The following is a 144179-nucleotide window of genomic DNA, read 5'->3' on the forward strand; positions in this document are numbered from 1 at the left end:
AATTCTTAAACAGTTTCATCAATCTACAATTTAACATTATGTAGATGATATCTTAGTAGTTGATTCATATGCAGATACCTTAGAAAAAATATTTGATGAAGTAAAGAGAATATGCCTTGTTGGAGATTTCTGCTGCCTGGGGAGCTAGTCTCCAGCAGCTCCGAACTTGAAGAGAATCCATGAAGTTGGTGTACTATGACTTTTTTTTTATCTGAGGGAGTAAGGGGAAAGACACACTCTTGATGGTTTCCTTCAGACCTTTTCTTTATTCTTTTGTATTCTCTCCTTCTGTGTTCTACTTTCTCTTTTATCTGTATCCAGAAATGCCCCTCTGTCTCTCTTGATGTTTTCCTTCTACTCTATCTTTATTCTTCCCAATTCTCTCATTCTTGATGTTTTCCATCTAACTCTCTTAATGTTTTCTTCCTAATTCTTTCATTCTTGATGCTTTCCTTCTCTCACTCTATTTTTCTCTTACAGCTTATCTACCCCAGCAAAACCTTTCAAGCAATATAAAAATTACAATTCGGTTATATTCTATTTTTCAAACGAATGATTACAATGAATACAAATAAAAAACAGCATGTTTTCCGTATCCCTTAACATGATTAAACATTTTATGTATTAGAAGTGAAAAACAATTCCAAGAACCCATGTACATTTTTGTTATAGATTAACAGAGCGTAAGCAAACAAGATATTCTTCTTAGTCAGTTCTTTTGCTGGCAGGCTGCATTTTGTGGTTACAAAGAAAAGGCTAATTACTTTATTACTTATCTTGAAAGGTAATCTTATAAGGATTTTAAAGGAATCACAAACCTAAACTTTTATACATGAAAAAGAATCAGTCAGCTCTACTTTAAATCTTTAGAGTGCATACCCACTCATAAATAGTTTTTTTTTTATATCAGAAGATTGAGGGCAAAAATGGGTATAAGGAATTAATCATCACTTTTGTTCATCAACCAATCCTAGCAAGAAAGACACATCAGCTAATAATAATTGGGCTGCTTTGTTCTTGTTCCCTGACCTTAAAGAGTTCCTCACTCAAATATGTGCCTTTAGATTGTCTTCTTGGGTTTTTCACCTCAAAGCTATTTAACAAAAACATCTTAGTCCAACTTTATTTTCAAAAGTTTGTTTCAGCTGTGATGCACTCCTAAACCTGCGAACACATCTCTAAACATTAAGATTAAAAGAATTTAAGTTAGCTGGGCTACTGGGACTCAATTGTTTTTCCTAATCATTAACCTAAGCCACAGTCTATGTGGCTTCTCCTGAAAAAGTACGAAGAAGAGATTCTATTAATTACCTTGGATATAAGCTAGGTTTACAGAAATGTAATCTTGACTGTGTATATTGTATATACTTACTGGACATAATTTTTCTTGTATTAGTTATAATCTTTTTAAATTTTAGACAAAAAAGGGGAAATGTGGTGGTATTGTGTTCCCCAAAATATTGTGTACCCTAATAAATTTATCTGGGGTCAGAGAACAGACAGCCACTAGATACAAAGGTTAGAAAATGGTGGCACTCACACCTTTAATCCTAGCATTCCAGAGACAGAAATCCCTCTGGATCTCTGTGTGTTCAGGGATACAGCCAGCATTGGATATACACGCCTTTAATCTCAATACCAACCATAGAAGACCTGGAGGTCTATACAGACAGGCAGTGACGAGGCGGTCATGTGGTTGGGTTTACAACCAATGAGAAGGCAGAACAGAAAGTCTTTATAAAGACTTTAACATAGGAAGTAGCTCTCTTTTGGAGAGGTAGGACCACCGCAGGAGGAAGGGTAAGGTTTTAGCTCTTAGTTCTGACCTCTTGGCTTTCTTCTTTCATTGGTTCTGTGTTTCTTATTTAATAAGACGGTTGGTATATATATATATATATATATATATATATATATATATATATATATATATATATATATATATATGATAATTTATGAAAGGCACAATTGCCTTACTGGCATAAAAGGAAAAATAGGGTTTCTTAAAGCATATGTCTTAATTCCATATTAGAATGCAAAATTGTAGATTGCCATATGGCCCATGCCATCTTGGACAACAGCTTTTGAGTTTTCTTCTCAAATAAAGAGGATATTTTTGTTGTTTGCTATTAAAAACCCAATTAAGAGATAGAATATTTTAAGTAAATTCAAAGGATGTCTATAAAGATGGACTAAAATTCAAAATGAAGGTCCCTTGTGACATAAAAATAAATACATATTAACCTTGAATATATATATATATATATATATAATTTCAAAAATATTTTTAATTAAAAGACAATACTTTTTCTGCTGCCAAAAGCATTTTGCCTTAACAAAGATATAACCTGCCAAAAAAAGGAACTCCCCAAAGCTAGGGATGGGGCAGAGTTTTATTTTTGTCTTTCCAGGATTTTAAAAGCATGCAACTAAGTAATCTGGAGACCACTGGACAAATGAGACATCTGAAGAAGGACAAATCATCAAGAGAAAATGTCCCAAGAAAAAGAATAAACTGGCCTAATAATATAGCACACCTTCAGAAGGGCAGAATTTCATAAATCTTCCCAAATTCTCTCTATAAACAAAAAGAGCAAATGGTCCTTTTGGTTCCACTTCAATCAAAAATTAAAGCTGGCCTCGAAGTTAGAGTGTGGCTCTCTCAGTCTCTAAATCCATGCATGCTTGTTAAAGAAAAATCCAAAATCTCTGTCTCATGGCAGAAGAGCCACATGGTATGGAATGGAAGAAAACCAAAATTAAGGAACTATTTTATTGCCACTAATCTCATACTTCTTTGGTTTCAATTTGATTCTTTAAAATTTTTCTTAAGGTGTAAACATTACCTCAAAATTTATAAGATAATTATATACCTATATATAAACTTTCTCTTGTGATATTAATGGTCATATAGAGTACTCACTAATTCTAGAAAAAAGTTTCATCTAACTTCCTGTAAGTATTCTGGGGTTTGAGTCTGAAGCAGGTAGTTAGGAACTAAGTGTATATATTCTGGATGTACATGATAGATTGTGGCTCTCTAACTCTTCAGAGCTCATCTCTATATGTCATTTAAAATATTTAAGTTTTCTTTGTGAACCATGACCATTCCTAATGGCAACATTTGAGGTCTCCAAAAGTGTAATGTGGCCCTACAATGACAAATCCACCTGGACTGTAGTAATGCATTAAGATGACAAACACCACCCAAAGATTAATTTCAGACTACAAACTGCTCAGGACAACTTCAAAGCTGCTAGCTGAGAGGGTCCAGCCTCACAGACTACTCTAGCCAGGACTTCAGAGAAGCCCTACACTTTCCCATTACATAGAGACTGGACCACAAATGATACAGCTAGTTCTCCCAGGACTTGACCACTATCCCAATTTTCTCAGGGTCCACTAAAGATGCTGTGCCCCCCTAGACAGCAGGAAATAATTTGAAGAACACAATATCCACATTCCCAATAGGTGGGGTGGGTAATTTTTGATCACTTGATGGGTTATGGATGGTTGTCATTCATTGTTTAGGGGGGTTAGTTGCAAGTTCTTACTGGTCATGGTCCAGGAGAAAACTAAGCAAAGGAGGTTAGATTCATGGATCTCTTTCTAAAAAGAAAAAAAAAAGGAGAGTAATATAAGGATGACAGGATAAAAGGTTAGATTATTGAATCTGATTTTAAACTAAGAAACAACTATTCATCTCATATATTTTACATTGTTATAGATTTTTGTATATTGATACAAATTTAAGGTTATTTGTGTTAGAACATACTGTATATGTGTTTCTACCTTGTTTAAGGTATTGTACCTACCTAAGCAGTTCATTTAAAAATGTAATGTAAAGTTCTACTCCTTGAAAGTTATTATAACAAACTGTTTAGGATAATTAAGAAATTCAGGTTAGTCGTTAGTCATCCATAACAATTAATCTTTTAGTCATGTTAGGCATGTTTTCAAGGTTAAACAGATATATTTAAAGAGAGATAGGTGGTCCTCAATAACTTCAGAGATCCACAGAACATGGCATTTAAGATGTTTTCATAACATAAGGCTTTTCATGACAGTGAGATAGGTTGGCTCTTGGCAGCACCAATCTACTTCAAAAGGATGATGGGCATTGAAGAACCTCCATATGAAGTTTGTTTTCAATGTAGCAAAGCTAGCCACTGGACAAGAAACTTCCCTTGCCTTGACTGCTGATACTATACTGTCCAAATTGGAAAAGCAGGACACAAAATAAGATGGCTGCCGAACTTTGCCAAGACAAGGTAGAACAGTCCTTCAAAACTCTTGCTTCACAGAAAAGTCTGTCAGATATTCTAGGCCTATAGGCTGACTGTGAATGCTCTGACATTGCAGAGTAACCTTGGGTGACTGTCCAGGCAGCCAGATGTCTCTGTCATTTCTGTACTTTGAGAAGTTGTTTGCTCTGCTCTGTACTTCCTGTTTACTCAGGTAATATTTTATTCCTCTTGGGTCTTTGATGGGGTTGAATACTAGATTGTTATACCATTTTCTTGGTTACCAAATTCAGAAAAGAAGCCTACAAAAGAGATACAAAGTTTATAAGGCTGAGAAACATAAAAGCCTAAGTTGTTTATGAAAATGTTTTAAGGTCTAAGAAGATATTTTTAGGACAGCAAAAGAAGTTATGATAGAAAGTAGTTTAGGTATAAAACCATAGACTCATCAAGATAGAATATATAATAGAGTAATTTCTCCAAATTTGCCACATACAAATGGACTGGGCATTGTGAAGGTAATCCTTACTTGATAGTTGTTCTTATTGTATATAGTTTTACTGTGTTAAGAGTTAAAAACCTTTCCTAGCAGCTAGTCGACAAAAAGTAATCACAGTCAGAGGCTGTCTGGAAGATGATAGGGAGGGAGACACACAGGAAGTAGTAGGGAGGGACCTTTGAATTTTTTTTTTTTAAGCAGAGCAGAAGGAAAATCTTTCAGAGATGCAAGCAAAGAGAGGTCAGCTAGTTGCTACTCAACCTCTCTGAGCTAGCAGGTTTTTACCATAGCCTTGGGCTCCTGAATCTTATTGATAAATAGAACAATAGAGATTTAGTTAAAACTATATTTGTTGGCAGTGACAAAGCCAGTGCCTGTGGTGTAGTTAGAGTTTTCCTGCCTGGCCCACAGTCAGGACAAATCTCTCTCACCTGTCAGTCCCACAGCCGTCAGACCCAACCAAGTAAACACAGAGACTTATATTGGTTACAAACTGTATGGCCGTGGCAGGCTTCTTGCTAACTGTTCTTACAGCTCAAATTAATCCATTTCCATTAATCTATACCTTGCCACGTGGCTTGTGGCTTACCGGCATCTTCACATGCGGCTTGTCATGGTGGCGGCTGGCAGTGTCTCTCTCACCCAGCTTCCTGTTCTCTCAATTCTCCTCTCTGTTAGTCCCGCCTATACTTCCTGCCTGGCCACTGACCAATCAGTGATTTATTCATTGACCAATCAGCAACACATTTGACATACAGACCATCCCACAGCACTTCCCCTTTTCTTTTCTTAAAAAGGAAGGTTTTAACCTTTACACATCTCCAAAGTCAGCTTGGTATATATATTTGGGAATTTGGGTGTAGCTTCTTTTACTACTTCCTGCTGGAGGGGGGCGCTGTATCTTCTGGGGAAACAAAGAAAATTTTAGGATCATGGAGTAGTCTGTGAGGCTGTATTGTCTGAGCCAGTTGCCTTGAAACCATTCTGGATGTTGGATCATCTGGGCCTTGGTGTCACCTTTCAGGGGGTCTTGGCTGGTCAAACCTGATGTATCTTAATCTGGAACAAATCCATAGCCTCTGGCTTTCTGTGGGAACAAAAGCAGAATCTCCTTTCCAAAGCAACATATCCTTATATCTAAATTTTGAAGTCAAGGTACCTTTAAAATATACATTTTGGCATAACTCAACAGCTTTTACAATGAAATGTTTTTCTGGAGTTAAAAATCCCAAAGACAACACAATCCAGATTCTCTGTGTAATATTCATCTTTACGTGGCTTATTTTTTATATTAACTTTACTGTCTCTTTAAAGACTTTATTTTTTAAAACTATGTATTTGTTTCTATACTGTATATATCACCTTTTTTGTCTCTTTTAAGCCTACGTATATTTTACACACATTTTAAACTATTACATCTGAATCTGTCTTATTGTGAATCTATTGCTTTAAGCTGCAGCAGCTGTGGCTGCTGGCTCCGCTCACCTCAGCTTCCCAACATGGCGGCGGTACTGTAGTTTTCTGCCAGCTCTGGGAGCTATCATAGGTCTATGCTTTTATCCAAGCAGCGTGTAGCCCAGAAACCTCTTTTTCTTGTTTTGTACTAGAAAAGGCTAAATCCACCATGCAGCTTAATGTGCCACTTGCAGAGGCCTCATTCCCACCATACTGCAGGTCAAGCACGCACACTAGGAACCTGCCAGTAGCTCAAACCAGCAGCTGCCGCTCATTTGAGAGAGACAATTAGGAACTGTTTTTAGCTCCGTTTTAGAATCTTTTCTCAGGTTTTAGGTGGAAATTCTTGCCACCACGTTGGACGCCATTTGTAGCTAGAGTTTTCCTGCCTGGCCCACAGTCAGGACAAATCTCTCTCACCCCTCAGTCCCACAGCCGTCAGACCCAACCAAGTAAACACAGAGACTTATATCGGTTGCAAACTGTATGGCCGTGGCAGGCTTCTTGCTAACTGTTCTTACAGCTTAAATTAATCCAATTCCATTAATCTATACCTTGCCACGTGGCTTGTGGCTTACCGGCATCTTCACATGCGGCTTGTCATGGTGGCTGCTGGCAGTGTCTCTCTCACCCAGCTTCCTGTTCTCTCAATTCTCCTCTCTGTTAGTCCCGCCTATACTTCCTGCCTGGCCACTGACCAATCAGTGATTTATTCATTGACCAATCAGCAACACATTTGACATACAGACCATCCCACAGCACTGTGGGAATGGAGTTCCCACCAGAGCGGCCAGGCCACTGCCAGGGAAGCAGGTTGGTAACGGCGGAGCTGCTTTTACTGGCTGAAATAGTAGTAGATTAAAGCGCAGCCTCTATGCCACAGAAAAACAACAGGTATGCCTAAATTCTCATTTTTGCTGTGTAGTTTCAGACACCATCTTTTAGAAGTGAATCACCGCTCCTCAAACTACAAAACTAAGTTTGGTCCAGAATCTCTGACTGACTCAAATCTCTTACTCTCTTCATGCACTTATTGCAAACCCACTTTTAGAGATTTAGCAAATTGGAATTAATCTGAAAATCCTCTGGCTTTCCATTTACCTGTGTGAGAGAGAAAACGTGTCTATGTTATGCTTTGCTTGTCTAAAGGCAGCTACCTTCTTTTCTTCAGAGGTCATTCAGAAAGGCATGCCTTGCCACTCTTTCGAAAATATTTACATGCATGGGAGAAAGAACTGTAGCATATGTCCTTCTGTGTCTAATTTCACTTAGCACAATGTATGCAGTTACATCATTTTGCTAAAAATGTTAGCATATCTGTGGCTACATAATATTTTGATATATATGCAAACCACATTTTCTTCATCCATCCATTGATAAGTAGTTACCTTAATATCATATTGTAGTCATATTGAATTATGTAGCAATAAACTTGAACATGCAAATGTTTTTTCGAATACTGTTGCCATTTTCTTTCAATATATACTCAGAAGCGAAAATGGGGGAAAGGGTATACTAAAAGTGGTGACCCAGATATGGAACAGTGATGACTGGAGGGAGAAACATTGAGAGGTTTTTTAACTGGTCCAAGAAGACAATGAAGTTATAGTATTCTACAGCACAGCTTAGGAACTGTCCAGAGAAATGTAGGGTTTTTAATGAGGAGAAGAGACAGTTCAATGTCTCCAAACACTGAGCAATGATAAGGAGGTGGGGATATTGATTACCCCGATTTGATCAGTGCATATTGTAGAGGTGTGTTGGAAAATCACACTATACTTCAGGAATCATTATGATTATTATTTGTTAACTAAAATTTTAAAGTTTCTGCAGAGGTGGAAATGTTAACTATCCTGACCTAACTTTCACATACAAGTATAAAGTTAATGTTTTGCAAATCCCAAATAAAAATAGTAATTTTTTAAAAACCTTCCAGTCTTCCAAAGTCACTTCCTTCTTATTCTCAGAACTCAACATCATCAGAAATGTAATTTATTAACTTATTTGTAAGAAGTTACAAAGGGGCTAGCTAGAGAGATGGCTCACTTGCTGCTCTTACAGAGGACCAGGTTCTATTCCAAGCAGCCACATCAAGCAGATCACAACTACCTATAACTCCAGTTCCAGAATTTTCAGTGTCCTCTTCTGGCTTCTGAGGGGACCTTCACATGCATTGGGCACATATATACACCCAGGTGTACGCACGTGCGCACGTGTGCACATGCACGCACACACACACACACACACACACACACACACACACACACACACAAACACACACAAAGTAAATAAATATTTTTTTAAAAAAGAAAGACCCCAAGCTCTGAAAAAGTAAAGACATTGCCTGCAATGTTTATACTGTATCTTTACTATTCATACAGTGACTGGTAAGAATCAGAGACTAAACAAAAGTAATCAATGTTGAATAAATACCCCATTGACAAAATTGTATGAGGGTCATTATGAAGAGAATATCAAAAGAAGAGTTTTAAAAGGTATGGACAAGGATGACATCATTAGAATTATTGTGTTCCTAGACAGGATCAGTGCTTGAGATCACAGATGGCTACCCAGAAATATTCATTGGCCATAAGAAAAATGTCTGTAGGTTGAAAGTGAAAAACATTTTTTCCTCAGTCTCATTCTCTGCTCTTAAACTCTTGTTAGCCCTTCAACTAGAAATTTTGTTCTGGGATTCAAATCTACTATAAATTCTTTTGCTTTACCTTCTTTTCCAAAAATGTAAAAGGATCCAGTAAATGTCTTTGAGGTAGGCACAGGAACCTAGAGAGATACTAGCTGGTATTTTTTTTTTTTTTTTTGTCTTTCAGAACAGTAAGTTCGTGGTGGACAAAGCTGCTGGTTGGGGAAGTAGAAGTCTGTTATGATGTTTTAGACATTTCTTTCCAGAAGAAAAACCAAAGGAAACCTTGGGTTGCCAAATGGGCAACCTGTGGCCATCACAGCAGCTTCTGGAATGAATTAACAGTGGTGGTTGTTTTATTTACTGGTAAGCTGCTCCAAGAGTAGCGATTCCTGGAGGACAGTGGGCAGAGTTTGTAGGGAGGAGGCTAGATAGATAGATAGATAGATAGATAGATAGATAGATAGATAGATAGATAGAAGCAATCAATGACTTTGTAACTTTCTGGGCTGGGAAGCCATTTTTAAATTAGTAAGTAACCTAAAAAATAATAACAAAAATCCAGGGAAAAGTTGCCTGCACTGGACAAACAAATAAACTTAGGCCAAAGGAAACTGTATTACAAGTAGGTTAGTTGGCTTAGCAGAAGGGAAGAAGGCTGAAACTCAAATCTCTTCAGAGTGGAAAGGCAATGAAAAATCAAGTCCTTAGTTGATGTGGCATAAAACAGATAAGTGATATATGATCCCAGTGTTAACTCAAATACATGCTCACATATACATCGCATATAGATTCCGTACAGACATCACTCATCTGTGCCCAGACTCAACACTACAGGAACACATCACATAGGAATTCTGGTTATATGTGTTCTTTTTCTCTTTCCTTGTTCTACATATTTTCTCATTTTCCTTGCCAGTCTTTCTCACTCAATGTCTTCATATGCTTCTTTGTGACCAAAGGACCCATGATCCTTCAATACTCTGACTCTCTGGGCTCTCAAGCCTTTCGTTTTTTCCATTAGTTTGCTTTACATCCCTGAAACTCAACTGATAGGATTAGTCTATTCTTTAACTTCTAAAGAATAGTTTTGTGCCTGGAGCATAGTCACAACACTCTAGTTCTCTTATGGAGAGGCAGGGTCTGTGGCCCCTCCCCTTGAATGTGGGCAATCTTTCTGTTATGGCTGTTTCATTTAGTTAAGGAAAGAAAGAGTTAGATTGTGTAGCTTGTGACTCTGAGACATGAGAAGCACTGCTTTCTATAGCAGATTTTCTGGAACACACATGCTCAGGGCCCTAAATTTCTGTGTAAAAGCAGACTTATCCTGAGGCTATAGGAAAATAACTACAGTTATCTGACAGGGCTAAAAAATGATTTTTTTCTCAGCTACATAGTTTTAGGGGGCAACATTATCTTCATGTAATTCAACCAAAACTCAAACATCATGACAGCATGAATGAGCATGTTAAATACAATTGTTCTTATTAAGCTAAATATAAAAGACACTTGCCAATTGTTGTACTACTGTTTTAGGGCATAGTTATTTATCATACAATGTTATTCATATTAAAATGATAACATTGATAGTTTAAATTGACACACACTATTAAAATGTGGGCATTTTATATTGTATTTTAATGTGATGCCAAAAAGTGAACCCAAGACCTTATGCATAGTTGGCATTAAATGTCTTATTTCTGAGCTACATGCCCAGGCCCGTATAACATCTATTTTAACTTAAAACTGTAAATATAGATGAAAATAGCCCACACAAATACAATGATTTTGGTGTTTTTTAATAACTTTCAGGTATATAAAGTATTTCAACAACAAAAACTTGAGAATCTCTGGCCTAGGTAGTTAGATATGCAGCATCAAGGAAATAAACATGTGATGTGCTTTTATAATAATTTAGTGTCTACAGCATATGCTAGTGTCTGTAAAAAGTACAAAGCGGGGAGAAAATTGAGAAAACAGGAGGATGGTTACCACTGGAGGAGGAGGTCATATATGCAGGAGGAGGCTAACCTGGGAATTCAAGATTAGGACAAACGCAGGAACCTCCGGAGCTGGAGCAGTGGGGCACACGGGGACGGCAGCTTAAAACTTCCACACAGACTGCACCTAACTTTTTATTATGTAGAAACCAAAGGCTTGCTTTCTTCTTCCTCCCTTCCTCTCCCCCTCCCTTCCTTCCTCCCTCCCTTCCTCTCCCCCTCCCTCCCTTCCTTCTTCCCTTCCTCTCCCCCTCCCTCCCTTCCTTCCTCCCTCCCTTCCTCTCCCCCTCCCTCCCTTCTTTCTTCCCTTCCTCTCCCCCTCCCTCCCTTCCTCTCCCCCTCCCTCCCTCCCTCCCTTTCTTTCTTTTTGACAGTCTAATCCCTGGAAATATAGAGTCATGTGAACAAGCGAATTTTTGAATTTCTGAACCATCTCATAGAATTTTTGTTTTGCTGTGGTTGCTATTATATACATATCATTCATTCATATTTTTCCCATGCAGAGAGGGGAAAAAAATGAGGGAAAGTTTGTCTTAGAAAATGTAATAAATTGGGGCCCAGGGATAACGTACAAGCCCTTTTTAAATTCCAAGCAGAAGTAAATAACAAACAAATAAATAACTTGAAGTTAGGCAGCGTGAGTAAATCTTACCCTGAACCACAAATTAAGCCAAAGAAAGCATTTGTTTTATTCCAGGAGAGCCCACATCCTTACTCTTTATATGGACAGTGTGAAAACCAGTCTGTCAATTTCTAATCTAGTATGTGACTGAAAGGTATAGAGCTGGAGTTAGACCAGAGTTAGAGTTAAAGTGAATCTCACACTTGATCAAAAAAATTCTCTCCTTGTGGAAAAGTCCATGAGGCCTCAGCTTGACAGAAAGAACTACTATAAGTAACCGGGTAAAGCTGTGAGCGAGAGAGGTGGCCCTCCCTAAGGAAGAGCACAGCAACTGGTTGTCCAGTGCCAAGCAGTCAGCCCTGAAAACATAGATATGCAAATTACATTATATGGACTCGACAGGTTGTAATTGAGAATATATATGTCTATACAAAATACATACGTGCATGTAATTATAGCTGATGAAATGAGAGACCATGCATTTGAAGGAGTATGGGAAGGGTATATGGGAAGGTTTGGAGGAAGAAAAGAGAATGGAGAAATGTTGTAATTAAAATATAATCTCAAAATAAACAAAAAAAAAGAATTAAAAATGAGCACAATGTGAGCTCTAAAATAAAATAAAATTTCCCCTGCAGCTGGCATTCAAAGCAGTTTGGATTACTACAACTGAACTAATGGAACCAGAAAGGGATGTGCTGGGTCCCACTGTGCTTCTGTTTCTTACAAAAATATCATGTCCCTTTCAGGCTCTTCTGTGAAAAGATTGAATATTGTTAAACAGTTTTAAACTCATGGCTCAACTCCACCTCAAATATTTGCTCAGTGACAGTCATGTGGAAAGGCCCTGGTGTGGCTCTGAGCTTGCCATGCGTCCAGGGCATGGGAGGTAATAAAAGCCACTACCTGATGAGATTTCATCACAGAGACAGAACATCTTGAGGCATAAAATGTGGTCTCACAGCCACCTCATCTTTCACAGAGCACCACATCCCTAAAGGAGATGCTGTTGTTGATAAAACTTGCAGGGATTAACGGAAGCATCAATGATGGCAAATTGTGTCAGCAGAGCCTGATGAGGAAGACCATGCCTCACTCTTCATGGCACACTCTTCATGCTGTCATAAGCCAAAATACAACTTTATTCCAACTATACAACAAAAAGTCACTTCAGATTTCTTTTATAAAGCTGTACCCTTGAAAGCCTCAGCAACACTCGGCCAGGCGGGAACTGCGTGGACTTAGGTCACTTTGCTGGGTGATTCTATGAGAGTACCTGTGTCTCACTATGGTGTTACTCTGTCACGTCAAATCACCCACACATTAATTTCACAACTGGAACTGATACCTTGATTTCTTAGTTAAATTTGGAAACTGTACCATTTATAATATTTAGAATATATTATGAGAAAATACAATAATAGAATACATTCTATATATTATAAATGGTACAGATTCTCACACTACTGTAAAAAATAAATCAGACCAAGATTAATCAAAGAGGTGCCTAGTGGATGCCCTCTCCCCTCTGAAGTGGGTCAGCACTTAAGATCACTCCAGAAATCACTGATTTCTGTTGACTGTAGCAATATGTTGAGAAACTGTCTTTATTTAAGAAGGAAAAAAAAAGTATTAAATTTGAGCCACTTCTGTGGCTATACCTTGTTAAGCTTCTGGATAATACTAAGTAAGATTTATATGCAAAAATTCCAAAGGTTTCTGGTACATGGATGCAGTTATAAATTGCATTCTGTCTAGGAACCTGTTAGCTGTATTATTTTCTGTGAATGGATTCAAGCCATGGTGACGTCATACAGCAGGTTATGTGTGTGGAGTTATTCTGCTGCTCTGTCCAGCACAGGATAAACACACGCACAGCCAGCTCTGTAGGCTGCAGATTGATAATGCAATCTTATGTTTTCATAGCAGTCGCAGTGACCGGAAGAGCCCTAAATAACAAACCGTGAGGGCTTTAGAAACCTAGAGGCTGAGCTGGAGACATGGCTCAGTGGTTAACAGCAGACCTGGGTTTAGTTCCCAGCACACACTGATGACTCAGAACCATCCTTAACTGTAGTTCAAGAGCATATGATGTTCTTTTTCACTCCGTAGGTACCAGGCATGCATGTGGTGCAGACAAAAAAAATCATACACATAAAAATAAATATAAATAAATTATGTTTTAAAAAAAACCCTAGAAGCTCCATGTTACCTTTTAAGGGGAAATTCTTTGAAGAAAGATTGAAACAATCTAATACTGAAAAGCATTTAAATTTTGGTACAAAAATCATATTTAAAAACACTCAACAAGGTTATCATTTAATTCAAAATCTGGCTTCTAGTTTTTGTATGTATGTGTGAAGTTTATTTCTTCTTCACTCCCAGAACATTCTGCTTCCAAGTCTAAGATGTTTTTTTTTACAATGTATGTTCTGTTCTATTTTGTTATCTGTAAATAGTCTTGTATGATGAATGAAAATTATTTTAAATATGAATAGATTCCATTTCTATGACTCATTCTAAGTTGTTTTCTTCTGCAGAAGCTCAGCTGCCAGGTGCTGACCTGGGTCTACTCCCCTGCCAGCAGCCCAGCAAATCTGGTTTCCAGGCTTGGAGACATGTCCATTTAGGACACACTGGCTGAGAAGTACAAGACAGATGCTTAATGTAAAAGTTCTCTCTTCTAATATTTTTCTGCCAAATTTCATTCAGTATTCTAGACTCATTTAAATTGTTTCTGGTTTCATGAGAATACTTACCAATACAATTTCATTTGTATTAGGTCTACTTGTTTGTACAAAGCCAAAAAAAAAGCCAAGTTTAAATGTGTTACAGACAACCCAAGTCCATTTTTATAAATCCCTAAAAACCCACAACTTGTCCTTTAAAAACTCTCACAACTCAACAGCCTGGGAAAATGTCAACTAGTGAACAGTAAGCAGCTTACAAGAGGAAACTCTTACAGCATGCTTGCTTACCATGCTCACGGGAACAGACTGGCTTTCACGGTACTGCTACGGCTTCTTATAAAGCCAGGAAGCACATCGTTTTATAAACTCACCATAATTGTATAGTTGCTACAGAGAAATTTTATGAGCACCAATTCCTCCCCTTTTCCTACTGATTTCATTATTAGATTAGAAAGGTTCTCCACTAGAAAACATTGTGGTTCTAATTCTATCTTCTTATTTCAAACTTTACTCTTTATTTTTTATTTTGGATAAAAATTCAGAAACCACGATGTAAAACCACAAAATGACATCATTTTTTTTACTTATCCTAAAGACTTTCAATGTTTCAAGAAACAAAAGTATGCCCCAGCTGAACTCCAGAAGTACAATAATGAACAATTAGCCACAATGTAGAAAAGTTCTCTCCAAAAGTCTTTATTATCAACTTAACTCCAGGTTACCAGAATTGTATCTAAAAAGAAGTGGAGACAGAGACTCACAAACAACGATTAACAGAGAAGAACACATGAAAATAACAAGGTGCTACTGTAACAACTTTAAGATTATGAATTTGGGTTCAACATTACACCAGATGAATCTTGTTTTATTGGCTACCACATAGAATGTAAAGCAGATATGTCTTAATAACTGAAAGCATGCTCAGAAGAGGGAACCAATGAATTGAGTCATTATATTTGAGAGAAAAGAGTAAACATATTCATTCATTCATCAGGTGGTTATTACATGCCTGCAGTTTCAAGGCTCTGTGCCAGAGCTTCAGGGGAATGCAAACAAGAGTCAGGCATGCCTGCCTCAAAAGAAAATACAACCCTTGTATGAGGACCTTGGTGCACTCAGAAACACCGCCATTCCTCCCTCACGAGAGAAAATTAAATAAAGGTTAGAAATTGCTTAAACCTTCCCTTGTTTCCTTACTCGGCAGATAAGTAGATCTTGTGAGCTTCTGGCAATAATCATCCGTGTGTTAAAATAAGCAATTGCACTCATAGAGACGGAAGAATTTAGAAAGGAGAATTTTGTGCAGAGGGATGCCGGACCAGGCAGAGGAGAAGGGAGCTTTCTTAGCCGCAGAGATCTGTATAACTCTTTAATTGATAAAACTACGGACTGTGTTCCTTTTTCTCATGGAATTTTGGCAATATCAATTGAATTCTTCAGTGGCTAAACTAATGTTGATAATAAAGTTTTAAAGGAGTGTATGTTTAGTATGTTGGTCACTCAGAGTTTATTCACAGGTTTCCAAAAGCTAACATTGGTTGACTGTAAGTTCAAATTCCACTGTGAAACAAAGAAATTCTTGAAAAAAATGTTTAAAAAAGCTCATAATTTAGGTTATTGAATTTAGGAGATCAGATTATGTAGTTTTCACACAAGTGAAAAGGTTACTTTGTCCTCTGTACAGAACATGCGGGCCAAAAAAATGGTTCAGCTATGAATGTATACCAGTAAAATGGAGATTTACTCCCTACAGACTGTGGAGTACAAGAACACAAAGAAGATCAGCCTAACAAAGGACAATACTTCAATGCCACAGGGAACTGAAAAAGCACACGACTTTTCTTCCTTATCCTCTTTAGGAGCCACAGTATAACAGCCAGGCTGAAAAGCTGTGATCTAATGCTAGGTTTAAAAGCTATGCCATTCCTGTTTTCCGAATGGAGGTTTTGTCTGGAGATAAGACACATCAGAAGAAAAGGCAGATGTTGACAGTTGGAGCTGTCCCCAACAAAATGACTGACTTCTCATCTCATGAAAACTGTCTACCCACACTGGACCCAACTTCGACACACTCACCTCTTTCTGGTCTGCTGAACATTTTAATGTATGTATATTAAGGATAATTGAGGCATTTGAGGTAAACAAGCAACGGAGCTAGATGATTAAAGAAAAGTGCAAGCATGAAATGGAATGTAACAAGATCAAAAAATTATCCACATGTGACACACAAGCAATATAGTTGAATAAGTAAAACAAAAACAATTGTTATTTAATGATGAGCATTCAGAAAAAAATACGTTCTTAAATTTCAAATTAGGACACCCAAATTTTGAAAGTGGTAGATAAACTTACAGGATTGTCTATGAAGCAAGAAAATGAAGGCAAAGGTGCCCCACAATGGGTGAGAGACAGAGATGCCATGCAGATAGCACTCAGGAGAGTTTCATTTGGTGGGGGGAAGAGAGATAGAGAGATAGATAGATAGATAGATAGATAGATAGATAGATAGATAGATAGATAGGGATGTGCATGCTACTTCCTGGCAAGAGAGGGAAGAGAGAGATCGAGCAAAGAGGGAAAAATTCTTTCTTAAGGGGAACAGTAACATAGGATGACATCAGTATGTTGGTGGGCCAATCTGCTTATTGGCCAGGATTCCAAGAAGTGGGACTGAATGCTAACAACGTGCACATAGACAAAAACTGACTTCTTTTCTTATTTGTATCTCTTCAATTTTCTTCTTATTGGTCTTGCTAGTGTTCCAAGCACTTTGGTGAAAAAGTGGGAACACTTGACATCACCATATTGTTCCTGATTTTAATGGTGTTGCTTTGAGTTTTCCTCCATTTAGATGATGTTGGTTCTGGGTTTTCTTATTTTGAGTATGTTCCCTGCAGTTCTATTGTCTCCAGTACTTCTATTGTGACGTAATTTAATATTCCTTTCCTGAATCTATTGAGACGATCATGTAAATTTTGTTTTAATGTTCATGTCATGATTTGAAAGAAAATGGCCCCCAAGGGGAGTGGCACTATTAGGAGGTGTGGATTGTTGGAGTGAGTGTAGCCTTGTAGGAAGAATTGTGTCACTGTGGGGGTAGGCTTTGAAGTCTCCTTTGGTCAAGCTATGCTCAGTGTGACACAGTTCACTTTCTGTTGCCTAAGGATCAAGATGTAAAACTCTCAGATCCTTCTCTAGCACCATGTCCACCATGATGATAATGGACTAAACCTCTGCAACTGTAAGCCACCACAATTAAATAATTTTCCTTTATAAGAGCTATCATGGTCATGGTGTCTCTTCACAGCAATAGAAACTCTAACTAAGACAGTTCATTATTCAATTTATTAATTTATTGATTTTCATATGTTGAACGATTCCTGTTTCTCCGAGATAAAACCAATCTGATGTGCTAGATGACCTTGTTTATATACATCTGTATTTGGACTACAAGTACTTCATATGGGATTTTTACATGTATATTCATGAGAAAATTTGATTTATTTTCTGTTGCTGTCGTTTTGTTTTTACCTGGGTTTTGGTACTAGAGCAATACTGGCTTTATAGGAGTTTGGGACCCTTCCTTCTGTTCCCTTCCTTCCTTCCTTCTTTCCTTCCTTCCTTTCTTCTTCCTTTCTTTCTTTTTGAATAATTTAAGAATTGTGGCTGTAGATCTTTAAAAGTCTGGTAGAATTCTGCTATGAATACATCTAGACCTGGGCTTTTTCTTTTTTAAGTTTGCAGACTTTTGATTGCTGTTTGATCTCTTTATTTGTTAAGACTTTATTTAACTTATTGAACTATTGTCAGTCTAATGATAGTAGTTTGGAAAATCTAGACCCATGTCCATTTCTTTTAGATTTTCTATCTTAATAAAATATAGGGTTTTATAATCTGCCCTTATAATATTCTGAATTTCATTGGTGTCTGTTGTAATGTTTCCCTATTCATCTTCGGTTCTTTCACTTAATTGCACCATGGATCTGTCAACCTTATTCTGAAACAAACAAGCGAACAGTTCTTAGAACTCTTGATTCTTTCTTACTGGGTTTTTTTTTTGGGGGGGGGGCTTTGTTTTGTATTGGTCTCAACAATTTCTTCTCTGATTTTTATTGTTTCCTTCCATCTCTTGGGTTTCTGTTTGTTTTTTACAAAATTCTTGACTTGCATCATTAAGTCAGGTTTTTTGTTTGTTTGCTTGTGAGTGCATTGTGCATTTTTTTTCTAATTTTTTAAAAAAACGTAGGCACTTAGAACTCCAAACTTACCAATTAGGACTGCTTTAATGTGTTTCTGAGGGTTTTATACATTGCATTTTCACTTCATTTAGTTTCAGGATTTCAAATGTTTCTCTCTTTGTTTCTTCTTGGACCTACTCATCATTCAGTGATGTGTTGCTTCATCTCCATGGAAATAATAACATAGTTATTTCTAATTTATCAGAACTTAAGATTTGTTTTGTGTCTGATCATGTGATCCATTTTAGAGAAACCTCCATGAGTTGCTGAGTAGACTATACAAATTTTGTTGTGTGGAATAATATATTTTTAGCTATAGCCCTATGGGGATTTTTTTTTTCTGGACCTGTGCTGTGGATATCGCTCTGTATAAATAAAATGCTGATTGGCCAGTAGCCAGGCAGGAAGTATAGGCAGGATAAGCAGAGAAGAAAATTCTGGGAATAGAAAGGCTGAGTCAGGAGACATTGCCAGCCGTTGCCATGAATACCAACATGTAAGATACTGGTAAGCCACGAGCCATGTGGCAAGGTATAGATTTATAGAAATGGGTTAATTTAAGATGTAAGAACAGTTAGCAAGAAGCCTGAGCCATTAGGTCAAACAGTTTAAATAATATAAGCATCTGTGTGTTTATTTTATAAATGGGTTGCGGGACTGCTGGGGCTTGGTGGGAGCTGGAGAGAAACTCTCCAGCTACAGACCTGTCTGTTTAGTGTTTTGTATGTTTCCTATATTTGCACGTATATGTCTTTCTTTAATTTGGGGAAGTTTTCTTCTATGGTTTTGTTGAAGATCTGGTCTATGCCATTGACCTTGGATATGTCTCCTTCTTACCTAGTCATAAGTCAAGGATTTGGTCCTTGCACTGTGTCCCATAGTTTCTGCATGTATCTTCCTTGTGTGTTTTGTTTGGTTAATTTTTTCATACTACTTGCCTGTGGGGTCTAATGCACCTACTTTATCTTTTATTACTTTATCTTTTAGTTTTGACATTTTATCTTAAATCACTCTACCTGTAAGATATTCCACTGAGTTTTCTAATTTAGTTATTGAGTTTTTCAATTTCATCTTAATTTCAGCTTGAGCTCTCTTCAATAATTTTGTCTCTTTATTGCAAATCTTGGAATATCTTCATTAATTTATTTATCTTTGTGTTTTCTTTGGCATCAGTCAGGCATTTATTGCCCTTCTTTTTAAGTTTATGAAATGTTTTTGTCTTCTTTAATATCTCTGAATTCTTTGATGAAGGTCCTGATTGTTCTCATTATCTACTGGATGCCATTTTTATGAGACTTGTAGATATTGGATGAGATATACTATAATGAATGGAACCCAGGCTAGGTATGGGATTTGGGAAGGTACAGGCAAACGAGGGTGTGGAAGGCTCATCGGAATGAAAAGGAGCACAGGATGTGAAACCTTGGGTAGGTCATGAAGTTTGAATGTTGTAGGCATGCTATGGTCAGGCTACCTCTCCAGGTTGTGCTGGTGCACAGGATCCAGAATGAATATATTCTAAAGTGACACTATGTCCATCACTCTGACAACAGAACTATTAAAGCAATAGCCCTAAAGAGACTGTAATCCCCCACAGGAATCTCATACCGAGAGAATGAAAAGGCTGAAACCTGGTACCAGAGAGATCCTGCCTCTCTGAAAGAGATTTCACACATTTCTAAGAACTTAGTAGGCTACTAAGTTCTGATGGAGAGATGGGGATAAAGATAGGTCAGTGGTGAACAGAATCACCACTTTGCTGGGACTGCTGCTATGCACATAACCCTGTCCCTCTAATCTCATTTCAGGACCCCAAAGGTAGAATGGAAGGGGATCACTGTAGCAGGAATCTTAAAAGTTTTTATTAATAAAATCAAACCTGAGCCAGATATTGGGGTGAATGCTGGAAGATCAGAGAGGAAGAACAGGCCACAGCTACCTCACCTCGCCAGTTCCTCAGCTGATCTGTTTCCTCAGACTGGAAGCCTCTGAGATCTCATCCAGAATGAATCTCAGCTGAACTGCTGCTCCAAAGCCTGAAAGCTTAACCCGCCAAAAGCTTCTGGTTCCTGGTCTTCACGCCTTATATGCCTTTCTGCTATCTGCCATCACTCCCTGGGATTAAAGGCTCACTTCTTGGGATTAAAGGCGTGTGTCACCATGCCTGGCTGTTTCCAATGTGGCCTTGAACTCACAGAGATCCAGAGGGATTTCTGTCTCTGGAATGCTAGGATTAAAGGTGTGAGTGCCACCATTTTCTAGCCTCTGTATCTAGTGGCTGTCTGTTCTCTGACCCCAGATAAATTTATTAGGGTGCACAATATTTTGGGGAACACAGTACCACCACAGATCACTGAGACTCTTTATCCTTTTCCCCAAAGTCTTCACATTGGGCAAGTCTTCTTCCTTATGCTTTTTACAATTAATATGACTGCTCTGATTGCCTTCTCAAAGACAGGTGGCTGAACCAGGCTTCTGGAAGTACAGACTGTGACTCCAACGTCTGGTAATAGTTTCTGCGTTCCAGGTTTTACATTAGGATCTTTGATTCACGTTAAATAATTTTTGCTCAGAGTGAGACATATGGATCTACTTTGTCTTTTTTATGTGAGTTTTCCCAGCACTTTTCATACAACTAAGAAATGGAACCAGCCTAGATGTTGATCAACAGATGAATGGGTAAGGGAAATTGCTACATATGCACAATGGAATTTCATTTGGCTGTAAAGAAAAACAAAACTATCAGAAAAACAGAAGAAACTTGAAATTGCATTAAGCAAAGTGGCCCAAACTCAGAAAGGTAAATACTGAATATTTTCACTCATATGTAGATTCTACATTATAATTTTTATATATGTGAAGATGTGTGTGTATCTATCTGTGTTATAAAACTGGAAAGGAGATCATGGAAAGGGTAAAAGAAGTCTTAAGAGAAGGTTGGGAAAGGAAAAAAGTGAATAAATAGAATAAATGTGGTGTGCGAAGAAAAGGTCGTCTAACAGAGAGAAGGGACAGAGGAGGTGGGAGAAGAGGGTAGGGGAGAGAAGTGGGAAGGGAGGAGGATCAACCAAAACAAAGTAAGCATAAAAATGCCACCAGGAAACCCACTACTCAGTATGCCAACCTTAAAACCAAAGAAATTAAAAATAATAAAATGAAAAAGGAAAGCAACTTTATGCCAAAGAGCTTAGAGAATGTTTAAGTTAGGTGACAAGCCCTTTTGGTCAACAGTAAAAACTACAAATAAGAAAGACGAAAGGAAGGGAGGAAGGAAGGAAGGAAGGAAGGAAGGAAGGAAGGAAGGAAGGAAGGAAGGAAGGAAGGAAGGAAGGAAGGAGGAAGAAGGAAGGAAGGAAGGAAGGAAGGAAGGAAGGAAGGAAGGAAGGAAGGAAGGAAGGAAGGAAGGAAGAAAAAAGAGAGAGAGAGATTGCCTCATATTGTTTATGCTTGGTGTAAATATTTGGTCATTGTTATTTGTCAAGGTAACTGAAGTTTCAAAATTATGTCTTTCCTTGGTTTGTTACAGTTTTAAGAAAGGAAAGACACAAATGGACATGCACAATATTTTGGCACAAGGGCTGACAAGAAGACTCAACAAACAAAGTCTTGCTTCCAAGTCTGATGACCAGAGTTCCATCCCCAGGACTCATGTGGTGGAAGAAGAGAACTAACTTCTACAAGTTGTTCTCTGAGCTTCATACATGTGATGTGGCATGGACACACACATACACACACACACACACACACACACACACACACACACACACACACACACACAAAACAAATAAAAATGTGATAATTTCTTTAAATGAAACAATACAAAAGATCATAAATCTAATGTTTTATTACTTAATGGTAGGGCAATATCAAACACATTTTACAACTATAAACAAGGTGTCTAGATAGTTATTCAAATTGTTTTTTAATCTAAGATAGTGAAATATCTTTAAAAATCTACATCCAGTACTCAAATAGCATTTTTTTCTAACAAACTTTTATTGAGATGCACTATAGATCTGAAAAAAACAGTAGTGTGTAGGTACTTGAAGGGAGAGAGTCTGCTCATCTTGGAATTTGGCAGGGTCTGGAATGCAACAGCAGCATGGCCACTGCCAGCTCTCCTCAAGCCTCGGGTAAAGATGGCCCCCATTTTGGTTCAGCAGTGACAACAGCAACAGTTCTTGCCTTTCCTGCCCTGCTGACACCTGTGACCTTCCAATGATGACTATGTGAACAGCCTTGAATGGAATAAAGAAAAAGAAAGAGAGATTTTCCTACTTTTAGGATTCATTTTTTTCTGACATTTTTGCTGCATAGACTTTATAAATATTATTTGTTTTGAGTTAGGCAATAAATATCCAGTGCTGAAAAACTGAACAATTCAAATGAGCCATTAAAGTAATTAATTTCATAGTGTTTTCCATTTTATGGGTTTAAAGCTTTCATGGAAAAACTGAACCTTATTTAAAAACATACTTTAAGTGATCACATGGCTTTTACAGCCTATACTTGTATTTTTTGGTAGATGTCGATTATCCTTTGAACTTAGTAGTTTTTACTTTGAGATAAAATTCATGTTAATTATCTCTAAATTGTGATTTTTAACAATCATATTAGCGGCTAGAAGAAAAAACTTAAGCATTCCCACATGCTTTAACAAGGTAACATTACAGTTACTTAGAAAAACACCGTGATTAAAAGAAAGATAAATTAGAGGGCAGTTTCCAAATGGCAGCTTTTTGATATTGGAGTGGTATGATGACAAAGTCAGACGACTTTATAACACAGGTGTCTGCAAGGAGCTCATGAGCATTTCATGTGCCGTGAGCAAGAGAGCTGCATGCTCATTATGGCGAGGTTCACAAAGTATCAAATGGCTCTGAGCTTTGCCATCTGTGCCTGTAATCCAGAAAATTATACCTGATGCAAAGTACAGCTTTAGAAACCTGTAACGTAATGGAAACTATTCTAAAGGAGACAGCATGGGCTTTCTGGGATGGTGTGTGCAGACTCAGCGTGGAATGGCCACACTACAGGGTTTTCTCAATTGACACACCCTTTCAAGTACATGCTCTTTTTCAGTTCCATGGCAAAGGCATTTCCTGTAATGTATGCCACAGAGCTCATACTCCAGACTAAGAATGGTATGAGTGATTTCATGACATACATCTGAATAATGGTCATTTGTCTAGGACCAAAGCTTTATAACTTCTATTATTTTATATTCTATTCATAGCATCATATAGCATCATTATCTACAATTACTTTCATTACTGATGGATCACTCTCTCTCTTTTTTTTCTACATTAGGTTGTACTTCATTTCAGGGTGACATTCTTGAAGAGCTCACCACAGGGCATCATAATGTAATTATGTAAACTCAAACTGCTCTTGTTGGATCAAACAATGTAATCAATGTATGCTAAGTTCAGGTGTGCCAGAATCAGCTTTGCAAGAATAAAGGTTAGAATAACAACAGCAGTGGCAGGGGCACAGAGCATGAAAGGAATCACTCAGTAGCAGTAGGTACTACGGTTTGTGCCACCAAGAAGACTATGGAGGTCTAGAGGCTCAGAGAAGTGGTAAAATTACATTGTTTGGGACTGTATGTAATGGTGACTTCAGCTTGAGATATCTCAATGTAAAAGTACAGCTCTTATCTGTGGTGATACATTGTACACCCCAATAAAGCTTACTTGAAAATTGTGTACCCCAATAAAGCTTGCCTGGGGATCAGAAGACAGAGTCAGCCACTAAATTAGACATAGAGGTCAGGCAGTGGTGGCACACACCTTTAAATCTATCACTCAGGAGGCAGATCTCTGTGAGTTTAAGGCCACATTGGGTTACACGAAATAGAACCAGGCAGTGGTGACACACGCCTTTTTAATCCCAGGAAGTAATGTGGCAGGACACAGAAAGGTATATAAGGCATGAGGAAACAGGAACTCTCTCTCTCTTGAGGCTGAGGATTTCATAGAGGTAAGCTAGTGGCTGGCTCTTCTGCTTCTCTGACCTTTCAGGCAAGCTTTCCTGGGGTACACAATATATCACCACACTTATCTCAAACGGGGCAAAATTACTCTGGAGTCAAATATGAGTGATCATGGCCTGTGAACACAGATTCGTGTTTCACAAAACACTGTTTTCCAACATGGTAGCAGCTTCTTGAAGTTCTGATTGTAACAAAACAAAGTCATAAATCAGTATTATAAAATATATTTGTGGGAACATCAGTCAGGCTGTAGAAATGTGAGGAAATCTCTGCTATGGGCCTTGGATGACATCTGATGACATTCTTAGCCTTCTGGTTGGTGGGAGTTAGTGGTCCCTTGAACACTGCCAATAGATTTACTTGATAGTCACAAGGATGGATATTAGGGAAACACAGTGGTAAGCAGTGAATGACCATAATTGGGGTTAAAAGTAACCCAAGTCACTTGGTTCTTGACCTGAGACATTCCAGCTCTCCACAACCATAGAGGTTCTATTTGCTCTTTTCACCTTTGTGTTTTATGTGTGTTTTATCTGGGAGTCAAACTCATGTCTTCAGTCTTGTGAGGCAAGCATCTTTCCCTGCCCAGTCATCTTATAGGCTTATGACTTATAGGCCTTTTTTGTTGTTGTTGTTTTGTTTTTTTGAGATAGGGTTTCTCTGTATCCTAGCTGTCCTGGAGCTCACTCTGTAGACCATGTTAGCCTCGATCTCAGAGATCCATCTGTCTCTGCCTCCCAAGTACTGGGATTAACAGCATGTGCCACCACCACCACCCAGCTTCAATCTGTGTTGAAGAATCTTTAATATAAGTGTGGCTTTTTAAAAAAAAACATCAATCCATAGGTGAATTAATCAGTCAGAGAGTAGGGACATGAGTTTATGATGAAGATTTTTAAATAAAATTGCATAGCAAAGTGTTACTAACAGAGGAGTAAAATAATCTCACTGTGGACAAAGAGCACAGCATACAGAACTGATCCAGGAAGCCCCAGTGCAAGGCTGACGCTAGAGGCTCCTCAGAGTCTCAATATTACGTGTCGGGCTGGTTCCAGATTCTAGGGGCAGGACAAGGAGTCAAGTAAAGTCAACTAGGACTCTACTGCCTTTAACATTTTAGGGATATTTTCAAGAAAGAAGTATAAAAACTGTGAATGTAAAACAGGATAAGGATGTTATGGCAGGCTGGTGTCTTAGGGTTTTCATTGCTGTGAAGAGACACCATGACTATGGCAACTCTTACAAAGGAAAATATTTAAATGGGCTGGTTTACAGATTTGGAGTTTTAACCCATTATTGTCATGGTAGGATATGGTGATGTGCAGGCAGACATGGTGCTGGGGGAGGTGCTGAGAGTTCTACATTTTGATCTGCAGGTAGCAAGCGAGACTGTTTGCAGGGAGTAGCTTGAGCATATATGAGACCTCAAAGTCCACCAAGACTTTGACACACTTCCTCCAGCAAGGGCACACACCTCCTAACAGTGTCACTTTCAATGGGCCAAGTATTCAAACACATGAGTCTATGAAGGGCATACCTATTCAAACCACCAGCAATGGCTACTACAGTAACAGGGATGGTACTGTCAAGAAATGAATGATCCGAGTAGATAGAAAACAGGTTTATTTAGCCTATTGTAAGGGGCAGCAGACTAGACAATAAGAATACCACCTGTAGCATGAGGCACTGAGTTGCAATGTCTTCGTTTTAGAGAATTTCCTGTTAGAGTGAGGTGCTACTTTGCAGCTTCTTGGCATCTCATTCCTGCCATGTGATTAAAGGTAGTCAAGACTGGTTTATGTATGGTCTTGGGAGGTTAGCATGAGTTGTGCTGTGTGTGTAATAAGTAGTCATGAAATCTTTACCATGAAAATAAGGGCTGTCCTAAGTGACCAGTGCGGGCTATGTGAAGAAACCTAGCTTACAGCACTCTGTAAGTAGCAGTATGGCTCAAGGCAAACTTTTCTCTTTGGGATTTCTTGAATAAGCTTGAGAAAACTCCCTAATGGAAACTGCAATAATAAATAATGCTGGTTCATGGAAAAGTTGAGACCAATTGCCTCTTAAAATGATTTTTTTAAGGGAAGTGTTATAACCACAGGGCCATGACCACGCCTTGAGATGGGAGAAGACATAGCTTAAAATGAAAGATAAGAAAAGATAACACTCACAAACATCATGGCAGGGAAACTGGGAGAGTCTTCCAAGAAAATCACAAACAAAAAGAAGGTCTGGCTTTTGTTAAGTTTTATTGGATAATGGGAAATTCCACCCTACATTAATTTAGTTTGACACAGTGACTCCTGTTATGCATGGAGCCAATACTAGATGGGACCCTAAGTTTCTCTTCCAGCTACAACAGAAAAACACTCAGTTTGATACAGCGTTTTCAAGGTAACAGATTTTAGAAGGGCATGGCCTTCTTGTGTGTGTGTGGGTCATTGGATTCCCTTTGAGCTCTTAGTCTCACTAATAAAAGAATTTAAAAACAGACTTACAAGCATTCTAGATGACTATTTTATTAAACATTTATAGAAAAACAAGAGTACATGAAGGCTAAGAACCCCAGCAACCACAAAGCACAGAGGGAGGGGGTGTAGAGAAAAAGGCATGCTTTTTCAGCTAGGCATGGAGGTCAGAGAAATGGTTAGAAAGGCCAAAGTGTGAGAGAAAACAGGCTTAGGAATGGTGAACCATAGGTCTGAGAGAGGGCACCCGATTCTAGCCTCTTGTGTTCCATGGCAAAGGACTGCATCAAGGACACATTGTAAGGAACAGGAATAGCATATTGAACCACAAAAGACTCCAGATAGCCAAAATAATCCTAGTAAAAAGAACAATGCTGGAGGGATTACTCTTCCAGACCTCCAGATATATTACAGAGGCATAGTAACAAAAACAATATGGTACTGACATAAAAAACATACCTGCAGATCAACGGAACAAAACAGGAGATAGAAATGTGAGTACATATAATTAAAGCCATCTAACATTTGTCAAAGATGTCAAAACCACACACTGGAGCAAAGACAACATCTCCAACAAATGGTGCTGGGAAAACTGGATGTCTACATGTAGAAGAATAAAACCAGAGCCATATCTATCACCCTGCACAAAAATCTGACTCCAAACAGAATCAAAGACCTAAATGTGAAACCTGAAACACTGAACCTGCTAGAAGAAAATATGGGGAGTACCCTACAAGTCATAGATGTAGGAAGAGATTTTTGAATAGGGTGCACTTTGCCAGGAATTGAGGCCAGCAATTGATAAGCGAGACCTCTAAAACTAAGAAGCTTCTGAACAGCTAGAGAAACAACCAATGCAGACTTTGGCCATTCTGCCTGGGGTAAGATGATATACTAAAGTAGTTTTCATTAGCATTTCCCTGATGGCCAAAGATGTTGAACATTTAAAAAATTATCCCTAAGCCATTTGTATTTCGTCTTTTGAGAAGTCTCTGTTTAAATCCATGTCTCATTTTTAAATTGGCTTGGTATTTCCTTGATGTGTAGTTTTTTGAGTTACTTATATATTTTAGAAACAAATCTTACATCAGATATATAATTGGTGAAGTTTTTTTCTCATTCTGCATGCTGCCTCTTCATTATGATGATTTTTTTTTCACATTAAAAATTTTTAGTTTCATGAAGTTCCATTTATTAGTTGTTGGTCTTAATGTTTGCACTATTACGGTCCTGTTCAGAAAGTCCTTTCCCATGCCCACAAGTTCAGGTGTATTCCCTACTTTCTTCCCTATCAGATTTGGGGTATCGGGTTTTATTTGAAAGTCCTTGATTCATTTTAGCATTACTTTGTGCAAGGTGAGAGAAAAGGATGTAATTTCATTCTTTTACATGTGGCTATCCAATTTGAATAGTACCATTTGTTGAAGATGCTGTCTTTTCTTCAATGTGTATTTTTGGATCCTTTGTCAAAATTTGGGTAGCTGTAGGTGTGTGGACTTATTTCTCACTATTTTATTCTACTCTGTTGATCAATATATTTGTTTATGATGCCTGTGTCATTTTATTTATACCCTGTAGCATAACTTAAAATTAGAAATAGTTATACCTCCAGCCATTTTTTATTGTTAGGATTATTTTGTCTATCCTGTATTTTTTGTTTTCAAATGAAATTTAAGATTTATTTCAATTTTTATGAAGATCTGTATTGGAATTTTGATAAGAATTACCTTGGCTCTGTAAATTGCTTTTGGTATGACGGATATTTTCACAACATTTATACTATTAGTTTAGGAGCGTGAGAGGATTTTCCATTCTCTAGTGTTTTCTTTAATTTCTTCAATATATTCAAGTTTCTATTATATGCATTTCACTCCCTTACTTAGAAATATCCCAAGATATTTTAACTTTTTAAATGAGACTGTTTTTCTGATTTTTTTTTTCTTGGTATTAGGGTCATTTGTATACAGGAAAGCTACTAATTTCTGTGTGTTCATTTTGTATCCAGTTACATTGCTGAATGCATTTATCAGATGTAGGAATTTTCTGGCGGAGTACTTAGTCTTTTATGTATAGAATCCTATCACCTGCAAATAAGGATGATCTTTGATGATTCCTCTTTTCTTATTTTCTTGTATTTACTTCACTTGTCTTACTGTTCTAGCTAAGGCTTCCAACACTAGTTTGAACAAAAATGATCAAATGAACAAACTGAACAAAAACAAGACAAGGCATCCTTGTTTTGATCCTCATTTAATGGAGATCTTTGAATTTTTTAAAACCTTATTTAACATGATGTTGATTGTGTGTTTGTTGTACACTGCCTTTATTATGAGGAGATATCACTTGTATCCTTAGATTCTCTACTACTTTTTATCATAAAGGGCTGTTGACTTTTTTCAAAAGCCTTTTCTAAAGCTAATGAAGTGATCATGTGATTTCTGCCTTTGAGTCTGTTTATGTGATGGTGGATTACAGTAACTAATTTATGTATATTGAACTATTCCTACATTTTTGGGATGAAGCCAACTTGCTTATGGGGGACAATCTTTTTGATGTGCTTTTGAATTTCATTTGTAAGTATTTTATTGAGAATTTTTGTATATATGTTCATTAAAGGTATTGCAACATGATTTTCTTTCTTTTTTTTTTTAAATCTATCTGATTTTGGTATCAGGGTAATCAACGCATCATAAAAAGAGTTGGAAAGTACTCCTTTTTCTATTTAATGGAATAATTTGAAGAGTGCTGGTAGTAGTTCTTTGAAGGTCTGGTCAAATTCTGTCCTGAACTAATCTAGCTATGGGCATTTTTCAGTTGGGAGATTTTTAATTACTGCCTATATCTCATTGGTTACTATGGGCCTATTTAAATTATTTACTGTATCTTAGTTCAACTTTGCTAGGTCATACGTATTGAGAAATTCACCCGTTTGTCTTATGCTTTCCAGTTTAGTGTAGTACAGATTTTTAAAGTTTGTCTGCATGATTTACTGAATTTTCTCAGAATCTTTGTTTCTTTTTTCATCTGTAATTTTATTCATCTGTGTCTTCTTTCTCTTTCTTTTGGTTAATTTGGCTAAATGTTTGCCAATTTTAAGTCTTTGAAAAGAACCAACTCTTGGTTTCATAGATTTTTTTTTGTTTGAATTTCATTAAATTTAGCCTTGGCTTTTATTATTTCTTCCCATCTAATCTTTTTTGGTGTTGTTTGTTCTTGTTTTTCCAATACTTTTGGGTGGATCATTAAACTATTAATGTAGGATTTCTCCAGTTTTTTTATTTTTTTAATGTAGGTACATTATGCTATAAACTTTACTGTTAGGATTTCCTTCATTCTGTCCCATAAGATTTTGGTATATTATGTTTTCACTTTCATTTAATTCTGGACATTTTTAGTTTTTCTTTTCGATTTCTTTCTTCACTCAATTTTGATTCAGTAGGGTGTGGTTTAGCATCCATGATTGTACTTCCTGTTGTTGACATCTGGTTTATCCCTGTGTGGCTACATAATGTGCAGGTTGTTATTTCAGTATTTCTAAGTTTGTTGATTCTTGTTTTGTATCTTAATATGTGGCTGGCTTTAGAAAACATTCCATGGGCTATTGAGGAGGAACTATACTCTTTAGTGCTTGGGTGGAATGTTCAGTAGGTGTCTGTGAGATCCATTTTGATTTATGATGTCATTTAGCCTCTAGGTTTTCCTATTTATTTTTTGTCTTGGTCTATTGATAAAAGTAGATAGAGTATTGAAGTCACACACTATCACTGTGTTAGGGTCAATCCATGATTTTAAATATGTTATTGTTTCTTTTACAAAACTGGTGTCCCTGTGTTTGGCACATAAACGTTTAGAATTGTAATATCCTCTCAGTGGAGTTTCCTTTAATGATTATGAAATGTCCTTCCCTCTCTCTTCTGATCAGTTTTGGCTTGAAGTTATTTTGTCAGATACTAGAATAGCTACTCTGCTGCTTCTTGGTTACATTTGCTTGAAAACTTTTTTCCATCCTTTTAGCCTAAGGTATGTCTATCCTACATGGTAATGTGTGTTTCTCAGAGGCAGCAAAAAGATGGATTCTGTTTCCTTATCCAGTCATTTAATCTGAATCTGTTTTTGCTGGGGAACCAAGACTTAATATTAAAGTTATTATTGAACAATATTAATTCTTGTTATTTTCTTGCAACATTTTGTTCTTAGACCTCTTTTAGTTAACTGTTCTGGGTTTATATATTCCTTTTGCCCTCTTGGGTATGTTCAGTCTTCTCTTCAGCATGAAGTGCCCCTTATAATATCCTTTACAGAGCTGGGTTTATGAGCATAAATTCCTTAAATCTGTTTTTGTTTTGTTTTGTTTTGTTTTTTGAGACAGGGTTTCTCTGTGTAGTTTTGGTGCCTGTCCTGGAACTCACTTTGTGGACCAGGCTGGCCTCGAACTCACAGAGATCCACCTGCCTCTGCCTCCAGAGTGCTGGGATTAAAGGCATGCGCCACCACCGCCCGGCCAATTTATTTCTTATAGGAACTCTCAAAGTGCTGGACCTCATATCCCCTGACCCTTTACAGGACTTTCACATATCACCTGCCTCTTGAAGGTTTCAATAGCATGTGCTTTTCTGGAGCATGCTCTGTTCCTCAGAAGCCCAGGGAAGAAAGGGCTCCTAGTCTTCACTAAGTGGCTTCTTTTATATGTTAATCTTGATGTTTCAGTCAGTTCCTATTCTCCAGCCACAACCTGATATCTGAGTGGAAAGGTGAGGAGGGAAGAGAAGGGAGAGGAAGGGAAGGGGAGGGAGGGGAGGGGACAGGAAAGAGGAGCCTGGCAGTCTGTGATCTGACAGGGACTGTTCCCATTTTCTCATCAAAACCAGGCTGTATCCTGTGTAAACCATGGCTTTTCAGACTGTCTTTCCCTGGTAGACTCCATTTTTTTCTTTTTTTAATTAATTTTTTATGTATTTTATTTAACTTTTTTCCATTTATTTTATATACGGACTACAGTTTCCCCTCCCTCCTCTCCTCCTGTTCCCCCAGTCCCCTGCTGCCCCCCATCTACTCCCTCCCCACCCACTCCTCCTCCATTTCCATTCAGAAAGGGGCAGACCTCCCATGGGCTTGAACAAAGCATGGCTCATCAAATTGAGGCAGGACTAAAGCTTCTCTCCAGGTATAAAGGCTGGGCAAGGTAATACAGCATAGTGAACGGGTTCTCCAAAGCCAGCTAAGTGCCAGGGACAGGTCCTAATCTCACTGCTAGGAGCCCCACAAACAGACCAAGCTACACAATTGTCACACACATGCAGAGGGCCTAGGTGGGTCCCATGCAGGCTCCCTAACTGTTGGTTCAGAGTCCATGAGCTCCTAAGAGCTCAGGTCAGCTGTCTCTTTGGGTTCCTCCATCATGACCTTGACCCCTCTGGCTTGTACAGTTCCTCTTCCCTTTCTTCAGCAGGACTCTGGGAGCTAGGCCCAGTGATTGGCTGTGGATCTCTGTATCTGCTTCCATCAGTTACTGGATAAAGGCTCTCTGACGACAATTATGGTAGTTACCAATCTGATTACAGTAGATGGCCAGTTCAGGCACCCTCTCCTCTAGGGGTCTTAGCTGGGGTCATCCTTGTGGATTCCTGGGAGTTTCCCTGGCGCCAGGTTTCTCCCTAACCCAAGATGCACCCCCCTCATCAAGACGGGTAGACTCCATTTTGCAAGCAGATTCCATTTTGAGGAGGGAGGCTAACAGTGCATTTGGTAGACATACAAACAACCCATCTGTCTAGCACTATCCAGCAAGCACAGAGTGACAGTTAACTCATGCAGAAAAGCAGAGAGTTACCTGATAAATTTATCAAAGAAAATTGGGACTACTGGAGCATAAAGGAATGTTAAAATCATGTCAGGAAAACTAGGCTCAAGAACGTACTGAGTATCAGGCTGGGGAATTGTTCATCTTGGACCCCTCACTTGGACCCCATAAAGAGGAGGACACCTAACACTGCCTTGGTGCGAGCCCCACAGCCCTATCATCGATCACCCAGTGTGTACATCAAAGGATAAACAGGCAGAGGGCTCCCAACTGTCCCAGGGACTTCAAACAGGCTCTGTGGGTATCTTAAATTGCCATCACTCATCACCCTTTGTCTGTCTATTTCGACCTGTCACCCAACTGTGCACCCATTCTTTCATCTGGATCTGGTCCTGCCCTTCACCTCTCTAGCTACCACAGTCCCACACCTCACTCCTGCAGCTCAACTCTGACCTGACAGTCTTGTCTCCATGGCAGCGACAGTAAGAGCAGCAGCACTTCCATCAGATTTTCATCCGGGCTCCCCGTATTCTTTCTGCAGAGACTTTCATGCCTCTCAGTGAGTTTCCCAGCTTCTGACTCAGGATTCTTTGAAACTCCTTAAACTCTGCTGCAACCTCTTTAACCCTTTTGGCTATTCTGCAACTGACACAGAGCTATTCTATTTATGGTGTGATACGTGAAGTGTGGTCTGAGAGCTATTGCTAGTTATTAAGATTGAAAAGAAGGCACTTGTATTTACTTTGGCTAGTGTCTTAGTTTCCATTGCTCTGATGAAATGCCATGACCGGAAGCAACTTGTGGAGGAAAGGGTTTATTCCACAAAACAGGCAAGTCCATCATCAAAAGAAGTCAGGGCAGGAACTTGAGGCAGGAACTGAAGCTGACAGGGAAGTAGTGCTGCTTACTGGCCTACTCTTCGTGGCTTGCTTTCTTTTAACATCCACGACCACTATCTCAAGGGTGACACCACTCCCAATGGGCTGGGCTCTTCTACATCAATCTCTAATTAAGAAAATGCATTACAGATTTGTCTACATGCTAATCCTATGGAGACATTTTCCTCAGTTGAGAATTCCTCTTTACAAATGACTGTAGCTTGTGCCAAGCAGATATAAAACTAGCCAGTCCAATTAGCTTTCAGGAAAATGGGCCTACTTGCTATACCCTGTGTATTATTTTTTGGTTCAATAAATCCTGACATTGTTGAAGGGCTCAAACATGTTTGTCTATGTTTCCAACATAGTGTGTTCATGTGATGGTCTTTTATTCCAGGCCTTCTCTTCACAGACATGTATACCTACTTGGTGTAATGAAAAGAGTCCTAATACTTTACTGGATAAATGAAACTGAGGCAGGCCCCAGGTCATTGAATTAGCTCAGTGACTTAAAGCCTTTTGACCAGAGTGCCACCTCAAAACTCACAGTATAAAGAGATAACTCAATCCTACAAAGTTGTTCTTTGACAGCCTCCCACATCTCTTGTAGCATATTCCCCCCACTAAAAAATAAAATGTAAATTAAATCTTAGGCCCCTTTCTAAGAGCTCCATGGCAGTGGCTAAGAGATGTTTTCTTAACGATTCTTACTGATTATGACCCGGCTTCCTTTCCAATCAAGACTAAGCCACTACTCCCATTCACCCCTCAAATTTACATCATATGTATGAGACTTGAGCCTTCTTAGCTTCAGGACAGTGTGCCCCTGGGGCCTACTTAACTAAGGAGATGAGAACATTGAAAAACAAGAGAGCCAGAAAGAAATCAATAGAAACTACTGTTGAACAAGAAAACGAGACAGTACCCACGGCTAGTCACACTTGGGGGAGCTTTGGCGTTATCTGTCTCAACAGATCTGCTGCAGCACTGGACTTCAGTGAAACATAGTCGGATGGTAAAGGCAGACACCACAAATGTCTGCTGCTGGGCTTGTGGGGTGACTCACAGCATAGACAGCTCTGTCCCAATCATTCAGACTAGTCAGAGAACATCTGCTAGAGTCATCTTCTCAGAATACCATGCACGATTTGGCTCTCCTTCTGGCCCTGGCCTACTTTTGTTATTTTAACTTGGCTGACTTGGTTTTATGTCTGACATCATTTTCCAATGTACATGGATTTCACAACTCAAATCTACCTAGGGACGATTGATTCCATATAAGATGACTAAAGTATGTAATTAAGATTTAAAAATGATATTTAATCTAAAAGTGTTGGATGGGAACCAAGATTTCTTATAGAAAACTATCTGCTTATTTATCCCTAATAACACATAAGAAGTGAGAGTAAATTTAAAAAAAAAAAAAATCACAATACAAATCAATCAATGCTCCCTGTTATAAGTAGCTAGCTTTGTTTGCTGAGGATTTGATAATTTAATTTTCTCTTATTGGCTGAAAAGACATTCAACCTTACAAATATATATATATCACCTGGGACATCATCTTTGCTTAGACTACAGCTTGAAACGCAGGAAAATGGCTGGGGCCCCTGGAGCATGCTACAAACCTCTCATACTTGCAGGGCAGTGTCTGCTTTGTGGTAACTTAACCATCCTTAAGTGGGGAAGGCTGCACTCTGATGTGCTCAGAAAACGCCCCGTTTAGATGGAGTCACAAAGGAATGCTCTGCTGATTTCTCTCTTTCTCCACCATGTGGCTTCCACTCCCTTCTGAGGTTTAGATCTTAAACTTGTGTCCCGACCACTCAAACCCCACTCTCCTTTCCCTAAACTTCTCCTTTGCGGATCCGTTTTGTTTGTCTGACTTTATCGGTTTCCTTCTGCTCCAGAAGGCTCTTTCTTTCTTTCTTTCTTTCTTTCTTTCTTTCTTTCTTTCTTTCTTTCTTTTTCTTTTTCTCTTTCTTTCTTTCTTTCTTTCTTTCTTTCTTTCTTTCTTTCTTTCTTTCTTTCCTTCCTTCCTTCCTTCCTTCCTTCCTTTCTTTCTTTCTTTCTTTCTTTCTTTCTTTCTTTCCTTCTCCCTCCCTCCCTCCCTCTCTCCCTCTCCCTCTCTCTCTCTCTCTCTCTCTCTCTCTCTCTCTCTCTCTCTCTCTCTCTCTCTCTTTCATGTCTTGACTCTCTGGTTATTTTCTTTCCAGTTTGTTTCTTATAATGGTCCTCTTTCTGTTATGTTCCACCCCAGTTATGAAGTATGTTCCCAGAGCATTACTTCTCATTCACTCGACAAATATTCACTGAGTAAATACTCCTTGACATTTTTTCTCCTACACCCACATACAGACCATCAAATTTGTTGGCTGTACAATAAAAACTTACTGAGAAATTGACTTTGATTTATTAGTACCAATGTGGTTAAAGCCACCATGGTCTCTTTGCTGGGCTTCAGTCTTTAAATCGGTCTCTAGTGTTGCTTTTTGCCATCCCCTGCCCCTTGGTTCTTCATCCAACATCTGGAATCTCTTTCTTTCTTAACCCACCTCACAGCACACTTCTGCTCTGCTTAAAATGTCCACAGGACTTTTCTCTTCACCCAGATCAAAGGGGGAAGCCACGGAGGCTCTCTATATGCTCAGCTGTTTGCCTCTTTCTTGTTATCAGTTCTTAGGTTTTATCTTACTTTTTCTTAATCTTACACAGTATGGAAACCCAGCTTGGCCTCTCTTTGTCCCCTAACTTCAGGATCTCTGAGCTTCTGTTTATGGTGCCAGGATCACCTTGCTCACACTACACAACTTAAGTATGTTCTCTGTAATGCTGTCCCAGAACCCTTTATTTAAATTTACAGCAAATTTCTTCTCTCGTGTTTTTGCTATTCCTGATTTCTCTATATCACTTGTTACATTTATACACTTAGTATCTTTTCTTCACTTGAGAATAAAACTCCAAAAAGTTTTCACTGACATTAGAAAAAAGTCTAGTGAAAAAACTACAAAGGAAATAGGCTTGGCCAAGTACTTGGCATGAACATGAACTCTGAATATTCTGCCCTATCCAAGTTGTAGTAGGACAAGATACAGGAGTCTGTAAGAAGGTGGTCCTTGAGCTGGTTAGTTCAATGAAGGAGTGGGCTGTTTTACGTTATCTTTACACAGAAAGGTAACATGAACCAAGGAATGTAGGCCTACTCCTGCTTTTTCCTCTGATCTCACCATTTCTTAGCATGTCAATCTGGCTTCTTACAGTCCAGAGTTACACCATCATTGGTGGGTTGCTGTATCTCCGAGCACAGCTGGCTGGGAATATGTGGAAAGCAAGACGTGTTTCACGGCCCTTCAGTCAGTGATTGACGGAGGTGAGAATAAAGATAGCCCAGGTATCTTGCACCCTGGCTAGGTTATCTACGGGGGTAAATTAGTGCCTGTGGACAAAGGGCCACACCCACTGTGGTAGACTATAGAATGAATCAACTCCTATTGTCTTTTCTGGAATTTCCTCAACCTCACCTACTCAGTTTCTTCTGACCATCACACAAAACACTCTTCCTTGTAACCTTGGGTCAAGGTCGGCCTATGGAGGAACCCAAATGATGTCAATGATTGCAATACAAATGTTGCAGGGTAAAAATAAAACTTCCTGCTCTAGTAGACCAAGCAAGCCAAGTCAATCAAGTGTTGGATATAGAATGAGGTGGTTTAATATTTTAGTAGAATAATCTGAATCATAGATTAATGGGTTAGGACTGTTTTCAGATCTTCCGTGAAATCTTTGCATTTAGGGATGAAAAAATTCACGAGTATGATGATGGATCTAGCCATAATATAGAGTGCCACAGTTTGAGACAGGAAGCAGCCACAGGAAAGTTGGCCAATGAGAATACAGTTTCAGCTGTGGCATTAGGGGTGTGTTACTTAAGCAGGAAAGAAAGAATGGAAGGAGACAGAGAAAATGAGAAGGAAAAAGGCAACAGTTCTCTGGGTTGGTAGTATTGAGAGCAGATTATTATTTTTTTAATCTGAAGCCATGTGAGGTAGAACATCATTAGCAAAGACAAAGAAATTGGGTGTGAGATCTGTATTTAATGAGCTAAAGATTCTAAATGTTTGTCATGGGAACAGTGAGGTAGACATCTCCAGCAGAAAACAGGGCTGGCAGCCTGAGATGGCAGGAAGGCTTTGGTTTCATAATGGGACACTTTCAGGCTGTGATTGAAGCGTCTGGCTATTTTGAAAATCCCAGAGACACTTGCTTTATAGAAGCTTTTAAGTTTTGACGTTGAAACTCAACAGAGGAGGAGAATGTCATAGTAACCAATAATTATTGGTGGACTCTACAGTTAAGCATACATGGAAATTCCAGTACTAGCCAGGCAAATTGAGGACTTCAGAGGTTCGGGAAGCAGAAAGTCAAGTTCACGGAACTTGGCAGTGATAAGGATGGAATTCTGGAAACATATTTACCCCAAAGACTAGCCATTTTTCTGAGGGCTGGTTCTGCTTGGTTCTGCCGGGATTCATGACACTGCACCTGCCACCCACACTGTAAAGGGCTCCATCCCTCAGCTGTTCCTTCTTCAGACGATCTAAGCCTCACATTAGTCTTCCTTATTCTTCTCTAGTCACACTTTCCATCTCTTTGATTATGTCTACTCATCTCTGAACTTTCTCCAATTTTCCTTTATTAAAAAAAGGGGGCGTGGGGAGGGAGACAGTTTAAAACCTTCAACACACTGTAATAACTGGCTTAGTTTTAATCTCAGGATTTTCTTCTTCTCTAAATGTCACACTCAAAATATTTACAAACTTTCCTACCTGTTTTTAATATGCTAGCTACTGTTCCTTTTGATTTTATGCTAATTTTACAATTGAGTAATTTTTGACTTCAAAACTTTTGAGTTAGAATGAGTATTTCCTTCCTCTTATTTCAGGGAGATTTAAGTAGAAGATTCTTGAATGCGGTCCATTTGATTCTTTCTTCTTTAAGTAAGAAATACCATGGAATGTGTGAGAGAAAGTTGTCAAAACTTTTGCCCTCGCACAATTCAGTTTAAATCCTGGGCTAAAGAATAAGAACACAAGAAAAATGATTTTGCATAGACATACTTATCAAAACCCAAAGTAGTGGAGGCGGCTCCCAGGAGCCCAGGAATGGCTCCTCCACATCCTCAGAAGTAATTTTCCATGTGCCGGACAGGAAGATCATGTTAAGGCACAGTCAGTCTCAGGTTGCACAAGCTGGACTAGGAATCAGCCAGATTTACAAGCTTCATTACTGGAAAGAGTCTACGGCTCTCCTGGCATCAGCAGCCGGAGAAATGTTCATCGCACAATGAAAAGTTTCTGTTTACAGAATAAAACCAAAAGCATGGCCTTCTCCGACATGGGGATGGCTAAGCTCAGAAGCAACAGTGTCCTGGGATGGAATCCCCATCATCACTGTGGCTGGGAGAGTGACAAGAGCCTACTCAGCCAGGCAGGCTGAAGCCCCGGTGGTCACCCCTCGCCTCCGGGAGCGCTGGGTTCAGTAGAGGAGGGCTGGGCAGGGCGCGCCGTGGAAGCTTCTGGAACGCGGGGAGAGGGCAGAGGGGTGCACTGCTCGCAAAGGCGCTCCGGGGAGCCCGGGCGTGAGGCGGTGCACGTAGGCGTAGGCGACTCGGAGGGTGGGGGCTCAGCCTCGACGGCTCGGGACGCGGGGTCCAGGAGCAGCGCCCCGCCCCCGGCCCCGCCCGCCCGCCCTCCGGGGCCGCTCTTAAACCCGCGCAGCCCTGGCCGCCGCTTCGCTCGTCCGCTCCGTGCGCTCTGGCTCCGCGTTAGTCCGTTCCGTCCTCTCCGCCCGCTTCGGCGTCCGCGCACTCAGCGCGACCCGCGCAGCCCGCTCGCCGCTGCCGCCGCCCCGGGCCCGGGTCCGGCCCAGCGCTCTCCGGGGTCTCCGCGTCTCGCGAGAAGTCGCCGCCGCAGGCCTCGGGCTCCCGGGCGCAGGGGCGAATGGGGGGCGGTGGAGCGAGGCCCGGCCGGCTGCTGCCGGTGCTCGCCCTGCTCTCCTGGGGGGCAGGCCTGGGCGTGGCGGAGGAGACGCCCTCGCGCATCCCTGCAGGTGAGCTCCGCACGCCGGCTTCCACGGGCGGGTCTGGCGGGCACTGGGCATCTTTCCTTTCCGCCCCGGGACCTACCCGCGGGGGCTCCATGCTTTCGGATGGACGGTGACTGTCTTTGCAGCGCCCCGGGAAGCACCCGCCATCCTGCCACTGCCCCTAAACCGCGCTCGGGACCAGGCTGCGGGCGGACCCACTGCGCGCCCACCCACTCCTCCTGGTCCACTTTGGGACGCAGAGTCAGGCGTCCCCGAGCTCTGGCCCTGGCCGGTGTTCGGAAGCTGAACTAAAACTAGTAGTTGGAGGCAAGATCGTGTGAACAAAACTTTCTGGGTTCAGCCAGAGGAGAGCCCCGCCGCCTATTTGTCTAAACAGGACTTGCTGCGCTTTATCGCGCAGGGGAGTTCTTTCAGCGGTTTCCACTTTGGGGCCCTGGGCTCAACTCCCTGGAACTGAGCCTTGGGTTTAAATGACCTGATGTACCGTTAGTGGGTGGATGCGATAATTTTGCCTTCTTCAGTAACTAGTTGGATCCTTTTCTGCTGGAATCTAAGCCCACGAGCAAGCATTTCTACCTCGGGATTCCAGTTCAGAGGGTGACATTTGGCACAAGTTCAGCTGGTCTGTGTACCCATCGTTTTGTCTTCCTCTTCGGGCAATTCATGAAACTTAAGCGCTTAACAGCCTCTAGTTCTGTGGAACACTGCTTGCTTTGTTGGCTGCAGAAATGTGTGCCTTTATTCTATCAGTCACAGGGAAATCTGAACCCGTATGATTATTCTGAATTTGAGCTAAATTTAATCACACATCAAAAGCATTTCTTTTAGCATAACACATGAGAACCACACAAATAAATGCAAATAGAGACATAAAGTGTAAAAACTTACCTTGAAAATTTTCTTTGTTAAAACACCCAAATAAGATAAGTAAAAGTACCCTCGAGGACTTGCTAATTTCAGAGTTTGGCTCCAGAATTCTTTGTGTTTTATGCCACTCGGATGCCACCTCTCACTCTCACCTCTGTAAAAAACAGAGGATATCCGTGCCAGGCTGCTACCTTTAAATTTGTCGTCAAAAAGCAACTCCTTCCCTGTGCAAACTTTTAAGTTTCCTGGAATCAGATGTTAAATGTTTTATGGATTGTCACATCAGAGGAAGGGAATTTCAGATACGAATGTTTCCCATGTAAAATCCAGGGTTGACATCTGAGACTTGGTGTCTGTGGTAGGTGGGCACAGAGTTCAGTTATGAGCTAAAGGTTGGAAATGTTAGTGTGTACTAATGGAGCCAGCAGAGCAGTAACCAGTCTGGTTACATACAAAGGTAGATGGTCTTACATGTTCTGTGATAAGCTAATAAGTGCAGAAGATACGTTGTTTGGTAATTTGCTCAGATTTATCAGCTGTGGTTAATTTTTATCCCTGAGGTAGTACACCTGAAAATTACTACATAAATATGGAAATAATCTCCTAAGGTGTAAGTTGTCTAGATTAGTAGGTCTTCAGGAAGAGTACCAATCACCTCTGACCCCATTATTTGTCAGTGTGTCCCAGCTAGTCAGTAAAAAAGTGTATTCAGAGCTGGCGAGATGGTTGGGTTGGTAAAGTACTTGTCCTGAAAGTGTGAGGGTCTGAGTTTGGATCCCCAGGTCCACTTTACGGTTGGGCGTGGCGGCCTGTGCCTGTAATCTCATTGAAGGTGAGATCATAGGCAGATCCGTGAAGCTGACAGGCTGGCCAGCTAGTGTAGTCTGCCTGGTGAAGATACACACTAATGAGAGACCCTGTGTCAAACAAAAGGTGTCTGTTACCTGAGGAATGACTCCCGAGATTGTCTTCATACCTTCACAAGGCACAGCCTCCCACACAGAAGGAGCGGACTCTTTCAGCATTTCTTGGCTCTATCAATAGTTTGGGCCATACTCCTTTGCTCCTGGTGGCTGTCCTATGCATTACAATATTACCTGTGTCCTTGACCTCTGCCCACTAGTTGCCCATAGCACTCAGCTCTGGATGTGAGAACAAAAGAAATCTTCTAAACAGCAAAAGGTCAGTCTCCTGAAAGGCAAACGGTCCATGCTGGAGAATCTGTGCAAGATAAATAGGTGTCCCAGAGGCAGCATGGCATAATGGTATCGGGAGGAGAGTTGCTCCTCCTCTGCCCTTCCATTTATTTTTGAGAGTTTTTCTGGAACTCCTGGACTCCTGTGATCCTCTCACATCAGCCTCCTGAGTAGCTGGGACTACAGGTCTTCACCCCTTGCCTGGCAGGATTTTTTTGGAAAGCAATTTTTTCTAAGAAATTTCCACTTTTATAGTGAATGTGCTTTTGGAATAAGTTTCCTGCTTTGGGATGTGTGCTCAACAGCTGGGAATGTCCTACTTGTTACAGCACCTGAAAGGTCTGCTGCCCTGAGTGCCTTTTGGCCGCCCCTGTATTCCAGACCAAGAGAGCAATGTAGACAAGATCTCAATGAAAAGCATCATTTGTACTCATTTGTCCTTGAAACGTTTGTCAGAATTCTCTCTGTTGCAGCTTTCCCAGGCGGAGCGCTTCAGTCCAGTTCATGTGTCGATGTTTCTTTCTGTACTCCATGCCTTCTAGATGAGAGGAGGGGAGTGAGTTCCTGCCAAGTCTTTGCAGTCTGGGTGCTAGACCTGGATCCAGACTGGTGTGTGCCTTTAGAGGCACCTTGACTGTTTCCTGAACTAAATTGGGCAAAGACCAAGTTTGAAGCAAAATCGAAGGAAATGGTTTCAGACATTTCGGTTAAGACTAGTATTTTTCAATGATGCCCATTTATAAGCTCTTTAACTTGCTATGGTGCGTTCGAGGAAGACAGAAAAGGCTTGTTCCTATCTGCTGATGCAAACCAGCAATTTCCAGGGTGGAGGGAGGAAAGCCAGTCCCTGGAGAGGCTGTGGGGAGGGAAGGAGGGAAACTCCTCTGTACTTCCTCTGTCTGTCTGTCTGTCTTCTCTGTAGTTCTCCCAGGCAGTCTAGGACATAGGAAATTCCTCTCCTGGCTGTCTTTCATTTTTGTTTTTCTTTCATTTATAACTTTTTAATATGGTTGGTTTATGCAGCTCAAACCTGTTTTGCTTTGTGTTTATGATTTAATGACTTATAGATTACATTCTTTAGAATGCAGGCCTGGCCCCTTTTACCACAAAGAGATTCACCATTTATTTTGTTAAGCTGAAGGTCTCCTTTAAGAGTTATGAAAAGTAGTATGCAGCCAGTGAGGTTAGTAGCTGCTTTTTTTTTTTTTTTCCAGGCCTTCACCTAACCTGGACGAGCGTTTTTTCTCCCTCAGGTACCCTTGCTACCGAGACTGAGCACTGTAACCGTGTCCTGTCAGCCAGGACCTTGTTTCCAAGTCACTGTTGGCGGGTCTTCTCCACAGCTCGTGTTTTCTCCCGATTTCTCTTATAAAAGGTGGTGCAGACGGTGTTCCTCTCGGGTGCTTGTGTGCCACAGTCCGTTATAGGGCCAGAATTGAGATTTGAGATGGTCTACACCTCCCACAAGGCCACTGGGGAGCAATAAGAGAGTGTGTACCCTTTCTCCAGGCTGTTTCTGTTTCTCCATGCCCTTCCTGCCTTCATTATCGCTCTGTTGGGTACAGGGAAAGAAAATAGCAGCTGAGCTTCAGTGGCTTAGAGAGAGAGGGATGTTTAATAGGAAAAGCATGCTGTTCGTAGGTTATGTCCATACTGGTATATGTGCAAGACTGAAGACCAATTTGCCCCTCAGCCAAGGGATAGACTACCAACCATAGGCCAAATCTGTAAGGTGAAACCTGGCTATGTGTTTTTGTATAACCTTCCAGCAAACAGACTTCACATTGTCGGATGGATGGAAAAGATCAGAAGGAAAGTAGTATATCATGGCATGTGAAAACTTTATGAACTAGAGGCTGTATTGGCTGCAGTCACATTCATGTGCTGGCACATTGTCTGTGGTGGTATTAGTGTTCCCAGGCAGAGCTGAGTAGTTTCACACAGATGGAATTGAGTACGAAGTCTAAAGTGTTCTCCGTCTTGCCCTGTGCTGGTCCTTGCCGTAGGAGATGACATTCTCATTGAAGCTGTAACACATGTTGATTGCTCCTCTCTTGGAAAGAGCCACATTTGGGACAGTAGCAGCTGGCTCTGGGCATGGCAGAGGCCTGGTTTTCATTTTAGATGTTGCTAGTGATTTCTGCAGTTTTTGAAATACAACACTTGAATCTTAACTAGATATATACTTTGGTGTAAATACTGTTTATGAGTCAAAGACCAAACAACTTTACTTTGGCCAGATGGGAAGGAGATGCATTTTTCTTTTCTTTAGGGTTATTTGTATTCTAGAAATTTATTTAAGGACCTTGGTGATTCACTTTGGCTTAGTTCTTTGAGTGAAATAATTAGTACATTTGTCATTCAGAATTTTTAGTCTCCTGTAACTGTAACAGTAAATCAGGCTAACAGAGAAGGTGGTATATTTTCAAGTGACTTGAACTGTTTTGTGTGTGTATTTTACTTTTTTTTTTTTTCTCTGTGAACACACTATGCAGGAGTGATTTCCAAAGCTATTGAGATTGTAGTTAGCCCCAAATAGTTACTCGGAGTAGTAGAATGTGGACAGTGTCACTGTGCTGAAAGCTTGGTTTGTTAGGCAATTGCTGACATTGCTGACATTCAGTGGAGCTGTTAAGTTATTACCCTGCTAACCGGGTCACAAGGATACTTTTTATACTGCAACACTTCATGATTTCAAAATGTAACTTCAGATAAGTTACCGTTTATGCAAAAAATGTGGTTTAAACTTAAAAGACAGTAACTTCATGTAAGTTTTAATATTTTTCATTCAGGATAACCACTTAGATTGGAGATATGTTATTTTCATGCAGACGAGTAGATTTCCTTTCTATAACATTATGAATATCCTTATTTTAAAAATTCATTCAAGCCAGAGCAATTATGCACTTATCTGTGCGACTTATGACTTGCAGCCGTTTCTTCAAAATAGCAGGAGTGTTGCATTCCTGTTACCATAGGAGTTTTCTTAGACTTCTTGAAGGAGAGGTGATTACGTGCAGAGGGACCTATGGGGAGTCAGTTTGTTAGTCCTGTATAGTACTTCTACACAGCTACCAGAACTTTTCCTTAATGTCTAGTCTGTTGCCCAGCCAGTGAAATGTCTCTATAAGGAGGCCATGGGCAGTCTTTACTCATCATTTCCAGAGTGGCCAACACTGAAATCCTCCCTTTCCCTGCTCTTTTTGATTGCCACTTCTCAAAAAATACCGGCGTCTTTGCCAGTTTCTGAGTGACAGGGAGACTCCCCGCAATGCCAGGACAGGGAGAGCCCTTGCCCTGGAGTGGCCTTCCCTTCTGCCTGTGGATTTCTGTTCCTGAAGGGCAGCTGTACAGAAGAGTCTTCGCCAGAGATGAAAACAGACCAACCAACCACCACATTTCAAGCTTTTATGAAACCTACAGAACATGATTGTCACTATCAACAGTCCCAGCGATGATTTTCAGTTAACATACAGTCATATGTGGGCCCAAATGTGGGCTTGTGAGGAGGTGTTTCTGTGAAACTAGGGTGGGAGTTTCTTAAGTAGGCCAGACTTAAAATTGCATCTCATTTGTTGTATTGATGATTTATTGATTTTAGTATTGCTTAACTTATTGTTGGATGCATAAGCCATCTATTTATTATGTTAACTTACTTTGGGCTTATTTGCTTTAGGGTTGCCTGTCAAATGTTGCTGAGGACTCCTCTACCTGCTGTTCAGTTTTAAGGTTTCTTCAAAAAGCAGTGTGAAAGAGGCTTTTCATTTGATTTCACTATTATGTTATGTTCCACACAGACAGGTGAAGGTTTTTTTTTTGTTTTTTTTTGTTTTGTTTTGTTTTTGTTTTAAGTAAATGAGCTTTCAAATATGTGATTTTTGTGTTTTGAAGAGGAGGGCCTATGTAGCTCAGCCTGGCTTCAAACAAAATCCTCCTGCCTCAGCCTCTGGGGTTGTGGTATGAACCATCACATCCACCTCAGCACAGACAGTTCTTACGCTCTTACCTTCACTGTCCCAGACACTCAGATGCACATGAGATATTAAATATGGGCTAGGTCACAAACCCTCTCACAGGAGGCCGCTGCTGCCACCCCATTTTCTCATCCCCATTCTGGAACTGCCAGGGAGGGCTGACAGGCAAGTGCTGCTTCTTAGATCCCCACAGATAAAGACTCCACTCCCACTGGTCTCCCCTACACAGCTCTCCTACAAGCTAATTCCTCTCTTTACATTTACAGATAACTTGGACTGCAGGGGTATTGCAGACAACAAAACTACCTCATGACATCCAACTCTAGCCATTGTCACACAGATGACCCTTATCCGGGACTGCCCCAGGGACCTTACACACATTTCCCTCAGAAATGCAAGCAAGGATTTCCCTGAGTCTAACTGGGTGATGTCAGCTGACCTTGGACCTACTTTCTTGGGTACAACACCTCCCCTCTCCCAATTTTCTCACCAGGGACCTTGAAATAACCAACTCTGCTGTTTCTAAGCCGGTTGAAACTTCCCTTTCACCCCAGAGTCCAGTCCTGTTCTCCAATAAACTCTTTGCCTGACAATTGGTCCTACTTGTTACCTGTTGGGTACCTTTCTTTCCTGTGACTGAACAGTGCACACAGCATGGTTGACTCTCCTGCAGGCTTAGCGATAAATGGAAGAAGTGCGTGTATCCAAGCATTCACTAAGTTCCTGATGCTGGAGCATCATTGGTTGGTAGGGGACACACCCAGAAGCCACCCTTCTTTCTAGAGTCCAGGCCAACTGACTTTGGTTTAGTTGGCTTGGAGCCATAGTTTATATAGGGTTTTAGGGTGCTCAGTACTTAATACCTGTTGCACAGAGGAGAGCCAGTTATTAGGTACTTTTCCTTTTTTTACGGTCACATCTCACTTAGTAAACTGCTGGTCCTCTTGCCTCTGTCTCCTTGATGCTGGGATTACAGTCCTGTGTCACCATGCATGCCTCCTCTTTTTGGTGATCTAGATCGAGTCTCAGACAGTTCCTCAAGCATTCAAAAACTCTCCTTGGTTGTATAAGTATGGTAAACACCAGCAGCTATTTTGTTTTGAAAAATTCTGCAGATAGAGAATTTAAATCACTATCTTTGAAAACCCAAATGACCTGGCTAACCCACTCTCCCAGGAAGTCTTGCAAGCCCTTGTGCCCAGAGCCGAATGGTTGTTTGTTTGGGATTTTCCAGTCCTGCCCAAGCCAGCTCTGAGGCCTCTTGTCTTCAGAGGTCCCAGCTCCCATTCCAGCCATGCTGGTATTTCCTGGCTGCCAGCTGGCACTGTGGCTGTGACCAGAATGGGCTGCTCATCCAGGCCCTACTAATTCCTGCCGGCCACTTCTAGAGGACAGTTCTCTTTTTCTTCTTAGTTTAGTTTAGACAAGGTTGGAATTTTTTAAACAGTGACTTTACTAGGTAACCAAGGGCAAAACCAAACCAAACCCGAATCTGGAAAATCACCAAAGCAAAGAAATGAACAGACCCATGTAGCAGACAGAGTTCTCAGTGTTTTCTGACCTCGGCGTCCTTAGAACCTCATGCTCCTGGCACACTCCTGGGTTCTGGAAACTCCTGCCTAAACTTTTGTTTAGTTACTTCTTTATCTCCTAGTTTTCCCCAGCACAGTATTTCACAGACAGATGTTTTCCAAGGCAGGAGTCTGTGACTGACATTCAAGGTAGACAAGAGCTCATGGATGGTCAGATTTGTAACCTCTTGGCCACATGTTAGCATAACCCTACCCATTTAGCATTCCGTTTTCTTCACTAGGAGGAAGATTTTGTGCTTTTATTCATTTACTTATTTATTGTACATGTATGGGTCCCCTTTTTCTTTACTAGTTCTTTGAGAGTTTTGAGTCTGTACATGTTTTGATCATATTCACCTCCTCCACCAAATCTTCCCAGGTGAACCCCCTTCCCTACCCACCCAGCTGTGTCCTTTTTAAAAAACCCTTCAAGGCAGGTTTGCGCTGTCTAAACATTCTTGGATGTGTGGTCTTCCAGTGGAGCTGGTAAACCAACTCGTATTGCTGAAATTCTAGGTTTTGAGTAGTGATTTGCAGTGGCTTTTGTGATTCTATGGTTTACTGCTAATTTAAGTAGCTAAACTATTTTTCCCCTAATAATATTCTCTGTTGGTAGATAACAGTACCACTGTTCTCATTGTTTAATACTCTAGGTATGATAGTATGTCAGGGCTCAAATATTTATTCAATGACTTGTTTTGTGCTTTGTGTGGAGGGAAGGAAAAAATAACACAAACAAACCCACCATAGATCCAGTTCTTTTGTACACTGCAATTGTAGGAATCATGATAGGAAATAATTCATATGTAAAGCTGTAGAAATCAAAGAGCCTTTAGGATGAATCATGGGGAAGAGAGCAGACAGCCGGCGCCAGGAGGCAGGGATCTGAGAGCCCTTCATTCTGCATCCTGAGTCCCCACGCCCCCCAGCAAACTTGATCTGCAGTGTATGATCTTTCCGTCCCTGATACTTGATACTTCTTGAATTCTAAATGTAGGATGAGTGGCAGAAACCAAGTACTGCCAGAATCAGAAAAGAGGCCTTGGGAAACTTAACTATTATTTTATTAGGCCAAGGAGAACAGAGATACACAGTGGTCTTGTATTTTGAAATTTGTGTTTGCTCTTAGTTATTGTGTCTCACATGGGATTTGACTGAAACTTGATGTGGCTTTTTTCTTAATGAACTTTTGATTTAGAGGTAAGATAATAATGCCAACAATAACTAGAATTAAATTTACATTTTAAAATGCTCCAAATGTTTCATGAGAGAGGAAAACAGTCTAGTGTTTATATGAAGCTATTTCTGTCTTCTCAGAGGAATCCGAGATTCTAGTACATTTAAATATTGTAAAGCTTTTTAAAAAAGAACTGTATATTCTGTTGCTTCCTTCCTATTTGAAATGTATAAATTAACAAAGATGATGCTGGTAACCATGGAGTGGTTAAAAGTCAGCCTGTGTAGTGTATACTATTTAAAAATTGACGCTCTTCAGTTTGTTACTGAAATAGATTTGTCCTGTAGTTTTAAAATATGGCATTTAGTGAGCTAGAATCAGACGTTCAAAAGAAATCACTTTATTGAAGAAAAGTGCAGGAGTGTGTGCATGCTTGTGTGTGTGTGTGTGTGTGTGTGTGTGTGTGTGTGTGTGTGTGTGTGTGTGTGTTTGTGCTTGCCTGTGTGCCTGTGCCCCCGAGTGTACGTGCCTGCTCGCATGTGCTGTTAGCTGCAGAGATCCCCCTGAAGCCTTTGGAATGGAGTGACCCTGGGCATGCCTTCTCTGACCTGTTGCTGGATTGCTGTCTCAGCAGTATTTGTTCTTCCTGTTTGCACCTCCAGAGCCGAATGCTATCTAGTGAGTGGTACAATCTTACTGATAATCCTAGGCGGATTCCTTTTTCTTTTCTTTCTTTTTCTGGGACTATTTTATGTACTGTTTCCAAAAGGACCACACCAACCTCTCACAGTTAGAGACCAAACTTAGGGTTTTGCTCTTGCTAGGCAAGCGCTCTACCAGTGAACTAAACTCCCAACTCTCCAAGATGACTTTAGGTAAATGAAAGGGAGAAGTTCACACAGGACAACTGGAAAGAACAAGTGTACATTTTGAAAAAGCAAAATTACTTTTGTTGCGATACTCTAAAATTGCAAAAGCATCCGTCTTGAGTACTGGGGAATTAACCGTGATTTGTTGAGTAAGCAGATAAACCTTAGTAATTATTTGTCCCAGTATATTAAAGAAACATCTAATATATTAAAATGATAAACTCTTTTGTGTATAGGTGTGCATGCACATTTACACATGTGTGCGTACACATGAATATGGGTACACATGAGCATGTATATATATGTGTGTGTGAAAGGCAGAGATTGAGGCTGGGTATCATCCTCGGTCCCTCTGCACTTTATTCATTGAGATCTCTCCCTAAACCCAGTGCTCCAGTACTTTAGCCAGTTAGCTTGCCCCTAAGATTTCCTTGTCTTCCTTTAAGATTATTATTAAAGTAAATTTAATTTTTTCCTTGGATCATATAAATATAATCTTGGAATTACTAACACACCATATGTACTCAGTTTTTAATATGGATGCTGAGTATCTAAATTCTGGTCCTCAAGTTTGGGGGCAAGCACTTTATCTATTGAGCCATCTCCCCAGCCACCAGTTAACTCATCTTTATATTTCTAAGTATTGCATATTTGATGTTCTTATGTTCTTCAAGTGCAAGCATTTTCCCCTACAGGGTGTCAGTCCTAAATAGCTAAGCTCATCATGTAAATCAGTTAATGGCTCAGTTATCAGACTAAGGTGTTTGTGTGGCTTATGATGATGTAGGTGGGATTAGATGCTCCTGGCTGAAGTATGAGTGTTTTAAAACATGCACCAGCTAAGAAAAAGCCATCGCTGATAATGCGTTTTCTTTCTTATAACTAGGCTTGAATTCTGTGTGAGCAGCTCGGTGTTAAGAGTGCTTGCTTATCATGTTCAAGGACCTGTGTTCAATCCCTAATACTGAAAATGAAAGGAAACAAATTCTTCATAGGTGTACGTGCATTTTTCTCAGTAGTCATAATCACCCACATGTGAATTAATTGAAGAGTATATTTGAGTTTTAGAAAAACCTTTTGAAAAATACTCATGTGGAGAGGTGATAGAGGAGAGGCAGAGAAATTGCTGTCAAGTGTGGAAGAAAATTACAAAGTATGTGATCTGAAAGGGTACAGACAATTAATAAAAATGTTAATCAGAATCCATTGATAGGCACTGGCATTGGAGGTATTTTGATTACTAAGTAGAACCTTTAATTCTGTCCAAAGTAGAAATACGTTTTGAACAGTTTCACTGTAGGAGTTTATCTAGGTTATGCTAATTGATGCCATGGCATTTTATATGGACCATATTGGAGGGACTGTCCAGCTGTTCTTGCTAGACCATCATGCATTCAGCTTGTGGTTTCCTGTGAGTGTACTCTGGCAGTACACACACACATACACACACACACACACACACACACACACACACACACACACACACACACACACTTGCAGGAAATCAGCTGGCTTCTCCATCATTAGCAGAGATGGAGAAGTGTAGATATTATCAACTGTACATGGATGTTCCATGAACAGGGTGCTGATTCACATGTCTCTTGTTACTTCTGATGAATTGAATTGTTAAGTCTGCTCTGCTGTGAATGACCTGAATAGCTGTATTAATTCCACTTTCATTCTGTTTAACATTACAATAAGTTTAAGGATGGCATTACTTTCTTTTGAAATACTAAGAGAAATGTAGAAGGAATAGAGAAGAGTGTGCTTGCTTTCTGAGAACAGCCAGAGAAGGTTAAACATGGAACTCTGATAGATGCCAAACTGCCAGTTAAAAGTAGCTATGATGTTGCCTCTGATACTGGGATACATGATGCATTTGAAAGCCAAAGGCTTACAAACTGCTTACATAGTAACTGTGAAAGATAGATGATGTGGAAACAATGTATAGGGCAATAGTTAAGAGGATAAAGCCTTTGAATGAAAACAGATACTTAAGGTATCACACATTAGCAGATTATCCTCCGCACAAGCTTCTTATCCTCTCTGAATTATAGTAGTTCTCTAATAGTAATGTTGTTACCTAGGCAATTATTTGAATATTAAATATGATAATACCTGTAAAAGAAGCATGCCTACAAATAGAAATTGCCCAATTTGTGCTATTACATTTGTGCAATTTTAAGAAGTATAAATCTAGTTAGCATTTTTAAGGTGGAACCTAAAATAGTGGAATTACTCTTATGTTCAGATAATGGGAGAAATACAGGATTTCGGTGGGTTTTAACAGCTGAGTTGTAAAGACAGTATTTTCCTAGGGACTTAAAGGAAACAAATGATAAATCATACAGTGTAGATACTGTCTTTTTGATGATTCTGATTACATACTCAATTTCAAAACTTAAATATTTCCTCATTCTTCTGATGTATTTTTTTTTCTTTCTAAGCCCAGATTTCCTTGGAAACTGTGATCATGAATCTATGATTCACCTGTCCCCTCCTGAGTCCCCCAGACTCCTCTGATTAGTCCAGGTACTCAGACACGTTCCAGCCTCTCCCTTGTCACCTCTGCTTTTCTAGTCTTTGGTAGAAGTGTATGCACCAGTTATTAAAGGGCTCAGGCCAGTAAGGGCCTTAAATACATCATCTGAAGCTATGACTCTCTGAATTCATCTTTGCTGCTGTTTCTCAGAAATCCCCTCTCCAGGAGGTCTGCTAGATCAGATCCATTTTCTCTGTTCCTGAACGCCCCTCACAGCTTTCTCCACTGTACTCTAGGCTGCAGAGTCAAATCTCTCCTGCTTATGGGATTTCAGAAAAGTCAAATCGTGTTAGGTTTTTCAGAATCAGGGAATTTTACCTGAAATCCATTTTTCTTCTCTTGGTGGGAAGAGAGAGAAGAAAGTGGGGAGAGGAGGAGAAGGGGAGGTAGAGAAGGGGAGGAGGGAGAGAGGGACAGGCAGTTAGGCAGGAACACAGACAGATTGACAGACTGACAGAGACACCCTAGAATTTCCCACAGGACACAGGGCTGCAAGGGGATTTGCGGGGGAGGGATGCCGTGCACTGCTGTTCCATGCCTTCACTCTTTGACACTTTGTGTCCCTGCACTGGGCACAGGTCATAGAAAGATAACCATAATGTTGCAGAATATTCACTTACACTATGTTATGATGTGTCACTGTGATTGGTTTAATAAAGAACTGAATGGCCAATAGCTAGACAGGAAGAGCTTAGGCGAGACTTCTGGGGACAGATAGAGATCAGGGAAGAAGAAAGGCAGAGTCGCCAGCCAGATGTTGAAGAAGCAAGATGGGCAGTACAGAGTAAAGGTAACTGAGCCACGTCATAGAACGCAGATTAAAAGACATGGGTTAATTTAAGTTATAAGAGCTACTTAGAAACAAGCCTAAGCTATAGGTTGAGCTTTCATAATAAGTCTGTGTGGTTTTTTTTTTGGTTTTTTTTTGGGTGTGTGTGTGTGTGTGTGTGTGTGTGTGAGAGAGAGAGAGAGAGAGAGAGAGAGAGAGAGAGAGAGAGAGAGAGAGAGAGAGAGAGAGAGAGAGAGCTGGTGGCCCAAAGAAAAATCTGGCTACACCATAATGCTTCTTACTGTGCTGCTCTTGACCTCTCTCAAGCCCAGTGGCTCTGGAGCAGAAGACATTCTCCTTATGGATATTTGATAATGTATGTAGATGCTCTGTTACTAGGTGCTGCTGCAGTCTTGTGGATAGACATTGGTGAGTGGGTGAGTGGATGGGGGTATGCTTCAAGGTACAGCATGGTTCCCAAGGAAGAATTACCTGCTCTGATTGGCAGTTCTGCTGAGTTTAAGGAAAGACTCATTATCTTAGCTCATTCCTGATTATACTGCCTGCATCCTGTACGTCTCATGACTCTGAGTATATCCATATTCCCTCAGTATTCACAGTGGATTCTTAGTTGTCAGCCACATCTACTTTTACCTATACTCACTTTGGGTCATATTTCCAGGGCCCTGGTTTTTAAAATCCTACTTAGCAATTCTGTTAGTACATCCATGGAACAATTTTTGATGGCATTTTATCACACTATTCTATAAAAATTATTTTACTAGAAGTGGAAGCCTTCTTAGAAAAAGAGTATTTTACTATATTCTCCCTGGGGCCCTTCATCCAACATAGGAAAGCGGATGTAGAGGAGTCTTAGGAATAGTCTGGGTTTCCTCAGCACTCCCTGCCACCCTGACCTCCTGCAGCGTCCTGGGCCTGATACATGATCAGTTACTGGATATGCAGAAAGCTTTTTTTTACATTCTTTTTGGTTGAATCAGTGTTTTAATCTGAGCTAGACTTTTATGGGTATGAGGACAGAAACAGGACCTCCTGGTATTGGTTCTGCTATCTCTGCAGCCCAAGCCTCTGGAAGCCTTTTGACTGCCAGCTCTACTCACGGTGGGCAGGACGTAGTGCCATAAATGAGAAAATGGGAGGAGGGCTGCCACTGGTCAGCACTCCATTAAATTTCTAGTTTTATATTTTAAAATCTGTATTTTGTATCTCAAACACAGGGGCTATAAGAACTCATTAAGTGCAGTGTCCTGGTTAGTTTTGTCAGCTTGACAGGCCTGGGAAGAGGAAACCTCAGTTGCAGGATTGCCTATATCAGATTGGCCCGGGGGCATTTTCTTTATTGCTAATTGATGTAGAAGGACCTGACTCTTTGTGGGTGGGGCCATCCCTCAGCTGGTGGACCTGGGCTATAGGAGAAAGGGAGCCGAGCAAGCCAGAGGAAGCCAGCCTGTAGGCGATGCTTCTCTTTGGTCTCTACTTCAGTTCTTGCCTGCAGATTTCTGCCCTGGCTTCCCTCAATGATGGACTAAAATAGACTCTTTCCTCCCCAAGTTGCTACTGGTGAGTGTATTACCACAGCAACAGAAAAGCAAACTAGAACAAGCTTATATGATTATTGGAAGGGCTAGAAGAGCAGGCTTTGCATCAAGTCTCTAGCAGTTACTCCCAGAACATCAAAGGGTTCTGACCAAGTAGAAGCTGGTGCGTCTGTTCCATTGGGACTTCAGGAGGATTCCCATCTGCGCCCTTCATAAATCTGGATTCTGCTGCCTTAAATACGACCGAGGCATTAGGAAGCATCCCCAGTAGCTCTGCACCATGAGATTGGTGCTGATGTCTGGATTCTAGAATGCAGAATTAACTTCTGCCTCCGCCTGTGTCTATCTCTGTCTTTCTTGCTGACTTCTCCTGCCTCCCTCAGTGCCCACCATGAGAGGCAGACCCTGGAATTCTGGTGGGTGATCCTCCATATATTTTTGGCTCTATTTGTTAACAAAGACGTGGCTGAAGGTAGGAGGGAGGAAGCTGGTAGTGTCAGATCTGCTACAGCGTAGCTGATGGACTGTTGTTTTCTCAGAGTGCAAAGGTTTGGGTTTTGATATTTGAACTTTCTGTGGATTTTTTCAGTGATTACACTCTCTCGTAGCATGAAAAGTAATTCTGTGACTTTAGAATTGCATAGATGTCTATTTGACAATAGAGATCCAGGTATAGGCAACAGAACATATCCACCGTGGAACTCTGCACAGAACTTTGACAATCCAATTTATTAAGTTTTGAGATGAACAATTCATGGAGAAAGTCATGGGAAAAATGAAAGAAAACTGAAAAGGAAGTAAGTCATGGAGATTACGTGTTCCCTCATTCCCCCTTCTTTAATGATCATGGATCATAGTTTAGGACAGGGAGAGTGTAGCACAGCTTATCTCTAATTGCGGTTATACAATATTTGATTTTCAGCTGTTTATTTAAGTGTCTACTGTGTCCATTTTACAGAGTAGCTTTTGTTAGCTTTTAGTAAATACTTAGCAACTCCAGTTGCTTTCCTGAGGAGAGACCAGGGCTTACTCAAGAACTTGAGAAGGATCCAGAGATAACAGAAAAATTCTGCCTCATTGAGGAAGGAGGGACTTGACTCGGCCTCCAAGTGCTCACGAAACTGAAAGTACTAAAGCGAACAGCCTTTTGAAATGCACTGCCTTGCTAGCCAGCAAGAGCAGCAACAGCAGCAGCAGCAGCACACCAGAACTGCTTGGTGTTGTCTCACGGTTGCTAAGTAGCCCTGAGCAGCCTCTCCCTGTCCCTGTCCTCGGCTTCTGATAACTATGATTCTATCTCAAGGTCTAAGAGATCGGTTTGCTTAGATCCCATGTACGAGTGAACTCGTGTTTTGTCTTTGTGTGCCAGCTCTTTTCAGTTAACTTAATGACCCCCATTTCATCAGTGTTGTTGCAAATGGTTAACTATTTTTTTTTTTTAAATCCAAGACAGGGTTTCTCTGTGTAGCCCTGGTTGTCCTTGAACTCACTCTGTAGATGAGACTGGCCTCCAACTCAAGAGATCCAGCTGCCTCTGCCTCCCAAATGCTGGGATAAAATACTGGCACCACCACTGCCCGCTCTTGAGTTCCTTTATGGCTGAGTAGTATTCCATTGTGCGTATGTGTCATATTCTCTTTAACTACTCAAAATGAATTGAAGACTTAAATTTAAGGTTTATATTTCTTTAATCTGCTGCCATGGCAGTTGTAGCTTTGCGTGTGTGTGTGTGTGTGTGTGTGTGTGTGTGTGTGTGTGTGTGTGTGTTTGTGTGTGTGTGTAGGCATGTACCTATTTGTGTGTGTTTGAAAGGATACATTTAAAACCTGTTTGCTTTTTATTGACGACTTATGTTTGTATTTAACTGTGTGTACACCTGTATGCCCTGAGTGTGGGGTGGGGATGTGCACATGAGTACAGTGGCCAGCAGAGAAGAGAAGGAGTAGTGGGGTGCCCTGGGATGGAGTCTCAGTAGGGAGTGGCCAGTGTGGGTGCTAGGACCTCTGGAGGAGCGGAAAATACTGTGAAGCACTGAGCCATCTCGCTAGGCCCTGCTTTCAGTTTTTAATAAGGTAAAAATAAATCTTTAGTGAGTCTGGGTTTGCTTTCATGACATGTGTCAATGAGTGCAGGTTTTTCATCTGTAACATCTTCAAAAATGCTCATGTAAGAAATGGCAGAGCTCTAGTAGGAAATGTCGAATCACCGATAGAATCAGTGGAGACAGATTAATATAAATACTATGTCTTTACTTAAAATTGTGGTTTTTCTTGCAATGAAACGGATTTCTGTAATTGAAAGTACAGTTAAGAGTAAATTAAATTTGTCTGTGATACCACTATCAAGCAGTAAACAAAATATTGTGATATTTTTCCTGTTGTTATATTTCCATGTGTTTTCTTTACAATATCCAGTATATCCATGTCGACAAGCATTTAAAGGCAATTTTGTATTCTGCTTTACTTCAAAACATTGTTCTAAAGTATTTCTTACAGCATTTATTTGCTTTCAGGTTATGGTTTTATAGTAATATCTTGGTATCTGTGATGGGGTTGCTTCAGACTTCCTATGTTACTGCTCACTGTTGAACAAATGCATCATTTAGATGGTGTATTAATACAAATTATTTTGTAGTAATATTATTGAAAATACGTTTTGGATTCCATTTTTAGTTACTTGGATGTGATTTGTAAAAGAAAACTGTGTCCTGGAGCATGGACTTTTGTTTTCTCTTGTGTCATGTATCGAAGTGCATAGCAGAAAGCTCTGTGGATTATCACCTGCCCTTTACTTTTGTATTGAATCATGGCAGCTCTGCTGATAACCACTACTGATTTATGTCTTGAGTTTCCTTACTTTCTACTTACCAGAACAAGAGATTTTTTTTCTTTCATTTTTTGCTATTTTTTTTTTTTTCTGGGAGATGTATCATTTTACTGGAATACACAATCTCATTTAGTGGAGGAAGCACAGTAAAGAATTGTATCAGTGAATGTAAATCCCAAGAAGAAAGTGTGTGTGTGTGTGTGTTGGTGATGCAGTGTAAGAATGATGGGGTTGGAAACTTATCATTTGAGGCTTTGTTCCATATTTGTGTTCTAAGGGTTGCAGCTGCAGAGCTTAAATAACAACTTCCTGAGTCCAGGGTGTGTCTGCAGAATAGCCAGACCAGTGGGCTTGAGGTGGGTGGTGCCAAGAGTTCAGACCCAGGGATGCGTGGCGGTTAAGAGCATTCCAGAGGTCCTGAGTTCAATTCTCAACAACCACATTTGGATCTGATGCCGTCTTCTGGCATGTGGTGTATATGCAGATAGAGCACTGTATACATGAAGTAAATAAATATGAAAACAAAAAGAAAAAGAAAAAGTTCAGACCTACAGGCAGGTAGAGAAGGAACACAGTGGCAAAGAGTCTGTCCTTTACTGAAAACAAGAGAAAAACTGCTGAACTTTTCCGAGGTGAAAGAGAAGACTTGTGTGACTCAGCAGGCCACCTCTTCTGATGAGAGGAACAGATTGACGAAGTCTGGAGTGATTGCTGTGTGGTCCTTTAGAATATGGGTTTTCATGATCAAGGGAGGAGATGATGGTGTCAGAACAGGAGAGGTGGCCAGGAGAGCCTGGACCACATTATGCTGATAGAATTTGTAGGCAGATTGCACATAAACATGAGAGAGGAACATAGGATATAAGGCACCACAAGTTTACATGTAAATGACAGGTTAAATGTTTAAATTTGCTTCAATCCTTACAGAGTAAAAATGCATTATGCCTGCTCTAACTTATATTCTGATGTGGAGGTAGACTAGCCCTTTCTCAGAAGCTTTGATGTTGTTGCTTATTTTTGCTCTTCTGCAGGACCAGCCTCCCAGCTCCCAAATAAATCATATACGGAGGCTTATTCTTAATTATAAATGCCTGGTGTTAGCTTGGCTTGTTTCTTGCCAGCTTTTCTTAACCTAAATTAGCCCATCTACCTTTTGCCTCTGGGCTTTTACCTTTTTCTATATATGTATACGTTTCTTTCTTACTCCGTGGTAGCTGGCTGTGTGGCTGGGTAGCTGGCCTCTGATGTTCTCCTCCTTGTTCTCTTGCTCATTCTTTTTTCCTCCCTGATTTCTCCTCCAGTATATTCTCTCTGCCTGCCAGCCCTGCCTATCCTTTCTCCTGACTTGCTGTTGGCTGTTCAGCTCTTTATTAGACCATCAGGTGTTATAGACAGGCAAAGCAACTCAGCTTCACAGAGTTAAATAAATGCAACATAAACAAAAGTAACACACCTTAAAATAATATTCCACAACACATTGGTGACCGTTTTAGTAATCACTTATTAAAGCATATAGCCTTTTTGTTTTTGTAATGTTATCTGAGGGCTTAATTAAGTTTTGTGCTAGGGTTGAAAAACTGACTGCTGAAACAGGGATTCTGCAAAGGGACTTGGAGTGTAAAACTCCAGGAAGATCTGGAACAGCTGCTGCTGGTCCCTGACCCTGTGAGTTTGGGACACAGCATTCTGCAGAACTTTAGTTTTAGTACTGAGAAATTATGTTCCCTGGAAGCTCTTACAGTCACAGCAAGGGAAATGGAAATAAGCGTGGGAGGCTGGCTCCAGGGCTCTAAGATCACTGCTGAGGTTCCCCTGAGTCAGCTGAGGTCTGTTCCGACGTGATAAGCATATTTGATTTGATGCCATTAGATTATCGAGTTCACTGGCTGACAGTGTGTGATAAGCATATTTGATGTGATGCACCGTTAGCAAGCCCGCTGGCTGACACTCCTCCCTCATACTCTGTTACAGTAAAGTAATTAGAAGCTTTATTTTGAATTTATCTTTTTATTTATTTCTTATCTATTACAAATTAAATTTGTTTAAAGGCAGGCATTGCTTTGTATGTTTCAGCTTGCTTAAGGGAGGCCCTGGGCATTTATGTCCCCTAAAAGTGCTTTCCTCTTACCCCGCTGTCCCTTTAGTTCTTGGGGGTTGCTTTGCAGTCCCTGATGATCATTTCTACTAAACGTGTAGCCCATGCAATTTTAGAAGGGTGTTTAGAGGTGATGTTGCTAAGTGTTAGTCTTAACTTTCAGTAAGGGACAAAAGGGAGGAATAGCTAGAAAAGAGACTGAAAGGAAGTGAGAAGAAGAGAAAGAATAGCTCTGAGAGGCACCAGTGGAGCATGGATGAAAGCAGCTGGACAGTGAACTTGACACCAGGCAGCTTTGCTAATAGACAAGGGACTTTATTGCATTACATAATTTTCTACTTAGTGAAGAAGGGAAGACTGTTTTTCTTCATGCTCCTCCCCCTCAGTGGCTGTGATAAAACACTCTGATAAGAGCAGCTTAGGGAAAAAAGTTTTATCCAGTTACAGTTCCTTTGGTGGAGATACTAGCTTGAGGGCCTGGTCACGTTGTGTTCACAGTCAGGAAGCAAAGCATGCTAAATGCTTGTACTTGACTCACTTCTTGCTTTTTGTATCGTCCAGGAACCCAGACCAGGGAATGGTGCTATGGGTGGGTCTTTCTACCTCAGTTAGCCTCTTCAGTCTCTGAGATGATTCTGGATCTCATCAAGTTGACAGTTGATAGTGGCCATCACCTTATTCCTAATGATTCAGAAAGTATTTTTTGTAGTGACAAATTAGTGGAATGAGTCAGTTCATGGCTAGAGAGATGGCTCAGCAGTTAGGAGTATATACTGCTATTGCAGAGGTCTTGAGTTCAATTCCCATGTCAAACTATTCACATCTGCCTGTAACTCCAACTCTAACTCTAGGGACAGTTGGTGCCCGGGCTCTGTGGGCACCTGCACTCACATGCACCTACCCAACCCCAATTAAAAATAAAAACAAATCTTCAAAAGAATTTTTTAATGCTGTGCATTAAATAATGACAGTGGTAGTTCTGTTACAGTATGTTTAAAAGTACTTTCAAAGGTATAAAACATTTTCTTGATCATTTTAATTTAAAATTCTGAGGGACTGGAGAAATAGATCAGCAGTTAGGAGAACAGAAATTATTCTTACAGAGGACCATTGGTTTGATTTCCGGCACCCCCCCCCCGCCCCAACCCCCATGGTGTATCACAGCCATCTGTAACTTCCAGTTCCAGAGGATTAGACTTCTTCCTTGAGCACCAGACAAGCATGTGTTGTACTTACATGCATTCAGGCAAAACATATACATGTAACGTAGAAAAAAAATAATTAAAATTTTTAAAAAATAAAAATTTGTGGGCTGGGGTGATAGCTAAGTGGGAAGACCTGAGTTCAAATCTCCAGCGTCCGCATAAAACCAGATGTGTGGTACATCTGTAACACTCACTCTGGCTAGCAGAAATAGATGGATCCCATGGGCTTGCAGGCCACCTAGCCAGCCTAGCTGAAACAGCCAGCTCAACAAAAGACTCTGTCTCAAAAATAAGGAGGAAAACAACAGAGGAAAAGACTCGAACTGTTGACTTTTGGCTTCCACATACACGTTCAGAAAGCTAGCACTTGTGCACACATACATATGTGTGCGCAATGAAGTTGTTAAAATTTTGCTACTACTTTCCTGACAGTAACATTTGATCAGTGATAGAGCAAGGGAAGTTGTTGTCATTCCTCCAACTCTCTAGGAACAGGAATGGCAAAGGAAGTCTGGCCCTGGAACATCATGTATTGCTGGTTAACGTTTAACACCATTTCCCTGCAAATACATTTCTGTACCTGGTAAACTCCTTTTCTTTGGGTCTCACTGTTAGTATAAATCCCTTAGAACTATTTCCTAACCTAGTTTAATCTAACTTTCTTTATTTAAATCTTTCATCTCACTATATTAAAAAAAATATCCTTTGCTCATTTATCACAGTTAGCATGAAACCTTAGTTTTCTGTAGGGAGTTACTTACTGTGGCTTGTTTTCAGTCTACCTAACTTATATGGAGTCAGGAACCACCTTTCAAAGTAAGTCTATGGAGGACATAAACTCAGAGTTTTTAAATTGTTAGTTCATGTTCTTCTAAATTTTAATAATTCTTGGCTTCCTATTGCATCTTTCGATGAATTGGCACCTGTTTCAAAGTGGACAGTGATAACTGTTGGAAAAAAAATGAAACAAGTAATGATAATTTGTAGGCCCCAAGGTAGAGTGGAGCCTTGGGTTAAGTCTGCGCTCCAGGAGCCAGACTTGCTGGAAGTGTGATAGCTTCTTTCTCTTAAAATTTCCAAGAGTCCTGCCTCTCTGCTACTCCTTTGCTATGCATGAGTTTTTCCTCTGACCATAAAGGAAAAAGAAAATAAAAATAGCCTTAAGATTCTAAGTTACTAGTTCATCTAGGGTGTATTCTAAGTTTAAAACATTCCTCAGGTGTTCATGAAGGTTTCAGAGTTACACCCCACAGGAAGATGAACCCACTGTAGAGTGGTATTTGGACAGAGTGTTCTTTTCTTCAGTTATTACTTATTTTCCTTTAGCAAGGGAATCTCTAGATAGCCTGTTAGTCTGTGTGTTTCTCCAGAAGAAGTTTGGAATTTTTTCCATGCCATTCTAATAGTTATCAAAACATAGTTACCTTTCACTAGATACCATGGATGCTGGAGATAGTTTTCACTGCTGCAGTCTGGAAGTCTCTTGGGTCAGTTTGGCTTTTCTTTCATTCATAATAATAGTAATAATAATAGCAATAATGATGATGGTGATGATGAAGCTCCCTATGTTTAAATTGCTTTTCGCAGACTCCATCAGAGGAGGTATATGCAGTTTGAGCAAGTGACAGGGTTAATCTCCAAAAACTGAATGTTGTTAATCAGTTTAATATGGGTGAAAACGTGGAACACAAATATTTTAGCAGAGTTAACTATATTACCTGGTCATACCTTAAAACCCAGCTATTGTTTATATTACTTGTAATGAAAGACTATTTACAGCATGAGAAAATGTGTTTTTCACATCTCAGTATAAAGTACATTTTTAAAATCATAAAGGGATAGGTAATGAAGAGCATGCTGCATAGTTGGTGGCATCAGGTACTCCGACCCTTCAAATACTAAAATGGGAATTAAGAAGTAAAAAGGCACAGGGCCAAGAATGTAGCTCAGAGGTAGAACACTTGCCTATCATATGCAAAGTCCTGAGTTCAATCCCCACCATCACAGAAACAGAAGCAAAGCAAGAAAAAAGAAAGCCAAAAGTATGTGAAAAATAGTCCGGGGCTCTTTTCGTATGACAATGAGAAGTCATAGAGAGTTATATTTTTCATATGCCTTTTCTAGTTATAGCATGATGCACAACGAGTTCTGTTAAATGGTGGGAATGTATTGTAACAAGAAAATACAGAGTAATTTATGTAACTTTCTGTTCCTGTTTTAAGTCATGTTGTATATCCATCAAAAGAAAAACACACACACACACACACACACACACACACACACAGAGCATAGTTTAATCTGGATTGTTTGTCCTATTTAGCTCTAAATTAAATTATTGTGAGTTTCCTCTTTGAGAAATCTTGGAATTAAGAGCATTCAAAGCACACTGGGAGAGTTCACTGATTCTGTGCTAGCAAGAAGTGCTAACGCTGCTTCTTGGCTGTAAAAGTCTGACATGGATGAGTCATAGCATGAAGCTTTGCAGCATTGGTCAGGGTGACCTTGTACCGTAAGAGATGTTTGGAGAGCTTGCAATTCTGAGGATGCTTGTCAGAAACTGGTCAAATAGGATACTGGCTAAGCTCTCCAACAAGAGTGAGGGATGTCTTCATTTCCTGCTCCACAAGTGCCCTACATGAGTTGCTGACTGCTTGGATACTCTACCTGGCCAGTGCTCCGGGGCATCCTGCCTTAGATTGCATTCAAAGAGCAATTTTATAGACATCTGCTTTAAATGTGTATCATCTGTATGGCTAATTAATGCCTTGCTGTGTTCTTTTGGAGTGATCTTAGTGTTTGAATAACTACATGGCCTGACATTTATTTCTAATGTATTGTAGCAAGAAATTAATTGAATATAACTGCACCGAAAACAGGAAAAGAATGGAGGGACCAGGGAAAGGAGGGCTAGGTAGACAAACAATTCTCTGTGACGGTCCTCAACAGTGTTTTTTTGCTAATAGGATATTCTTTCCCAGTGAATTTCAATGTATGCATTCCAAACCTTGGAAAAATTGTCTTAGTAATGACTTAAAGTGGTAGGTTCACATAGGAATGTGCACCATTGGCTTGTTTAGTCTACAGACTAGTTTAAAATCTCAGCATACTGACTGCTCAAGTCTGGTAAAATTCGAACTAATGTGAAGTGTAGAGAAGCTTTTGATATTGGGACAAGCTCAGTCACCACCATTCACACAGGGTAGGAACACATTTTGGTTCCCTGATAGTTTGTGTTCGTGATTCTCCTGGGAACAAGGATCAGCACAGGAGGAGCTATTAGGGCAGTGTTTCGTTCCAGAGGGAGAATGTGACATTCAGATTTTTTTAGGATCTGTGTTGTCACTGTACATACTTTTAATTTAAATATTTTCTTGACATTTTTCCCATGCAGTATACTTGTGTTCTGGTCAGGTCATCTTAAATAATTAGGAATTCCTCCTTCCCCCTCTTCCTCACAACTCAATTTAATACATCAGTTAGCCTGTTGAATTATTCTAAACATCCTTCACTGCTGCTCACTGGTTCTGATCATGATCTGTAGCCTTGAGTGTTCTTACAGACCCTTTCCTAGCCAACGGTGCCTGAATTTATCCTTGCTTCTTTCAGCGAAGCCAAGCAATCCTGTTAATTTGAGTCAGATGATGAGAAAGCCCTGTTGCATCGCACTAAGAGCTTGATTTCCAGAGCTGGATCGTCTGGGCCCAAATCTGGAATTCTGTCACTTTAAATACATTTTATTTAGGGCAGTGCATTTGATGTAAAATCAAGAGTGCATTAGTAGTTGGATATAATGAATAGTAAGTAGGTAAACGCTGTTAGTATTGCTATTAGCAGATAATAATCCTGACAACTGTTATGTTATCCCTTTCTCCAAAATTCTGTTAGCTTCCCATGTCAAGGTTAAAATCTGTAGTGACCTGTGAGTCCCTCTGCAGTTCAGGAGCAGCTCTGAGTTTTGCATGTGTCATATCTTCTCGTGCTTGATGTCTTCTGGCCATATGCATGCCTGCCTTGTCCTTCCCCAAACTAGATGCCATGACACAATTCATATTGTTTCTTCTTACTAGAATGCTTCCCCACATAGCCGCATGGCTCACTGCCTCAGCATCAGACCTCACTCTCAATGTGCCATGTGTGTGATTACAGCAGCCATGACTCCCTGTGTTTCCTCTCCATGTTCCTTGGAGCAGAAAGCTGAAACATCGTGCTTTGTGTTTGCCCCTTGACAGCAGAGGTTGGTTTGGTTTCTCTTTTACTCATTCTGGAGTACCACGCCTTTAAGAGACTGTGTGCTACGTGGTGGAACACAGTACATATTGAAGATCAAGTTCTGGCATCTTCAGAATGTGTATCCTCACTTGCAAACCTTACAGACGAGCATCCCCACCCCCACGGAGCCTGGTACTTCTCAGAGCTCTGCATGGTCTTTTTCAGTTTGACTTCCAGATGCCTTTACTCTCAGTAATGCATTTAACCATTTCTTTTCTTTTTGATGCAGAAGATGGGGTTCTCTCGCCTCTATTTCTTATTACCTAAATCTTACCCCTTCTTCATGGCTCACTTACAGTTTATTTCTTCTGTGGAGTAATCCTGAATATTCTTCAGTTCCTTCTCCTCCTCTGTCTTGTTGCATCTCGTTGTGGGTATTCGCTGGCATACCTAGGTCAGTAGTTGTATAATGTGACTCCCATTCAGCTTTATCGGTATCTCCTGGTGCACAGAAGTTCATTCCTCAGCAGTTCCTTGTACACATTAATTGAGGAGCATTGTGACCCAGCATCTATGTAGGCCTTGGATAGTTCTGACACATGCTAATGTCTGAGAGCTAGTTGACAAGGACATTGTATGATGGAACAGACTGGCCATACTTGAGATTAAGGAACCAGTTGGTAAATCATTATTACTAGCACTGAGTTATCAGGGTTCAGTAGTCCTTAGGAGTAGAAGAAAAAAGTGGAATGGGGGCCCAAAACTAGTGTTGCAAGAGAGAATAACATGATCATTTCTCTGAATGTATTAGAAACTGGGAGATGTCCCGCAGGACAAAGGACAGTCAAGGAGATGAAAATCTGTCAGTGTTTACGTCTGTGGTTTAGACTGTCTTCTTTTGAGCACATTTTGGATAATAGATGGTTAGCTGCTTCACTTCCTGTGGGGTTCGCAGTGGGCAGATTTTGAGAGAGGTAAGCCGTGCCAAGGCTAAATATGGCACACATGGCCTCCTGTGATGGATGAGTACCTTAAATTCCAGCTGCAAGACTGGACTATGACAGAAGGACTGGTGACTAATGGAAAAAGTGAAAGAAAAGGACCAACTGTGTAGAAGAACTTAAAATTGAAAAGCACATACACTGAGTCAGGGTGGTGTGCTCTTAGGATAAGGTTAAGTGGGATCAAGTGTGGGGATTGCTTCTTAGGGACAAGTTACATATATATCACTAAAGTCAACAAAGTGTCTTCTGGGAGCTGTGCATCAAATTAAACATTTTACTTAGAGACAGGGCATGTGTGCTATGTATCCTTGTATCTCTTTGATACCTGAATAATGGATTGAAATAAAATGCTTTGATAACCTACTGCTTATGAGTAGTTAATTACCATACATATGTATTTACTGTATGATACTAAGTACTTTGCTTTCCCTCTCTGTTTGTGATGAGGATAAACTATATTTCTTGAACACTGCTGTTGCTTTTCTAGCCTGCTGTAAGTAGAGATGAACACTTCCTAAACCATACTAGGTCCACCTCATGGAATCAGAACGAAGTATGGTATCCTTTCCAGCCAAGCTGCAAATTTTTTTGCCTCATTTTTTCTGTTTTTGCTTTGCATTCTCACTATAAACCTGACCAGAAGCAACCAGTAACAATCATACCACAGACTTGAGTGCTATGCTGTCATGAAATTTACCCTGCCAGATAAATAAGTTTATTGCTTTAGAGTTCTGCCTCATTCAGATTTCCAGGACACAGGCAGAACATAGTCAGAATATAACCAGAGTGGCCTCGAGCCCACTTTCCAGTAGTCTCTGTCACTGCCTGCAACTCCTGAGCACGGTCTTTACTGTGCATGTTTCTGTCAGCATTCCATAGCACTCTAGGTTTCTGTATGTCCCAGCTGGGAAAGTCTTCCAAAAGCTGTTCCAAAGGGCTGTGAACTACATGGGCAGGTTTATCACACCCCAACAACCCTGGTTCTCTATACTAGTTTACTGAGCTCCTTCATTTTCTTGTTGCTGTGACAACATCCCTGACACATGCAGCTGAAGGGAAGATGAATTATGCCAGCTGGTGCTTTCAGAGGATGGCCGCCGTCATGGTAGAGAAGGAATGGCAAGCAGGCGAGACTCCATCTGTGCTTGAGAGTGGGACTTAGTGACTGTGCACTTTGGGCTGACCAGGAAGCAGAGAATGCCCTGGAAGCAGGGCCAAGCCATTACTCTCAAAAGGTCACTTCCAGAATTTGCCTTTTTCCAGGCTAACCTTATCTCTTAAAGGCCCCAGATCCATGCCGACAGGTGAATACTAGCTACTGTGTACCTTTGTGGGACACTGCAGATTAAAGTCATGATAAAATTGAACTTGGAATTTATTGTACCAATATAATATATATGCAAAATTATGTACATCATGATCAATTGAATCTTTTTAAATGTTCTTAAGGATAGCAGTGCTTTAGAAACAGCTTAACTAAGTCATCAACATAATGGTTAAATAAGTTATGGTTTATGTAAACAATATAATGCTGTTGTGTTCTGTTTGAAAACAGCTCAAATACATGCAAAGCCTATGAAAGGAAAATGTGAATTAGCATGTAGAGTGTGTTCATGTAATACCCACTTGTGTGGTATTGAGATCTCTGTAGAAACAAGCGGCAAAGCCAGTTTCTTTATTGTCTTGAATGCGACACTCAGATGTCTGAAAAGATATTTTAATTTCATCATTTAATCTAAAAGCTAGATTATAAAGAAGGAAAAAGCAGTCATATATGTATAATATTTTAAGTATATTTTTTAAAATAACTTTTGTGCATGAGTGGTTTGCCTGAATGTGTGTCTGTGCACCACATGTGAGCCTGGTACCCACAGAGGCTAGAAGAGGGCGTCAGAGCTGCTGGAACTGGAGTTACAGATGGTTGTGAGCCCCACCGTGTGGGTGCTGGAATCAAACCTGTCCTCTTAACCACTGGCCCATTGCTCCAGCCCTATGTGTATATATTTAAAATCTTTGATTTGTCACAGTGATACTAGACTGTTTATTATAGTTTCTGAAACACTCCAAAAACTGATAGCTTTTCTGGTAAGGTGAGAGTGTGATGTTTGTTACTATAGCATACAGATGATTTATGTGACGACTGTAGTAATTCCACAGAGGCTGAATCTATAGTGGTGGCATTATGAGTCATTTGGGGGTTACCTTTATAGCCCCAAATTATCATCTAACATGCTAGTCCATATTCTTAGTGATCTCTTATATGGCAGCTTCTTCTGAAAAATGTGAGTTGAAGTAACAAGAATGTGTTAGATTCTGACTTCCTGGAATTGATACTGAAAAACCTTACAAACAGAGGCTGAGCTCCTGCTTAATTTAAAGGAATTGTCTATACATAAAGGTACACAGGGTGGGCATCACTTGTTTCTATTTCTTAGCCTTTTTGTGTTGGGAATTGAAGCCAGGCCACGAGCATGCTAAATAAGCGCTCTAACTAAGGCAAGAAACAACATTCCCAGTCTGACAGGTCAACCCTTTAAAAATAATTCCGTAGTGTTCTCATAGAAATTCAGGATAGAAGAAACAGCTATTCTGTTGTAACTGAAGATGATAAGTGAAGTTTAGGATGTTGTTTTCATCAAATTTCAGCAGCACATGTGTCTAGATATTTTTTAATTAGAACATTCCCTTAGATCATGGTCTCTTAGGTCCAGCACAGCTGAATGTGGCCTCTGTTGCAAGGCAGCTCTTACAAGTGTGTAAGCTGGTGGGAATGTATGTTGTCTTTATCTATGGCTTTTTTGTTTTAGTCCCTCAATAGTGCTCCTTGTGCATGAGCATAGGGAATATTTTTAGTGCCTGTATAAAATACAGGGTCAACAGTAACAGGTCAGATGTGTTTCAGTAAGCTACATAATCCCCTTCCAGATTTTAGGAAGTCTCTAATGAAGCATTTTGCCTGCAGATGTGTTACTCCATTCTGCTCAGAGAAAGTTCTCTTCTCTGGTATATCTGTCTATTTTGGAGACTTGTTGATGCCTCTGAAGCCTTGGAATTGAACAATGTCTACTCCTTTTTTTGGTGGGGGGGGGGCGGGTGGTTGGCCACTCTTAGTTTCATTGACATTGGAATTCCATTTAGTGTTCACATTTGGAGATATTTGGAGATATCAAATATGCTGTCATAAATTCTGGAAAATTGCATCGTATCTGTTGTCTCTAAGGGATAGAACACAGCTTAGTTTTCTTATGTAGCTCATTTATTTTGGATATCTCTTCTTGGTCCTAGTATTGACACATCTTCCTCAAGTAATTACTCTTTTTTTTCTCACAGCCAGCTCTCTAAAATTATACAGAAAAAACTTGTTTATTTTTCTCCCCTTTTAAATGAAATGAGTTACCACAAATGATGGTTGATTCTTTTTTCCCTCTTATCCAAGTAGAAAGAACTTCTCAGCCCCCCAACTGTTATTGTATGGCATGACTTCCAGATCTCTTGCCACCCTGGTCAGACTCCACACAGTCAACACTTCCTTATGTAACTTCTCAGACTTGTCATTTTCATACCTGGAAGGAGTGTACAGATGTCACCTGCCTTGTTAACATGACTCTTTTCTTTGCTTGCTTTGGCATGTCTCGGCTGTTTTTGAGCCTGTGTTCAAGTTCATGAGGTGTGGGGTTTCTTTTTTGTTTTGTTTTGTTTTAATTTTTATTTTAAAAACTTAACTCCGGTTTGACTTGCTTGAATTACCACCTCCTTTAGCATGATCATTTTTTTGGTGTCTGGATTTTGTTTTCAAATTATAAACTCCAGAAGGAATTTTTTGGGTCTCTGTATATCGTTTTTGGCTGCCAGCCAATCCTTGTGTAACTTGTATTTCCATGTTTCTGGGAAGGGATTAGTATGGATGTGGGGGAGTGGATGCCTTCATTTTTCTTCCCATTGTTGATCACATTGAGGTTGGGCTCTTTTAACATTCGAGTGTGCGTAATTGAAGAGAAGCTGAAGTGTGGGCCTAGAGGAATGGTGAGGGAGTATCGATGTTGGTGAGGTATTCTTACAAAGTAACTCTGAATGAGGTGTGGTTTGTACAGATGAAATGTTATGTGGCTCATGTTTTATGAATCGTTTCCTTAAGCATGTGAATATTGTTGCAACAAGGAGATGAACTTATCTAAACTGGTCACTGGGTTATGGCCAGCTTTTCTCATTTTAATCTCTGTGGTCAGTGGTTGTTATCATTGATACAAAGTATATGTCCAATAATACTTTATATTAAAAATTACATCTTGCCAGGCGGTGATGGTGCACACCTTTAATCCAAGCACTCAGGAGGCAGAACCAGGAGGATCTCTGTGAGTTCGAGCCCAGCCTGGTCTACAGAGCAAGATCCATAACAGGCACCAAAACTACAAAACTCTGTCTCGAAAAACAAAACAAAACAAACAAACAAACAAAAATTACATCTCATAGTAGGATAGAGTTTTATGGTTTCAATCTTTACATATAATTATTTTTTACTATAAAATACACTAGCTTTGATTTTATTTGCACTATGATTAATCTACTTGCATACTTGAAAATGTCTTTAAGCTTCCATAGGTTTGTGAAAGTTACTTTGTCTTCCAATCGCTGTGTGGCTACTGTGTGTGTGTGTGTGTGTGTGTAATATACACACACACACATATATATATATATATATATATATATATAAAACAAATGAGTATATATATATTATCAGAAAAAAATTGTATGTAATGGAAAAACAGTACATCTAATACATGTTTTTAAGTTTTTAGTTCTTGTATGTGTCCAGTTTAATTTGAAATAAGTCTATGAAAGTTTGTTACAGTTTGAAGTGTTTGGGAAGAACCCTCATAATGGATGGCCTCCGTGAAACTTTCAGCAAGTTGCCTTGTCTGGTTCCAGAAGTGTTTCTCTGGCAGAAAGAACTTACTGCCTTATGCCTAGGATAGATTTTCATAAAGCCTTCTTTCAAATAGCTGGTGACAGCCACCCTTTCCTCCACAGTGTGCACGCTGCTGCAGTCATCAGCTTGTCCTGGTTAGTCTGTGAATCCCCCACCTTTATAATAAGCAGCAGGGTGTTGGGAAAGGGAAATGGGTGACAGTTGACTCATATTCCTGCAAGTAGCACATCTCTAAATGTACTATATGTCTTTACGTCGTGCAGTTGAGTGTGGGAGTGCAGATGAAAACATTCCCTTGTCCCCCATTGTACTTTTGAACTTACGTTAGGGATTGCTCTGGAGGCCCTTTTGCCCTGAGTTTCACAATTTCACAAAATAAATATTACTCCCTAGCCACCTACACTGCAGTGCCTTTAGTTTGTTGGATTGTTCATGTGGTTCTGTACTTAGAAACAGAATGGTTCTGTAAGACCTAGGAAAATAGGTTTTTAAGATTGTTTTTGTTTTTGTTTCTGTGTATGTGCTTCTGTGAGTGTATGCCATGTGTGCAAGTGCTTACTGGGGCCAAAAGAGGGCATCGTATCACTTGGAGCTGGAGGTATCAGCAGTTGTGCCCTTAACCACTGGGTCATGTCTCCAGCCCCCAAGAGAACCCTATTTTTATGTAATTTGTATCCCAAATTTACCCTTAAATTGGTTACTACCTAGCTGCAGAATCCTAGACAAGTCTTATTTTCTCTTTAGACTATTTTTTTTTTTCCTTGATAGCTTTGTTACTCTGTCCCTGAGATAGTACTTACACTGATAGGAAATGACTGCCAGTGGGTGACTAAGGCATGCCTACCTTCTGCATGAATTCTGGTCCTGGTATCCATTTGCAATCTTCTCTGGATTCCAAGTCTTGAACTGATGGACAGTCGTATCACATAGTTAACCAGTTGGCTTTGTTGAGGGTGTCAGGTCCTTCCTCCACTTAGTTCTCAGCGGTTCACCAGGAAGACTGGGGATTCAGCACTAGTTTTCCTCACATCTCTGAGTGTGTCAGGGTGTTACAAAGCAAATGCAGCACTTGGAGATCCCTGGAGAGTCACAGTTGGGTCTCCTAGGTTTCCCTGGTGAAGTGGAGTCAAATGGGTTTCCAGTTTCCCAGCAGCCAGCATAAGGGAGATGTTTGTAACCTGGGTAGCCCATGGTAACTGAGTGCCTTGTTTTCACTGAGGACTGTGACATACTTAAGCTCCTTGCCACAATTACAAAACCCAGCAGAAAATCAGATGTTCAACAAAAAACACACAGGACAACTTAGGTCCAGTGAAAATAGGGTTGTCCCCTTGGAAATGCTGTAGAAAACAATTGGGAATCCAACTTTCCAAACAGCGCTGAGGACCAGCCCTTCAAGCAGGCCTTTTGGAAGAGGGAAGTCTCAGGCTTGCCCTCAGCTCTTTAAGCCTTTGCCAAATGAGACCACCTGAAATACTGGAAACAGATTGGTTTTACAGATTAACTCCTTGTTCTGCAAATAACTTGTTTGGTGATATTAGCTAAGTCACTTATCCTGTTTAAATCTTACTCTCCTCGTCTTTGAATTCCAGATAATGCTATGTATTTTGGTGAAAATGATTATGTACACATATGCATTGATATATATTATCATTTGTCCCCGAATCCACTTAGTCAAAAATGTTTATACATGCAATATATACATGTATGAAAATTTTTCTTGTACTCCACTATATGTGCAATTTTATACTTTTATATGTCAATTGAAAATAAATTTAAAATGTTTATTAATGAACTCCTAAATACCCTGAAAAACCTAGTGGTCTAGTTAATGGCTGAGGACATCTTGACTTTTTGCAATACAGTCTAGTTGGAGAGAATTTGGTCATAAATTTTAACTGTTCTAATGAATTTGTACTTGCAGTTTCTGGAAAGTGTTGGAAGAGAGCTGGAGAGTGTAAAAACAGTATGTGCTCTTAACTGCTGAGTCATCTCTCCTGCCCTTAAGTTGAGTTCTTGAATTGGTTGTTGAAGATTTTTGGTTCCCATCAGCACTTTGTTCACCTTTCTCTGATAATGATAAGGTTCATTTCTCCTAATAGTGATGCTGAAATGCAGGTTAGAAGGCAGCTATCTGTGGGTAATAGCAGAACACACCTGCCTTTAGAGAGTTGTGTACATTTTGTATTGATTATTAGGAGCAGTACAGAAGCAATAAGGCTCTTTATTTGTCATATGATAGACAGTGTCACTTGAGTTTTTTTTATTGAGTTTACTAACATTTTTACCTTCCTAATGGTCTTGCTGAATTGTGAGTCCTATTAAGGATGATAATTCATGTTATTAATTTATACTAGTAATGGTAAATAACGATCTATCCAGTCAAATCTCTGAACTTGTATCAGTTTTTGATTTATGTAGAAAAGATAGTTTAAAATAGAAAATGAGTCCCTTACAAAGTATTCTCTTTGTCTTCCTAAGATCTGGTGCTCTGTTTTAATGTGAACTATAAATGGTGACTGGCCAAATCATTAGTCAGTGAAGCCATGTTTGAAATATTACAAGGGAAGCTGATTCATATTTATTTAGTTTTTGTGTTTACATGTATGAGCATATTGTTTATGTTTGTGTTCATGTGTGTGTACATGTGAAGGCATAGTCATGCCACAGCATTCCAGTATAGGGGTTGGAGGACAACCTTGGGGTGTGGGTCTTCACCCTTCCAGTTTGATCAAGTCTGGGTCTTGGGCTAGAGAGGTGGCTCAGAAGTTAAGAGCACTGGGTGCTCTTACAGAGAACTTGGGTTCTATTTTCAGCATCCACACAGCAGCGGACAACTGTCTGTCACTCCATTTTCAGGGGATTCAACACCGTCAGGCATTCACAGGTACCAGGCACCCATGTGCAGATAAAGCACCCATACAAAGAAAATAAAAATACATAAATCTTTAACGCAATGGATTGTGTTAAAGCTGGATGCCATCACCACTGCATACATACGGCCTGCTGGCCAAGAGCTTCTGCAGATTCTCCTGTCTATGCCTTGTGTCTCCCCTGCAGGGCATGCTGGGATTAATAAACCCTTTTGCTGCTCCTGAACCCAGCCTTCCTTGGGTTCCAGACATCCAGCTCAGGTGGTCAGCCTTGCCCATCTCTCCAGCCCTGAAAAACTTTGTTCTTTAAAAATAATAATTTAAAAATATCTTTAAGATACCTTTACTCAATATCTTAGTTACTGTTCTGTTGCTATGAAGATTTGACCAAGGCAAATCTTACAAAAGAAAGCATTTAATTAGGGACTTGCTCACAGTTTTAGATAATTCATAATCATCATGGTGGGAAGCAGAAAGGCATGGAGCTGGAGCAGTAGCTGAGAGCTTTACGACCTGATATTCTGGCAGCAGGGGGTGATGGGGCGGGGGCTAGGGGGAGCAGGGAGATAGACAACAGACAAACTGACAGACAGAGACAGAGAGACAAAGACAGACATTGGGCCAGGCATGGGCTTTTGAAATTTCAGAGCCCACCCCAATGACACTTCCTCCATCAAGGCCACAACTCTTAATTCTTCCCAAACTGTTCCATGCCCTGGTGACTAAACATTCAAATATACATGAGCCTATGGTGGCCATTCTCATTCAAACCACCACTCAGATCCTCAGATCGTCACATCATTTATTAATAGATGGCTTTATTTTATTTGCAACATTTATTTATTGAACCGTAAATTTTGTAAGATACACTTCTTTTTTAACAGAAATCTAAAAATGCATTATTTATCTTGATGGAAATGTTGTTCCTTTTGGTTTAGATAATGAATGTTTATTTTACCTGCATTATACTTATTTTCTATAGTAAATTATTTTCAGAACTTGAGATGAAGAATTACCTTAGTTTACTAACAGATTCCTATGTTCCATAAATCCTATGACTAAAGATTGTGTATGACTTAGGGGGCATGCAGGACCTTTTCAGTTTTCTTATATCTCTAGGGCATGGAGAATTAAGTGGGATAGCCTGGTGCTTATAAGGTTGAGATGTTAGTTTGACTGTTTTTGTCTATGACTGCTCCTAATTGTGGAAACAGAAATGCCCCCACTCTTTAGTGCTTGCTGGGGAAGATACATCTTTTATGAATTTTCTAGCATCCTTTTGTATGATAAATATTACCCGTCTGTCTACAGTAGCTTTTATAGATGTTTGTTAATAGGTCCTTAGTCTGCCTGCCTCTGTTAAGAGGTACTATAGTAAATTAGAGGAAAGCTGCTATAAAAGGGCACCAAGCCTCCGTATTTACTGATGGCATCACTAGCGTTGCTGATTTTTGTCCAAATTACTGTTTAAGAAACTAAGTAATAAATGAGTGATACACATGTGATGCCTTTTAAGACTTTTAGTATAAGATTTTATGAGTAGGAGGAAAAGTAAGACTTTTTCTACAATCTGCTTTCAATTTGGTAAGTTTATTTTAGAGGATTAGAATTAGTCTTGCAGCTAGGTCAACGAGTGTCACTGCTGAGTAGATGGAGCTCGAAGGAGGTCACTTGAAATTATGCTTCAAAGCTGGGATGGTTTATAGGTAACAGTGTGGGTTGGTAATGAGGTGATAGCTACAAAAGTTTAACCCTTACAAGTAAAATAGGCATGTTGTGAAAGCTTTTCTCTTGTATTTGAAATCTCTAGTCAGAACTTGTTTTTCCTCACCCACTAATGAACTTTATATACCATTAAAATAATTTCTTACGGGCTGGAGAGATGGCTCAGCGGTTAAGAGCACTGGCTGCTCTTCCAGAGGTCCTGAGTTCAATTCCCAGCACCCACATGGTGGCTCACAACCATCTGTAATGAGATCTGGTGCCCTCTTCTGGCCGGCAGGCATTCAAGCAGGCAGAACACTGTATACATAATAAATAAATAAATCTTAAAAAAAAAAAAAAAAAAAAAAAGATCTCCTTTTTAAAAAAAAAAAAAAAATTTCTTACTACATGGCTTCATCATTGGAAAACTCATCCGGAATGCCTGTTTTTTCAGTTATTCTTTGTTTAGTCTTATCTAAATTAACTAATCAAAAGCATTCTCATGAGATAATGAAGTTTACAATCACTATAGTGAGTTATGGAGTGATAGCGTTTAATTTTTTAAAAAAACCTTTTATGTTTTCACAGATAAATTATTAGTCATAACTGTAGCAACAAAAGAAAATGATGGATTCCACCGATTTATGAATTCAGCCAAGTATTTCAATTATACTGTAAAGGTACGATATATCTTTGAATCTTTGGATTTATTAGAAGACTAGAAGGTTTCTTCATTTAAGTCTGAAAAACAAGAATAAGATAGTATGAGAAATACTTTCTGGGTCTACTTCTACGGGTTAGAATCAACTTTTGAAATGTTTAGAATGGTATGCTAGTGGCGGGCGACATTGAAGAATTATGACCTACTCATGCATTAATTTCCTCTTCTCTAGCATTGTGCTTTAATTAGAAATAAATAGTGGGTTACTGTATAAGTTTCTGTTGACATTTTTATGCTATTATTACCATTGGCATTTTCTCAGGATGACATCTTGATTTCATTCATAGGTTCTTGGTCAAGGGCAAGAGTGGAGAGGTGGAGATGGGATGAATAGTATTGGAGGGGGCCAGAAGGTGAGGTTAATGAAAGAAGCCGTGGCCCAGTATGCCAGTCAGGAGGATCTGGTGATCTTGTTTACTGAATGGTAAGAGAAATATTCTGTGGGGTTTTCAGTCTGTATTACATTACATTTAAAGATTGAAATTTATAACAAGTTTGAATGTTGAATTATTTTACTGACAAAGGATCATCATTGTAATAAGTATGTTTTCCTCAGTTATAACTATGTCTCTAATAAGCGATCTCTGTTTCTAAGCCCAAACTTAAAAGCCTGATTGCTTTATACTCAATTTTTTTTCATTAGCAAGAATTTTTCTTCTGTGTAAAATAAATTTATTACGCATGAAAAATCACAATCTGGGCCAATCTTGTAATGTGTTAAAGGTGAGGAGTTATAATAAGAACTAATGAGAAAAAAGACCTAGTTTCACATTTTTGTGAAATTCGTTTTAGTCTTGAGTTAAAGTGTGATAGAGGTCGTACTTGAGTACACAACTGAGGAGACAGCCGAATGGGTTCTGTGGAACTGTGTACAAAAGTGTCTTGTAAAGTTATAAATCCAAGGGAGGTAGGAGACCCTGTGCTGCCAAGAACAAAGAACCTTCCGGGCAAAAGTTTCTTTGCATTTATTTACTTTTGAGCTTGAGCTGAAATCCAAAGGGCTCCACACCCAAAGCATGCATTCCCCCTAGTTCACAAATACCATTTTGTATATTGCCTTATTCTCCTAATTAGTTTGAAATGTCTCAAATCTTTCCTTAACTTCTTAGGTATTTTAGAAACACCAAGTTGTGCCATATTACGTTCTTCGTATCTTCCTTTTTCATTTTTATGGTGTTGATTCTGATCATTCATTTTAAATCCTGTTGAATTCTCCTCATTGGTGTGAGAAAGCCATCTTAAATCTTTTTTTTTTTTCAATTTCCAAGTACAAAGACACATTAATTGCAGATGAAAATAAAGGTGTTGGTTCTTCAGCAAAGCTATATTTGAGGATGGCCTAAGCTTTGACATAAAAGTCGAAATAATGATATCTAAGTGCCATCGACACTTAAAACTTTCATGCTTAGAACTTGATGTCTTCCAAATGAAAACTTTCTTATATGTACCTTTGCAAGTTGAATAGTTGAATTGTGATATGGCAGATGTGGTTTAGCTTGTGCACTGTGAAGTTTTCTACATTGTTTATATATATATATATATATATATATATATATATATATATATATATATATATATATAAAACATATATATAATATCTAGATTAAATTCTGAGCACAGATTTCTTATACTGACCTCACTGAACTTGAACCTGACACAAGCAAATTGGGATTTTGCTTATAGGCAGGTAATCTGTGAACAGGCAACCTCATAGAAGCTAGTTTTGATCTTAAGATTCCTGAGCCTCGGAGTTTGGAGAACCTGGTTTTCTCTATGCCTCCCATCCCAGCCTCCTTCCTTCCCTATTCATAGATTTCATCTTGGAGAGCTGGCAGTGTGAGGATTTCAGCTGTTTCTGACAGACGGGAGAGGGGCATTACAAGATACCCATAGCCTGGGGCAAGTCAGTGTGGTTCAGTTGGATTGTATTTAAGACTCAGCTTGGTAGAAAATACAAGCGTATTTAAGGAAGGTCCGGTGTTCCTAGGTGCTGTCAGGGTTAGCCATGTGTCGGTGGGCCAGCCAGATACTCCTGAGAGCAAAGCTTTAAAAGCAATACCTGTAGTTTTACCTAGAAAAGCAGGTTTATTTGATGACACCCCCTCCCTGGCAGTAGTGACAGCTTAAGTGTGCAGACACAAAGGAGTTTGTCATTAGTGATGGGCAGCATTCCATTTTATTAGGAAAGAAGCAAAACACACTGTGGTTCCCTGTTTCTGTACTGTGTAACTTTCTTTTTTCCAGGAAAGATTGAAATTGTTAGATGTCGCTTTAAACTTAGCTCCCGTCCATTCATTGGTGTAAATGTGCTAAAAATCAAGTAGGAAATGGGTGTGTTTTCCTCTTTCACACTCTCTGTATATTCTTGTCAGTATTCCCTGGCTTTAGTCAGTATAGTCGTGGACATGGAGGAGTGAGGGAGAAGCACATGGTCTACAAAGGCTTTGTCAGCATGTGATTGCAGGTGTTTGTCATAGGTGACAGCTGTGACTGTGTGTGTGTGTCTGTGTGTGTCTCTGTGTCTATGTGTGTTGCAGGTACTAAAGGTTCCATAGTGTTGCATTAGGGTTTATCTCTGGAAATAGCAAAATGTATCTGAGGGGAGACTTGAGACACATAGTTTTCAGATGTGGGCCTGCATCTGTTTTATTCTGTGACTTTATTTCAGCCTATCCCTTATAGCTAATGTTTGAGATGATTGTTATTTTTGTTTAATTCTATGCATGTGATGATCAGTATATATTGGATTAGGGAGAAATAAAAATGTTATGGGAGACTTCTGTGGCTTTTCTCCTTGGCTACCCAGTAGCCTTTACCTCTTGTTTAGATACAATATAATTCATTTATTGGCTGAGTCACTCATTTGTTCAACAGACATTTGCTGAGTATCTTCAAGATCCTCAGCTGAGGGCCTGTACAGATGGTAAAGTCATGAGTCTGGCTTATAAAGGAAAAGATGCAGCCTGGTTTAAGAGAGGCTTTTTTTGACTAGGTGCATAAAATAGAAGGAATATTGGGTGAGTAAGGAGAAGGAAAGGCTAATGAAAGGTAGCTGGAAAGAAATGATATTTTCCTGCCATGTTGGTGTCTGGAGGAGTTGACATTGGAAATGGGCCTTGAAGGCAAATGGCTTGGACCCAGTTAGAAAATACATGTTGAGTAGATGCTCATTATGATGACACACGTGATCCCACATGAAAGAACTGAGATTAGCTTCTGAATAGGATAGTACATGGAGATTACTTGTGTGAGCCTGAATTTACATTTTATTCTATAGGACAGGTATCCATAAATGGGTTTTGTGTGGCCAAACATTGTTCTGTAGCTTGAGATCTGCATTTTCTTAGGTCTTGTGACTACTTTTGTACTAACCTGGCAGAATTAAATTTTTTGACCAAGTCTATGTGTCCTTCAGAGTCCAAACTGTCTTCTACAAGCCAGTGTAAATATTCGGTGACTCTTATTTTAGGCCACAGCTAGAAACTACTCATTGACTCAGGGGTGTGGTACCTCAAGAGACTATCTGAGCCAGGAGTGTGTATGGCAGAGGGTGGTAGATCCCTGGGAGAGTGCCTGTGTAGCCTGTGGGGTCTGTAAGTCAATCAGGGTCATTGTCTTCTGGGAGAGGAGTTGAATAGTAGATGTAAGGTGGAATTAGTAAGACAAGGCACATCGATTTTGATGGAAGCTGTCATGAAGAGGGCTGTCCAGGATGAAGGATGGAATTTCTTCCAGTATGGGTAACTGTGATTGAAGGTACCAGAGAAATAACACAGAAGGACAAACACTCATAAAATCCCAATGACCTGTTGGAGATAGAACTGTGACATGTCTGGGTTCAGTATTATGGGTTTTGCAGGACTTGGGGCTATTTACTATGCTTAAATGTGGAAAGTTTTATTTTATTCTTCATGTTTAAAGGGACTGAGTTCCTGTGAGAATTATTTTTATGACCTCTTTGCATTCATTTTTTTAAGAAATTTTTTTTTTTTTACATTTTTGTGGTTCAAATAATTTTAAGTAGAAAAACTTTCATTTTGAGAAGTTTTAAATAGGCTCAAAGATATTTTCTGAGGAATTTAAACAGAAATGACACCTGCTAGAATAAATGGGGAAAATGTCACCATCCTTACCTTTTTAGCTGTGTGTGGTGGCACCTGCTGGAAATGCCAATACTTGAGAGGTGAAGGGAGAGGGATCATGAGTTCAGGGCCGGGGCCTGGGCTTCATAGTGTGTTCTTCGCTTGCCTGGGCTAAATAAGATCCTTTCTCAAAAAAGGAAATATTTTATATTTTCAGCCAATGTAATATTCTCACTTGAATTGTATGAAAATGATTTCCTTTTCTTGTGCTTTAGAAGAATTGCATTTTAAAAGTAATGTTTATAAAGTGCTAAATTATCAAATTAAACTTCATACTTTTTCCTTTTATAAGCTATTGGCTTCATTAATAGTCTGAGATACAGTAATATCTTTGTCCTTCACTACAATTTCAAAGATGAAAACATTCACTTTCCAAATGGCATCTGTGACTTTTTTGGGGCTGTGCTGGGGATCAAACCTTGCCAGCCTTCCTTCTCCTTAGGCCAGTGCTGTACCTGAAGTTACATTCCCAACCTCTTTCGTAACTTTTGAGTATATGGTGCTACTTACAAATTTTCTAAGGTTAGATTTTAAACCTTGGTTCTTTGACATACCAAGCTATATTTTTTACTGTTTTCAGAAATTGTCTTGGCTTCCTCCGAGGCTCACTGTATACCTCCCTCAGAGTTTGAGTTTTTGGCCTCATCTTCAGTCTTATTTTCTCTCTCCACGTCTCCCACCCCCTCTTTCTTTCTCGTTCTCTCTCTCTCTTTCTCTCTCTCTTTCTTTCTCTCTCTCTTTCTCTCTCTCTCTCTCTCTCTCTCTCTCTCTCTCTCTCACACACACACACACACACACACACTTCACACGTACTTTGGAATAAAACAAGCATGTTAAAGGTAAGATTGATGAAGTCAATTAAACTGAAAAGTGTATTTGTTTTGTTTTGTAAATCAGGTTAGTTTGTTTAATTTTAAATAAACACATCAAAAAGTTAATTTTGAGATGTCAGTCAGAATAATTTTATTGAGATTTGAAGCTTATTGTTTAAAAATACTCATATCTTTAGAGCTTATTTTAAACACTCAGGCTTACACTGACTTTTCCTGTGTCCGCTTCCTAAGCAGTCCCTCCTCCAGCTAATAACCAGAGACTACCGTGTTTGCTAATTTATGCAGTACTTCCAGTGTGCAAGCAAATGTTATTTAACAACATTTATAGACACTTCCCTTCTGCTTTAAAACTGAGAAATTAAACCAGATTAAATAACTGGTTTGGTACTCTGATGGCTGGCAGCAAAGCTGGGCTCAGCCTGCAACTGGCAGCCTTCCATACATGATGTGATAGACTTTTTGACTATGCTCTCAGTAGTGCTAACAGCATCTCGCTTATTGACTCTGAAAAGAAAAACAAAATTCCACTATGTACCTATGTATCTGCAATCTTTCTGTATTAGTCTGCCTATCTGGATATTCATGAACAAATTTAATTATGAAGTACAATATTTTCATAGTAGAAATAAAAGTAACTGATAAAATTTAAATTTTCTAGAATGATTTCAAGTGAAAAGAAATGAACTGATTTCAACATTGCTTTCAGCTATTATTAAAGAATGAGGAGATAACAAGAGTGGTGGATTGTACAAGTAATTTCAGCCCTCGGGGGTTGAGCTAGGAGGATTTCAAGTTTAGGGACAGTCTGGCCTATAGAATGAGACTCTTGTCTCAAAATAAATTAGTAAATACCAATTTTGTTTAGCAGAATTCCAGAATTTAGTTGTGCAAGTTTGAACTCATTTTTGAGTCAGTTGGTCTATATTGTAAAGATATAGCACGTGTTTTCTCCAGTCAGCACTGTTCCCTGTGCGGAGGACAGAGCAGAGTGGTGTGGGCAGTGTCCTTTTCAAAGGACAGGACCTGGCGGTGGTGCAACCTACTTCCTCTCCACTGTGCTGGATAGAGTGAGTCGTGTGGCACGTCTTCCCTCACAGTACTTTCTAAGCAGGATGGCCATGCGCTCAACTTAGACATGAGCCTTGACACTGTTAAAGGGACAGGGATTGTCTCTGCCAAGAGCCTAATGGAGAACAAAAACTTACAGTGTTTTGCTAAAAGTTACTTCAAATATTTTTTGGCTTTTTAAAAATATATTGTAGAGATGAGTGATAATGTGTTACTTTGAAAAAACAATATAAATACATTAAACTATACATTATTAAATCTTACATGTCCATCTCCAGTAAATACAGATGGAGAGCATAGATGGAGCAGCTGTGTACTTCCTGACAGGTCCTCACAGTGCATCTAAGTGTTAGCTAAGGAGCCCTTTGCAGAAGTCAAGATCATGAGCTTGCCCTTCATGTTTGCTACCTAAGATAACCATTCTCTTAGTGTCCTGCAGGCATTTGGCTTTCACGTACACTGATGTAAAAACAAATACAGGTAAATTTGAGGTTGGAATAAGCCGGGACTTTTTGCGGAGAGTTTACATTCCTCATAGAGGTTTTTACAGTTAATTTTCTGTTACATTGTGGTTCGGTGAGTTAGCACTGAACAAATAAAGTCCAGGGAAAAAATGTGGTCAAACATTAGACCTCAAATTATATTATTAACTTTTACCTTGATTCAAATTTATAGAGCTTTAAAAAGATGAATATGCCTGAATACGTTCCATAATACATAGTATATCAGCTATTAAATGTGCACTGATGCCTATGTGAGACATTTGTCAAAACCAGTTTTTCAGAGATAATAATAGATTGGTACACATATTACTGAAATATTTGACTGTTAAGATGAAAACTTTTATGTTCATGCCTGTGCCATTAATTTATATGAATTGTAACATTTGCACACTGACTTTACAATTTTTATTTTGGAGATAAGTTATCTGTTATAATGAAAATTAGGACATGTTTGTATTTCATTTGTGAATACATAGTAAAATCAAAATCAAATGTAATTCATATGTGAGTTGGAAGGAGATTGTCTGATGTGTTCTCTAGACAGCTGTGTTAATCCTAGGATTCTAAATTCTTGTTTTTTAAGGATTTTTTTTTTTTTGGTTATGTGCTTGAATTCTGAACCATGCATTTTAAAGCATGTTTGTTTCTTTTTTAAACAGTTTTGATGTTGTATTTGCTGGTGGGCCTGAAGAACTCCTAAGAAAGTTCCAAAAACTGAATCACAAAATCGTCTTTGCAGCTGACGGAATTCTATGGCCAGATAAGCGGCTGGCAGACAAGTACCCTGTAGTGCACATTGGAAAACGCTACCTGAATTCAGGAGGTATGAATGATGCTGTGAATGAGAAATAAATGAGGCTGTGCCAGCTTCACAACCATGATCTATGAAGTATTCTGAGAGCTCATGTGCAGTTTAGAGCTGAAAAGTCATTCTCGTGTCATATCCATGTATCTAGGCCGTGTGGATGTCTGAGCTTCCATGTTGCAAGTGAGAAGTCATGTCTTCTGATTACCATTTATTGAAAGATTTTGGGTCTAGGATATTAAGTTTAATAAGCTTACTTTGAAAAAGTTCATGTTTAATCTGTAATCACATGATTAAAAAGAACCACTTGTTAATGTGATCTGTTTTAAAATATATTGTATGGAATTAATTGTTTTGACTTTTGTAGCCAAAATCTTAAATAGTGTCTGAGTGTACAGAGGTATTACATTCTCTATGTGAGTCACCACAGAATAAATAACCATGATCGAATACACTCCTCTAATGATAAATGAAAATTTGACCTTGGGCATATTGTGACTACACTGTGTTTCCCTTGCACTGTAAACACATAGACAGAAAGAATGATCAGGTAGGATAGAGGATGTATTCTGTATAAGAATAATGTGTGAAAACCATACTTTTGGTTTCAAATGAGTGAGTTGATTTGGTATATAAAAGCAAAAATAAAAGAGAAAGTTGCAGATAGAAACATCAAACATCAAATTAGCCATTTATAATATGCAGCAGTAGCCTGGCTGAGAGTGCAGAGGAGGCTAACACTGTCAAATCTGCATCCAGCAGAAGTTGGCTGGGGGAGACGCAGTGGGGCAGGGTTCCTGAGAATCCCTCCATCAGTGAGCTGGCTTCCTGTTTCCACTGTCCTGAGTTTTGTGTTATGGGAGAAACAGTAGTAACCAATGTTGGAAATATTTCACCTTCAAGCTGTTCAGTTAAACAGTGTGTTTACTCCCTTAGCTGTTAACTGGTTTTCCCATTTCAGAGCCAGGGGTCAGCCTGGCCCAGGACGTGGTTTTGGATACACTTGACATGAACATGCTTGAATCTGACACAAGAGAGGGCTCTTAGCTGTTCAACAAGCTTAAATAGAACATGACAGTTTACCAGTATAGTGTGTCTTAGAGCATGGCAGAGAGATAAGTTAGGTCTAGTTGCAAGCCATATTGGGAAATGGATGTTTGGAGTGGTCTTTGAATCGATAGTGGATCCTGTTCAGACAGCTCCGTAAATGCTGTTTGAGGTAAGCATGTGTAGGTTGCAGACATTGCTTAGTCATCTGTGGTGATGTAGCTGTTAGCAAGCTAGTCATTTCTCTGTAGTGACTCAAGCTCAGCATTTACATCTGTATTTCATTTCAGCAATTCTCCCTACAGTCGTAATTTAGAACTTTTCAGTCTGTATGGACCTCTGAGACTTCAGGTTTCAGCCTGTGCTTTTTAGAGCCCTCTTTCCTCCATTCCAACACATATTGTCCATGCATTTGGGGTCTCTTGACCCTTGTATATCTTACCAGACTGTTTGCCATCCTTGAGGGGCATTGTTGCATTCAAGTCAGTGTCTAGGCTTTGCCATGTTAGTCTGCTGACATCACTGCCCTGCTACTGAGCTGGCTGCCCATTTTTCTTTCTCCTCTGGAGCCATTGCCCCAGGTATGGCACTGCTCCTCTGCCCTGGCCACTGAACTGTCGAGCTCTCAGTCACAGTACATAGTTCATTTTACAATTTGACCCACATTAGAGGTTTTTAAAACATAAATTTTAACGGAGCTGTATAGCTTTGGATTAGGTTATATTTTGTATTCAGTTAATTTTTTCCTGGAAGTGGCATGCACATGAGAATCTGTGCTGTGGAATCAACAGACATTAGCAAGTAAGTGCTGCTGTTTGCCAGTGACCTAATACAGGGCAAGTCCTTGGAGGTAAAGCACTCGATTTCTCTCTACAGTCAGAATTATTAGAGAGAAGGCAGGGAGCATGAGTGAGTGCAGTCAGAGTGTGTGATTTCAGACAGTTTGTGAGAGACCTTCAAAGGACATGAGTTATGACTTAGTAAAAATGTACCAGTTACTTTTAAAACATGTTAATAGAAAAAATAAATTATGAATGCATCTGATTGTAATTTTATTTCATTTCTTTTGAGATATTTGGTCTTAGGAGAAGGGTAAGGAAACAATTTTTTATAAGACAATAATATAAGCCGTTGGAAAATGTTACATCAGTATTTTTTATTATTCGAGATCATTTATAGTTATGAAAAATACATTGTCAGGCTGGAGAGATGCTCTGGGGTTGAATGCTCACTGTTTGTCCAGTTCCTGGCACCCACATCACATCGACCAGCTCATAAGTATTGTAGCTCTTATTCAAGGGGATCTGACATTGTCTTTTGACCTCTATGAGCACCTGTACACACATGGCTCACATAAAAACATGCAGGCAAAAATAAATCTTTTTTTTAAAAGTTCAGTTTGTGTGTGGTGAGTGTTGTCTGTCAATGAAGCAGAGCAGCTGGCTGCATGTCTGAAACTCAGGGCAAGACTTAGAAAATGATCCTGTTGTCTCTGTCTTTATAGATACATGCCATTGGCAGATTCATCACATAGGCTCGAAGGCCAAGAGGAACACTCCAATTTTAGACTTCCTTTTCCCAGACAATGACATGTAAAATCTAGCCAGGAAAACGGTCTACCAGGGACAGTAAGACTGGTTTCAAGTAATGGAAAACATTCCCCAAATTCCCTAGATAGAAAGTTTCTTCAGGATTTTTGTAGTTGGTGACAACCCACATTCTTTGCCTACATTGGAATCTTGGCACAGCAGGAGACATTTCCTTCATTCGGAAGCAGTGGTTCCTTTTCAGTGGGTTCAAGAGCAATTCACAAGGTCTAGAGGAATTCCATCTTACTCTGCTCTGTCCCTAGTTAGCCTTCCTTTAGGAACCTTGCAAAGCAAGTTCTTATTGGTCAGTTAACTTCAGGAATGCATATATTTAAAAGCATCTTTGATTATCTTCCTTTGTATTATAATTAGTGTTGTCTCTCCATCATAGCACACATACATGTGTGTTGGACCTCATGACTTTACAACTTTGTCAGCTGTTCAGTGGAACTAAGTTGACATGCATTTTTGTCTTTGAATCTGAGCTCTCCGCTGTGTTTGTGTATTGCAGGCTTCATAGGCTATGCTCCATACATCAACCATGTGGTCCAGCAGTGGAATCTGCAGGATAATGATGATGATCAGCTCTTTTACACTAAAATTTACATCGATCCAGTGAAGAGGGTAAGGAATAGCTTGCAAGTTCTCCATTGCTGTTTTGGCTGCTTTGACTTTTATATTTTCCTCAATGAAGTGGTCAGAAACAAAAGGATTTGGGGAAACTGAATTGCAGATTATTTTTGTTAATATCACAGTTGAAACAGTACAGGTCCCTGGAACAAGCAGTGAGTAGGTGACCTTGGTCTCCCTTCCTTCTTTGGGTATGTGAACTCTCTGATTGTCTCTGTATCTCTCAGTGACTGAGATATTGCCAACTTAGGTTCATTAGAGAGGAAAAAAGTAGGTTTAAGACCCTGTTATTCACCATATTATGTGGAAACACATCAAATGACTAGAAAATTCAGGGCCAACCTCTACTAGAGTGTAGCCTCACCTGCTGTATACTTACTGCCAGGTCTCTCAATATCAGAATGAGTAAAGCCAGTAAGTTTCTGAGCCTGGAGACCAAAAACAGTACCAGACAATGATGTCATATTTGGAGCAGACATCTGTCATTAAGACACGATGTTCTATCAGTAACAGTTTAAAAAGCCTACCGCGATACCTGGCCATACTTTGATTGGTACTTTGAAATGACGTATGGATAAGCCCACTCAAAAAGTTTGTCACACTGGAATGGACGTCTCTGTAAGACTTGTCCCTTGGAGTTTGAGGTGCCTCACCATTGTCCAGGTTGCTGGAATTGTAGATATAGCTTTGGACATGGTCCTATGAAGATAGATCTCATTGTGTTTTATAGCCTGCTGGAGGACTAAGAATGTTTGCAAAGAGGCTGAGCAGATGGCTCACTGGATAAAACATTTGCCTTGTCAGCTTGAAGACCAAGTTGGGATTCTTAGTACCACGTAAATGCCAAGCAGGCTCACCTGTAGTCTTAGTTCAGAGAAACAGAGACTAGAGGTCCCTGGAGAAAGCTGGCTAGCTAGATTAACTGAGGTGGTGAGCTCCAGACTGAAGTGAGAGATCTTGCCTCCATAGAAGGTGGAGAGCAATTGAGAAAGATACTCAGTGTCTACTTCTGGCTTCTACATACATTTGTACTCACACCTAGGCAAGCACACACACAAGCATGCGTGCACATGCATACATACACACACACACACACACACACACACACACACACACACACACACACACACACACACACACCCACACACCACATATACACACTAGCCAAAAAAGGGGGAGCAGAAAAACAGAGTGCTTTAGAGTGTAGATTATGGAATGAATAGATCATGGAATTCCAGAGATTGTGGCCTGAGATTCTAGGGGCCAGAGACAGAGCCTTATTTCCTAATAAAAATACTATAATTATCACAAATAAAATAACTAAAAATAGTAGTGGGCTAAATAAGGTAGGTGTTTGTCCATGTGCTTATTTTTTCCTTCTCACATGCTAAAAATAAGAGGAGCATTGGCTGTAACAGTGGTGTTCAGCTTTTAAGCAAGGTAGCTCTTCACTGTTCCATAGATAGTCTGGAGTGCATATTTCAGTGTGTCCTCGGTAGCCAGAATCACAACTGGAGTTCCAGTCATCACAGTCATATTCTGGGCAGAGAAAATGCATGATAGTTTAAAAAAAAAAAAAGGCCATTTAAATTCACGAGCTCTCCTTAGCTAGCCTTTCAAGAAGGGTCAGGAAGTGCATTTACTTTTCTGGACAACTTACCATGTAACTGCACATAACACAAATGATATTTCTTGCTTTTACAAAGACATAGGCCATACTGAAAATCTGGGGACTGTTAGAACCAAGTCTGCCACAGACTTTATAGAGAAAGTTCATAAAATTGATTTAATCTTTAATTCAGAGGAGAAAAAGCAAACTGTAACTTGAAACAAATGGTATTTAAATAATGTGAAGTAATGTTTTGTGCATTTTCTGTGCACTGCTGATGCAGTTGTAATGTTCCTTGAGTTGGGAGTTCTCCACACTGTCACCAGGGGAGCAGGGCCCACGTGTGTGTTCCACAGTGCTCGCACCTTCTGAGCTGTCTTAGACACCTGAATAGTTTCATTAATACACGATATATCTGTATGACTGTATTGTTGTTTGACTGTTTCTGTTGTAATTGTCAATGTTAACCAATTTTCCTTTTTTTTTTATTTTTATTTTTAAGGAAGCTTTTAACATCACATTGGATCACAAGTGCAAAATTTTCCAGGCCTTGAATGGAGCTACAGGTACAGATGCCCACACTGTCTTCTCATGGATGTGAATGCCTATTTTCAGCATTCTCTCCTGTGTTAGAACATTGGGGGCTATGACCAAGGTGGCAACCTTTAAAATGTTAAAAAAAGAAAAATCAAATACTGAATTTAATTTGATGTTTCCATATAGTTCAGAAAAAATTCTTTCCTGATGTCAGTACACTCCTGCAGAGTGTGTGCATGCACCCACACACTCAAGACTATCTGCACAGTCTGTGCACACTTTTGAGTACACTCATAGTGTATGTGTATACCTGCACACTTAAGAGTACACTGTGTGCTCATCCTGCACACTTATGAATACACTCCTACAGAGCACATGTGCACTCCTACAGAGCATGCTCACTCACCCTTGCCCTGTGCACCTATGAGTACATACAAAGAGCATGTACACACTGATACACTTGGAAGTACATATGCAAAGTATGTGTACACACATGGACTTGTGTGTGTATACTTAGAGTATGTGTCCACACTAACACATAAGTCAGTACACTCTAACAGTATGCACACACACTTATACATGTGTTATATACTCCCACAGTATGTGCACATAGCACATGTACACTTATGAGTATATGCACAAAGTGTACACACACCTGCATATGTGAGTACACTCACAAAGCATGTGTACATACCAGTACATATGTGAGTACGTTCTCACAGAGCATATGGGCACACATGTACACTTGTGAATACACAAACAAGCGTGTTTGCATACTTGTGAGTTCACATGCAGAGTGTATGTGCACATGAGTACACACCTGCACACGAGTACACACATAGCATGTATGTACCCCTGCACATTTTTAAGTACTGGCTCAAAGAACATGTGAATACATCTGCATACTTATGAGTAAACACACAGTGTATGCATACAACTACACACTTTTGGTTACTCAGACAGAACTTGTACACACACGTACATACTTGTGAGTATACACACAGATATGAACATTCCAGCATGTGTGAGTACATCTGCACAGATTGCCCATGTACATACTTGTGAGTATCCTTGATATTATTTATATATATATACCTTAGTATGACATATCAATGCATTAATCTATGTACTAAAAGTCAATATTTTTTATCTATTAATGCATATTACTTTAAAAATTAAGAATATGTTATAGTTCTATACAGTTCATGGTGCTGCCCGTAGAGTGATTAGATTCTTGGGATAGAAGGCATGTAGTGTTTAAAACTGTGAGGAAAGGAACCAGATATACAAACACAGCACCTCTCGTGATCCTCTCTGTTTTTCTGGACTGTCACAGAAGGCCAGTTGAGTGCTGTACATCTATCAGATGGCCAGTCAACTGTGAAAGTCTTGTTTATGCTGGGCAAATGCGCCTTCACCATACACACATTGCTTGCCGTTTCTAGAATAACCCTTCAAGGCCAGTCTGGGTCCACTACAGGTGGATAAGTTGTGATAGTACATCCAGCTGGTGTCACACTGCTAGGAAAACAGGTCAGGGACCAGCAAAGCACTCGACAACCTGGCTTAGTGCTCAGGCATTTGGTTAGAGGTCAGCCTGTGTCTGTCTGCACGGTCCTTCAATTTTGAAAACTACTGACTTGGGGAAGATAGTTTCTGTGCACTGAAAAATGTGATTATGTCTCTTGGAAATCCATAGACCTACAAATGTTTGAAGTTAACACAAACTTTTCTCCTTTGAACCCAGATGAAGTGGTTTTAAAATTTGAAAATGCTAAAAGCAGAGTTAAGAATACATTTTATGAAACACTGCCAGTGGTAATTAATGGAAACGGACCCACCAAAGTGAGTACCTGTGCCCTTAATTCATTGTCTATGTCTCAGGGTCAGACTGTGGAGCAACATGGGAGAGCCATCCTCTCTTTAAAAACAACTGGAAAACTTGAGTGTTAACAGTTTATTTACATTGTCTTTTCTGCAGGGTAGCGTCTGATTTAAAATAAACAGGATTTTCTCTTAGCAAGAGAATGACCTTTTATTCTATAGGTAGATACTTCACTTTAGTGTCTACTGTTCTAGGAACAGTAAAGGCCAGAGGGCTGGAGAGCAAGCCTTATTCCTCTAATTGCTCAGAGAGTCTAGAATAACCACCTGTGTTACACGTGAAAAGAAATAATTTCTTCAAATTTGATCTATAATAAAAACAATGACTTAATCCATGCCCCCAAATCAGTGCTTAGCCACTGTGACCTTGACTAATGGCTAGACAGGGGTGGGGGTAGGCTCTCTGTGAGTGCAGATGACACCATATTTGGAAGTGCTTTGAAGAGGACTCAGGAAAGTACTAGCACCCTGTGCCCAGAAGCCCAAGGCAGCCTCGCCCCCATAAGCCGCTTTCCACACCTTCCATGGTGGCCAGCAGAAACGTCTACAGTTGTTATGAGGAAAACAGATGCCCTGGTGTATGGGAATTGGGAGGGGATGAGTAATCTCTGCCATGGGATGACAAATACAAGGACATTTCCCATCAAAAGTACTGTTTCCCAATATCTTAATTACCCCTGATATAAAGGGCAGAAGGTGGAAAGTTACAAAAACAGACTTCAGTTCTGAAAAGTGAAAGCCACGCCCCTTGGTCCTTTACCCCTTAGGACTTGGCTATTTCCATATTCATACAGGGAATCTAGTAGACTAACTCATGGCATAAATATTACATTTTTATATTATTTCTAAGTGGGAAAGGTGTCAGTTCTGATATGTTGTGAGGATTTTTAATTTCAGGGACTTATACGTCCTTTTAAAAATTATTTTCAAGGATATTCTAATGAAGACTATGTATTTTTGTACTTTACATTTTTCATGTCCTTTCCAAGTAACATGTATTAAGGGGCACATTTTTATATAACTTTTATTTTAATGCTCACTTGTTATTTGACAATCAGAAGTACTTTCTGTGTCTGTTTTTATTGCGCATTGTAAATGCTACCATTGCTCCCTACCCCCTTTGAGAAGGTGCCGCTGTGTAGTCCTGGTTAGCGTGGCACCTACCTTGTGGACCAGGCTGACTTGGAATTCAAAGAGATCTGTCTGCTTCTCCTTCTGGAGTTCAAGGATTAAAGGTGTACCTGACCATGCCCAGCCATACTGACTCTTGAAATGTCATAATGACTGTCATGATCATATGGTTTCTGACTTCTGAGTTACCATGTCATCCAAAGCAAGTGCCCTGGTGACGCTTGTCCAGGTCTCAGGTTTGCAGAGGTTCAGTGTATCCACATCTATAGCATCTAGGCAGCACCAAGGCTTTCCTGTCCTAATGCCGAGCTTACTGATTTCAGCACCTTCAATGCAGTTGAAATACTTGGATAGACCTGGGGAAGGACTCTGGTAAAATGGCTGAATGAGAACCCTCATCTGTGCTGTACTTTAGGGGCTTAAGAAACTGCAAATACCTTGGAAGCACTTCTTTATGTGCTCTCACTGCTGTCTTAATATGTTTGACTCTTTCTTTTGACTGTCTTACTTTTGCCATGTTAAAACAAACAAACAAAAACATGATTAGCTGGCGGTGGTAACACAAGCCTTTAATCCCAGCACTTGAGGAGGCAGGGGCAGGTGGATCTCTCCAAGTTCCAGGGCAGCCTGGTCTACACAAGCGAGTTCCAGGATATCCAAGATTATACAGAGAAACCCTGTCTCAAAACAAAAACAAAAACAAACAAGCAAATAACATAATTATATAAGCATAATGAGGATTTGAGGTATGTTCTTACAATGCTAATGTTAATTTACAACGGACACTGTGTGGTATCAAAATTGCAAAACATGTAGTAACTTTGTTACATATACATCTGGAGAATGAATATCTTCTGCAGTGTCCCAATTTCAGAGAGTTTTGAGGTATTTTGAGGGCACAAAGGGAATCATAGTGTACTTGTTTCTTGTGCCTTCTTCCTTCTGTTACTGGCTACCCTTCAGAACATAAAATCAGTTTTTACAAAATGAAATGAATCCAGTAGATGCTTAGAAGAGAGGGTCTGGTCAAGGAGGAGGTACCCTGTCAGGTGGGTGAGCAGCTTACACTTTAGCTTCTCCTTGGTTTGTGGAGTGACTGTATTAATCCCTTGCTGTGTCTGTCCTCTGAGCAGTGCCCCAAAGCCTGGCTGACAGATGTGTCTCCAGAAATATCTTAATGTTCTTTGGTGATGAAGTGGCCTCACTCTTTGTTTTGTGTGAAGTGTTGGTGAGAGATCCCATTACCCCTTCCCCATTTACTGCACATGTCTGTGCTGGACATTTAAACACATGTATCTCATCGCTGCACACAGAACTCATGGTGGTTTGTCTAAATGTCTTGTTTGCTCCTTTAAAAGTTTGTTTGTTTGGTCTTTTTTTTTTTTTAACAATGGTAACTTCTAGTATTATTCCTTACATCATATTATATCAAATACTATGATCTGCTGCATCTTTTATAACAACTTGGACATTTCTAGAAATAGTTTGTAGCACTTAATGATTCATCATCTGAAGAAAGCTTTGTTTAACGTATATATGTTGGTGATACATGTTAGTGTGGCTAGGGGATTATACCAGGTACAGACAGAATTCTGTGCAGCTGTGTGATTATATAGTGAGAACTTGGTGGGTAAAGACTGCTTCTGTTCATCTGTTTTTCCTGCACTTATTAGATTCTCCTGAATTACTTTGGAAACTATGTCCCCAATTCATGGACACAGGAAAAAGGCTGCACTCTTTGTGACTTTGACACAATTGACTTGTCTACAGTAGATGTAAGTGGAATTCATTTGTATGAGCTTGTATCAAAAATCTACATTGTCATGAAATGTGACTCAGGAAAAAGGCAGATTGTTTTATAGTTTCCATTGTATATTTGGTAATGGCTTTATAATGTAAAAGTACAGTGACTTAGAATCTAGAAGCCTGTCTTTTGAATTGTTTTGAAAGCACTAAGAGCTGACAGTTGACCTCATTTGCCGTAAGGGTACTGAGCACCTACAGCCTGCCAGGGAAGTCAGAGCAGCACTGGTAAAAAGAAAGTCCCCAGACATGTGACTGTCGCCGCTGTGGAGTGGCAGCAGGGTCCCACAGCACAGAGCCCTGGAACTCCCTAAACAAATGCTTGATTTCTCCTCACTGCCTGAAGAGAGGATCAAAAGTAAATTGTCTACATTTGGTACCTTCTGAATAGAGCTCTATGTCACTTGAAAGTAAGGTTTTTTGGCCAGACTTTGAAGCAACAAACTAAATGTTTCCTATTTGGAAAGAGGGCCAGAGCAGTTCTGAATGAATCTGCACCATGGATATGTTTAAACGCTTGTCTTGATGTTTTTTGCAGAAAATGGTGTTGTCCTCTGGAAGGAGAATCAATTCCTTCTGTTTGGATTTTCCCTTCTAATTTAAACTTTCTGGTTCAAGGATAAAATGTTAGTGTTGAGGTTTTTATTCAGCATATAAATAATTTTTTTTGCATGTTAATAATTTGGTTTGCAACTGCGTTTGACTTAAAACTTATTAAAATGTTCTACAAAGGGAAAATGATTTATTCCTAAATATAATAAAAGTCTGTAGTTTTTAAAACATAGTGATCATGCAATCGTGACATAGAAATGAAATATTTGTAGGAGTTAAGATCCCAGTTATAGCATATGTTTAGATGTGGGTCATTGCAGTTTCTTACTGGGTAAAATTAAATTTTTATTCATTTATGCTATGTGTGTGCATGTGTTTGTGTACATGTTGGTGTGCACATTCTGTCTGCACGTGTGGAGGCCAGAGGACAGCTCATTAGAGTTGGTTTCCTTCTTTTACTACAGGAGTCCTGTGGGTCAGATAGTCAAGCTTGGGGCAAACACCTGACCACCTGAGTCGTCTTGCTGGCCCTCCACGTGTATATTTTAGATACATTTTTAATTTAATATTTAAATTAGTTTAATAAATATTTAACTCCCATTGTTACGATTTAAAAAAATTAAAACAGAGCCATGCAATGGCTCTATATTCCTACTCTGAGTTTTATCTTGCTTGTGTATAAATATGGGATGGTTAACTTCTAAGGCAATTAGGATATTTGAATTAAACACACAAGAGAAGATGATGGACTGCCATAGGTTAATGTGTATTACAGATGTTTTCATATAAAAGAATAAATGAAAGAAACTACACCTAATACATGCTGAAAGTGGATTTAAGAAAACATATAAAAATGTTTTCATTAAGATAATATATTAGTCAAAGTAGATTTTCTTATATAAAATAACATGCCAAAAAAAAGTAAAAGCAGCAAAGCCTGTTAATAAGATGAGATCATTCCTCTCCCTCTTCCCTCTTCCTCTCCATACCCCTCCTTTTCTTTTTTCCTTTCTTCCCGTCTCCTCTTTCTCCATGCCCAGAGATAGGTGGGCACTCTACCAGTAAGCAGCATCCCTGACTTAGAACTCTGATTTTTTTTTTTAATAGAATTTTTCAAAACAGCATTCGGCTTCTTTCAGAGGAGCCCTGAAGGAAGTGGATCACTTATGTAGGCTGTGTCCTATGTCACCCATATGGTGAATAGGATAATACCTTTCTTTAAGTTATAAGTTCATTTGGGAGGCATCCAGGCAGTGGGACCGGGTCCTGTGCTCATTGCATGAGTCGGCTGTTTGAAACCTGGGGCCTATGCAGGGTCGCTTGCCTCGGCCTGGGAGGAGGGGACTAGACCTGCCTGGACTGAGTCTACCAGGTTGATCTCAGTCTGCGGGGAAGGCTTTGCCCTGGAGGAGATGGGAATGGGGGGCGGGCTGGGGGAAAGGTGAGGGGGGGGCGGGAGGGGGGAGAACAAGGGAATCCGTGGCTGATATGTAGAACTGAATTGTATTGCAAAATAAAAAAAAATAAAATTAAAAAAAAAAGTTATAAGTCCAAGTCACAGGAACAAGAGGTAGTTCAGTGGAATCACTGTGACTGGCTTCCTAGATATTGACGTGCTGTGTTAGAGGACCGACAGTGGTTGGTGCGAGTCTAGTGAGTATGCGGACGGCAAAGTCTTGTGTTTCTTGGTTTTGTTTTGTTTTATTTTGTGGTTGTTTGTCCCCCCCCCCCCCCCCCCCCCCCCCCCCCCCCGTGGTACTGGTTAAGATTTGAATAGATTTTAAAATCATACTGATCATAATTTCCTTTTGTGTTTACTGTAAAACATAGGTCCATCCAAAAGTAACAATAGGTATTTTTATTGAACAACCAACCCCTTTTCTACCTCGATTCCTGGACTTATTGTTAACACTGGATTATCCCAAAGAAGCACTGAAACTCTTTATTCATAATAAAGTAAGTATTTCAGTCTTGAGTGTTGAATGTGAGAATTTTTTTGAAGCAACTCCTCCTGCCCCTAAAAACCAAGTGGAATATTTTACTTCTATTATGTGTGAAGAATTGAAAGTTTAATCTAATATTAGGCTGAGCCACATGAAATTGACAGTTTCTATAGATCAAAATGGCTGCATATCAGCCATGTTCACATAGCTTGTCAGCATAATTTATGAGGATGTGCAGAAGAGCCTGTGTTCCTTTGCATTGGGGTGACTTTGGGGCTTTCTTTTATAGACTGGCCATTGATGATTTTTGTAGCAATAATACCATAGCTTTAGAATGGACATGATTCCAGAACTCTGCTTCCATCCGTCTCAAAGTGGCATGCCTCTCACCAGAGAAACTCGATACTGTTATTTTTGCAAGACATTCAGATCCTCCCAGACATGTAATTTAAACATAGTCATTTCTGTCAATATTTGTTGTTATTTCTTTCTGTTGAAAGTTGGTTCTTACTCCATATAGAAAAAGTTGATAGCCCCGAAGCATGTTGTTTTCTACTTTGTGGTAATAGGTTTTTGTTTAACTATTATTTTTTTCGGGTGTCTTATAATCATTTTTTTCCAGAGACTACTTTAAAATTTCAGAAACCTACCTTTAGTAAGTTCAAAGAGTTTATATCAGACATTTGCTGTCCCCAAATAATCACAACATAGATACTTAACACAGACAGTTTTTATACTGTTATTGTGCTTTTTGTTGACCTTTTACTTGCTTTCAAATGGCCTTAAATTCCTTCACGTCAGTTTTTACCATTTTGTTCAAGGCTGTGTCATGCAGCCTTATGTGATAGCTGACCTTACCATGCTGTGACAGCACTTTTGAGAAGGCAGAGTGAGATAGGATGCATATAGAACGGCTCACACACGGCTGCTGGAGAGGGAATCCACTTGAACATCAATACAGCTGAGTCACGAGTCCTCCTTAATCAGTGATTTTACATTGCTTACTGTCTGTCAATATGAATTTGTTAAGTAGTCTCTTTTTGTCTAAAGACAGCTTTGTATGTGGTCATTAATTGCACTCTTTGGCTTCAAAGATTATTGTTTTATTTTTCATAGACTAATATCTGTTACATTTAATAAGCCTCTCTTCTGGATTTTTATGGCAAATATCTAAGATTCTTAGGCAGCAAGATTTTTTTCCCTTTCAGTTAGAATTATTTTTAATGACTAGGATTTAAGTATTATTGTGGGATTTGACCTATGAGCAGGCACTGAAATAACTTTGAAGCAACTTCTCCTTTTAGATATTGATATCAACCTATTTTATGTTTTTTGTGTGAATTTTCAAGTGATAGTTAAGTGCATTTTCTGTAATTCAGTAACTGAATTATGTAAGTTACACTTTGAGTGTGAAGCATTGTCTTTATGAACAATTCAGGTTGTCTGTTTCCTCTCTAATTTTTATATTTAAAATCTGTTACAGGAGGTTTATCATGAAAAGGACATCAAAGTATTTTTTGATAAAGCTAAGCATGAAATCAGTACTATAAAAATAGTAGGACCAGAAGAAAATCTAAGTCAAGCGGAAGCCAGGAACATGGGAATGTATGTCTGTATAATATATATTGAGTTGTTATTCTGGTAGATGAACTTTAAGAAAAAAAATCCCCCAAATTATTCTATTAAAGTTACAAGGCACCTCTTTGCATGTGTAGGCCAACCATGCAGACATAGGAGTCAGTTCTGGGTGGGTATACACAGGAGTGGCCATGGAAGTTACTTACATTTTTCTTTAAACCGAGTCAAAATATTTAATCACGTTATGAATTAACTTCAGATAAAGATTTAAACAAAACATAAATGAATATTATGACTAATAGTGAATGGCTTACATTTAAATTCATCATCCAGAGGCTGTGTAGTAAAGCTCCTTGGGGAATATGTGTGTTCCTGCTTAACATTGCTAATATTCTATACTCAGAGAGCTCCTTTTTTTCCCTTAATATTTCCAGTAGAGTGCTTGTAAAACTCTCCTCACTGAACAGTCGCATCTTAGTGAACACCAAGTTGATGCTCTGACTGCTTTTTGAGAGCTGCTTGTAAGAAGGCAAGGATGCTGTGCCTTCTTATCAGGAGACATTCTTGTCTGTTGTTGACTCTCACGCCTTGTACTGTGCAAGTCCAGCTCACAGCCAGGGTTTCTTCTTGGGAAGGACTTTAGAATAGTCAGAAATGCCCATATCCCTAACTCAATTCATTGGGCAATCCCTTGAATCCCCATTCGGGACTTACTCTCTCTGATGGTTTGAATAACTGTTGTAAGTTTTCCCATCAACTGTCCTGCTTGGTAGCTAGTTTGAAAAAATGTACTTGAGCAGAAAGTGGCCAGGGGGTCCAGCTGTGAGGCTGGAAAGATGAAGCAGCCCAGAGAATCCTAAATGCAGAAGCCTTAGCATGTGGAGGTTTTCATGGTATCATCGGTGGCTCAGTCCTTGGTTTCCTGTTGAAAACACTGCAGTCTCTCCTGGAAAAACATTTTCAGTGATCAGGCAGGACATAACTGTCTTAAAAAGCACTCTGTGCAATCAAGTGTAAAATGTTAATACTTAAGGAGCCTTTAACTTTATCTCTGTAATTCCTTTCAAACGAAGTTGTTGGTGTCTTAGCATGTATAAGGCTAGGATTAATCTCATCAACACACACACACACACACACACACACACACACACACACACACACACACGCACACGTGAGCACACGCATGCACGCACGCACGGAACCCCAACCCCCTAAAAATCTGAATTATTGGTGATAGAGTATTTCGCTTTGTGTATCGATCTGTTTGCATGTAAAAAGTAATATAAAATATAAATAAATTGGGGTAAGTTATTTTTTTTCTTTTAGAAAACCTAAGTTTCACAAATTCCCATTGTTACCCGATGTTCTGTATGTGTGGTGTATGTGTGCACCTATCATGTATGCAAAAGCCAGAGCAGGGCATCAGATGTCCTTATCTATCAATATCCACCTTTTCCCCTGAGATAGCATCTCTCACTTCCCTGGAGCCAGGCTGGAGGCCAGCTAGTCCTAGCCACCTCCTCTGTTTGAGTCCCTGAAGTACTGGGGTGACAGACCATGCTTGACTTTTTACATGGATCTGGGCCATACGTTCTTATCCTTGCACGGCAACCACTATTACATACTGATTCATCCCTGTGGCTCCTAAATGTTTTTATGCCTTAAAGTATTTAGTGACTTCAAATATATATCTCATTTGGCCTAAAATTGTAGTGATCTCTACCTACGGATATATGTGTAGATGAATTAGTCATTTTCAATATCAAGGCTGTTTTGATTGGAAAATACATCAGAATATTCCTACTTACGTTTGCTTTATGCTAATATTTCCAAGCAGGAAATTTTACCTAATACTTATTTTATTTTCCTTCTCAACATCAGGGATTTCTGCCGTCAGGATGAAAAGTGTGATTACTACTTCAGTGTGGATGCCGATGTTGTGTTGACAAACCCAAGAACTTTAAAACTTTTGATTGAACAAAACAGGTACTAAGATTTAACATGAATTCATTAGTAATATGATAATTTCCCACATCTGTGTGGGCCCACTGCCTGTGTAATCAATTGAGGTAGGTCACATTCAACTATCTACTACGCTTTGTAAGCTCCCAGGACTAAGTATTCCATTAGCAGTCTTAGAAATGAAAGCATTCAGTAATACTTACAGTCAGACTGTGGCTGTTAGTGGTATTTGGTCTATTTTTCTATTTAAAGCTAAGTTCAGTTATGTTATTGTTTCCAATACTAGTTAATTTTCATTTTTTTATCATCCGTAGATGTTTTCATAGATATTTCATTCATATTTTCACAGATAGGCCTTCATAAAACATCAGTTATTTCAGAGTTCTAGCTCTCGAATCAGACATTTCAGATATACTGATCATTTCACAGCCAGCTGTAATTGCATTTATTGTTGTACTGACTATAACTGAGCCCCTATTCTCACTGACTCACATTGAAATGGAATGAAGACATTATGGATATCTAGTTATAAGGCTCTTAATCCTGCTTGTTATACTACAGCTACTACTGATGCTGTTGCTATTCACTGCTCCTCATGGCTCGCATGTGCTGTTTGTCTACATTAACACAACTGTTTCTCAAAGTAAAGAGAAAATGTAGAAGCTAAAATGTTAGCATGACTTCACTATGCTAAGTAACATATATAGGAAGTTTGTAATGTTGCTCCAGGAGACACTGAGATTATAAATCTTAAGGGTTTTTTGTTTTTGTCTTAATTGTCAAAATACTTGATGTCAGTTATGGACATTGAACCATTATTCCCTGAATACCTGTAAAGCTAATTTATACCTTTATTTCTAGTGCTACAGTTATTCCACAATACAAATCCACGTGCTTCTGGCCAATGTTTGGTAAATGGCAAAGTTAAAAAAAATAACTTGGTGGGCATATATTTTTTAAGTTAATTTTTATGTGTATAAGTACTTGTCCTGCGTGTATGTCTGAGTACCACATGTGTGTGTGTGTCTGTTGCTTAGAGACTTGAAGAGGCTATCAGCTGACATATGGGTTGTGGGAACTGAACCTGGGTCCTCTGGATAAGGAGCCAGTGCTCTTAATTACCAAGCAATCTCTCTAGCCTTGATATATAATGTTTTATATATTTATCTTACGTTTATATATGTATAAGGAGGCCAGCTCCTCTTCACAAGTGTTGGGCATTTTGAAACAGGATTCTTTGTGGAAAATGTTCAGTCCATAAGCATTTTGGAAGAATCATAAGCTTTTGTTAAATTGTATGGTGCCACTGCAATATAAATGTAATTATGGAGGAACATCAGACTTTTTACTCATTTGGAAAAGATTGATATTATAATTTAAAGATTATAATTATATATAAAGATATAATTATAAAGATTGATTATATAATTTCCCAAGGGAAAGCCTGACATATTTCAAATTTGTACTGTGTCAGTATAAACAGGACCACTTTCCAAGCAGTTATTAAAACAGACTATTGTCACAGTCTCTTACTCTGTTTGCTATGGTTCTAAAAAAAAGCCACCAACTGGGTGAAGTATAAACAGAAGTTCATTTGACTCATAGACTTGGAGACTGGGTGGTTTGGCATTGCCTACAGGGCTGCTGCAGGGCTGCCTGGCTGCCTGGTAACCTTCTCAGCCATATTGTGAGGAGAGGAGGGACAAGATGAAACTGTAAGAGCGGGGAGCGAGGGAGGAAATGAGTCTCTGAACTTCTCTGAAGTTAAAACCGAGATGCATTGGTGACCTCTCAAAGTCCCGTCTCAGCACCATCAGGGTAGCAAGTCAATTTAAACTCTAGTTTCCTGAGGACTTTCAGTTCCAGACAAGCAGCTCTGTTTTGTTTTCTGAAGTAAAGGCTGACGTATCCATTGCTACCAGGCCAGCTTACAACTACAACCCAGTTTAAAAAGTCATAAAATACTGGAGACAGATGGTAAAGTGATTAAGATTTGTTTTAGGAACATTGCCTCTTCAGTGTCTCAGCCCATCTGCGTGTGTTGTTTTTCATTCAACAAATATTCACTGGCTACCTTAGTACTGTAGAGAGTGTTCAGTTTGAATTTAATTTAAATACAATGAAATAATTTAGTTTGACTCTCATAGGATGTAACTAATGAATTGTTAAAAAGTTATCTTAATATTTTGTTAATATTTTGAATAAATTTTCCCCTTTTGTTGCTCTTTTCATTTAGTATAATTGAAATTTTTTAATGTATTCATTGAAGAAAGATGTTAGGATTTTTTAAAATTTTGTGTAATATGTATATATATATATGTACATATATACATATATACATTTATATATACACATACACAAATAATATATTAAATGAACTTCACTGTGTTATGTGTCTTGCAAAATGTACACCTCTGATAATTTAAATATTAGTAATGATGTTGGTTTCCCTTCCTTAGGAAGATCATTGCTCCTCTTGTGACACGTCATGGAAAGTTGTGGTCCAACTTCTGGGGAGCACTGAGTCCTGATGGGTATTACGCTCGCTCTGAAGATTACGTGGATATCGTTCAGGGGAACAGAGTGTGAGTTACCTGATTTAATCTTTTCATGGACAGAACTGTAAAGACCTGCTCTTATTAATATTACTTGGTAATCATTTTTATCTCCCTTCATTTACTTAGTGTGAATTTGAGAGCTTGGAAATCACAATACTGAAATAGTTATATAAAAACAGTATATATACATATATATATGTATATATATATAAAAAATGTATTTTTTTAAGTTAAAAAGTATTCTTTATCATTAATGGGACAACCTCATTGCTGTGTGATACTTGGTTGCCATGGGTGCCCATCTAGTGGTAGAGAGGAGTAGAGCTCTTTCCTGAAAGTTGGGAAAGATAGTTTAATTTAGCTAATTCATTTAATAGCTCCAATGAAGTTGTCTTGATTGCCTTTAAAATTTACAAATACAGAAATACTAATACAGAAAACCAGAACTTCCAGCATTCCCAGTTGCATGCGGTGTTTTGTTGTTGTTGGTGTAGCTTTTAGTTTGTTTTCTCATCTCTGTGTGGAGTAGCGAGTTGTATACAGATAAAGATAGGAAATTTCACTGATAGTTGATTTCCATCTTTTAGATGTTAAAAAAATACATGTGCAATAAAGCATGTGTACAAATAATATTTACTTCCTAGATGATAGTTGATATTTTCTAAATAAAAAAAATCAATCAGTCAAATACCAAATGAATTCTGTTAAAGAAATACTAGGCAAGAATGTTGTTCTTTTTTCCAGATGTAAACTAGCACACTTTGTCTTAATTATCCAACTCACCTTCTCAGTTAAAAAGTGGAATGTACTGTGGCATCTAGAAAGAGGTACCCTGCCGGGCGGTGGTGACACATGCCTTTAGTCCCAGCACATGGGAGGCAGAGCCAGGCAGATCTCTGTGAGTTCGAGGCCAGCCTGGGCTACCAAGTGAGTTCCAGGAAAGGCGCAAAGCTACACAGAGAAACCCTGTCTCGAAAAAACCAAAAATAAATAAATAAATAAATAAATAAATAAATAAATAAATAAATAAATAAATAAGTAAGTAAGTAAGTAAGTAAGTAAGTAAATAAATAAATAAATAAGTAAGTAAATAAATAGAAAGAGGTACCCTTAGGTTAAATACCTTATACTTTTCTTGAAATGGTACATGGTGGGGGAGGGGGTGCTTTCCTTCTGAAAATAAGGATTGCCATAGGAGCTTTACATCTGAATGATGCAGCTATTGTAATAGTTTTGTTGTTGTTGTTAGCTGCTAGCATGGTAGGTAAGAAATTAGTATTAAGACAATTCTTTGTTATTTCAACTACTTTTATACACTCTAAAGTGACTTAGATAGGCCATATATGTGATATTTTCCATGGGTTGGTTGGAAATGAAGGTTGTCAAATACAGAGCAGTGCATTCACATTTATTGTAGTAAGACATTGTTGTTTTGTACACAGTGATTTCCTGCCTGACTTATCTACAGAATAAAGAGGATGGTAGAGACCTCAGTCAGTTAGTCAGCCAGAGGAGAGAGTGACAGCTGATGCCATGTGTGTGAGCACCTGCATTTGTACCCTTGGAAAGAAGCATCATGTATTCCATCATGATTAATGTTTGAATTTACCTGACAAATTATGTAGGTCTAAAGGCCTTTTGATTTTTGATATTTTCTCATCTAAGTAAGACAAAATGATGTCCTTCTACATTTCCTTGGTCGAGATTTTCCCTTTCTGTTTTCTAAAGTGACAGACACAGGCCTCCAGGTTGGTATCTCCCAGATAGAAGAAGTCCTCTCAGAATGGGAGTGGGAAAGATGAAGAAAGAAGAACTGTCTGTCAACACCTACACTTCAGCTGTATTTCCTCACCACTTCCCCTTTCTCCACACAGGTTGAACATAGTTCAGTGAATTTCATGGGAATATAACTTTTCTTTATTACTTATTTTTTTTCATTTTTTGTGTGGTTGGAGGAATCCCCTCACTTGTAGTGTTTATAAAGTTCTATAGTATAAATACTTCTCTGGTTGATTTGAGTTTCTAATGCAGTTAGGCACTGGTGTCTACTCTAGGGAGCTATGCCAGGGAGGGCCAGAGCACCTCTGGATCATTGTCGTTGCTTTTGCTATCAGTGGTTTATGATTAGACAGAAAAGCCTCTGTACAGTAGACTACCATGACCTAACTGTAGCAGCGGTGGCAGGAGAGCCCCCCAGCTAGATACAGCCTAAATGAAAGTGTCAAAAGATAACTTCTCCTAACCCTCACTAGGATGTATATATGCCAGAACATTTCACATTCGTCAAATAACATATGTTTTATGATGGAATAATTTATATATATATATATAAATAAATAAAATCTTAAACATACATAAAGCATTTATTTTAAAATGTAAGCATGAAGCACATTGTTTGTATGTATGGTATTTTTGGAATATATCTTTTACTTTCAGAGGAATTTGGAATGTCCCATACATGGCTAATGTATACTTAATTCAAGGAAAGACACTTCGATCAGAGATGAGTGAAAGGAACTATTTTGTCCGTGATAAATTGGATCCTGATATGGCTCTTTGCCGAAATGCTAGAGAAATGGTAAGCTGCGGCTTGCTTGAACATTCGACACGATGGCTTGCTTTTCCAGTCCATGTGTTACTGTATTTGGATGCCTTTTTCGTCCTTATTTGTAAATACTAGCCAATTTTTTTGGTTCTATATTTTTTGGAGAATAATTTGTGAACATTTGTAGCATAGTTTTTAAATGTTAGCATAGGCCTGACTTACAAGCCACATAAGATTTTAATAAAGACAGAATTAAGAATAAGCTTTGTTCTTTTAAGAATATATCTTTACTCAGATCTGGAATTCTGTACTAAGAAATTGAGTTTAGTTAATGTTAGTTTGAATGAAATGTTCTTTACACATTTAGTAAGCATATAATTGTGAAATCAGTGACTGTGTTTTTTCTAAGTGTACCCTATAATATTATTGATGGTACACTCTTACAAGGCAGGCTCCATAAACTAGGGAAATAGTATATTTAATCTGTATGAAAAACTGATGATACATTAGTGTTTTAGAAATGTACTTTTATAATAAAACATAAATGCTTATAGAAAATAATTTTTCAAAATACACAAAATATGTTTTAATTCAGAAAACATATTTGTAAGATTTTCTGTTTCAGATATTATGTTATTTCTCAATTTATATGAGCAGTCATAGCCTTAGGAATATCAGAAAAGTTGGCAAGTATTTTTTCTTAGTTTAACAAGGCATGTGTTGTTCCATTGTGTTTATTGCCTGTGTACTGCCTGTGTACCTGTGCATCCTCTCTGAACACCCTCAGTACCTATGGTTGTATTTGTGCTCATGTTTGGCTGACTTCACTCAACAGCGCATCCGGAATGGCCTCTGTTACTCATTTTTTCCCTTTGTCTTAGCGATGTACCTAATGAAGTTTTGCTAAGGAATGAGCTTGAACCTGTGTTTCACCAAACAAGTTACAGTAAAACAGTGGGAAGGCTGGAAGTTCTTTGTGTGCGCTGCAAGCTTTGCCTGTTTTGCATGTTGTCTAGGGAGGACATTTCACAATGTCAGCTTTTTATCAGAGCCGCTGTGTTCATTTACCACGATGCCTGGCAAATAGGTGTGCAGATCAACTGACCCACTGCTTCTCTTCATTTTAGACCTTACAAAGGGAAAAAGACTCCCCTACTCCGGAAACATTCCAAATGCTCAGCCCCCCAAAGGTGTCATTTTTATTTTTATTCATTTTTCTTTATGTAATTATGTTAGATGTGCTGTGTTGAGTGGCAGTTAAGTATCCTTAAGAGCCGCCTTTGCATTGATGGATAAAATGTTGGTACTCATGGGCTCCTTATCTGTCCGTATGTGTGCTGTGGGATTTTGCAGGAGTGTTGCTTGATGGTCAGCTCTTGGGTCATTGAAGTTATTTACATTTTATAATTAGCAGGTGAGAGAAATAACCTCAGATACTTTTACTCAATGTTGTAGGGTTTTGGGGTGCTGAGGAGAGGAGAAGGAAGTAGGTATAAAGTCCACCTCCATTAGAGATGAGGTTTTGGCACTTTCTGATGTGTTTGCTTGCCACTGATCTTTTCACCAACAAGAACAGGTACAAAGAGACATCCTTGGTATCTGCCACATTTGTTTGGTTTAGGGAAGAACAAGAGACTTCCCTCTTAACTGCCTTAAGATGCCTAGAGAATTGTGCTGGGTCTGAAACAATACAACAGAGGAATACAAAGCACCGAGGAAGTCCTTCTGATATCTTGAGTTCTCATAAAATACACATTTCTTTGAAAGGAAAAGAAGCCGAAAAGAAGATGCATGTCATTGCCCGTGCATGTCTGAAAAATCTTTTTGCTTTCAAACAGGGTTTTTGTTCCTGTCTGTCTCTAGGGTCTTTAAGAAAGTGACAAAGCAGCCCACTTCCCCCTCTTCTCAGTTGACCATAAGTGCTGTTAGTTTGGTGTGTTTTCTGAGTTTCTAATGATTTTTATTTATTTTAAACAATACACATGTTTTATGAAAAATTAAAATGCATATTTATGAATTAAATATAAAAGTTAATGCATTCTCTATATTTTTTCCATGATTAAATGTCCTGTACTTTGAGAGTAATACTGCTGTTTTTGGTACATAGGGTATGTTTATGTACATTTCTAACAGACATGAATTTGGACGGCTATTGTCAACTGCAAATTACAATACCTCCCATTTCAACAATGACCTCTGGCAGATTTTTGAAAACCCTGTGGTATGTTCATGTTCAATTCCCTTTGTTTATCTTCCTGTCGCTCTAAGTGAATATAAATCGAGTAATAACATTAGCACATAAATGTTTCTAAATGAGTACAAATAATTATATTTCATGATGTGCAATAGTTCTAAACTTGATCAAGAACTTTTTAAATTTAAGACACACATTACCTTAAAGAACAGGAAAAATCAGTTTCTTTGCTTTCTCCCAAAATTCCTACTTTCTATATTCAAAAGTACCATCTAGTTCTTAACCATAGTTTTAGAAGAAAAAAAAAATCACATACATATCTTCAAAAGGGGGGAAAAAAGACCTCAGTTGCTAAAGATATGGTTTGGGCATAAAAATCTCCCTGCATGCAAAATGCATTAGGTTCATCCCCAGCTGCCCCCACCCTCAACCCTCACATACACAAGATACATCGAGAAGTTAGTTTGGAAAAATACCCATTGTTTTTCGACTTACTAAAGTGTTGATGATGATTTTGTAAATCTATACTGAAGATAGCCAAAGCACAATGCAGAGTAAAGCTTTCTCCTGTATAAATAAACATGTTCTTAAGCTGAAGAAATTTGAGTCAGGTGGTAATAGCTCTTGGATTTGAATTATTGGGACCCTTTTCTGCAGTATGGTGGCACATTTATCCCTTGAGAAAGCTTTCTTGAGTAGTTGTTTTGGTTGCCTTCTTAAGATCTCTTCCCCTTGCCAACAGTGAGTTTTGAATTATAAAGAAGCAGGACACCTGATGAGAGTAGTCTTTGATTTTACAGAAATAACAGGATCCCAGAAAAAGAGCGACTTTGAATACAGAATCCTCTGTTGATAGAAAAAGAATAGTGCGCTTTTTTTTTTTTGGCATATTAGTATTTTAAAATACTTTGTCCTATTTTACCTGCATATTTCCATCTTTAATAAAGGAAAACTGGAAATGGTTTTCTTTTTTATGGAGATGGTAGAATCTACACATTTAACTTGGGTTTTGAATTTTTGAATGTTCTGAGGGGTAGAGTTACTTGGTTATCAGCTTCCAGGTGAGCTCTTAGATCGTATCCTGCACTGTATATATTCCTGTAGGAACTCAGCTCTGTTGACAGGTTACAGGGAAAGTACTGAGCTAAATAGGCTCTGTTTACCTTCCATGGCTGTGGTCATTCTTTCAGAGTTACTTTAGTCTGAAGATGTTCTGTGGCAGAATACTTAGTGATTTCCCCATTTTCAGAGTTTTTAAAAGATAAATGAGATCATAATTGATTCAATGACTAGAAAGATGTTTTCAAATAAAGAGTTAGTGTTAGTGCCCAATATAAAACATTAGGGACTTTAACATCAACAAATTTAAAAAGATGACCCAGCCTAACCAGAGTGTGAGGGTTATACCTAAGCAGGGAGCTTTTCTACCCTTAACACTCTGAGATACATTCCCAGCTCTGTTTTTTTATGTTTAAACACCACATGTTTAATTTTGCTTGTATATATTCTTAAATATTGCATATAAATCTATACATTATAATATTCAATTTTAATAACCTGAGACATCAAACTTTATAGATAAAAGGCTTTCTTTAAAGATTGAAATATAAGCTGGCTTCTGAAAATTACTATTTTGTCCAATACGCAGCTCTTTATAAGTTATTTGAATGATTTCTATAACGTATATACTTATTTATGGGAAAGTTATTTGTTTAATGTGCTTTTTTTTTAGGACTGGAAGGAAAAATATATAAACCGTGATTATCCAAAGATTTTCACTGAAAATATAGTTGAGCAGGTTTGTACTAATAATTGTAATGTGTAGAGTGGTTTTCCTATAATTTCAACAAAATCTGATTTTACTACATTAGCAGGAATTTTGAATATGGAAAAATTGTTGTTTAGGTACAATTCATGAGGTTTACTTACAGCTTTTACGTTTTTAATGGAGCCTAGCCTTAAAAGCTCACTCTTGGAAAACATAGACATGCAGCTAAGTACTGGTGTTCCCTCAAGCCTCAGGAGTTGGGGGACTGTTGATAGAAAGTGGTACAGTTGAAACTTATCTCTGGAAAACACTGGATTCTCTTTCTTAAACAGTCTTTACGTAGAAAGACTGTTTAATAAAAAATGCACTATATTTCAGTGTTCAAAACTGTCACTCAGATTCAATTTTGAGAAGGACCTTTCATTGCGTCTGTGATACACCATTGCTTTATGTACCAAGAGGAAGAAAAATACACTATCAGTTAACTGTGATAAAATGATTTTCTAGTGAAGATTTTAATATATGTGTGTGCATATATATATAATATATATATGTATATATTATATATATAGAAGAGAGAGAGAGAGAGTGCACTATTACTGATATTGCTCTGTCTTCTAATGGTGGCACTGTATTACAGCCTTGTCCAGATGTCTTTTGGTTTCCCATATTTTCTGAAAGAGCCTGTGATGAGTTGGTCGAAGAAATGGAGCATTATGGCCAGTGGTCTGGGGGAAAGCATCATGTGAGTTGCAACTTTACAGAAAGGAGTAAAATGGGGAGGGGTGGGGCGGATATTCAGAGATTTCAGAGGACACGTGCCTCTTTTTTGTTGTTGTTGTTGTTACATATCTCAGACTGTGATCTAAATGAATTGTTCATCAAGAAAGCTTTAGTCTAATTTCACTGGTTGCTAATTGTTTTAAATTCCTCTGTACCTGGGTTCCTTTCTCATTTATGAGAGTAATTGCACTATTTGGCCATGAGGGGTCAGTGCCCCTGGACTAGATAGAATTGATTCGGAAGCACAGGCTTCACTGATCACCGTTCTTTTCCAAGGACAGTTTTCATTCCCTGCGCTCGTTTTCCTGGTGCACCGTAGTGAAAATGCTAGGAAAACATCCAATGTCGGCATGGTTTTGTGTGTGTGTGTAAGATGGTACTGTGAAATCTGTAATCCTGCTTTTTATTTACATCCGGTTAGGAAACTTGGCAGGCAGTCACACCAGCATTGATCCCATGTGTCTCTTTAAGAAGCCACAGGGACAGACAGCCCTAACCTTACTGCTCCTCAACCTTGCAGTGGAGTTGTGGAGGGATATTTTGACTCTTCTGCATTTGCCTCACTTGGCTCACAGCTGTGAAGCTGGCCAGGAGGAGGTGCTTTCAAAATATGAGGAAGAACTCATAAGTCTAGAGGTGGCGGTGTGCTGGTAAATAATTGTTGAAAGACTTGGATTTCACCAAATTAAAGCAAGGTTTGCAGGGCCTCTGATTCAAAGAGCACATCAGTGGAATCTACCCTGATGGTGATTATAAAACATTAATTTCGCCGGGCGGTGGTGGCGCACGCCTTTAATCCCAGCACTTGGGAGGCAGAGGCAGGTGGATCTTTGTGAGTTCAAGGCCAGCCTGGTCTAGATGAGCGAGATCCAGGAAAGGCGCAAAGCTGCACAGAGAAACCTTGTCTCGAAAAACCTAAAAAAAAAAAAAAAACAAAAAAACATTAATTTCAGGGGTGTGTGTGAGGATTTAGGGAGTCCATTTTATCAACTTTATAGTGATATTAAAACTCATATTTACAATAAGTAGCTAAATGTTTTCTAACTGAAGCTCATTTCACCATTGATACATGTCATGTGCAAAGTTCTGTTATCTAAATGGTCTTGATCTTTTAACTAAAACAGATGGCACACCATAATCAAACAACTGTTTATTTTATTATGCATTATGATTCTTAATTGAAAAAAATACCCAGATAATATCAATATAAATTGTCTTGATGTATTAATGTGTATTTGTAGGATAGCCGTATATCTGGTGGTTATGAAAATGTCCCAACTGATGATATTCATATGAAGCAAATTGATCTAGAGAATGTTTGGCTTCACTTTATCCGCGAGTTCATTGCTCCAGTTACGCTGAAGGTCTTTGCAGGCTATTACACAAAGGTAGTTGTCCTGTTCCTCCTGCCTACAACCTACCAGTTCCCACACGAATATGCTCTTCTGCCTTTGCATTGTTAACAGTTCTACTGTGTTGCTTTCCTAGGGATTTGCACTGCTGAATTTTGTAGTAAAGTACTCACCTGAAAGACAGCGTTCACTTCGTCCCCATCATGATGCCTCAACATTTACCATCAACATTGCTCTCAATAACGTAGGAGAGGATTTTCAGGTAATTATGACAAACATATTGAAAATTTCCTGGAACTATGCATTATGGGGAAGGCTCTGCTGAAATTTGTTTTTCATTTGCTATTTAGATGGCATGGTTTAAATATTGCTACTTATTAAAAATGAGAACTATTACATTGACATATTTATGTTTATCTTTTTCAGGGAGGTGGATGCAAATTTCTAAGGTATAATTGCTCCATTGAATCCCCACGGAAAGGCTGGAGCTTCATGCATCCTGGGAGACTTACACATTTGCATGAAGGACTTCCTGTTAAAAATGGAACAAGATACATTGCAGTGTCATTTATAGATCCCTGAGTTATTTATACTACTCAGACTGAATTGTTCTTTGAGATGACTGGCACGAACATGTCTTTGAAGTTGTGCTTGAGAAGATGAGAGGAATATTTAAATAATGTCAACAGAACAGCTTCACTTTGGGCCAAACATTTGAAAACTTTTTATATGAAATTGTTTGATGTTTCTTAATGTCTGCTCTGAGCCTTAAAACACAGGTTGAAGAAGAAAGGAAAAAAAGTGAAAGTTGGTATTTATTTCTATGCTTTAACTGTCTCTGAAGGTAATGACAAATTATAAAATGTTGAGGTACAAAGGCATGAATGATAATAAGCCTAGTAATATTTTCTTATTTAAGAAAAACCTGAGATTTTATTTATCATTGTGAAGAAGTATAGAATGTCGTTATAAATGAAAATCAGCAAGTCTGGAAACCTGGAATGATGGCGATTACTGAATTTACATGTAACTATTAAGCCATGTCGACCTCTGTGTAGGTCTGTTTCTCGGTAATTAGGAAGAAAATCCAAAGAAAATATTGCACTAGGTTTCCTCACGAAACCTAGTGCAGCCCGCCAATGGGAGCATATCCATTGGAAGTACGCCTAGCACGTGAGGCGGCTCTTGCTTTCGATTGGACAGTGGACCCCTGCGTTCCTCCAGGGCAAGCTCTCAGGGGAAGCTCACATCTTTCCGCTTTGCAAAGTGCTTAACTCCAAGTGTCCTTATGTCAAGCAGGAAGTTTGTTTCCTTCTGTTCTTTCTCCCCAGCTAATTCTAGAAACTAGTGAGGACACAGAACAGTTTCATTGAGATTAGTAGTACATTTTACAGTGTTTTTAAAAACTTCTTAACTACTTGAATTTTATATCAGGAAAATGGGTTTTGAGCCTTGTTTCTTCCCTTTTACTCCGAGTTGTTCTCTCTCCCCCCCCCCCCCCCCGGGGGGGGGGGTTCCTTGCTTTACTTCATAATTTTATCATTCCTTAGTTGTTTTATTGCTTTTCCTCTACCCCACATTTTAAAAATCTCCACAGCCAAAATTTTTATTTCAGTTTTCAATATTTCTCTGAAAGCGGTTTAAATATCTTTATTATAGCTACTGTTTTTAATTTAAAGGTTAAACTTGAAGAAAGTTCTTATTCCCGGTGCCAAAATTCATTTTTCTAACTCTCTGTGTTAGAAAATGATGAAAAATAAAATAATTTAAAATAAACATAGTGCTTTTCTGTATTATTTATTGATGGTTCTTTAGAAGAGAATATATTGTAAACTAGTCTGGGAGCATATCTGGATATAATAGCTGTAATTATTTCATTTAGCTTGACAGTTTAGTATTATAGCAAAATTACTATCTAAATTTTAAATTCAGTTACACATCTGAACTCTTACAGTGACCAGGGAGTTGATATTACTCATTTTTACAGGAGTGGAAATGACAGCCACACGTTTGATCAACATACATATTTGTCTCGTGGTAGTTTCGGGTCTATGATGATCCAGGCTCTGTCCCAGGCAATGAGTCCATAGTGATTCAGCTGTAGTCATCACTAGGAGATTGATTTGGGAAGGATCTCATGGTGCCATTTCCTCAACTGAGGCTCCTTCCTCTCTGATGACTCCAGGTTGTGTCAAGTTGACACATAAAACTAGCCAGTACACCAGCTATATTAAAAAACAGTTCCATCTCTCTGTGCCTCTGTCTGTCTGTCTGTCTCTCTCTCTCTGTCTCTCTGTGTGTGGGGGGGGGGGGGTTGTAAAATATTCAAGAGAGGAGCATAATGGCGTGAGATCTTGGAAGAGTAAATGGATTTTGTGCTTTTTTGTTGTTACCTCGTTACTGAAGACTTACTATGTAAATACATTTAGGAGCAGGAATATCATTTATGTGTGTGTGACAAGACGGCTTTCAAAGCCTCCTTTTGTTACCTTTTCCCATCTTTTGTTTTCTTCTTTGTTCCTGCTTTCTTCCTTTCCTCCTTTTTGAAGCCAGAACCTCTCACTTGCATTCATCTTACACTTCTAACCTTTTGTTTGCTAACTGTTGATGCATATAAGAATCAGTATGAATATTGTCCACCAGAACACAGTCTTTGAATTCCGTTCTGCTTTACCTTTGAAAATCGCTAATTTCTATTGGTGATTTTATAGAGTAAAAATATGCAAAAACCATACATATATGTATTAAGTGGGGGGCCTCCTAGTGACAAAAGGGGTCCACCTTCCGGCTTTCCTATCTGGGTATACCTGGTTAATTCGCCTGTTTGCTAAGCACTAGAGTGCATCTTATGTGTTAGTGTTTGGACATGGTATTCATTGGGAATGTGGAACCTGTTTGCACAACGGATCTCTTTAAATTGCAGACAAATTTAATAGAATTTAAAATTGCTGTTCACAGAGGAGAGTCGGTCTGTGTAAATAACTTCCTTTCACTAGGTGCAGTTTTAGAAAATTAAATTATTTAAGACACCATAAAAGAAGGCTTGTCAGCACTGTTTTCCTGTGGCCTTTTAGAAAACAAATAAAGACTTTCGGATTGCTAGTAAGAAAAAGACATTGAAGAAAAAAAATGGGAAATCCAGAAAGGCATTTTGTGTATGTGTGCGTTTATAGAAGAAACAGGCTTTGAATTCAATTTTAAAAAGTAGTAAAGAAAGTAGAAAAGTACATGGAAGCATACTATTAAAATGCAAATTGAGGCCGGACATGGTGGCACACACCTTTAATCCCAGCACTCAGGAGGCAGAGGCAGAGGCAGGTAGATCTCTGAGTTCAAGGCCAGCCTAGTCTACAGAGCTAGTTCCAGGATAACCAAGGCTACACAGAGAAATACCTCAAAACAAACAAACAAACAAACCCCCAAAAATCCAAGCTGAGCTGTGGACTGGATTTGGAGCCCTGTGGAAGGGCTCTTGCCTCATGAGAGCTTCCATTCAGTTGTGAGAGTGGTTTTCTTGCTAACAAGTTTATGATGTTCACATTTGTTCACTTATTATATTAAGAAACCAATTAGCATGTTCTGTTTTCACTGAAAAATACATGATGATTTTTGAATATTGATATTGTAACTTAGGAGTTTCTGCCTCTATTATGGTTAAAAAACAAACAAACAAAAACAAGTCATTAATTTAAAATTAAAATAGCATGCCATAAAGAGAGGTTACTACCCTGAAACCTCCTCATTCGAAAGTAGGTGTTACTTTGTCACTTAGAATTAAGGTGTGGAGAAGATTTCCTATAGATAATGTGGTTGATAATAAACTGCTCTGTGCATAATAACTTTAAAGTAATTTTTAAAGATGTTGTTCAGTGAACATCCAGACTGACTCGGATCTCTTAGAAGAGCAAAGGGAATCAAATCACATGGTGGTTGTATCTGGCAGAACTCAGTAACAGCCCAAGCAGCACTGGGCAAATGGAAGCATATTTCCTACCGAGCACCAGCGGTGCATAATTGATTAACTGGAAATATTGTGTAGTTGCCAAATTAAGTTAGCCTCGTACATTGTGTTTTATTAAAATATGTCCATGTGTTATAAATATTTCCAAACTGTGACGTCACAGCTCCACCTTGTGGTTAAAATCCACACATGATAGTCTAATCTGAGCAGGATGCAAAAACTTTCATTTTCTTTTAGTTGTTGCTGAGTATTTTTTTTCCTTTCAAAGCTAGTACAAATGAAAATGACAGAGATGATTGTTTTTCACAGTTCTTTTGAGAATGTTTTGTTGTGATATATGTCAGTGTTTTCAAAGGAGGAATCGCAACATCTTATTCTCAAAGAATAGGCATGCTTCCAGTGATGAAATGCTCTGTTCTCAATTCTTGACTACTTTGTAGGCTTCTCATCTGTGTTCAGTTGGGATTGCTAGCCTGTGTGATTAATAAAATGTGTGTAGAAAAGGTCAGATACAGGAACAATTGGTAAGCATTGGAATACTCAGGTAACATCTGGACTACCACAGGAACAGGTTCGTAGGACTCTATTGTACAAAGGAACATTCTTTGAATTGCTGTGTATGCAAAAGAAATAAATACTAATTGTGAGTGATCACCAAAAGGCTGATGGTTGTAAAATTAAGGACCAGATTACAGCGGTTAAGAAAATAAAAACTAGGTAACTGAAACTCTGAAAGTTACAATGTCTATGTTTCTGACATTAACGATGCTCTTGCTGGTGTAAATGGAGGGAGGTTGGCCAAGTGGTTCACAGCTATGCCTGCTTTGTGTCGTCACACCTTCACCTCCACCCTTTCCTTGTGCCTTGGCTGTTGAACTGAAGCAAAGGGCCCCAGCGTAGTCTAGGGTGACAGATCTCAAGGACAAGGAATGGGAAGTATTGGATGCTTGTGGCAGTGAGCCTGCAGAGCTAGTCCTGGATGGGCAGTGACATGAGCTCTTGTGAAGTTACTGTCCTCCACATCAAGTCAGTGTGGGCACTCTAGAAGGAAAGGAATCCATCCAGAAGTGGTAGCTAGCTAGCCTAGCTTCCAAGTGAAATTGCAGAAGAACTTATGGCTTCTGTTCTTTGGAGAGTGACTTGCAGGGAAATCTCTCCAGACTCCAGGTGCTGTGTTCTTTAAAAGCTCTGCCAACAAAGCTGAGCACCTACTTCAAGCCAAGTCAGACATTAAGAGGCAAGGCCCAGTCACTCAGCTTCCATGAGAAGCAGACTAATGTCCCACTACCAGTGCTTCTCTGAGCACCTGATCGTGTTTTCCTCTCAAGGCCCTGAATGTCCCCAAGGCAGAAATGAAGGCTCCTCTTTCGACAGCCTTTCCATTTCTGGAGCCTCTCGTGCATTCTGGCAACCCAGTCTGGAACCTTCTGAATGCTTGACTGTGATTGGGAGATGCTTTTATTTCGGGAATTTTATTGTGTTTGAACCAGTATTTGCTAGGGGACTGGGTGGGGAAAGAGGCTTTGAACTTTACAGGTCAACACTTTTGAAAAGCATGGATTTTTGCCTGTGTATGAGATGAAGGTACACAGTCTGTCCCTGAGTAGAGAGAGTACATACAGTCCAAGCTGGAAAGAGTGATTCATTAAGACTGTAAGAAGAACTTACTGTCTCTGCTATCCTCATTATTTACTCAGTTTATGAATAACCTGCTCACTGGTGGCATGTGGTGGGCTTCCAAGCCATTTTAAATCAAGTGAATTGGTGTTACATATCTTAAAATAGTGTATTTATATGTGCTACAAAAAGTGCTATGTCTATAAACTACCTAAAATGTGCTCGTTTAATCCTCCAACTCTGAAGAAAAAAATAGTTCTAAAATAGCAACTGGTGAAGAGAGTGGATTCATATGTGGAGGAAGAGAGTGGCCTTGAGGTGTTTACTGGAAGCACATGGTTACCCTGGTTACTGATGGCCTTGCTCAGCGTGCTTGGCTGGCTAGTTGGACCAAACATCATTTCAATGTCTTTTCAGATTGGTCTGAGAAATGGGACAAATATTATTTAGGAAAGTTAAAACTAGAGTAATGTCTAAAGAAAAAAAAAGGCTAGAATTTAGAGATTCTCTTGGCTGAAAGGTAGATAATAGTGTATTTTACACTATTACTATTATTAATTACCCAAACTTGGAAAATAGTATTCTCTTTTTGTGAAAGTATAGAGAAGTTATTTTTAACTTTAAAATTGCTGTAAATGAGTTGATCACGTGTAAACTTACAGTGAATTAAAGGGTAAAGTAGTGATGAAGATGGTAGGCAGGTTTCAGAAGGAATAATATGATTATTCACTTATTTTTATTTTCTAATTTGGTTCCTTTGAGATGGGGTCTCTCTATGTAGTCCTGACTGCCCTGCAACTTGTTCTGTAGATCCGGCTAGCCTTGAACTCACAGAGAGCCACCTGCTTCTGCCTTCCCAATGCTGGGAATAAAGCTGTGTAGCACCATGCCTAGGGACTATTCTGATTTTTATTATGCAGCAGATGTGGGTAAACGACATGAACTCGTAGGTAGTTCGTTGCTGGTTAAATAGCCTTCCTCTTCTAATTTGGAACAATTGTCTTAGCAAACATAGTGTTTGCAATACATTTCAGACAGTTCCATCCTCCAACAGACCATTTTGTTCAGTCCAGTGCGAAATTACTGTGGTCTAAAATGAGGACACAGCTAACGTCAAAATGTGTACTTGTCTCTGTACATAAGCTACATTTAAACTATACTTGTCCCTCAGATGCTGTGGGCCTGGGTGGTGGGTGATGGTTGACGTGTCTGATCATTACAGGTGCTCACTGAATACACATGTGCTTCCAGATTCCCTGCCTGCTCACGGGTGGGATCATGTGGCTCCGTGGATCACTCCCCAACACAAGCACTTAGCATCCATTTGGGACACCCTGTAAGGGATGTACGCTGAGAGGCCTGATCTTAGAGTCACTCTTAGAAGTGAGGACATTTGAGAGCTGCAAGACCCAGCACATTTGCATGAGGAATAAAGTTGATTACTTTAGTGAAGTAACAGACTTTACAGTTTGCCAATCGGTTTATTTCCATATAACTGATGGTTTGAAGGAGATACCCCCATATTCTCTGGCATTTGAATAATTCGTCTGCAGTAGGTGATACTGTCAGGGGAAGCTTAGAAGGTATGGCCATGCTGTGTAAAATGTGTCACTAGGTTGCAGGCTTGGAGGGTTCGAAGCCTCCCACCATCCCCAGTTCTCTGCTTGCTGCTCTCAGTTCCATATGTGAGCTCTCAGCTGTTCCTGCCCCCTTGTCTCCCTGCTACCATGCTTCACCACTCTGATGGTGGTGGACCCTTAGCCCTCTCGAACTCTAATTCCTAACTAAACCTTTCTCTCTGTAAGTTGCCATGGTCATAATGTTTTATCACAGGTAACAACAGTCAACGGGAAGAGAAAAAGATATCAATGTCTAGTCACTGACTTACCAACTTAGGTTTTTTTTTTCTTTCTTTCTTTTTTTTTTAAACCTTTGGTGATTCAAAAGCAATGCACTTGCAGTATAGACTGAACTTCAAATTTTGAATTTCTATGTTTTCTCAGATTATTAGTGCACACAGTACTGTCTCTGTGTTGCGGTGTCAGCGTGCTGGACTTCCCAGGAAGCCTGGGCTCAGGGTTCTGGTGCCCTGCACTGCTACGTCAGGATGTCAGCCTCGTCCTAAGTGTACTTTCAACTTAAGCATTTTGAATTTATTATGTGTGTGGGGATATAACTCCCCTTTATTCAAGATACATCTGGGTTTAGTATATGTTGAGTTTCCAATAATAAGATAGTAGCATCATCTGAAGACTTAGTGATTTAATTTGTGTATTCTGAGAAGATGGTGGTTGGTCCACAAGGCTATGCAGTTCAAGCTCTGTGAACTGTTGAAATCTGACATGTAAGTTCTACTAAGAATATGTTTGTATATCTGGGAACAATATGAAAGAGTATACATACACATGCATACCAACAAAGTTTAAAATATTTTAATATTTGTCATAATATTAGCACTCTGATTAAAATGCTTTACAGAATATAAATCTAGCTTGGACTGAATTTTCTGAACAGGTCTGTACATTGGAGATGTGACTTGCTCATATTTAGGTGACATGAGCCAGGGAAAGACTGACAAATTATGTTAGGTGAAAAAAAAAATCACCTTTCACAAATACAGCAATAACCTAAAACTGTAATTTAAAACCATAAAATGAAATTGAATTCAATAGCTTTCTATGCTTGGCTCAAAAAAAGAAAAAGAAAAAGAAAATAAGTAACTATAAATTTACGAGACTGATTGTTAGGAGAACAGAGTTTTATCTGACCACAAATTGTCTGTAATAAAATACAATTGGTGTATGCAGTAGTCAATGCAGTTGGAGTGGCCCAGAGTTTCTGAACTCTATGAGGATGTGTTTTCAAAAGAAGTCAGCTCACGTGTGAGGTGAAAAGCATGGACCCAGAATTTCTCTCCTGATATTCTGCAGCATAGGAGGTGGTTAGAAGTATTGCTATGGTCTTTCCCTCTAGGCTCAGAGAGCCTTGGCTGTAGTCTCCATTTTCCAATAGATCAAAGCAGCTGGATTTAGCCATGTTCCTTTAATTATTAATGTCTGGGAACTCTCAGTGGAAAGATTCTGTAATCAATTCTGAATTTTTAGTTATCAGGTTTAAAGTTTCCTTGTAATAATGTACCATGGCTCCCTTCAGTGGAGATGGTTCATACATTCTTTTGGCTATATTTTTACAGGATGTTTAGCACTTAACTTTATATGGAGATAATGGATATTTCCTACCAAGGGCAGATCTTAGATGTAGAAGATCTAATGGGAGTGTCTCTGACCAAAGAAGCCAAAATCTTTAGTCAAGTTTAACAATTAGTGTCTCTTATTCATTTAAATACCAATGTAGAGGTATCTTAGGCATAAATACATTTTTGTACAATAAATGAAATTTTACAAATTAATTTAAACATTTGTTCATTAAGTTTCATGGTTACTATATAATTTAGTAAGAATGACTTAAATCGGAATAATTTTATTCTTTGAAAAATTTTTTTTCATTTACATTTTATTTTTATTTTTGAGTATGTATGTGAGTGCCATGTGGAGGCCAGAAGAGGGCCTAGGATCTCATGAACCTGGAGTTCCAAGGAGTTTTAAGCCACCTGGTGTGGGTGCTGGAAACTGAACTCAAGCACTTTTAACCACTGAGCCATCTCTCCAACTCCTGAAATAATTAATTTCAACACAATTTTTTCTTACCTTAAGGCGGTCAGTACCTGGCATGTGGAGGCTTCAATGGGAAAATGTATCGGCAGCATTTAGTAAAATTTAATTACTGAGTTTTAAAAAATCCATTCAGTAAAAGAATTAGACTTCAAATCCCTTTTCTCTAAGCTTTGATTTTCCTTTCTGTAAGTGTTACTAGTGTAACTATCCTAGCAGAAGTTCAGATATTCTAGAGAGACAGCTATCAAATTATTGGGATAGTGGACTCCCAGCCATCCGAATTCTCCCAGAGATCACAGGAGTGCTGGCAGAAGGAAAGGCTGGAGCCCTTGTGCCAGCCAGAAGAGCAAATGGCCTTCCTGGAAGATATTTCACAGTTTTGACAACTCCTTGCAGGAAATGATTAGAGTTGAGACAATGATGAAAGCTCGAAAGGCCGTCGCACACCCTGGTCAGCACTGTTGAGCTGTGCTCGGGGCGCTGAGCTGTTCTCAGGGCACCCTCTGTTAACCCAAACCTCAAGCCCAGGCCCTGAAGATGGGCCTTGAGTGCGAAAAGGAGGCTATTTACCTCCTTTCTTCCTCCCAGTGTGGATACAGCCGAAAGGACCTCATTCATCTGTCTGTCGGTTTGTTTGTTCGACTATTATTTGTCTCTTTGATTGGCTTGTTGAGGATGTGTGGCTGATCCTCGCTTCTCAGGCCTATTGGAGCCCAGGCTCCGGCCCTAACAACTCCAGTCACACTAAAAGCAGGACAATATTTTAAGAAAATATGTTCTCAACAGAAATTCATCCACTAAATCCATATTAAGGTATTGAATTTTGACCAAGAGCATTTTGATGACTTCTAATTATAGCCAATTTAGTCATGCCACACCATCTTCACCTAAAATTTAAATTTATGGCATTTTTATGGTTTGCTTTCACTTTCTAGTTTTGTTCCTATCTTGTATGTTCTATGTTGGAACAATACTTTAGGGTATATCTCACTTGTAATCTTAAATCCTTTCTTATCTAAAAACATTTTTATTTCTTCTTTAACCTGCTCTCTTTTTTTCTTTAGCAAAATAATTAAATAACTTTTACTTTTCTTTTTCTCATTTGATTTTTTTTAATATTTATTATAACATTTAGGAAATGTGGGCTGGCTGGGGAGATGGCTCAGCAAGTAAATGTGGTTACCATCAAGCCTTAAAACCTGAATTTGATCCTTGAGACCCACATGGTGGAAGGAAAGAAACAGCTAGAAAGACCCCTGTCACAACAAAATAACTGTTTCAGGAAATCACAAGAATTTCCAACTTACTGAAATGTGCGGGTATCATTCAGAATTCATTGGATTTTCAAGGTGTTGATCTGTTTACATCCTCTTTGTGGAAACAAATCAGGAATGAAGAAAAGGCTTGGACATTGATTGACCAGGAATCAATGTTTGAAGATATGCATACCTTTATCACAATCTAATCTTGTTCTGACTGTAGCTCAGCTCATACCAGTAACCTCCAGCACTTCAGGCCATGCCACGCAGACAGCCCTGGGGTTTTCTCTCCACAAATCTGAGAACATAGAGTAACATCTCTTGCAAATTTACGACCCTAGGTTAAATACAGGACTGAGGCCAGTTATTCAGCTTACCCACAAGAACAGCAAGGTCATGTTTGTGTCAAGTCTGGATATATCTAGCACTGACCAGCATCCATTGGGGATGATTGAGGGATCAACTGTACTTCCTGGAGAACTTCATCCGATGGATACTCTCAGGCACTCTGTAGACACCACAATTTACTTTTATTAAACAGTTTACATAGTTGACTGTTGGCAGGAGCCAAAGCTATGAAAACTAACATTATAAAAGACTAATACTGTCAGTAATTTCATTTCTGTATAATAGTCTTGTTCCTTATTTGTTTTATCATCAACTTTTCCAAATATCAGAGTTTAGACACATGGGTGCTCAAATTTCTCTTGCAGTGAGACTGGGAAGCAGAAAGATCCATTCCCAGCCTTACCAAGGTAGGGTGTCACTGTAGGTGAAATGCCTGTGCTACTAGAAGACAGAATTTTAAATAAGTTGGGTAACACCCTGGATTTTTTACCTCTGTGTACCATGCACTGTGGGAAAAAGATACAGAGTTTTAGATTATCAAGATTAAAGCAAGCAAAGATTTTTTTTTTTTTTTTTTTTTTTTTTTTTTTTTTTTTTTTTTTTTGGTTTTTCGAGACAGGGTTTCTCTGTGTAGCTTTGCGCCTTTCCTGGAACTCACTTGGTAGTCCAGGCTGGCCTCGAACTCACAGAGATCCTCCTGGCTTTGCCTCCCGAGTGCTGGGATTAAAGGCGTGCGCCACCACCGCCCGGCGAAAGCAAAGATTTTAGTACAGAAATTTTTTGAAATAAAATCGTTCCACGTTTGTTTGTTAAATCTCATATAATTTTAGTTTGATATTATTCTTCTAAAAGTCATCCACTGGGATAAGGAACCCCAGCTAGTTCAAAAAGTGCCTGCATCAGAAAGTAAGCTGTTGATAATTTCAGGTTGTTCCTAGCCTCCTAGGCAGCAACAGAAGCCTCCCTGTAATTTAACTGTTCATTTCAGAAGTTTCTCAACAGACCAGAGATCTGATGCAGGTGTGGTCTGTGTTCTGTTTAAAGAGTCGCAAAACCTCAAGGAAATCTCTATGGGAGAACGTTCTTTTGTGAGTTTTATTTCTTTATGTATTGGTCCTAATCTCTCCTGCCAACCTCTGCCAATTAGTAGTAGGATGGGAGCTGAGGGTGAGAGGTACCCAAGGAGAAAGAATTTCAGTGCTTAGCAGAAATGTTATATCCCTTGCTTCACATCACGACCTTCCAATCTTCTAGGTTCCAGTAGCACTTGGGCTTGTTGGAGTTTGCATTTTCACTCAGCTGAGAAGCTCAAAGTGAAACTTTACTAAACTAATGATTTAACAAAACTTCACCAACATTTATTAATATAAATTGTGCACTGGAATGCAATAAGAAGTACCATTAGGTTTCATTAATAAAAGAATTTAAGAGTGGTCTCAAACGGATGCTTGAGGACTTTACTAGTGTTTGAAATGAAAACCCGAGGGTAGGAAAGCTGTAAATCTCACAGGCATGGAAAGGAGAGTGAAGGAGAAGAGGAAGCCAACAAGGTCAGCTGCTGGGCGGCAGCCAGCGCTGAGGTAAGAAGGGAGACTTCAGCGAAAGAGTAAGGGAGGTGAAAGCAAGGGAGACTTTAAAATCATACTTAGGGTCTGGCCAGCATCTGAAAGAAAAAGGTAGAAAAGAAGAAAAAGACATCCTTACACCTTTCTGAGTAAGCACTCAGAAAGGTAGGCAGACCCAGACATCCTTTGCTTCACTCCTAGGTACTGCAATAGGGGGTGGGAATTCTCAGGAGAAAAAGTCCATCTTTTTTTTTTACGGGGGGAGACAGGGTTTCTCTGTGTAGAACTAGCTGTTCAGGATCTCACTCTGTAGACCAGGCTGACCTTGAACTCACAGAGATCCACCTGCCTCTGCCTCCTGAGTGCTGGGATTAAAGGTGTGTGCCACCAACGCCCAGCTAAAGTCCCTTATTTAAAGGTGAACTTGTCATCCTGGGCTGGTCCCCAGCCAGGTCCCTGACCTGCATCATTGGGTTTACCCAGAAGGGAAAAGAAGGGGCAGACCCTATCTAGAGGTGAAGTCCATTCTTAATAAGGGTGTCTGCTGTTCCACAGCCTTGTAGACACTGTACATCGGTGTTTTTTTTTTATTTTAGTTATTCTAGTGAATATCGATGGTACTCCACTGTGACTTTAAAGGTGTTGAAAATCCATGTATTTATAGGTCTTCAGGATTTTTTTCATTCTTAAGTCTTAGCCAACTTTATTATTTTTCTTCTTGTTGTTAAGCTGTTGGGGTGTTTATTATACTTCTACTAAACATACTAAATATTTTATCCTAGTCCATAACTTGCCTAATCAACTTTCCAACAGTATCTTTTAAGAAACAGAAAGTTTAAATTTTGATGTTTAAAAATATTGTGTGTATATACATGTATGTGTCTTTCTGGCGGTTGGTACACGTGAATGCAGTGGCCACAGAGTTAGAAGAGAGTGTCAGATACCCTGGACCTGGAGTTAAGATGGTTTTGAATTTTCCAATGTTGCTGGGAACTGAACCCAAAGGTTCATGCTCTTCTCTACTGTGCCATCTCTCCAGCCCAGATTTTGATTGTTGATAAATCTATCCATTATATACATTTTTAAAGTTTAATAGTTGATAGTTTTAAAGTTTAATAGTTTTTAAAGCATTATATTTTAAATTTAGAAATGTAATTTAGAATTTCAAACAATATCAGTAGGGGAAAAAAAGGCTTAAACTTTTACCTTGAGAGCAATGGGTGTGTGAGCACGTAAGTAAGCATCATCAGTATTACATGTATATATTTCCTATTTCTATTTTTTTCTGTGTATATGTTGTATAAATGTATGCATGCATGGGTGCACTAGCTTGTGTGTACTTTGTAGGCCAGGGGTTAATTTTGAGTGTCTTCCTATGTTGCTTATTTCTGTTAGTATTATTTTTTTTTCAGACAGGGTCTCTTTCTGAATACAGAACTCAGTGTTTGAGCTAGACTATTTGGTGAGCAAGCTCTGGGGATCTTCCTGTTTTCACCCCCTCCCCCATCCCAGATTTTACAGTTTCTGTGAATCTGAACTCAGGCTCTTCTGCTTACACAGCAGACATTTTACCTCTTGAGCTATTGCCCAGCCCTGGCATTTCATTTCTTTATAAGCCCATATAGAAATCAATTAAATTTAGTTGAAAATATTGAATGGATTCAGTAAGGAAGATGCAGTGATAAATGATGATATGTGAGTGTGAAGAAAACTTGGCACAGTAGGCAACTGCAAAGGCTGTGGAAACTGATGCACCCTTGATGTGAGGCACACAAGAGCGGAGTGAGAGGCGATAACCAACACACACAACCAGGTTTCTGTTGGAGAAACTGGGTTCTTGGTGGTTCCTTCTCCTGTGAGGAAAGCATGTTTGCATTCAGGGAAGGTGGCAAGCTTGTGTGGTATGATGAATTCTGGTAGTTGGAGGCTGAAACACAGTTTCAGGAGTGGGCTTTCCCACTAAAAAGACAGGTGTGGGGATCTGCAATGCAAAGGTGGTTATTTACCAACACACAAATGGATTGAGACCTCACCCACTGAAGGAGCATAATGAAGCCTTCTGTAAAGGTCTGTGCTAATGACAGAGCAAGGGAGTTCTGGGATGATGAAGCACCCCTCTCAGTGATGTGGCAGCTGGTGGGAGGAGAGCCCCAACACCCATCAGTTATCCTGGGAGGTCCATTCTTCTGGAAACCTCAGCCTTCCTCAGAAGGAAGGTTTTTGAAAGGTATTTGTATATTTTTTTCTGTGGTAGTAAAATTTCTGAAATTAGACTTGAGTATTGCAAAGCAGAACTTGGAGTGATGGTTAAGAAAAATATAACTAAAACTCCATTTTATTGTCACTTTGACCTATCTTCTGCCCTTCAGTTTTAGTAGTAAATTGTAAATGCTACACGTACATCTTATCCCACCATGTTTGTTTGTTTGTTTTTTGAGTAGAGACTTGTTGACAAATGCTGTCGATAACAGCAGACAAGTATAAAGATTTGGTTAAAAATACAAGACATATGAGCCATGTTTAAGTAAATTCTGGTGGCTAAGACAATATATAAGTATTTTGCATTTGTGTTTAGCTCCTTAGTGAGTTTACTGAAATCTCTAACCAGTTGCATGGGGACTACTGAAAACAATAGCCATGCCAATTGCCAAGAGTGAGTAATGCTGGGGGACTCAAGGTGTTCAAAACTCTCTCTCATCAGCAGGCATCTCCTCTTCTCTCTCAGTCCAAATGTGAGACATCTTTGACTAAAAGCAGCTGTAGATACTATTTATAATACACATTAATCATGATGACTACTCATGACTGTCAGAGTTCTCTAAACAATAAACTTGAGTGCAGTACAGCAACAACCACATCTTGAACATCTGCAGACATCTGTGGAGCAGGGGACTGAGTTTTCAGTATGAAGTACCTGAAGGTTGTATGTGCTTCTGCAATATATTCAATATTCTTGATTTCCTACTTTGTTGTTAAATATTTGACTGCTGTTAATAGACAATTACTCCTTTCAAGCAACTTTTTTGTTTATTTATTTATATTTATTTATTGGTCAGTTCTTGTCTTTTTGTTAACTCATACTCAATTACTTTATCTTCTGGTTTGCTGAAGCAATCCATCAGACAACACTTGCCACAACAATGTCAGTCAAAATGGCTGACTATGCAAACTTCAGCACTGCATTCATAGAAAGACACTCTCCACAAAAGTGACAATTTTTAGCTTTTTCATGCACCTTATAGTGTTTCAGAACAGTCATCTTGCTCTTTTTCTTCTGTTACTCTTCTTGGGAGTGGTGTAAGACTTCTCCTTTTGCATAGCACCACCACAAGGTCTCAGTGTAAGATGAAACTTCTTTTGAATGCTGTAGGTAGACAGGGTACATCCCTCTTCCAGCTGTCAACAGCACTTCAGTCTTGCTGAACTGGAGCAATTCCTTCCTGATCCTGGAACTGAGCCTTGCATTTTCTATGGGTCTGGTTCAACCTAGAGAGTGATAGTCTTCCTCATAAGAGTCTTTACACAAATCTGTATTTTGGTGGCTATTCCACTGAACTCTAAATTCCCCAAGTTTATTGAGGATACTCCTAAAACTCTAAAGCACTTAACACGTTTTTATATTAGGGCTCATGTTCATTCAGCACCAGTGCTTTGGAAATGTTTAACTGGAAGAAGCGGGCACAGAGATTATATAGCCTTAGGCCAGTGTAGATCAAAGACTTATATCCTGCTCATATAACAACCCAGATTACCATAAAGTGTCTAGGTATTCAATCTTCCCTTTTAATTTGTCTCCCAAATTGTGGGAGGTCCCTGCAAGCTTTACAGCTGGCAGGGAAAACCATCTGAGAGAGGAAAGAATGAAACTCGGTTCAGCCCTATTTAGGTAACTGGTGCTGAGCCAAGACTTCTTGGAGTCTGACATCAGCTCATATATTTTTGCCATATTTAAGCAAGCACAATTTTGGAAAAAAGTTTTCAGATGTCAATTAACTCAGCCCTGTGAGTATAACCAAGCATATTTACATTGAAGTTCTTTACAACCTACGCATGGCTTCTTCCATCAAATGATTCTCGATCACTTAGAAACAATGTTCAAGATAAGAAAGAGTCTAGGGAGAATGACTGAGGTCAACAAAATCCCTGTGGGAGTCAGGATTTGGCCTGGCCCTAAAAGAACGTAGAAATCACTTAGACTGTTGTAAAGTATAAATGACATCTCTCACACGGATGAGTTTTACAGCCTAGAAGCAATGTTCAATCTTTTAGTGGGAAAAGTCTCAGATAAACAAACATAATATTTTAGGAGGTATGGGTGGAGCCTGACTCACAGGTAGCAAAGGATTACCAGGTTGTAAACTACATTTTTCTCTAGCATTCCTGGAGAAGAGTCAAATATCTTCTTTCTTTCCAGAGATCAGCTGTCTGTTTAACTTTTCCTGGCTTCTCTGATGCTTATCTTTACATCAAATCAGGAGAGAATGTATTGGATAGGCCACAGCAAATTGGCTGTGGAGCATCAGTAAGTGTGGTCACTTCTCATCTGCAAAGACAAGACACACAAGCAAGGCTCTCGCCAAGCTCCAAAAGCTTTGAGAGTTCGTTGTAGATTTCCAAGAGAGTTGGAATCTACAGAAACTGGTAGGCACTGAACTGGTGACGAGGGAGTCTTCATTGTAAACATCGGCCTTGCTATTAACCAATCTGTGACCATAGCCAAAGCTTGTTCCTGTCCCTGGACCAAACTCCTCATCTGAAATACATGTGTGAGCTTAGGATTCTGGAAGCTCATTCACAGAAGTCTCTCACCCTCATTCCTTTCCCCATTTCTTATAGTTAAAAAGGCTTGAACACTTAATAACTCGGTAGTTTTTTTTCAGGATATAAGGAAGTCTGCTGTGAAATAGTTACTCCTAGAAATGGCTACATGAACAAGACTGTTACAGTGGCAATATCAATGGACTTGTTAACTTGGGAGGAGAAATTTTTGCAGGGTCCCATGCCTAGACAAAGAACTATAGGCACTGATGACTGCTGGGAAGACATTTAACCTCTCTCAGGGATGTGCCACCATATTGGCTATCCAATGTAGAGCTGTCAGTCCTGAAACTATATGCACACAAACAACCTAAATAAACCCAGTGGCTTGTATCTATATATACATTTTTGTGTGCACATATTTATGTACACATGAATGTATATATATATATATATATATATATACACACATATATATGTAACAATGTTAATCAAACAAAAAGAGGGCATCAACTTAAGAATGGGAAGGCATAGTAGGGAATCCAGGCTGGAAGGAGAAAAGGGAGGGGGAGAAAGTGATGTAATTCAATTTTAATTAAAATGTATAAAAATAAATAATAAAGAAAAAGCTGAGTAATTTTACACATAATCTATGTTTCTAGTTTCTGGGGGCAACTGAAAAGCTTTATCCGTGTGGAGTCTGGATGGTCACAGAACAGGAACATAGAAGCCACAGTGGTGCCATCCCTGACTGAAGCCACAGTGGTGCCATCCCTGTGTACATGGGGTTCAGACTCTGTATTGCCACAGTGCCCACAGTCCCCCTCAGCATTCACCCTGACCTCACTAGGCTCTTTGGTTTGTGACCTATGGGATTTTAGACCTATGATTTTCCTGCCAGTTTCCTTTCATCACAGCAGGACTGTAATTCTCAATGGGCAAAGTAGTAATTACATCTTATTTATATTGCCATTTCAGCAGCCTGGCACACAAGCTGGAAAACCTTAGTACAAGACCAGACTAAATTAGCATAACGAGTTTTTTTCCTCTGCAAATTTTCCTTGTAGGTGGCAGACTTTCTACACCGCATGCCTTTTCCACATCTTAGGTGCTGGCTTCCTCTGTTAAACAGTATATCCTCAAAATCAGATGATGTTCATTTGAAAAAAAAAATAAATTCTAGCCTTCTTTTCAAACTGGATCATCTTTTGAACAAACCAAGTATGCAGCTTCAAAGCTTACAATGCCATAATTTATATTCTGTAGCCAACTGTAGCTCTAAGGAGTCCTACCATGATAGCCCATTCCTGTAGGAAGTCCTGAAACCTGTGTCTCTTGGTATTGATTCATCATTGTGCCTCTGGTCACTGTGGGCTGACGCTGCCCTGCCAATTTGCCTTCTCATCTTTTGAAATGACAAGAAGAGCGAGGAGAAACAGAGAAGAAGTGACAAAGCGCACACTTCACTAGTTTTCTGTTTGGTGTTAAGTAACTATGCTTACGCTCTACCCTCACCCCTGCCCCTCTTGGCTGGCTTTTCTGCGTTGTATTTATGAATAGTGATTCTGGGGAAAAAAATCTATCATTTCTCTTTCTGAGACAATGTGAATCTTAAAAGTTCTTATTAATAAAAACAAATCCAGAGCCAGGTATTGGGGTGCACGCTGAATGATCAGAGAAACAGAACAAGCCACAGCCACCTCAACTTGCCAATTCCTCAGCTGATCCTGTTTCCTCAGACTGGAAGCCTCTTGAGTCCTCATCCAAAATGAATCTCAGCTGAACTGCTGCCCAAAAGCCTAAAAGCTTAACCGGCTCTAGTTCCTGGTTCTCGTGCCTTATATACCTTTCTGCTTCCTGCCATCATTTCCTGGGATTAAAGGCATGGGTTATCATGCCTAGCTGTTTCCTGTGTGGCTTTGAACTCACAGAGATCCGGATAGATCTCTGCCTCCAGAATGCTAGGATTAAAGGTGGGTGTGCCACCATTTTCTAGCCTCAGTGTCTATCTAGTGGCTTTTCTGTTCTCTGACCCCAAATAAGTTTATTAGGGTGAACAATACGTTAGGGAACACAATATCACCACAATGACTGATTCCCTGTGTCCCGTTAACCAGTAGGCAGGATTTATGCATTAGAAAGAGGACCATTTGGGTCTAACAAAGAAAAATATAATATAGACATGACTTTCCCACTGTTTCTTCCCTGGCCTAACCCAGGAAAATGTGAGGGTGCCACCCACCTCACTCTAGCTACTGAACAGTTATGTAGATGCTGGTTCCCCCTTGCCAGGACTAGGCAGAGATAGTTATTTTTATGTCTCAGAGAGGGCAGAAGGTAATTTGCCCTGAAGCAGCTTTTATTCAGCAATACTGTGACACCATCTCTCACAGCCTTGCCAGGTAACTCATAATCAGGATCCCCTGCTGATTCATGCAGATACCAGAAACGACACTGCACTGCGGTAAAACTTGCCAGTCTGCCTAGCCAGACTTTCTGTAGATGCTAGGTGATGCAAGAATGTGGAGGGGGGATTTAGCTCAGTGGTGGAGCACTTGCCTAGCAAACCCAAGGCCCTGGGTTTGGTCCTCAGCTCTGAAAAAAAAATACAAGAATGTGGAGGAAAGAAGGGAGAACTCTGCAAATCCCCATTCTTGACAGCACAGGGAATCCCAACTTTCAAAGCATTTCGACAACGTTTGCTATCATTTCCTGAAATTAAATATCTTTTGAAATGAAGAAAAATTGTGATATATTTTCAATGAACACAAGACCTATTAAATGTACAGTTAATTTAATGCTGTCAAAGTTTACACATATGTCTTTAAATCCTTGTTATGAGAAGTGAAAGGAGATTAAAGAACAATGACAAATATTCTCACATAATCTCCAGGAAAAGTTGGAGGAGAAAGAAATAATAAACATTAAAAAATAGCAAACTATATGACAGAAAAAAGAAACAGAGAAAGTAAGTGAAATGGAAAGCTGATCATTCCAAAAGATCAATTAAGTTCATTAAAATAAGCATAAAAACTCACAAGTTCTAGAAATGATAAAGAGGTTATTATCACATAACTCAAAAACTCAATAACAAAAATACAACAACATTATGCCATAAAAACAGCAACATATGTTGAAACTACTTGTAAATGCAAATTGTAAAAATGTGCTTAGATAAAAAACCTGTTACCTTTGTCTTTTAAGGAAGGATTGAATTTAACACACACACACACACACACACACTCACACTCACACTCACATACACATACACACTTATAGACACGATACATTAGCATACAAACAGTCTTGCTGTGGATATCGCTATATGTAAATAAACACTGATTGGTCAATAACCAGATAGGAAGTATAGGCGGGACTAGCAGAGGAGAATTGAGGAAGGAAGGAGGCTAGGAGAGAGGGCCTGGAGCCACCGCCAGGACAAGGAAGATGTAAAGTACCTGTAAGCCACGAGCCACATGGCAAAGTAAAGATTAATAGAAATGGACTAAATATAAGAGTAAGAGCTAGACAATGATAGGCCTGAGCTAATGGCCAAGCAGTTTAAATAATGTAAGCCTCTGTGTGTTTATTTTATAAGTGGGCTCCAGAACTGGTGGGACTTGGTGGGACCCGGAGAGAAAAGCTCTCCAGCTACACAGTCTCATACATACACGTACAGACACATTCATAGACACACATTACATTCACATACACACTCTCTCACATACACACATATTCATACTTGTACACACACACATACACACACACACACACACACACACACTCATATCCATGCACACTCACACACAGACACAGGCAGGCTCAACTGGCTTCCCTGCTGAATGCAATAAAATGTTTAAGAAAGCTGTGATATGAATGCTAAAGAAGCTTTCAGAAAAAGAAGGAAGCACTGCAAACACATCATACCAAAGGCTCACGATGATTTAAAGAAAAAGCAGAGTCCTGTGTATTACAAACACAGATCATCAATCTTAGTATATCAATCCAGCAATACATGGAAAAAAACAATAAACATGGGCTTGTGAGATTTTCTTCCAAGAATGACAAGTTGATCTAACATGAAAGGAAATATTGATAGAATCATTGTACTTACAGAATAGGAGAAAATCAGGTTTAATTATCTAGAAAACAATAGAAATTTTTCAAAATTCTGACTAGAATAAGATAGAATGTATATTTCCCTGATGGCTAAGGATGTAGTGTTAATAAACTTTTAGTGGATTGACTTTCTCCCAACTGTATAAATTTACAGAAACCATTACAGTTCATAACAAGTCTGAGTCCTTTCTTCTAAAATCATCAGGGCAAATGTAAAAGCTATCTCTTTTTTTCACCACCTTTTGCTAGAGCTCCTAACCAGCCCAAACAGGCTGTGTATGTGTGTGTGTGTGTGTGTGTGTGTGTGTGTGTGTGTGTGTGTGTGTGCGCGTGCGCGCGCGCGTGTGCTCATATTTGTATGTTCATAGAAAAGCATGTAAATGGCAAGAGAAAACATTTTGTCTTACAATAGTGAAAACATAAAAATCTACAAAAAAAACTATTCAAATTCAAAAGAGATTTTGTCCAGGTCAACATGCACAGACACATATAAAACAGAAGTGTAAGATATGATGCAATTGTATCTAAAGTCATGAAGCTGTTAAGCTTATCCCTAACGGAATATTTTCAGTAAGTGTTGAAAAACAACTCCACTGGGGATTTCTAAAGAAGAGCTAAAGAAAAGAGAACTACATCATGGTTACTGAGAAGAGGAGCCTTGCCAGTCAATTATCTCAACACTTTCCTTGAAATTGAATTACAAATATGTATGTTTGCAATTCATGGAGTCTGTCTGTCAGTGTTCCAGAAATGTATGCTTATGATGTGTACAAATGTGTATGTGATGTAGGGTGGGGCCTTGTAAAATTTTCCCTATCTACATTAGGAGGTATCCTGGTGTGGTCATCATGCAGGTCTTATTTAGTTTACCATATTGTTGAGATTAACGGGTACAACATCCCTGTCATGTCTAAGAGACACTTCCTCAAAGCTTGTGTCATGGTCCTCTGCATTTTACAAGTTTTCAACCAGTCATCCGTGATGTTCCCTGAGCCATAGGTATAGGAGTTGTGCTGTGGATGTAGTGATTGGGGTTCACCACTATATGCTCAGTTGTTCTCTGTATTTTGACCAGTTGTGGATTTCTGTAATGGTTTCTGACCATTGCAAAAAGAAGCTTCTTTGGTGACTGATGATAGTTACACTTATCTAGGGGTGTGAGAATGCATATTTGGAATGAAATGAGACATTACACTGGTTTGGAGAAGCAGCGGTAGTATGTTCAGTTTCTATCTGTTTACCTGTAAATGTCATGATTTCATGTTTCTTTATAGTTGAATAGAATTCCATTGGGTATATGTGATGCAATTTATTTATCCATCAATCAGTTGAAGGACATCTAAACTACTTCCATTTCCTAGCTTTGAAAATATGGTAGCAATGAACATGGCTGAGCAAGTATCTTTGTGCTAGATATCTTGTCTTTTGAACATATGTTTGGACTCAGGATAGCTTGGTCATATGGCAGATTTATTTTTAGCTCTTTGAGGCTTCTCCATACTGATTTTCATATTGCCTGCACTAGTTTGTAATTCCACCAACTATGAATGAAGGTTCCCCCTTCCAACATACTCATTAGTATTTGTTGTTATTTTCATGATCTAAGTCATTCTGAATAGAGTGAGATGAAATTTGCATTTCCCTGCTGGCTAAGGATGTTGAAAACTCTTAAAGACATTTAGCTATCTTTATCTCTTCTTTTAAGAACTCACTCTTTTGATCCATAACCTATTTTTTTTATTAGGTTGTTTGTTTCCTTGGTTCTTTGCTTGTTGAATTCTTTGTATATTCTGGATTTTAGTCCTCTATTGGATACATAGCTAGCTGATGGGTGATGTCGTTCTGTATTCTGTGAATGTGTTGCTCTGATTGGTTGATAAATACAGCTGTTTGGCCAATAGTGAGGCAGAATAAGGTTAGGTGGGACATTCTAACTAGAGAGAGAGAGGAAGGAGAAAGACAGAGCAGAGGAGACACTGCTAGCCGCTGCCAGGAGAAGCAAGATGTGAAGATACTGGTAAGCCACAAGCCACATGGATTTATAGAAATGGGTTAATTTAAGATGTAAGAGGTAGCTAGTGAGAAGTCTGAGCCATTAGGCCATGCAGTTTAAAAATAATATAAGCCTCTGTGTGTTTATTTGCATCTGAGTGTCTGTGAACCAGGCAGGACATGGAAAATCTTTCAGTTACAGCTAGCAAATATTTTCTCCTACACTGTGAGATTCCTCTTCACTTGATTATTTACTTTGCTACACAGAAACTTTTAGTTTTATGAGGTCCTATTTTTGACCTATGGGGTCAATTATTGGCCTTAATTCAAGAGTGAATGGAATTGTATTCAGAAAGTCTTTGCTTGCACTTGTATCTTGCAAGGTATGCTTGTGTTTTCTTCTATAACTTTCAGCATTTCAAGTTTTATATTGAAGTCTTTGGTACATTTGGTGTTGATTTTTATGCAGGTGATAGGTAGATTTCTAATTTCATTTTTCTACATGTAGATACCCAGGGTATTTTAATTGGGATTTCAGTGGATCTATAACTTTTGATAGGATGGTCACTTCCACAACATGAATTCTACCAATCCATGAGCATGGGATGTCTTATCTTTTAGTATCTTTCTCAGTTTACTTTTCCAGAGACTTAATGATTCAATTGTACAGGTCTTTTACCTCCTTGGTTAGGCTTTTCCCTAGATATTATTTTTTTTTCAGGATGATATTAGTCGGAGTATTGTGATATCTTCCTCAGCGTGCTTGTTTTTTGATATGTAAGAAGGCTACTGATTTTTGTATGTTGATTTTGTATCTTGACACTGATGGACCTATTAATCATTTCTTGTTATTTTCTGGTACATTTTTTTGGGATCTATTATGTATAATATATCATGCAAGTTAGTATAACTTGACTTCTTTTTATACTTGTATTTCTTTGGTTTTCTTGTCTTATTTTTTTTTATTTCAGATGTATTTATTTTATCTTATGTGTGTGGGTGTTTTGCTCTCATGCTTCTTTGTTGACTATTTGTCTGCCTAGTTCCTGAGGACACCAGAAGAGGGCACTGGATCCACTGGACCTGTAGTTAAAGGTGGTTGTTAGCTGCCATGTAGGCACTAGGAATCTCACTGGAGTCCTCTGGAAAAGCAGCAAGTGCTCTTAGCTCCTGAGCATCTCTGTGACACCTCATCTTACTGCTCTACCTAGTGCTTCAAGTGCTGTACTGGAAAGGAATATATGTAATGGGAAACCCTGTTTCCTTCCTTATTTTAGTGGGATAACTTCTAGTTTTTCTCCATTTTTGGTGATGTTGGCTGTGGGTTTGTTTTATATATAGTCCTTTTAATGTTGAGTTATGTTCCTTCCAGAATGACAGTAATTTTCTTCAATGTCTTTAAAACATCAGTTTCCAAGCCCTGCACCTTTTCATTTGTTTAGCTTGATCATTGCCCTCCAGTGGCTCATTGTCAATTTCTGAACTGCACACCTAGAATTCCAGATGAACTGTTAGCAGAGTCTGACTTATTTCTTTCTGGAACTCTTGAATAATCTTACAAGCCCTTACGCTTTTCTTAGTTTGTGGAAAGTTTAGCTTATTTCTAAGCTTAACAGAGCTCACAGAAAGTGCCCAGTAAATAAAATCCCCTTGAATGTCCTGTGAAGCAGTTGTTTACTTGCTGAGCTGCTGATCACTTTTGTACACTGATTGCCCACTCAGACTGGAGGATGTCTGAAGAGGAAAGTCTCTTCAGGCACACTGATCCATAAGAGTTGTAAGCATGCTGGGATGCTGGGGACAGGTGTGTGTTTGATATTCAGGATTCCAAAAGCTAATTGCTTCTTTTAATGACTGTGCTATAGGAGTATAATTTTCCTATTTGCTTTTAAACATCAGAAATTTCATATTTATGGCTTTTAGTCCATAGGAGGGCAATGTTGAGCTGCAGGAAAAACTTCCTAGGTTTTTGCAAAAGAGCATATAGAACTGGTTAATTTAAAACTCAATGAATTGAAACAGGTTAACTAATTTAAACATACAACCAAAAAAAACCCCACTTTTTAAATAATATGCAGAGCATGTATTGATGGTCCATCCACATGTTTGCCATTCTGGAAATTGTTAACTGATGCCAATAATCCTTATCATCCAAACCCAGACTATATCTGTCACTTGGGGGAATACTAGATTCTTTGTGTAATTCTTTACTACAGACAATGGAAGAGCTTGAATTCCTTAGATATAGAATATTATTTATCTTTTGTGTATGGCCTGTTGCAGATGTCTGTTTAAGGAGATTAAAACACTAATAGTTCTGATTCTCATGTTCTCTGACAGTCCTGTTGGGGATATAGTTTATGGTTGCCTTTAGCCAAATGCTGTCCCAGAGCTTTGAGAGCCCAAAGTCCACCAAACAGTAGGTCTTAAATGAGTTATAAATTTAAGTATATACAATTTATTATTATTATTATTATTATTATTATTATTATTATTATATGTGTGTCTTTGCATGTGGAGGTGAGAAGACAACTTTCAAGAGTCAGGAGTTCTCTCTTCCCACCTTTTGAAGCACAGTCTCTTGTTTAAGCTGTGCTATGTACTGCAGGCTAGTGTGCTTACAAGCTTCTGGGTGAGTCTCCTGTCTCCACTTTCCATTTCACTGCACGAGTCCTAGGATTACAGATGCAGGCCATGAATGAGCTTTCTTATGTCAGTTCCAAAGCCTGAATTCAGGTCATCAGGCTTCCTGTTGGCAAGCGCTTTTACTCACTGAGCTGTCCTGCTGCTGTGACATGAGCACAAGACAAAACTGAATTTCAGCCAAATCTTAAGATGCGAAAGCTGGATTTATTTCAGTATTATTTTCATAGAGTCACAGACTAACATATAACCCAACCAATTTTGATCTGTATATAAAGGAAGTCAAATTAAAATTTTAATAGCATTTAAATGTAATTATGTGTTTGTGTGGGAAAATAACAAATGCTGTGTGCTCTCTGAAGACCCAACAGAGACAGTCTCCACTAGCACCAAGGAGTGTCTCCTTCTGAACGGTGTGTCCCTCCCACATGGGTGCAGGTCTGTGTGTTACTGCCCTAAAGCACGATCTGGGTAGTGAAACATCATAATCTCCCCCACGTTCCTGAGTATAAAGAAGCAGGCAGCCACAGAGTAACTGCAGCCCGCCTGTGTTTATTAGCTGCTTAATGTATGATAAACAGTGTAATATAATATATTGCTGCTAATTCAATTTAATCTTTACAACAATAGCTTACATTTGTTATTAATATAATTTAGTAAGCAAGGAAACAGAGCTTCACAGTGAGTAAATAACTTACTTAACACCACAAATCTTTCTGAGAGACAGAGCCCAGTGCACCAGGGGATTTGCCTTCACTGATACTTCTAGTTTAAAAATGAAGTGAACCACAGACTAGGGGAGGTGATATTACTGTTGTTACAGAGAAAAGGGAAAGAAGGTAAGCTGGGCTGCTTCCTCATTAGCCTTAACTCATTCTATACGATGAGATGGAAGTGAGCAAAGTCCCAAGAGAGAACACCATGGTAGGATTTAATCTTTGATCTGCTAGTGTGTCATAACACTTTTTTTTACAGTGGTGCTTCTTCATTCAAGATTGTAATGTCCTAATGAGTAGAAATTACATCTTTAAGTTCTTATAATCCAGTACAGCAGCGTGTGCAGCAGTCATGCTGATAGATCATTGCCAGTATTTCTGGGTAAACATATACACCATGGAGGTGATGTTGCTCATCATCAGACTGTCCAGTGTAGCTTCTGGAAAAAAAGATGCATTGGCACACCCATTTCCACTCTAGCCAGCATCTGGCATGCTAATTTCCCAAGAAAATTATATATCAGAACTCTACTTAGGACAGAGACAGGTAGGAAAAGAGACCATGGTTTGAGGGGGGAAAAAGAGGGTGGCAAACAAAGAAAACATAGAAGAAGAAAGAACAGATTGTGGGCATTGCTGTAAAGTTATTAAATTGAAATTTGAATGTACTTGAGAATGGCAAGGGATTAAAATTATGCAAAAACCCTAGCCTCATAATATAAAGTAATTCCATCATGATGTCCACCCTGTGTTTATACAAATGAGTTAATACGCTTTAAGTGGAATCACTTACACTCTCCGATTTATTCTCAGAAGCATGAGCTGAAACTCATAGGTAGAAATAAGCCAATCGATCATCTCAATTAGATCAGAACCATTCAAAACTGAAGAGGTCAGCTCAAAAGAAGTAATGAGGATACAAACAGTTTAAAATGATCCCCTTTTAGTGGCTTTAGTATAATTACTGAAAACACAGACTCACACTGACCTTCAGGTCTAACCAAAACAATAACAGCTGTCAAAAAGAGCACCTGACAATGTTTCAGAGAGCTGGTTGTTATCCTAGTCGATGTATCTGTCCTCAGCCCCTAAGAGGTTTTTTTTCCGAAGTGCAAGAAATAATTCTTGGCTTGGCTCTCTTGCAGTTAAAGAAGTTGCAAAGTAACTAAAATATTTTGCTTTATATCTAAATAAAATATTTAATTTAAGTGGCTTTTAGACTTACTGAAAGATTTCTAAGATACTACAGTGAGTTCCCATATATACTGTACTCAATTTCTCTGTTAATATCCTGTGTCACTATAGGACACAGTTTATGAACCAGTATTATTATGCTGTTATTAACTGAACTCCATACTTTAGGGTTTTTTTTCTAATGTTCATTTTAGAACTCCCTGTCTCTCCCCCCACCACCCTCCACCACCCCGTGTATGTGTATTGTGCCTACTGTTAATATTCTGATCCGCCCCTTGAAATTCCACCCCTTGGCACCATCCTGCCTCCTGACATAAAAGCCTCATTCGAAGGAAAAGCTCCTCCCCTCCTCCCTCCTATCTTTCTCTTCATCTCTCTATTATAACAAACTTTCCACGCGGATGCAGCATCTGGGTTGTGAATTACGGGCCTCCGCTGCCGCTGCGATGCCCTACATGGCGTGCATCCACCCAACCCTCGGCTGCAACTGCCCAGCGTATTTCCCTGCACATGCAGAATACCCTCGGGGGTGTCCCTCCCTGCTCCCCCTCCCGAACTAATTCATAACACCTGCTACAGATTGTGTATGGAATCCAGAGGTCAGCCTCATCTGTTGTCTCATCTTCCACCTTTTGACAGATAGCTTCGTGGTTGCTGCTGCATAAGGCAGGCTGGCTGAGCTGCAAGCTCCCAGGGAGTCTCCTGTTTCTGCCTCCTATCTTGTTGCAGGTGTACTGGGGTTACAAAGAAGGGATGCCTATTGAGGGAGATTTGTTTGTGTTGTTGCTCGGAGACCGCCAATGGAGTCGGACCTTGGTTTGGAGGGCGGAGACTACATTCATCTAACCACAGTGGACCACAGAATTTTCTGGGCGCCTCAGAGGAAGATAGAGGGACACACAGAGAGAATGAGGAGGGCCTTAAAGAGATGTGTGGCCCTTTCGATCTGGAAAGGTGAAGAAGAGGGTGAGGTGATCATTTCTCTGTGGCTCCACGGATCTCTTGGGTTTATTCCCTAATATTTAACTCGGGGAGCTTTATTTTGTAATAAAAAAAAAACCACAATATCTGATATCCAATGTGGGGCCTCAGATCACACCAAAGTGATACAGAGCCGCCACTGCATGTAGCAGGTGGCTCAGTCCCCTCCCACACTGCACCCCGTGCTTTCTGCTCAGGCGCAGCGACAGCCAGCAGCAATTTCCTTGCACCCCTTGGGCAGCCTCCCTTCACCACTCCCAGCAGGCTGTTGGGTCTCCTTCCACGCTGTAGCCCAGCCATGTAGGCTTTTCCTACCCATTTCCCTACATTTGCACTATCAGACAGCTCACCCACACTCCCCGCATGGTACATGAGCATGGCTGGTGGCCCAGGCATGCAGTTACCTTGGCTCCTGGCATCCCACTGCACCTGCCCTCCCTGCCAGCACATTTGAACATCTTCACTGCAGCTGATTACCCCACACACACACACACACAACTCCTCCTGCATTTTGAGAGAGAGAGAGAGAGAGAGAGAGAGAGAGAGAGAGAGAGAGAGAGAGAGAGAGAGAGAGAGAGAGAGAGAGAGAGGTCTTTTTCAGGTTATGAATGGGAAAACTGGAAGTTAGGTCTCTGTATGTTTCCACAATGGATGCTTTGAAAATGGAAAATTTAAATGAAGGGATAACCAATGGAGCTGGAATTGACATAATGATCATAATTATTATCAGTTTTGTAATTCATATTTTATCCTTAAAAAGTGGTTTAATAACTGTGTCAAATATGAAAAATTGACTGATAACATATAAGCCTCAGAAAGACTTAGTGCTGATAAGTTACAAGTCTTAGAAAGACTTACTGATGAAAATAAGAAAATATTGACTGATAAAATGCTAGCCTTGGGCTGGAGAGGTGGCTCAGAGGTTAAGAGCATTGGCTGCTCTTCCAGAGGTCCTGAGTTCAATTCCCAGCAACCACATGGTGGCTCACAACCATCTATAATGAGATCTGGTGCCCTCTTCTGGCCTGCAGACATACATGCAGACAGAACATGGTATACATAATAAATAAATAAATCTTAAAATGCTAGCCTTAGGAGGACCTACTAATGAAAATAAGAAAAGTATTCAGACACAGACAGAGGAATTTAGAGCAGAACCCACTGTACCATTGCATTGTAAAACTGAAGAGGAGTGGCCCAAGGTTATTAGAAAATAAATCTTAATTTATCCAGTTACCATGCAAGAAAGAACACTAGATGATAGGCTTCCCCAAGGCTGTGCAGAAGTTAACTGGGATCCTGTAGACATTTTAGATTTAAAGAGATTAAAAGAAACAGTCATACCATATGATACACATTGACCCTATGTGAAGCAAATGCTAAATTCATGGGTGACTCGGAACAGAATTATCCCACAAAACTGGAAAGATTTAGCTGCAGCAATATTAGAGCTTGGCCCTTAGTTGCAATGGAAAACATTGCGGAAAGAGGAAGTTAGGGTATGAAAATTTCTCAAGGTCAGCTTCACGGTGAAGGCTGGCATTCTGATTTGAAAAGATAGTTTAGATTTGATGATCACACCTTGTTACAATGTCATATAGCAACTTTGAATGCTTGGGACAAGGTTGAAGAATCAGGAAAGAGGACAGAGTCATTTACTCAAATTATATAAGGCCCAAAAGAAGACTTCACTGATGCTTTACAAAGATTGACTTTAGCTGTAAATAGAATGATATCAGATCCAGAAGTTAGACAAATAATAATTGAATCTTTGGCTTTTGAAAATGCTAATTCAGAATGCAAAAGGGTGATTAGGCCTTTAAAGGCAAGATTGGCACCAATAGATGAGTGGATAAGAAATACAGCTAAAGCCGGGCGGTGGTGGCACACGCCTTTAATCCCAGCACTCGGGAGGCAGAGACAGGCGGATCTCTGTGAGTTCGAGGCCAGCCTGGGCTACCAAGTGAGTTCCAGGACAGGCGCAAAGCTACACAGAGAAACCCTGTCTCGAAAAACCAAAAAAAAAAAAAAAAAAAAAAAAAAAAAAAAAAAAAAAAAAAAAAAGAAATACAGCTAATATTGGATCTCATGCTTATGATGCTGCTTTGATAGGCAAAGTAATTTCTAGAAATTTTAAGAAAATAAAAATGTTAAGTGTTTTAATTGTGGTAAATAAGATCATTTGAAAAGGAATTATAGGCAAGATGTTCCTAGAAACAATGTTTTTTATAGAGATAATCCAAAGAGAAGGCCCCAGTCTTCAGAGTGTGCAGACTGTGTGGCAAAGGCCAGCATTGAACTAATGAGTGTAGATCAACAAGGGACAGGCAACATAACACTTTGTCAATGGGAAATGCCTTAGGGGGCCTCTTGGAGGCCTCAGTGTTAAATTTGGTTCAATCATTCCCTGTCAGCATTAGGAAAACTCCTCCACAGAGCAATTAAAAAACTTAATGCCTGTTGTCAAAAACCACACTTCTCTGGATGTGATCAAGGACAGAACAGCTTCAATAGGTGAAACAAAAAATTCAGGAGAGACTATAAACCAAGTATTTTGGCAAACTTCTATAAATGGGCAAAGACCAAAGCTAAAAATATGAATAAATGGCATTACAATTGAAAGGTTACTGAACACAGATAGAGATGTAACAATAATTTCATCAAAATCTTGGCATCCAGACTGAGCCCTTCAGGAGGTAAATATTCAGCTTCTAGGGATTGGAACTTTATCTCATATAAAACAAAGTATGATGTGAGTCAAGGGTATAGGGCAAGAAGGGAAGATAGGAAAATTAAAGCCATATATGGCTAACATAGCAATGAATTTATGTCATTTGTTACAGCAATGGAAAACACAGACTAACATTCTTCCACTCTCAGAAACAAACCGTAAAGTAAAGAATGCTTCTGAGAGAAATATTAAAAGGGATTATCAAGAACATTTACCAACTGTTCAGGTTGTACATAAGCAGAGCACAATAGCTGATGGTGTTTCAAGGGTACCAGGAGCCTCACCTTTCAAAGGGTTAGCTAACCAACCTGTGTGGGTGGAAAAATGGCCTTTGACATTAGAAAAATTATAGGCACTAGAACAGCTGGTACAGGAGCAACTAGATGCTCGGTATATTGAAGAATCAAACAGTCTTTGGAATTCTCCTGTATTTGTCATTAGAAAGAAATCTGAAAAATGGAGAATGATAACAAATCTAAGAGCTATGAACAGAGTAGTCCGACAGCCAATGGGCTCTTTACAGCCTAGAATTCTCCTGCCTTCTATATTACTAAAGGCTGATCTATTATACTGATTTATTTAAAATACTGCTTTTTTCTATACCTTTACAAGAAGAGGATAGAGAAAAATTTTCCTTCATGTTGCCTAATTTTAATAATTCTCAGCCTGTTAACAAATATCAGTGGAAACTTCTTTCACAAGGGATATTAAACAGCCCCATCTTGTGTCAATATTTTCTACAATAGTCATTAGAAATAATTTATAAACAGTTTCCTCAATCTATAATTTACTATTATATGAATGATATCTTACTAGCTGATTGAGATGTAGATACTTTAGAAAAAATGTTTGAAGAAGGAAAAAAAAAAACTTGCCTTGTTGGGGATTACAATTTGTGCCTGAAAAAATACAAGGAGGAGATTCTATTTATTACCTAGGATGTAAGACAGGTTTACAAAAAAATTCAGCCACAGAAAATACAAATCAGGAAAGATCAATTATAAACTCGTAATGATTTTCAAAGCCTGCTAGGAGATATTGACCGGCTAAGGCCCATAATTGGATTAACAACTCAATAAGTAATTTATTTCAAACCTTACAAGGTGATAAGGCTTAAATAGTCCAAGAAAATTGTCAGCTCAGGTTGAGAAAGAATTGGCTTTGGTAGAAAAGAAATTACAAGATGCACATGTTGATCATGTATCTAGAGCTTGACTGCATTCTGTTTACCTTCTACACATTCTTCAATAGGAACTCTTATGCAGAGAAATGATAATGTCTTTAAATGGATATTTTTTTCAATACCAGCAGAGTAAATAATTAAGAACCTATGTAAAAATTTTTCTGAATTGATTTTGAAAGAAAAATTGAGACTTTGTCAATTAGAAGAAATAGACCACAAAGAAATTGTGGTACCTTTTACTAAAACTGAGATAGCCTCATTATTGACAGAAAATGAACATTGGTAAAAAGCTTGCAATAATGTTTTTGGAAGAAATTGCTCCCAAAAGCAAGAGACTTCAGTGTATAAAGAGAACTAATTGGATCCTTCCTCACATTGTATGGGGATCACCTATTTCTGGAGTCCCTACATTCTATACTGATGCAAATAAATCAGGAAAGGCAGGTTATAAATCAAGAAAATAAGCAAAGTGCCGCAAGGCCCTTATAATTCATTTCAATCATCATAATTATATGCTATCCTCATGCTATTATTAGATTTTCCAGAGCCTCTTAATATGGTTACTGACTTTCAAAATGCAGAAAGAATTGTTTTATTTATTGAAACTACTGAACTTACTAGATATGATTCAGAATTAACTTTGTTATTTATTTAATTACAGCAAAAATCAGAAATAAAAATCATCCCTTACATATAACACATATCAGGTCCCATATGGGCCTACCAGGCCTTCTAAACCAAGATAATGAAGAAATTGAGCATCTATTGGTAGGAAATGTGCTAGGGCTTCAGAATTTCATTAAAAACATGAGATTAATAGCAACAGTTTGAAGAAAGATTTTTCTATCACTTGTCAACAAGCCTAAGAAATTATAAGGAAATGTCCTACTTGTTCTTTG

The 144179-nt window shown here is 39.2% G+C and overlaps 1 protein-coding gene and 1 long non-coding RNA gene across 4 annotated transcripts; one reads left to right on the plus strand and one right to left on the minus strand.

Moving 5' to 3' along the window:
• Positions 1–22215: 22215 nt before the first annotated feature.
• LOC128096846 (uncharacterized) lies at positions 22216–39201 on the minus strand. Its single transcript, XR_008213755.1, has 2 exons — positions 38648–39201; positions 22216–22627 (listed from the first exon to the last, which is right to left on the minus strand). It is a non-coding gene; the product is annotated as an uncharacterized LOC128096846 (long non-coding RNA).
• A 177-nt stretch (positions 39202–39378) lies between these two features.
• Positions 39379–115177, plus strand: Plod2 (procollagen-lysine,2-oxoglutarate 5-dioxygenase 2). 3 transcript variants are annotated; one of them, XM_052716867.1, is made up of 20 exons: positions 39379–39638; positions 75591–75682; positions 76011–76147; positions 82929–83092; positions 86222–86334; positions 88452–88515; positions 90234–90331; positions 93175–93276; positions 95687–95812; positions 97283–97404; positions 99259–99363; positions 101799–101924; positions 104334–104475; positions 105570–105632; positions 106550–106663; positions 108369–108434; positions 109045–109149; positions 110429–110575; positions 110676–110801; positions 110966–115176. In XM_052716867.1, the coding sequence occupies exons 1-20, from the start codon at positions 39530–39532 to the stop codon at positions 111119–111121; spliced, it is 2277 nt and encodes a 758-aa protein (XP_052572827.1). In that variant the 5' UTR covers positions 39379–39529; the 3' UTR covers positions 111122–115176. The 3 variants fall into 3 exon arrangements, with proteins under 3 accessions (XP_052572827.1, XP_052572835.1, XP_052572843.1); XM_052716883.1 differs by lacking the exon at positions 39379–39638 and adding an exon at positions 54297–54575 and having other exon boundaries at positions 110966–115177; XM_052716875.1 differs by lacking the exon at positions 105570–105632 and having other exon boundaries at positions 39385–39638; positions 110966–115175.
• The last annotated feature ends 29002 nt before the right edge of the window (positions 115178–144179 follow it).

Source organism: Peromyscus californicus, unplaced genomic scaffold, assembly GCF_007827085.1.
Source record: "Peromyscus californicus insignis strain IS unplaced genomic scaffold, ASM782708v3 Scaffold_11__1_contigs__length_118956290, whole genome shotgun sequence".
NCBI classification, from domain to species: domain Eukaryota; kingdom Metazoa; phylum Chordata; class Mammalia; order Rodentia; family Cricetidae; genus Peromyscus; species Peromyscus californicus.

Excerpts from the sequence above, each read along its gene's own strand:
- Plod2 (XM_052716867.1), top strand. The coding sequence starts at position 39,530 with ATGGGGGGCGGTGGAGCGAGGCCCGGCCGGCTGCTGCCGGTGCTCGCC. Across the intron at positions 75,683-76,010 it reads ATTTCAATTATACTGTAAAG|GTTCTTGGTCAAGGGCAAGA; the intron begins GTACGATATATC and ends TTTCATTCATAG. Across the intron at positions 95,813-97,282 it reads AACTCTTTATTCATAATAAA|GAGGTTTATCATGAAAAGGA; the intron begins GTAAGTATTTCA and ends AATCTGTTACAG.